General features: G+C 40.3%; 4 protein-coding genes across 7 annotated transcripts; 1 reads left to right on the top strand and 3 right to left on the bottom strand.

Annotated features, from left to right (window-relative positions):
- The first annotated feature begins 38,140 nt into the window (after positions 1–38,140).
- ccdc92 (coiled-coil domain containing 92) lies at positions 38,141–55,799 on the top strand. 2 transcript variants are annotated; one of them, XM_062999375.1, is made up of 4 exons: positions 38,141–38,296; positions 47,014–47,164; positions 48,052–48,093; positions 53,073–55,799. In XM_062999375.1, the coding sequence occupies exons 2-4, from the start codon at positions 47,029–47,031 to the stop codon at positions 53,858–53,860; spliced, it is 966 nt and encodes a 321-aa protein (XP_062855445.1). In that variant the 5' UTR covers positions 38,141–38,296; positions 47,014–47,028; the 3' UTR covers positions 53,861–55,799. The 2 variants fall into 2 exon arrangements, with proteins under 2 accessions (XP_062855445.1, XP_062855444.1); XM_062999374.1 differs by having other exon boundaries at positions 46,972–47,164.
- A 7,131-nt stretch (positions 55,800–62,930) lies between these two features.
- rassf2a (Ras association domain family member 2a) lies at positions 62,931–80,873 on the bottom strand. Of its 2 annotated transcripts, none has more exons than XM_062998679.1 (10): positions 80,677–80,873; positions 71,044–71,121; positions 69,940–70,015; positions 69,630–69,781; positions 68,455–68,549; positions 67,497–67,633; positions 66,596–66,749; positions 66,093–66,214; positions 65,847–65,944; positions 62,931–64,390 (listed from the first exon to the last, which is right to left on the bottom strand). In XM_062998679.1, exons 2-10 carry the CDS (start codon positions 71,088–71,090, stop codon positions 64,321–64,323), a joined length of 951 nt encoding a protein of 316 aa, XP_062854749.1. In that variant the 5' UTR covers positions 71,091–71,121; positions 80,677–80,873; the 3' UTR covers positions 62,931–64,320. The 2 variants fall into 2 exon arrangements, with proteins under 2 accessions (XP_062854749.1, XP_062854750.1); XM_062998680.1 differs by lacking the exon at positions 80,677–80,873 and adding an exon at positions 75,333–75,380.
- Positions 80,874–89,181: 8,308 nt separating this feature from the next.
- slc23a2 (solute carrier family 23 member 2) lies at positions 89,182–117,926 on the bottom strand. Its single transcript, XM_062999372.1, has 15 exons — positions 117,737–117,926; positions 105,086–105,318; positions 103,340–103,438; positions 101,847–101,963; positions 100,101–100,258; positions 96,311–96,399; positions 96,158–96,225; positions 95,279–95,460; positions 94,472–94,592; positions 93,127–93,283; positions 92,853–93,000; positions 92,438–92,543; positions 92,080–92,347; positions 91,060–91,155; positions 89,182–89,740 (listed from the first exon to the last, which is right to left on the bottom strand). Exons 2-15 carry the CDS (start codon positions 105,188–105,190, stop codon positions 89,487–89,489), a joined length of 1,968 nt encoding a protein of 655 aa, XP_062855442.1. The 5' UTR covers positions 105,191–105,318; positions 117,737–117,926; the 3' UTR covers positions 89,182–89,486.
- Positions 117,927–122,646: 4,720 nt separating this feature from the next.
- Positions 122,647–137,614, bottom strand: kcnip3a (Kv channel interacting protein 3a, calsenilin). Of its 2 annotated transcripts, none has more exons than XM_062998678.1 (8): positions 137,512–137,614; positions 127,437–127,561; positions 126,381–126,450; positions 125,886–125,956; positions 125,200–125,307; positions 123,985–124,089; positions 123,838–123,900; positions 122,647–122,694 (listed from the first exon to the last, which is right to left on the bottom strand). In XM_062998678.1, the coding sequence occupies exons 1-8, from the start codon at positions 137,612–137,614 to the stop codon at positions 122,647–122,649; spliced, it is 693 nt and encodes a 230-aa protein (XP_062854748.1). The 2 variants fall into 2 exon arrangements, with proteins under 2 accessions (XP_062854748.1, XP_062854747.1); XM_062998677.1 differs by lacking the exon at positions 137,512–137,614 and adding an exon at positions 128,934–129,045.
- Between the last annotated feature and the right edge of the window lie 6,565 nt (positions 137,615–144,179).

Raw genomic sequence — 144,179 nt, 5'->3', positions numbered from 1 at the left:
GGGCGCAAGGCACACAGTAACACCCTGGACCGGGGGGCAGTTTATTGTAGGGCAGACACACACATATACACACAGCGCTTCACCTATAGGGCAATTCAGTGTCTCCAATTAACCTGACTGCATGTTTTGGACCGTGAGAGGAAACTGGAGCTCCCAGAGGAAACCCACACAGACACGGGGAGAACATGCAAACTCCACACAGAAAGGACTCAGACCGCTCCAGCCTGGGGATCGAACCCAAGACCTTCTTGTTGTGAGTGCTACCCACCAAACCACCGTGCCTCCTTCCAATTACTCAGTTAAATTACATTTAAGTTTGACAGAAGTGTACATAAACTCTGATCTCAGAGGTACAGGGCAGTTGTAGCCTAGCGGTTAAGGTACTGGACTAGAAATCAAAAGGTTACTGGTTTAAGCCCCACCACTGCCAGGTTGTCACTGTTGGGCCCTTGAGCAAGGCCCTTAACCCTCAATTGCTTAGACTGTGTACTGTCACAGTACTGTAAGTCGCTTTGGATAAAAGCTTTTGCTAAATGCCGAAAATGTAAATCTACATTATCTACATGGTTTCAATGCAAACATGAAGAATCAAAATGCTGGACATTGAACATGTCTCGGCGGATCAGATACGTTTCTGGGAAGAAAAACACACTCAGTATCCACCTCTCTTGCACAATACCTCTGGATAAAATGCACTTATGAACAAAACAAATCTAAATGCAACTCAACAAGCGTAACATAACAGTGGAAAGGACTATTGCGTGTTTAATGGTTTTTCTTAAGAACCCGGATTTGTGGGTTTTTTTGTGTCACTACTTTCCGTTGCTGGTGGTGAGCGGCCAGTGCAGACTTGTAACTGAATCATGTGTTTTTTATGTAAAACAAACGGAGCTTAGTCCGGTCCTGCTAGCTTCGGTTTATTGTTACTCAATCTTCACTGTAATGATCGTGTACTACCGAGGCAAGTCGACACAGGCGTTCAGGGTGTGTAAATGTGCACGTACCTGTGTGTGTGTGTGCGTGTGTGTTGGCACTAGATGGAGTATTAATTGTTTTTAAAGAGGGTGATACACGCCCATGTGGGTGTGCAGTGTACCAGTGCAGGTGGTGCTCAGTCTGTGACTCATGAGATTTAAAGCACAGAGCCGGTGTGTCACACAGTCACGATCGCCATTATACACACTGATGGATGTTCCACACATCATTTAACCCTGCATTAATCACCCACAGTGTGTGTGTGTGTGTGTGAGTGTGTCAGTGAGTCTTAGTGCGGGAAAAGCAGGGGCCTGCAGAGCTGAGCCAGAAAACATTTGTGTGTTTTGTTTTGCTACACTCATACAGCAGATTCAAATCACTCATTCCTGACTGAAACATTAATGAAGTGTAACAGACATCATCTGAACGTCAACTCAAAAGTTTACATACATTTGTAAGTTACACTTTCTATCTTTCTAAGATTTTGGAGTGTCTGTGGGAATTCGTGCCCATTCAGTCAGAAGAGCACGTGTAAAGTCAGGCACTGATGTCGGATGCGAAGGCGTGGCTCTTAATCAACATTTCAAATCATCACTTTGGTGTTCAGTGGGGTTAAGGTCAGGGCTCTGTACAGGATACTGAATTGTCTCCACATCAGACTCTTCATTCAGACTCTTCCACCTCTAAACTATTGCCACAAAGAAAAAAGCTTTATATTTTGATAGGAAACAGTAAGGGTGAGAGGAGTAATTGGTCGTGTCTGAGAGTCTGAGAGACTGAGAGACTGAGAGACGCTTATAGTCCGGATTTAGCAGCATCTGATTTCCACCTTTTTGGACGCTTTAAGTAATTATAATTGACTAACTGCTGACAACTTATTCACGTCCATATAAATAGGGATATTTTGATTGCTCATGTTCAAAAGTACATCAAACAGTTGTCTCTGTCAAATTTTACCATATAAACTTACCATATACAAGCACTTTGTAGTTCTACAATTACTGACTGTAGTCCCTCTGTTTCTCTGCATACTTTGTTAGCCCCCTTCATGCTGTTCTTCAATGGGCCAGGACTCTCCCAGGACCACCACAGAGCAGGTATTATTTGGGTGGTGGATCATTCTCAGCACTGCAGTGACACTGACATGGTGATGGTGTGTTAGTGTGTGTTGTGCTGGTATGAGTGGATAAGACACAGCAATGCTGATGGAGTTTTTAAACACCTCACTGTCACTGCTGGACTGAGAATAGTCCACCAACCAAAAATATCCAGCCAACAGCACCCCGTGGGCAGCGTCTTGTGATCACTGATGAAGGTCTAGAAGATGACCGACTCAAACAGCAGCAATAGATGAGCGATCGTCTCTGACTTTACATCTACAAGGTGGACCAACTAGGTAGGAGTGTCTAATAGAGTGGACAGTGAGTGGACACGGTATTTAAAAACTCCATCAGCGCTGCTGTGTCTGATCAACTCATACCAGCACAACACACACTAACACACCACCACCATGTCAGTGTCACTGCAGTGCTGAGAATGATCCACCACCTAAATATTACCTGCTCTGTGGTGGTTCTGTGGGGTCCTAACCATTGAAAACAGCATGAAAGGCGGCTAACAAAGTATGTAAAGAAACAGATGGACTACAGTCAGTAATTGTAGAAATACAAAGTGCTTCTATATGGTAAGTGGAGCTGATGAATGGACAGTGAGTGTAGAAACAAGGAGGTGGTTTTAATGTTATGGCTGATCAGTGTATATTAGCTGCTCAAGTCAAGTTCCAGCTAAGATCTTAATAGCTGTACGGTGGGGAGATTTATTCATTCCATGCAGTTTTTAATGAACTCACTGATGTTATTATCATTTCTGAGGTGAATAACTTGTATGGTGTAGGCTGATTGCCGCTAGTTTGTAACAATTTACATTACATGTTGTTAGCAGTTCAGTTCTAGTTAAATGTATTAAATCTGATTTCAAATGCTGTGTTACTTTATCTTACTGTGCAACAACCTCACAATCAGAAACACCAATTAGACCAACACCAATCAACTCAACAATTCAATTCCTGAATAATTAGGAAATACCAAAGTATAATGCTGACTCTGTGTGTGTGTGTGTGTGTGTGTGTGTGTGTGTGTGTGTGTGTGTGCACTGTGCCCATGTGGGAAATTTTCATAGACATCAATAAAACCCCACACAGGAAACTATTAAATTCAGAGCAGGTTTTTGCCAGAGCTCTGAGTTTACTTGGACCTTCACTCTGCCTCGAAGAAAAATGCAGCAAACTAAGCTACATTCATGGTTACACACACACACACACACACACACACACACACACACAGAATATTGCTCCTACATGTATGCAGGAACACTTGCCAAAAACTGTATTCTTTACTGCTTTACACCTAACACAAGTACACATACATGCACAGACATGCAGCCACTATTAACACTGTGTGTGTGTGTGTGTGTGTGTGTGTGTGTGTGTGTGTGTGTGTGTGTGTGTGTGTGTGTGTGTGTGTGTGTGTGTGTGTGGCAAATACTCAGGCACCTGAGAGTAAAGTGTAGCACTATCTAGTTCACATCAACACAACAGTTACCATGCGGAGCCACATGGGGTCTCGGGGGTCTTGGCTTAATCCTCACCTTAAATCACCATCTGTGATAAGTTTGGCTCCCAGACTTCACGTGGGTTTCCTTTGGATACTCTGGTTTCCTCCTACGTTTATGCATTCCTGCCTAGGACCCAGTATTTGTGGGTGGCACCAGATCTACCACAACCTCGGTCAAAATGAATGTGTTCGCATGTGTCGGGGGTTTACAATATTCAACACTTAGTGTGTTATTAATTTTAGGACCTGTGCATTATTTCTGTTTATTATATAATGTCTCATAGCATCAGAGCTTTTTGGCTCATGTGTGCAGAGTTGAAGCCTCATAAACCCACTAGGACCCTGATCAGTTTAAAGGCAGTATTAACGATATATGAATGAATGAATAAGACATACAATAAATTATGTATATACACACAGTCCTGTTTCTTTCTACATACCTGCTTCATTTTGTTCCCTAATACACTGGCAGAGTCTACATAAATAAACTCACCGCCTCCATCTGTACAGGAAACGAGCACCATGGCATTCTTCCTCCCCAACCCCCATCCTGTACCACCACACACAGACACACACACACACACAGAGTGACCGTGGAAGAAATGTATCGTGATGCTGGAGTCCGGTTACCACTGCATTAGTGCCAATCAGCTGCGATCTGAAACATCAGGGCTTATCTGAGGGATTAGGATAATCCTCTACCAGAGGTCATCAAGTTAATCCAAACCTCTACAAACCCTTCTTTAATCAGCTTCCCAAACCCCATCCATACCATCGCAGGACAGGAAAATGCTAAAGCCAGGAGTGACGGCACAAGTAAGGAAAATGAGTAAAAAAGGTCATATTTAGAAAGATGGACGTGAGTTTCTTGTCCATTTCTCTGTTTCTATACTGACATGTCTCTTTACTTGACTGCCCAGTTTGCAACATCTGGGCCACTCATAAAAGACCAGTTGCTTATCTGTTTAAACAATACAAATCTAAAATTAACAATCACGCTGCTGCTTTGAACACTTAAAGGTACTTGGGAAAGAAATCATTTTATGTTGTTACTGCAAGTGAACAGAAGATTTAATGACAGTTATAATGTTGGTCTCTGCTGTAGCTGTGATCTTATTTATTTTATTATATATATTTGTGTAATTTAATGTATCTTGAGCTGCTGTAATGTCCGTCTGTCTGTCTGTCCGTCCGTCCGTCCGTCCGTCCGTCCGTCCGTCCGTCCGTCTGTCTGTCTGTCTATCTATCTATCTATCTATCTATCTATCTATCTATCAATCAAACTATCTATCTATCTATCTATCTATCTATCTGTCTGTCTGTCTGTCTGTCTGTCTGTCTGTCTGTCTGTCTGTCTGTCTGTCTGTCTGTCTGTCTGTCTATCTATCTATCTATCTATCTATCTATCTATCTATCTATCTATCAATCAAACTATCTATCTATCTATCTATCTATCTATCTATCTATCTATCTATCTATCTATCTATCTATCAATCAAACTATCTATCTATCTATCTATCTATCTATCTATCTATCTGTCTGTCTGTCTGTCTGTCTGTCTGTCTGTCTGTCTGTCTGTCTGTCTGTCTGTCTGTCTGTCTGTCTGTCTATCTATCTATCTATCTATCTATCTATCTATCTATCAATCAAACTATCTATCTATCTATCTATCTATCTATCTATCTATCTATCTATCTATCTATCTATCTATCTATCTATCTATCTATCTATCTATCTATCTATCTATCCATCCATCCATCCATCCATCCATCCATCCATCCATCCATCCATCCATCCATCCATCCATCCATCCATCCATCCATCCATCCATCTATCTATCTATCTATCTATCTATCTAACAATCATAGTACACCAAATAACCTTTTTATTTCTACATACACTATATGGCCAAAAGTATTTGGACACATGACTATGAGCTTGTTGAACATCTCATTTCAAAAACAATTGGTATTAAAATAGACTGACCTCTATGTCATCTTTTCAGTGACTTTTCTGAGAAGGCTTCTCACGAGACGTTGAAATATATCTGTGAAGAGTTTGAGCCCAGTCAAAAGTCAAAAAAGCTTTTTTTGGTCATTTCACATGCCTGTTATAGTTAATAGATGCCAATACAAAAGTTAAGATAGTTTACAAACACTGTGGTTTGCTTTACATCAGTCTAAATGTCCAAAGTATTGTAGTTCTTTGTTTTAATTTTCTCCCAATTTTTAGCGCGTTAAATTTTTACCCAATTGTGCTACGCTTCCTCTCTACTGGAGCTGACCCCCTCTTCGATTGAGGAGAGTGAACTGACACATGCCTCCTCTGACACGTGTGCAGTAGCTGACTGCATCTTTTCACCTGCACGAGGTGAGTTCATATGTGGATCAGCTTTGTCTATGGAGAGCCACACCCTGATCAGCATTATTCCTCAACTCTGTGCAGATGCCATCAATCAGCCAGCAGAGGTTGAAACACTGCTGTGCTGATGTGGTGAATTTGCTTGGAAATGAAACTTCCTGATCGATCCCGTATCTCAGCATGTGGTCCGATTGTTTGGGCAGCTTCCTGGCCGTCATGCTCAATGGATCAGGTTTTTGTTGAGATAACGACTGTACATCTGGAAGTTCTCTGCTTTTGATAGCTGATTTTGGGCACTAAATTGAGGGTGTGTCATTGTAACCAGTAAGATTACACACTGAAGACGAATACACGCTGGCTCGTGGTGTTTGTAAATGATTACTGCTTTGTGTTATCGCCCTCTTACAGCTTGGCTTGGCTTGAGAATAGGCATGAAAAGGCTTTAAAACACATTAACACTACCTCTTGGCTGGCTGTGTAACTAATGAACCTTATTTAGTTTAGTCTCCCAGGGACAGTCATGATCCTCAACAAAATTACACATACAAGGAAAGTCTTGGATGTTTGGTCCAAAAGTTGGCTGTGAATTGTACTGAAACCAATTTCGGATACAGCTACATCCCTTTTAAACTGTCCTTAGATTTTAGTGAACAAAAATAATAGGCTTACGATTTGATTCTGTTTACTTGCATTCTTGGTCATGGTGACTGCAGCTGCAAATTCTATTATCAAGAATTGACTCTGTTTTCACCTTATTTTTTACAGGACCTGATTAGTTCAGTGCACTTGAATCACATTGTTTAACACTTCACTGCATGTTATCTTGTGTTTATTTAACCATGTGAGCTCACATCAGTGGATATAATGGTTTTAACAGGTGGACATTGTTTACACAGCACATCCTATGTGATACACAGTGTGTAATTATACTGTTTGTAATGCACTAATTAGATAAACTTTGGTACAGCAGGGGGGCATTTTGGATGCTGCCTGTTTTGATCACTGTTGTCACTCTGAGCAAAGCTTTTAGAAGGCGTAAATCTGCTTAACCCAGATGAGTTTGGGCAGCACGATGACTCGGTGGGTAGCACTGTTGCCTCACAGCAAGAAGGTCATGGGTTTGATTCCCAGGTGAAGCGCTCTGGGTCCGTGTCTGTGTGGGTTCCCCCCGGGAGCTCCGGTTTCCTCCCACAGTTCAAATATGTGTAAGTGAGGTGAACTGGAGATACAAAATTGTCCATGACTGTGTTTGACATTAAAAACTTTAACTGATGAATCTTGTGTAACCACTAACTACCTGTCCTGTCATAAATGTAACCAAAGATGTCTGTCGGCTACTGGATTTCTCAGCTCCGGGATGAGCGCGTAATCACTGGTGGCCAGTCCAGACATTCGGTGTCTCCATGTGTTTGACCTTTCAGCAGCAGGAGGGTCTGAGAGGCCTCAACCAGAGGAATGTGATCCACATACACACTGTCACATTCACTAACAGTAACGCTTCTAAAGCTGCTGAGCTCAGCTGTAACGTGGAAGCTCTTCTGCTCTCATGTTGTGACTGGATGGATTCAAGCTTTTTACAACTGGTTAGAAACCCAGTGAAGTAATCAGTGTAGTAAAGTCTGGGTCTTTAGGCTGTAGAGGCCATAGACCCTTCGATTAATATAAGGACTGCAGTTTTAGATGTGAAGCACCTCATGGACCTGGTTTGTATTTGTATTTTCTAAGCTTGGGAGATTGATGATGGTGCAGATGGAGAGGATTCTGTGAGTGTGTGTAACAAACAATTGAGATATTTAGAAGAGTAGGCATATTCTTTAGGTACATTTTGTTAGGAATGAATTAGACCTAAATAATAATACACTTATAAGCTTAAGAAGTGAAGTGGCCAGGGAGAACCATGGATTGTGCTGGACAATACCAGAGCGGATTCCCTGTAACTGCGAGACCTTAAAACTAGGCACCAAGCACTTGGTTTGCACAAGATACAGTGATATCTTTTTGGGTCATTCAATAACATGTACAGTTACGAGGAATCTTCAAAAAGTCTCAGCACTTTTATATTTTGGTTGGAAGTGGTGAGGGTGGGAAGAGAAGTAACTGGTCGTGTCTAAGAGACTGAGAAAAGCTTCTTGTCCGGATTTAGCTCCATCTGATTTCCACCTTTTTGGACACTCAAAGAAGCTTTAAGGGGAAGGTGATTATGCTGAAGCTCCGTGGTTGGATGCCTGTATAGCATAAAGAAGTGCCCTGCTGTGTCTTCATTTATTAAAATAAATTTGAATCTATTTTGTGTTAATTGTCATATTTTACTAACCATTACCTGGTATTTTCTTCATTATATTTTATTATATTATTATATCTATTATATTTTAAAGCTGTTCCTTTAGTAAACAAAATGCTTATATCAGTAATAAAAGATAAAATCTGTATCAAGTAGCACGTGATGTCTTTATCCGCTCTACCTACCTTTCTTCTTTTCTGGCTATTTTATCTGGCAGAAACTTTTAAAACATCGTCCATCAACATCGCCGACTCCATGATAAATATCAATTTAGTCAGTCTGAAAATGTAAATAGGTCTCCACATCCAATATAGACAAGAGTTGGCCAAAATGTAATGAGGTGTGTTGGGTAAAGATGTCCTCCCTGCACTCATAATTAACTCTGGGTTTGATGTGAAGCTTTGTGCTTGCACTGAGTGGTGCTGCTGGGAACGATGGAACACACAGGTATGATGGGGCTGGCGTTAGATGTACGGGGTGGAGATCATGTGAATGAAAGTGTTATCATCATGTTGCAGTGATTAGAAGAACAGAGAGCAAACCGAGAGTTAGTAGTGTGGAGAGTGTTGCTGTCTGGTGTATATTTGAATAAATTGTTCTAAATTTGTTCATTACTGTGTTTTATTAAACAAAACCAAAGAAAAGATTGACACATTTAGAATACAATAAAAAAAATGAACACAAGCCATGGCAAGGAGTGTACACATCCTAACTCAAACCACTGGAAAAACAAGTCGCCTCACAGCAATAAGGTCCTGGGTTCGATTTCCAGGTGTAGCGGTCGGAGCTTAAAGTAGACCTCATCACAGTCTGGACTGAATAATGAAGAACTCCAATTATTTTTTGCTAGTTATAACTTTCAGTTCAATTTAATTTTGTGTTTGTATGATTTGTGTAAATCCTATCTATTTAAAGTATCCTCCAGGCCACCCAAGGAGGATGGAGGTCCGTGCTGAGTCTGGTTCCTCTCAAAGTTTCTTCCTGTAATTTTAAGGGAGTTTTTCTTTGCCACTGTCGCCCTCGGCTTGCTCAATAGGGGTTTTTGGTCTGTTGGTCCTGCACAAGTTGCTTTGAGACAGTGTTCATTGTAAAAAGTGCTATATAAATAAATTTAACTTGACTTGACTAGCGGTCCGGGTCCTTTCTGTGTGGAGTTTGCATGTTCTTCCTGTGTCTGCGTGGGTTTCCTGCGGGAACTCTGGTTACCTCCCACAGTCCGAAGACGTGAACTGAAGATACAAAATTGTCCATGACTGTGTTTGAAATTAAACTTGAACTCAGTGTAAGGTATGATAGTGGCACCTGATCCAAGCCATGTGCGGTGTCATTTAATATAGGCTGTGTGTGTGTTTGTGTGTGTGTGTGTGTGTGTGTGTGTGTGTGTGTGTGTTTCTATGTAGTCAGGTTCACTACTCTAATGTCTTGTGTAGTCTGAAAACCCTGTATGGAATGAGCACATGACTAGGATCCCCTCACCTAACACACACACACACACACACACACACACACACGGCTGCTAAATCCTGCAGGTTTCCCAGAATTAGACTCCCATCATATGCAATAACAAGACAGTTAAGTGGTCGTTATATACAGTAGATTATGGAATGGTGTTTTGAGCAGAATAACATTTGTTATTCTTACTTTTATTACGTCTTCACCCAGTACTCATACACACCATACCTACTCTTGATTTGTTTTACAGCATTCTGTCCTCCTTCCTCCTCATACCACATGAACTGAAATAAGGTGCCAACTATACTCACATTTGTCTTCAAACCTTTTCAAAATTTTTCATATTTATACAGTTTAAACAAGGCATGACCGGAATGTCACTTGAAACCATTTCTAAGCAATTTTCATGTCCCGAGAACATCTGTACAAACATTTGTCCCTAGGTACAAAGTAAGTGCAGTGGTGTTCTCTTTGCCAGGGTCAGCAAGAGAAAACCAAACTGTCCAAACTTTATTCTGAGAGAAAATGAGTCCGGATGGTCAGATGTAATTTTAGCACCAAGAAAAAAACTGTGTCTGTGTGAATGTGTCTGCTGAGGATTCAAAGCTGCTAGATACAGGTGACACTGTCCACAGTGAAGCGAGCTTCGATTGCCTATAGTCTTAGAAACTGTCATGTAAAAAGGAAACCCTGCTCTAAACGAGATTGTTCTTGTCCTAATAAAGTAGACAAAGAAGAAACAGAAGCACGGGGCCTATTTTCTGCATGGCAGTTCTAAGCCTATAGCTCAACTCAACTCAACTTTATTTATTTATTTATTTATTTATATAGCTGTGTAAAACTCACACAACTTTGGACAGTGTCACCCATCATCCAGCAGATTCTAATTCATGACAGACCACTGTTCCATTTACTTTGCAATGGGGGCAGAAAAATTTGCCTTATTAATATGGACACCAGCTGTGGTCAGTCATTATTACTAATAATAGGGCGCCCAGGTGGCACAGCGGGATATTCCGCTAGCACACCAGCACAGAGATTCTGAACTCCTCGGTTTGAAACTCGGCAGTGCCACTGGTCGGCTGGGCGCCATCTAGCGGGCATAATTGGCAGTGCCTGCAGCAGACACGTTTCTGCTAAGGCAGGATGACCGGACGCTGTGTAAGGACCCTGATTAGCAGATAGAGAGGCGCCTGTACAGAGTGCATGGGTAAAAAAGCGTTCTGCTAAGGGCTGCGCGCTGGTCGGAGGAGGTGTGAGCAGCAATATACCCACCTTGACTGCAATCAGGGATCCCCCAGCAAAGGAGGACAAATTGACTACGATAAATTGGAAGAAAATGGGAGAAAATGCATAAATAAAACAGAAAAAAAAAATACTAATAATATAATTACAGGTGAATGTCACAAATTTAAGTGACATTACAGAATCGATTTAATATATACTAGCATTAATCAATCAGTTCTGTCATAACAATATTATAATCTAAATATCTGATGCCATCTGTTACTTAATTTAGATACTGAGATTATGCTTACACTTGCTAAATTATTTCTGCTTTTACAAACTGATTCAGTTTGAATTTGTGTAAGGAGTTGACTCCAAAATTGACTAATTGTTTGTTAGTGCCTAGAATGAATAAATTAGCTGTTCTTGTGACCAGCCATTTGTTTTAAAACCCATAAATTAGGGCACTGTAATAGGGCAATGGTAGCTCAGTGGTTAAGGTACTGGACTAGTAATCAGAAGGCCTCACCTCTGCCAAGTTGCTGCTATTGGGCCCCTGAGCAAGACCCTTAACCCTCGATTGCTCAAATTGTGTTCAGTCATAATTGTAAGTCGCTTTGGATAAAAGCGTCTGCTAAATGCCGCAAATGTAAATGTAGTGTAAATTGAAACAAAGGGTTGTGACTACAAAATGTGTATGTTTAAAAAAATTAACTCTGTTATTGGGTTAATAGAACACTTTTAAATATTTGCAAAGTAACAGCACTATGCTCTTGCTACTAAATAATCTAGTTAAACTCATAATTTGACTTCTGCCAGCGCTATTAGTGTGTAACACTGTAATAAAACATCAGTATAAAAGCTCAAGCTGCACCTCCACGTCTCTCAGAGTTTCTGCTTCATTCTGCTCTGTCATTTTGATCACAGAGAGTTAAAACTGTGTGAAAGGTGTGAAGGTGCAGGAGAATTATTACGATCAGGGGAACTGGTGTGTCATGCTGGAAAAAGCTCACTATGATTTTTCCACAAGCGAAAGACCTGCTAGCTTTCCTTTTTTAATTGAGTAATTAGCTGCAAATGGGGCCGTGGTTACTCGGCAGTTAAGGTGCTGGACTACTGACAGGAAGGTTCACCATTTAAATTTTAAGGCTCTGAGCAGAACTTGAACTTTATTCATGCACAAACTCTTCTGCCAACTCGAACTTCACTGCATTTGTAAAAGTGAACGGCTCCTTTTACTCTGATCACGTTCCCTCACACACTTTCTTGTTTTTTATGTTTTATTTGTTATGTGGTAAATATAGACAGTTGCAAATATTGCCTGTTAATATGCAGGACAATTTATTGATTGATTGAAATTTTATGCATGGCAATTAATTGTCAGGCAAGGCGGCGTGGTGGCTCGGAGGGTAGCACTGTCGCCTCACAGCAAGAAGGTCCTGGGTTTGATTCTCAGGTAGAGCGGTCCGGGTCCCTTCTGTGTGGAGTTTGCATGTTCTCCCCGTGTCTGCGTGGGTTTCCTCCAGGAGCTCCGGTTTCCTCCCACAGTCCAATGACGTGCAAGTGAGGTGAATTGGAAACATAAGATTGTCCATGACTGTGTTTGATATTGAACTAGAACTGATAAATCTTGTGTAACCAGTAACTACCTGTTCTGTCATGAATGTAACCAAAGGGTGTAAAACATGACGTTAAAATCCTAATAAATAATAATAATTGTCAGGACTGCTGGTCTCTGAAACCTTGTTCCATTAGTAGCTCTGTAACAATAGTGCTAATAGCATTAGTTCCATTATGCAACAACCGGTTAAAGAACAAAGTGTAACATAACACATGACTGGTGTAGAAACAGAGCGGTGTGTACTGTATACGCACTGTAAGTGCACTTAATACCACATACACACGCCTTGTGACTGAGGCTTCAGACAGGTGCAAACAGGAGTGAAGTGTGTGTGTGTGTGTGTGTGTGTGTGTGTGTGTGTGTGTGTGTGTGTGTGTGTGTGTTTTAATATCACCGCTTTATTCTGGTCAGTGTCGTTGTGAGTCCAGTTTCTCCAGAATCACTGTGCACAATGAAGTAACACACCCCAGACAAAATACCTCGGCCACAGGCAATCATGTTTGTATGTAGACACCCGACCGGTTGATAGCACTGCTGGGGATTCAAACCCTGAAGCCCAACGTTAGTTGCCAAGTGGAACTTTCCACTGCACCACCCATTATTATTATAATTTTATTTATTTTTTTACTGATATTATTATTATTATTATTATTATTATTACTGACATTATTATTATTGAAAATATTATTTTTATTACTGTTATTATTATTACTGATGTTATTATTATTATTATTATTACTGATATTATTATTATTATGACTGATATTACTATTATTGTTATTATTATTACTGATAATATTTTTTTATTATTGTTATTATTATTATTACTGATTATATTGTTATTGTTACTGTTATTATTACTGACATTATTATTATTATTATTACTGATATTACTATAATTATTATTATTGATATTATTATTACTGATAATATTATTACTGATGTTATTGTTATTATTACTGACATTATTATTATTATTACTGATGTTATTATTATTATTATTATTATTATTATTATTATTCGGCCAGTTGAATCATCAAATGATAATTATTTTTAAAAAGAATTCTACGTCTTATTCATTTAAGTCAAATTTATAATTATATTCACAGCTAAACAGTTTACTGATACTGATATTTAAAATCAAAGCTCCAGACTCTTCTGACAGGTGAAGGGCAAACTATTCTGAATTCATTTATGTACTCAAACCCACAACCAGTGATCTGTGGTGTGTAGACAGACTCTTCTTACTTAAGGACTGTATGAGTCGGCCCCGAGTATGAACCCGATCTTTTCATCTGTTGTTTTTTTTTTCATATTTGCTCAGACGTTTTTGACACCATGCTGTCTTACCGCTAAATTAAGCTAGACCCAGCAGACTGTAGACAGCTGTATCAAAACAAACAGAAAATGGGTGGATTTACTAAACACACCATGGTTCTACGTGAGGTTAATTTTGGCCACTGGTTAACCTCAGTCATCCAGAGTGAGGATTGGTTTCCGTGTAAATGTTTATGAAATCTGATGAAGCGGGAGTGGCTTCACTGTCTCAGAGATTCTGAGATTTTACAACCTGTTACTGGAAATAAAAAAAAAGGAAACAGGGGAGATAGCGTGAGGGGTATGTGCTGGAGGACTAAAGCAATAATTGCCAATGCCAGCAGGAACGTAGTACTAATAAGGACAATTTACCTGAAAATGTAATGGCTGACATAGCCCATATACACCTGACTTACGCCCACATTGACCCCATTGATGACCCACATCAGCTAATATATGTGAGACTCTTAGGGCATTGATGGACGCACATAAATGGGCCCGACTGGGTTGCTTAAATAGGATCCAATGTACTGTACAACCCATCATCAATTTAGCTTGGGCCAGTTTAAACATATTTGTCCTGAGTTTATGTGAATGTTGTGAGCTTTATCTCCGAGTCTGTGTGAATGTGAGATCTGTATTTCTGTCTCACTCTCTCTCTCTGAGTCTATGTGAGTGTGAAATCTGTATTTCTGTCTCTCTCTCTGAGTCTGTGTGAGTGTGAAATCTGTATTTCTGTCTCACCCTCTCTCTCTCTCTCTCTGAGTCTGTGTGAGTGTGAGATCTGTATTTCTGTCTCACTCTCTCTCTCTGAGTCTATGTGAGTGTGAAATCTGTATTTCTGTCTCTCTCTCTGAGTCTGTGTGAATGTGAAATCTGTATTTCTGTCTCACCCTCTCTCTCTCTGAGTCTTTGTGAGTGTTAGATCTGTATTTCTGTCTCACCCTCTCTCTCTCTCTCTGAGTCTGTGTGAGTGTGAGATCTGTATTTCTGTCTCACTCTCTCTGAGTCTGTGTGAGTGTGACATCTGTATTTCTGTCTCTCTCTCTCTCTCTCTCTCTCTCTCTCTCTCTCTCTCTCTCTCTCTCTCTCTCTCTCTCTCGCTCTCTCTCTCTCTGAGTCTATGTGAGTGTGAGATCTGTATTTTTGTCTCTCTCTCTCTCTCTCTCTCTCTCTCTCTCTCTCTCTCTCTCTCTCTCTCTCTCTCTCTCTCTCTCTCTCTCTCTGAGTCTGTGTGAGATCTGTATTTCTGTCTCACTCTCTCTGAGTCTGTGTGAGATCTGTATTTCTGTCTCTCTCTCTCTCTCACTCTCTCTGAGTCTGTGTGAGTGTGAGATCTGTATTTTTGTCTCATCCTCCCTCTCTCTGAGTCTGTGTGAGTGTGAGATCTGTATTTCTGTCTCTCTCTCTCTCTGAGTCTGTGTGAGTGTGAGATCTGTATTTCTGTCTCTCTCTCTCTCTGAGTCTATGTGAGTGTGAGATCTGTATTTTTGTCTCTCTCTCTGAGTCTGTGTGAGTGTGAGATCTGTATTTCTGTCTCTCTCTCTGAGTCTGTGTGAGTGTTAGATCTGTATTTCTGTCTTACTCTAAGTATGTGATGAATGCTGAGAGTCTAAATCAGGCTGGAATATATTTCATGTTATTTATGTGTGGAATCCAGTTCTGCTCCAGCTGTAATATTGCGCTCTGTGCGCTGTATTTTTGGCCATGTCGCCTTTTATTAATATCTGTGTGTGTCTGGCGAGGTGAGATTTATGAGGTGATGCTGTGTGTTTTTACAGCTCTGTGGTCTTCACTCTTCAGATGCTATCCATCTTTGATGCAATGTATGCATATATACATATACACATATGTGTGTGTGTGTGTGTGTGTGTGTGTGTGTGTGTGTGTGTGTGTGTGTGTGTAAATATGTGTTTGGGTGTGTAGATGAAGCAGCTGGTTCAGTCTGAGGTGCCACTGAGCCAGACAAGGAAAATCTGAACAACACACCAAGTCCAGCTTTGCATTTGGTTTAAACCAAATGAATAAGCAGATGATCCGACAGCTCTAATGACTGGACCCACCAGAGCTGATCAAATCATCTTAAATCAGCTTTTCAGTTTCTTTGTGTCGGGTTTTTATCACTGGTGTCATCGTTTTCATTCCAGTTACCATAACGCCAAACAATGTGTGTGTTTAGTTTGGTTTCCAAGCTCTCAGTTGTTTCCCTGATGTCTACACCAGTGTTGAATTTTAATTACCTGGATTCACCTGTTAGTCACATTGTCCCACTTATTGATTTCTCCTATCAGGACTAAGTTTAGTGTTTATTGTCGATTCTATAAAGTTTTTGATAAACTTTAGTAGTAATCGGTCGTGTCTGAGAGACTGAGAGAGACGCTTATAGTCCGGATTTAGCACCATCTGATTTTCACCTTTTTGGATGGTGACTATGTAGAAAAGTGATGTCATTTGTTTTTGATTTTTTTAATAAATAAAGTTTAAAAAGTACAAAAACTTTTTGAAGAACCCTCGTAGAATGTGTGTATTTACATTTATATTTAATGGTGTTACAGAGCTGTACAGTTTCTCTTAAGGCAAGTATTTAACAACGTTGGCAAACAGACACAAAACCAATAAACATGGCATAAAGATTTTAAGACATCAATCATCTGCATCAGGTAAAGTAAAAAAAACTGCATATTATTTTGATGGACATGTCACAGCAGTAGTGGTATTTTAATTATATACATATACAGTATATATAATATTATAATATTGATCAGTGATAAACAGGCACTGATTTTGGAGCAGGGGTTTCTTTCTAGTCGGGCAGCCTTCCGGGCCACAATGATATGAAACTTCCTTGACTCTACAGTGTCACCCATGTTTCAGTAATGTGTAGATTACGTTTTACATTTTGTGCGAAAGTCATGTGTGTGACCGTGTGTGTTTTGTACTTTTCAATGGGTGCAGTTAAACTCGTCCTACTTGTATGGGCACAGAGAAGGTTAACACCACCTCATCATGAATCTAAGTTGCTGTTTGTATATTTTATATTTTTGACCCACCACTTTGACCCTAAATTTAGTTAGTTAGTTTGTTTTTGTCATTCAGTCACATGAAAAAAGAACTGCTGCAGACACTGTTGGATTTCCAAGGCTACTATAAAATACATGTCCCTTACAGGTAGGTGTGTGTGTGTGTGTGTGTGTGTGTGTGTGTGCATGCAGGTAATTGTTGGCAGTCTGGTGCTATTTTCCCCTCCAGTGCAGTGTCAGTAAGTCAGTCACCTCTGTTTATTTGAGCAAACGTCTCTCCGGTGCTATTACTGAACCCAGGGAAAGAAATAATAATAAACTGCTGTGTGTGTGTGTGTGTGTGTGTGTGTGTGTGTGTGTGTGTGTGTGTGTGTGTGAAGGATTGAATCTGGGAAGTGTCATAATGCTGGTAGCCATCCGTCCTTGAGGTAATATTGGATACTTAAGACCGTCGAGTTTCCTCTCGACTGTTTACTGCTCTGTTGAAAAGCAGCGGCTGCCGTGTGCTAATTTGTGAATGTGAGGTTCACTGTTCGCAACCAATCGTTTTTTACACAGAAAACAGGAGAGTGAAACAAATCTTAGATCTACTTCTGGATTTGAATGCTTTGACTGACTGGGGTTTATGAAATTGAGCTTATTTGAATGTTTTTGTCTTGATGCTGATACGTATATTACACGGTTCCATTTACTCCCCAAAACTCCACACATACTAACACTTGGACAATCAGACATGAAGGATAGTAAACAACCTGTTTGGATTTGCTTTGGTTCCACGGCTGACCAAATGAGTCTGGAGTTGTAAAGGGAAGCAGCTGTTTCACTCCTCTTACTGGTTCATGTTTACGGTGGAAAATGTTTCTGACAATCTGCCTTCTTATTAATTTACTCGATCCCATAAAATGTTGGGCGTCTTTTTTTTCTGCGGGGTCTCTATGAACTTCTCTGCAGCAAACACAGCGCTCAGAACTGTTTTACCATGGGAAAGTCATAAAGCAGAGGCAGTAAAGTGGCCGCATAAAGCCATTTACATCAGGAGTGTTTAATGAAGTGCCTTTTATTTCCAAAATAGAGATAATTATACTGCATGTTATTGTCTGAGTAAAGCACTCTTAAAAATATATATATTTAAAAAGAAACCCAAATGTTTACACACAGGCTAATGCAAGATTAATGATCGAGATAAACCTCATGTAGCATTTTTATCTTATCTGCCAAATTCCAAAAAGGTGCAGCTCTCGATTTCCTGCAAAATTCAGATCAACCCAAAGTGATAAAACTGGCAGGAGTCACTTTAATTTGACCACTGCGTCTCTGACTCAGCGGTCCTCATTCACCTGTCCAAACACACACACACACACACACACACACTAGGCAAACAGAGCTGTGTTGGTTTAACAGTGTGTTTTAGCCAGTGGGCCTCACAGGTCCTAAAACTTCAGCACAATAAACTATCTGTTCTTTAAAGCCTTTATACGGTCCTCATAACAGCTAAAACTGCGGGTAATTACTGTGCATCCACAGAAACAAATATAGAATCTGATGGCTGCAGCACACTCATACAGTTAGGACAGAGGCAGGTTTAGTGCTGTGTTACATCCCGTTTCTATTAATGATACATGTTAATGATTTAGAACTGAGGATACTAGAACACTACAAACTGTTATTGCTTTGTAAGTTGAATTTTTGCCAATCCCATTCTTACTTGATTCAAGACTTCAGCTGCTCTACAGTCTGTGGTCACCATTGGCTAATTCATCCCTGCACTATACATTTTAGATCACGACTGCAGGCAGGCCAGTCAAGCACATGCGCTCTGTGTCTACAAAGCCAAGCTGTTGTAGCAGGTGCAGAATGAGGCCTAAAATTGGGTCTGTCCGAAAACCTAGTGATCTCTCTACAAAGACTCATTTTACGTCATCCAATGCTCGCCCCCAAGAATGCTCCTAATGAAGTGCCTTATTTTAAAGCGATAATCTGACTGAATAACGAGGGAGTGTTTGATGCTTCCTTAGCGGTGAAGACAATCCCAGCATTCAGTGTGGCACAATAACAAATATAGCGGGCGGATTCGGAGCAACCAAAGTAGAGTTCTTTACAAATGTAAATAAATTCTATTTCTTTTTTAATTTGTATAAAGGTGCAGAAGTGTCGTTAATTTGCAAATCATCAGGGACAGTTTAACAGTTTTCGGTACACGGAGGAAGACTTTAGCTGGCGTGCTAGCAGGTTGTGCCGCCTCAGCCCATTGGTTTAAATGGCCTGAGGCTAACTGTCTTAGCTTAGTAAGCAATAACTGCGGTGACTTAATCATCGTAATCTCTGTCTAAGTAGTGCGTCTGAATAATCTGCCTTATAACTTTAATGTCTTGTTAGAATCCTCTTAGGCAGCTGCCCAGGTAGGCAGTAGACAGCAAGGCAGCTCACTAGGTTTTTAAACAGACCCATTGTCTTGCTGAAATACGTATGGGGAAAGAAATTGCCTTGACGTAGGCATATATTGGGTTTTTATAGAGACATATGCTGCCATGTCAAAGGTACATTCGACCAAGTTGCCCATGCCATGGACACTGACACACAATCATACAATGACAGATGTTGGCCTTTGCACCTTTCACTGATAACAGTCTAGATGTCCATTTTTTGTCTTTGTAATGGAGGAGTCGCCATCTGTTTTTCTCTAAAACAAGTTGAAACTAATCTGACCACAGCACATTTCCACTGTTTGTCGGTCCATCTGAGATGAGCTTAGACCCAGAGAGCATTGTTTTGAGTATAAATAAAGTGTTCTACAGTACACAATTTCTCTAGATTCTTCCAATCTTTTGATAATCTTATGGATTGTAGATGGTAAAGTTCTTTGCAATAATCTGTTGGAAAGTGTTGTTGTTAAGCTGTTGGACTATTTACTTACACAGTTTTTGCAAACCTTGACTCATCTGTTTGTAAACAACTAAGCCTTTTGTTCATACTCCTTCTATACCTACCTACTGACTAGAAGTTACCATTACAGCTGTTAAAAATACAACAGGCTTTAGTAAAACACCACTGCTGGGATCTGTTGCTTTAACTCATTCCATAAAGCCAGCACCCTAAAGGCCCCCCCCCACAAAACATGTGAGCACATACACATGCATACATACATACAAACATCACAATGTAAAAAATGCTAATGTTATTTAGTTTATTTCTAGTAATCAGTGACATATACAGGCTCGTGACTTTATATACGTTCACTGACCTGCTTAAAGATTGTGCTTCATGTCCCACGATGCATTTCAGGCCACCCCGGCCTTTCTGTTTATAGCTGTATGTAAAACTATCAGGCGCGTGAATAACATGAATAGAGAATAAATGGCGTCCTCACTACATCACACAAACACATGGTAGTTCTGAGTGAGGCCAGATTTGCAGATCTAACAAAAGCCCATTCATACTACAGCGAGACTTCCTGACAAGCATCAGCAGTTACAGAAAGATTAAATCCGAGCATGCTGAACGGCTTTGGCTCTAAGAGGCGGTTCTTTCTGCCAAGCTGTTTCTCTTTACAACTTGTGAATCAAACATGTTTTACGTTGTTGAGAGACTAAGTTTTGAAATTGGCATGGCACAGCCAGTCCTGTTGCCATGTCTGATCCAAAACCCGATTTGATGGCATAAAGCCGTGAGCTACTAAAACTGTTACTGATCCGCCCACTTTAATTCTATTTGTCTGCTATATTTTTTCTGCGTGAAAAATGACCTTGGCTCCCTGTCAGTTCTGCTGAGTTAATAAAACAATCACACTTCACTGTAATGCCAAATTAGGAGTGAAGGGTGATATTTCACTTTACAGACGGTGTATTTTATAAAACTGACAGTAAATCCTTAAACACATAAGAGGTTGAGTTAGTTACACACTGTTCAACTAACAGTACAAAATAACATCAACTTTTGCCATTAAATATTGCCATAACCCATGAATTGTATTTGTGTAAGGCTGAGAAAATATATTTTGGGTATATTTTGGGCTTCCATTTGGAGGGAAACATAAGAACAAGGGTTTATATTCAGCACACATTTAAAGCAACAATACTTGTCATTTTAGACCATGTAATTTTTGAGATCATGTTAAAAATGTATGATCAGTTATGATCAATATTTAGCAGTTTTATACCATTATTATATTCTGGCTTTAGCAGCTAAATTAATATTCATACATTTCTAGTCAGGGTTGCAGTGAATTTGGCACCACCTGGAAACAATAGGTGCATAGGGACAGAGTAGGTGCAGTAGGTTTTTGGAAGGTGGGTTCAATTCCCAGGTGGAGCGCTCCAAGTCCTTTCTGTGTGGAGTTTGTATGTTCTCTCCGTGTCTGTGTGGGTTTCCTCCCGGAGCTCCGGTTTCCTCCCACAGTCCAAAGATGTCCAAGTGAGATAAACTGGAGACAATAAATTGTCCATGACTGTGTTTGACATTGAAGGACTTGAACTGATGAATCTTGTTTAACGAGTAACTACCGTTTCTGTCATGAATGTAACCAAACATGACGTTAAAATATTATATTTAATTATTAATGCTAGTGATACATATATTATTTATAAATGAATAAATGAATTTTATTTTAACAGTATAAGGTAATGGGATCTGTGGCTTTTCTGCAAAGTCATTCCTTTTTTGGCACTGTACTTCTTGTCTAGTTGTTTTTATAGTTTTACTTTCTTAATGGCATTTAAACTTTGTGGGTTATTATTATTATGACCCGCTGAGTGATGTAGCCAACAGAGACTCTGTAATACTGTACATCTCCAGGCCTGTGGTATCAGATCCTTCAACTTCTGTACACTACGAGGTGGACGATCCACTTCACATCATATACAAATGGAAGCACTTGTAGGATCATAATGTTCTGGTACCTGATATGACAGAACTCCTTCATGTTTAGGTGGGTTTTGTCTCATTGGTGTATGTTGATGTCTCAGTTCTTTGCTGTAACTGAGTTTCTGGTGTTACACAAAGAATTTTTACAAGTACCATCAACAAAATGAATGGCTTTTCAGAGTGGTACAGTACAAACCTTTTAAGTTGCATATTACAAGAGGGGACCACCCTATTATATAGGGTCTGCTGTATTTTAGAAGGCACATACATTGCCGCCAATTACGATGGCTGGTCTATAAATCATTTTTGCTTTATGCAGCATTTAACTTTATCCTGCAGGACTTAGCAAGCATAAGCTTAGGCTTAAACCCTATAAATCACTGTAATTGCTGAAGGCCTTTGGAGGCTGTGAAATAGCAGCACTTTCAGTCCTTATGCCTGTATTTGTGCTGACTGACAATGTTCGGACTGCAGGCTTCTGTCTTCCATTTGCTTCTGGCTTCGGCTTTTCTTATGGCTTTTGAGTTTTGTGCCAATAATCCTGCAGCGTAAAACTGTGAACTGCTCACTGTCATGTTCTGCCATGCTGCTTTCATGCTCGGTGCTAATATATGAAAATTATTTATGTGTGTGTTGGATTTTTGTAAGTGTGCACTCATTGACCCTGAACAAAAGAAACAACTTTTCTATTTCTGTACAGCGCCTTATCACAAAGCTGAGATTGTTCATGTTATTCAGCGTTCTTTCACACTCACAAACATGCAGATTTATGGTGTTTATTTTCACCTGTGTGTATTCCCCTTGGTGGGTTTTGTCAGGCTGAGCAGCAGCTGCCCGAGGGCTGTGGCAGTGGCCTGATGAATGTGTAGGGTAAGTGTTTTTGGCACCTACTCCATTAGAGCGACATGAACTGGAGAAAGCAGCTTTTCTTTAGTTTTACCATGCTGGACAGCTCTGTACTCCACCAAATAACCTCCACTGGTCCAGGAGAACATCTCGCTCAAAAGGACAGTGTAACCTCCGAAATTAACCGAGTTTATGTTTCTTAGCTGAATTTTTGACAACTACAGGTTCTTAATGGAATAGCTGTGAATGAGCTGTCAAATAAAATGTCTAAATCTGTGGTTGTTAACTGAACTAAATGCAGCACTTTTAACAGATTGTTCGTTCAATGTACCTTATTTGCAGTGCAAAAGCTTTTAATTAGATTCCTGATGCATACCAAAAGCCATGTTACCATTTTTGCAGAATTTTGCATATGAATATGCATATACATTTTCAAACAATTGTATATTTTATTTTATAACAAGTGTATATTTTTGAGGAGGAAAAGCCATAACTAAAGATCTTCTGCCTTTTTTATGTTGTATAAGCAATAAAACACACATGTAATTGTTTGGTCATGTTAAACAACCAATTAGACCAGGATACAAACAAGGCCCTGTTTTAAAATTGCCACTTAAACCTTCACTAAATTTTTTTGCTGATCACATTAGCAAGAAAAAAAGCTTTCTGGTTGTAGGTAGATGATACAAATATAGGGTTGTTTAGCCAAAGTGACCAGAAAAATGTTTGAAGTTTAAAAAAAAGTATTCCATCCCAAAAATACTGTACCTGCTATTGAACACTGTGATGGTATTTTAATTTCTAGGGCTGTTGTCCTGTCAGTGTAAGTGGTGCATAACAAAGAGGGTAAAATAACAAAGAAGGAAGATAATCGGCCACTCAGGTGGCGCAGCAGTAAAGTATGCTAGCACACCAGAGCTGGTGAAAGAAGTGCAATCCAATCATTCAGTCAGAAAAAGGAACAGATGAAGAAATCTCATGACTCCCCTGGCATGCATGCCCCTGAGACATAAGTCTGTCTAAAGTTTGAACTTTAGTACTTTAAGGTCCAAGGTTTTAACCTAAAATAGATTTTTAATGACTGTCTGTGTGAAGTCTGAAGTGAGCCCATGTCAACATTTTGACAGAATGAAATTAGACTGTATTACTTGTAACGTCTTACTTTAGTTTATTGGCACACTGGTACCTCTGTGGTGGGGTTTCTGTGCTTTGGACTGGAGGACTACATTTTCCTTCTCATTATGGCACTATTTTTGTGGTCTGTCTCGTCTACCATGCTCATAAACCAGATCATATCTGTAAAATAGTTAGCGTCCCACCAAACTTAGGGATCCGAAGCTAGAGGGTATTTGGTTACCCATTTGGGCCAGCTGGCTCGAGGGTGGGGGCAGTTTGTGGTCTGCTGTAAGATTCTTTTTGAAAGAAGATAGTGCAGATGGAATTAACAATGTGTTGAAGATATGGGTCAAAGGCAACACTGTGGATTGGGTGACCTGGTGTGGTTTAGTCTAGCGTAGTCAGCTTTTATAAAATATCCACCACAACATCAGAGAGAACTGTGCATAAATACATCAGGCTAACGGAGTGTTTGTGTCTATGAGTAAACTGCTGACTGATAAGTAGTAAGTAAACAGAGGATCATTCAACAGACCAAGATGTCAGTTATTCATGTTTCTTGTTTACTTTGATCTGTACAAACTAACCCCACACATCAGTTCCTCACCATGGAGGCAGACGTCTCCCGTAGGAGCACTGACAAACTGTTGATGGGACCTTTTATCAATTCTACCTTTCAAACACAACAACCTTGTTAAAAAAAACTGAACTTGGATTCTTCTGGAAGATGGGTTTCTTTTCCCTTGTACAGTATTTGATCTGGCAGGGTGGTGGATGTGGAAAAAAATCTGGGCGGTATGTTCTGTCTTGCTGTGCTCAGCTGCCTGGACCCTGTTTTGTTTGGCCACCAGTGCTAAGAGATGAGCGGCAGAAGAGCCAGGAGGCTTTGAGGATTAGAGGTCGGGAATGTCCAAACAATAACTTGCTGTTAGGGTTCCCAGCATGTAACTTTTCCTCTAACAAAAGACAATAGGAAAGAAGATAAAACGCATGGTTATAGGAGGTGAGTTTACAATGGGACATTCATTTAGTTGTGAAATTTAAATAGGTATAGATTACTATTAGTGTTACACAACTACAATAAACGACAGCTTAAATAATAGTAAAATCTCATGAACCATGAAGTTACAGCAATGCTTTTGAGAAAGGGTGAGAAATCCTGGAATCGCCTCATATACACATCTTCCTTCTATCACAGGAGATAAAATTTAAATATTCTACTATAGAACTACAGACATTCAGAATTATCTACTCACCCAGTTGTATATCATCCAAAATATTTATTTTAGAAGGTTTCCTTTAGTTTTGCGCTGTAAGGCTGTTGGCTAAATGGTGGCCAAGTAGGTAAAGCGTTAGACTATCAATTGAAAATTTGAGAGTTCGAATCCCAACTCTATCATTCAGTCACTGTTGGGCCCTTGAGCAAGGCCCTTAACCCTCTCTGCTCCAGGGGCACCGTACAATGGCTAACCTGCACTCTGAGCCCAGCTTCCAAACAAGCTGGGTTATGCGAAGAAAGTATTTTGTTGTACTGTACACGTGTATATATATACATGACAAATAAATGCTTTCTATTCTATTCTAAATAAAGTCTATCTCACCCTAAATTCCGACTCTCTTCACTGAAACAGGAACAAATCTAACGAGAGACTAATGACAAGAGAGACGAGAGAGAAAAGTGATGAGAGACCAATCTTATTTTTTATGATGCACCATACATCTTCAATAGAAGACAGATCTGGACGGCAGGTGAGCCAGTCACACATCCACACTTTGTGTCTACGAAGCCACGGTGTTGTAGCACATACAAAATGAGGCTTGGCAGTCTTGCTGAAATAAACACGGACTTCCGGGAAAGAGTCGCCACCCTGATGTCTCTCTAAAATTCAAATATATACACCTCCTGTAGTCTGGATGGTCCTCTTCGTCTTCGAACCAGAGAACTCGACGTCCATTTTTCCTGAAAACAAACTGAAATGTGGACTCATCTGACCACAGAACACATTTCCATTTCTGCATAATATTGATGCTTGGTTTCAAGTTTCAGGTACCATTTATACAGTGGTGAACTGTGTTAAGTGACAACGGTTTTCCCACAACCCTAATGTGGCTAATTATCCCTCACGTTCATTCCAAGCTTGTCCCTCCAGCCGTAGACCACACCCAACCTAACTTGTTAGCTTACACTTCATGTTTGTCTAAATGTCTGTACACACCACAGTGAATAATGGATGCAAAAGTAATGTAGCCCATATTTCAATATTCCTGCATTCAGTGCAAAAAGTAAGGACTAATCTGTAAGAAAAATCAGTAGATAAAAAGTCTTTAGACATTACCTAACCTAAAGCTGCCAAAAGCCATTTTAAAGCTGGAAATGGGATTGATAGTATAACCTGTGTTTATCCATGCAGGATTAGTGGCCGGTTTGACGCAGCTGTATAGCTGCATGTTATTCAACCGTCTCTAAACCGGCTACTAAGAAAGAACCCGCTCAGTCCGGCCTGTTCCTTCTGCAGCGGTTAGCGCTGCGCCGCACTGCTACTGACAGTTCTGACAGCTCCATAAAGACGCCACTATATTAAACTACTGCGGAATAAATATATTCTGCTTGAACCAGCAAGTTTGGTGACAGGTTAATGGACAGGCCTACTCAGCTCCTCGACACACTACTCAAAAGGGGTTTTTCTGCACCACTTGGTCAAACAGCTCAACATGCACCGAAGTTGAAATTATGGGCTATTATGGGGCAGAGCGTTCGGCGCATTAGCAATTCTGCAATAACACGTCAGTTTTCATCTCTGTAATTCAGCGTTTCTTGCTAGCCCAACCAGATGCTGAGTTATTTGGTTATTCATTTTTTTGCGGTTCACCAGTGCTGTTTTCTTTATTTCTCATTTCCAGCTCAACAATAAATACAGTGGTTTCAGCAACCAGCCTGATGTTCAAACATTTACCGTTCACTAATTCATAGAGGAACGAATTGCTTTAAATCCAGACTGAGTAAACTCCAAACCCAAACATTCATGATCTGTAATCAGACCTGTAGAGATCCTTTAAATAAACAGTGGTAAGCCCAGGGCACATTTACTCTGCACATCAGAATCTGTATGATTGTGGATCCAAATCACCCTACTACTACTACTACTACTACTACTCTTAGTTAGGATAAAGTTAAAAGTGTACATACGCTTGTAAGAGACCCATACTGTAACCCATACAGCCAAAAGTATGTGAACCCTTGACAGTAGCATTGTGAGACATTTCATTACAAAACCATGAGCATTATTATAGGGCTGTACCCGATTTTGTGACTGTATTAAAGTGTGTATGTAAAAACTGTACCAATTCTGTCAAAATAGCATTTGTAAGGTCATAATATTTGCTTGCTTTTGATTATATAGTCTATAAAAACTGCATGATTTTGATAAGCAGCAACATGGCTGGCAAATGATTTCTCACCATGCATAATTGCTGTTGTCAGAGATTAACCTTGGTAGCTCCAGAGTAAAGATTTGTGGGTTTAAAATTCAGTCAGATTTCTAGTTCTCTCTATAAAAAGTCAATAATTGAACTAATCAAATGCCCTTAACTGTTGAAAATAGCTGGTTTTGGTACCAGTTAGAGCAAAGCACATTTTTTCGTGCTTTATACAGCAGTTTTGTTCCATCCATGCTAAAATGCATTAATAAATTTGGCAACTTGGGTTACCAGTTTGGTAATTTGGGTTGTAAATCACCAGTGAAATTAGAAGCTAGTGGAATTGCATGTACGCACTCTTTAGTTTATTCTCAAGTCTGTTCTTTTGTTTTCTGTGCTTCTTGGTGATCTTGTTGCGTGAAGTGGTGAAGTGGCTGTGGCTTTGTTTCATTTACTTCTCAAGTTTTGTTATTTTGACTTGTCAGGCTGTTGTTTTGCTTTCTTTTCTTTGTATTGTTCTGCTGTGGCTAGCTCTTCTGCAGTTAGGTTAATTACCTTCTATTTCAGGTAAGGATTATACCTGGTGCCTCTGTCAAAAGACGCTCATCATCCTTTGACAGGATAGTGAAGTATGGTGGGAGCATCATAATAAGGGACTACAGCTCTGTAATGGTATTGGGGCATCAAATGTCATTCAGAGAATCATAAATGGAGTAAAAGTACCAGACCATAAAACTAAATCTAAATGTTTTAAAAGGTGTTATTACTTGGATGTGCCTTTTTCTTAAAAGCACAAATTCTACTCAGAATTGTTCTTTACCTGTGTAGTTGTCTTCAGTCTGGACAGCATGTTCAGCGCTCAACAGAAGAGCTTTATCCTCAAATTAGATTCTGGTTTGCTTGTAAATTGCTTCAGTCCAATAAATAAATGTTCAGGGCAATTACATAACACTGTTTCTACATATGTGTTGAAGACTAACATGAGAAAGGCTTTGTCTTTTAGTCTAACAGATGATCCCTTGCTGAAATCTTTTACTTAAACCACAATTGAAAACAGATACATGGAACTAAATCATTGCTCAGTAAAGTGCAGCCTCAGAGGAACTGGTCATGGAAATCAGCATTTTCTAATCTGATCTGCTTTCAATTATCCAGATCTAGCAATAATAAATCAAAACAACCTTAAGACTATAACCTGTGTCCAGTGGACTAGATTTTCTACTACTGTTGTTCTGCTTTTCAGTGCTGAGAAAGAGATGAAAAGGTCTGTCAGTGCAAAACATACTTCCTCTGCTGTAAACCCAGGACTGCTTAGGGATTCAACTGTCAGCAACTTCAACACAGGTCAGTGACGTTATAACAGCTCATAAGGCCTGTTAACATTTGTAAAAGAGAATTTTGTGAATCTTGTTCATCTTTTAGCTGGGTAAAGTGGAACATTTAGTGTTCAAAGGCTTATTCAGAGGCTTTTAATGTGGGGTGAAGAAACATATGATTACAATTCTGTTCATTATTTGTGCTGTACATATAAAGATTTACATTTACACTTAGGCATTTAGCAGACGATTTTATCCAAAGCGATTAACAGTACTGTTACAGTATATTGTCTAAGCAATTGAGGGTTAAGGGCCTTGCTTAAGGGCCCATCAGTGGCAACCTTTCGATTACTAGTCCAGTACCTTAACCACTAGGGTACAACTAACAGGTTGTAGCCACACCAAATTGCGACTTGTTAACCCTTAACCCTCAAATGCTATCATTGTATTAACTCATACTGTAATTGTATAAGTCACTTGGAGTAAAAGTGTATGGTAAATTCCACAGATATAAATTTTTAATGCTTGGAATTGGATTGGCACCCTTTACTACTGGATGGCATCTGACACACAGTGATCAGAATGAAATGGTTACTGACAATAAATGAATAAATAAATATATATATATTTTTATAGCCTATATTTAATATTTTTTCATTATTAATTTTGCCAACAATTGACAGGGGTATAATGTGTTATACACGTGTGAATGTGTGTGAATCTGTCAGTCACACACCATATAAGCCCTGGGTATGTTTTCCTAAAGCAGATTTCCCACAAACGCTTCTATCAGACTAGACACAACATCAATATGATCTGTTCCCGCGTCTGAATGTTTTCAGTATTATTGCTAAATGGAATGCTAGCGATACATCTGCTGTCAGATGTCATTTTTCTTGTGAATGTCGGTGTCTCTGGTGTTATTGTGCTATCTCATCTTTCCTCTTTTTTCTGCCTGTGTGTTCCAGCTGCACGGCTCTCAGAGGAACACTGCAAATACTTTCCATACCTTAGTGCACTGAGACAGAGTGGTAGGTGGGTTCACAACATCTGGTTTGAGCATGCTAAGGGACATTAAAATGAACAGATGTCTCTTTAGAGAGCGCAGGCCAAGAGATCAGTCAGCTGTATGTTTAATTATCCACCTCTGACCTGAAACTTAGACATAGCATGACATTTATTAGTGTCTTCAATATCATAAACCCATTATAAATTTAGTATTGACACAAAATATAAATATTGATCATATACATCCAGGAATAAGCAAAATACTTATTATTTATTATAGTGCTTTACTGACCCTTCGCTGCTGCAACACTGTGAATTTCCCCACTGTGGGACTACTTTAATTACTTATTGCGCTGCTAGTGGCATGATTCTGGTGAGGGGGAATTGGAAATGACTAGATGGGGTGCAAATGGTGGGAAATGGTGATTGCTAAGGGGGGCATTTTGCTGACACTTTTTGGTTTCACTTTTCCTTTTTGTGGACATGTGGGCAAGTTATCCTGATTAAACAACTGATGAATGGGTGAGTTTTCCTGGAGGATGATGCCCCTTATCAACAAGGTAAAAAGCTAGCTAGGGACACTCCTAAAATTAGATAATGGACAGCCTTGGTATTGGAAAAGACTGAAAATCATAAAAAATAAAAACAAATAGGATAAATTACTGCATAATCTCACTTAATTTTTTTTTAAATGACATACTGACTTCAACATTGTGTTATTAAAAGTTCACATATCCAGTCTAAAGAAAACATGTGGTCTCAAGCATTGTATCAGTTCTATACTTAATTCTTGACAAATTAGTGCACAGCCATTAGAGTTCATACTATTTAAAATACTATTTAGTAAATTGTATGTGGTTTAAGACACATATGCCCATGCAACACATCCTGACATTTTTTTGGATGACAGGAATGTGTATGTGAACAGCAGCCGTACCCTCCAGTGTAGCTAATGGTTTGGAAAATAAAGTACGTAGGATCGTCTACATCACATTATAATTGTGTGGTACAACTACAGTGTACGCAGTCTATGTGTACGCATGCATGGGTGGCAGGGGAATATGTGCATATAATCTTACACATGACTGTGCGTAAGAAGAAATGCACAATTATCCTTCATGTAAAAAACGTTTGCTACGTACTGGTGCTCTGAGAGCAATTTGCCTTAATGGCTGACCAGCGATATTAAGTGGCCATTTATTTAATAGAGCGTTTGAGAAAAGTAAGCAGTTCTGAGTTCACGCTAATGATCACACACACTCAAGCGCTCCATTGTGGACCGAGTCTTAAATCAATCACTGTACATAGTGGCTGTGAATGCGCTGCCAAACCTACTCGCTTTGAAGCAGTCGTATAAATGACACTTTCACTTGGATCTCAGGGTAATTATACCTCCTCTCTGAAAAAGAACAAAAACAAAATCCTCCCTGAAAATTAAATGAGAGTTTCCGTTTGGGGCTGATAGGCCTTGCCAAACCCTAATATAATAACCGTAACACTATTACAACCTAAAAGGCGTTTGTGTTGGCAGGCAGACAGGGTCAGTCAGGATGGACTGCTTGATTTGGTTTCAGAGCTCGTTACTAGCACAAACACCTGAACGCCGCCCAGTCCGGCTCAGTCGAGCAGCTTAAACACGATCTTACTCAGCCTTTATTTTTCAGGATGTTTTACTTAAGGGTTTAGCCGCTTCCAGTAAGGGAAAAGAAGAATTTAACCTCTTATGTTTATGAATTGAATGTTTCTGTTTAAATATCCAGTTAAAATGTATACACATACATTTATACACATTTGACCTATCAATTTGAACAGAAAGTACATATTTATAAGCACAATATGGAAATGGAAATTACAGCTTTTCAGACATCTACTGCATTGTTTTTGGTTTTTCTAATTCAGTCTTAGCAAACAGCCTTCAATTCTTCAGGCTCTAGCTTGGAGCAGTTTGACTTTATATGTGGTATGTTGTCTAGCTAAAATGCCCAATTTTCTTTGGCTGATGAACTTAAATATTCCTCTGATTTGTCTCAGGACATGTCCATACATTTATCTTTACTTCAGTGATGTGTACTGCCCTGTTACCAAAGAAACAGCCCCATATCACAATGCTTCCACCTCCATACTTCACTGTGGGTTTGGTGTTCCTGGGATCAGTTTTCGAAGCAGTTAGTACAAATCTGACACTTAAGGAAGATTTCATGGTAGATATTACTAACACCAACTGGTTGCACCACCTGTAGCAGCCATGACTGCAACTAAACACCTTCATGAACTTGATATTTCTTTCATCACTGTGGTGAAAGCTACAAACATTAAATGTTTTGACAACCACTTGAGCATAGAGGCGATTTATAATTGCTACTCCACCTACTAGCATTCTTTCCAAGACCCTAGAAAAACTACCTGCTGCTGTTCAGTGTTACTCCTAAAATACAATTTCAGTTAAAAAAGAGGAAATTGTATTTACACTTGATAAAATTGTTCATGAAAATCACTACGTAAGTGCTTTATGTTTCAGGTTGGAGCTCTGTGTTTCCTCATCATGTTCCTGTCATGTTCAGTGTTTCCTGTGAGAACATACAGAACGAGAGAGCAGTAAATCACTCACACATTCATGAACGATTCTCTGTTTTACGTGACTTTATGTAAACCTCGCTGCTGTTTATGTGCTCAACGCGATTACTCTTTTATACAATAAACTTTTTATTTTAGGTTTTTGAACACATAAGGAACTATTTAAATAAGCCTTAGAACATATTTACACAAAACCATTATAGAAATAGCAGCATCTATAACTCTGAATGAATCTACAATTATAACAATAATAAAAAAATCCACAGTGCAATAATGAATATGAAGTATGAAGGATTATTGAAGCAGCACAGTGGCAGTAGGTAACAGATATATTATTCAATATATTTTTATATATGGAGTGGGATTGGCTGAATGACCCTGATCAGGATAAGGCCAATAATGAAAATGAATTGAAGTATAGACTCAATGAATTGAAATACAGACGGAAAATGTTCGACCCATCCACACACATCCACACACCCCTTAAACGTTTTCATGGTCATGTGTGCAGACATATATTTTTATTAATACATACAAGCAGTTTTGAGAACAAAAGTTGTCATGATTTTGAGCTGAAATGCAAAAAATCTAGTTCTTAACAAATGACTTGGTGGAACATCCTTAACCAAGCTTAAAACAGGAAAAACTACACAATAATACATTAATAATAGACAATACATTATGAAACTTTGTAAAGTCATTTGAAATGAAATGTGGGTGTATAGAAAATCCAGCATTAGTGTATAACGCAGGTCCAACCATCACAATGTGGCTGCACTGCTGCGGTGGATTCCAGTAGACATGCCAAGGTCTGTTTGAAAGATGTCATTTTCACCCAGTAATAATGAAAACAAGAAAATGTTCAACTTGGCACGAGTCTGTTCCACTGGGTTTGTGCATTTCTAACATGCTTCGAATAGCTAATGATGGGTGGACTGAAAAATTTCAGGAAAAACTCTGCCTAAAAGGTCTTCAGATTTTTAAAGGAACTCTTGTGAATTCATCTCATTTTATTTTCATGTTTTACCACCACTTTATCCTGGTCAGGGTCATGATGAGTCCGGCTTTCCTGGAATCACTGGTACCATGACATCATTAAGACCATTTAAACTGCATCCAACTTAGGGCGGCACGGTGGCTTAGTGGGTAGCCCTGTCGCCTCACAATAAGAAGGTCCTGGGTTCGATCCCCAGGTGGGGCAGGTCCGGGTCCTTTCTGTGCGGAGTTTGCATGTTCTCCCCGTGTCCGCGTGGGTTTCCTCCGGGTACTCCGGTTTCCTCCCACAGTCCAAAAACATGCCACCAGGCTAATTTGACAACGCTAAATTGTCCCTATGGATACCTAGCCGCTAGATGCACTAGTGCGTTGTAGTGCCGGTCCCAAGCCCGGATAGAAATAGGGAGGGTTGTGTCAGGAAGGGCATCCGGCGTAAAATTGTGTGCCAAATCGATGAGCGGGTCAGGATGACTCGCTGTGGCGACCCCTGTAGAAAGGGAAGAGCCGAAAGAAGAAGAAGAAGAAACTGCATCCAACTTGTATTAATGGTGTAATTGGTGGAGTGTGAAGTCTGAAGTGTACATCAGCTTCCATTTCATAATTATTGAAACCATTGAGATCCTGTGAACGCTTAAAGCCTTAAATATTGTTTTATATTGTTGCCTTGATCTTTGCCTTTCCATTATTTAATCGTGGAGATCCACAGACAGTTTCTTGGACTTCATTGGTTTTTGCCCTAGCAATGTAGAGTAAGCTGTCGGCACTTATAGACCCAGGTGTTCCTTTTAAACTATGTCCAAATAATATATTTGCAACAGGTGATCTCCAGTTAACGTCTAGACATATTTTAAGATTAAGCAATAATAATTAATTTGATTTAAAACACAGAAATTGGGGAAGCAAACAATAATTTCATTTACTTATTCAGTCCTAAATGGTGTATGCCGCTTAATATTGCTTTACACAGTAGCAGTGCCACTGTGGAATAAACTGTGCCAGGTATAATTTGAGGCTCAGCGGTGCATGTGTGTGTTTGCGGTGGCTCAACTGAGGGCAGCAAAAGAAAAAGTGAATAGAGAAAGCTCTGTTTCCTCTCCAAACCTCTGATTTAAAGCAGTGAGGGTTGAATTTAAACACTGGCTAGTCTCTCCCAGGTACTGACATTCTTGCAGAGCTGTAAATATGTGAAACTCGGCCGCACCGTGTAGATACAGTGCACTTGTTTTTGGTCTGTCATATTTAGTATCAGAAGCAGTTTTATCGCCTAATAAGATTCCCTTGTGAGAAATATAATACCTTGGCAACTGGTTACATTGAGACAGACACTGCTGAGCTAGATTTAAAGTACTTCTGTCATATTAAACTTCAAAATCTAGGTAGATTTTAAATGTGCAATTGCAGAACTGTCTCCTATTGAAAATGTGGTACACTGTGAAGCACAACATAAAGCAAAGCCTGGTTCTGCATATCAGAACAACAGCAAAAATAAACTGCTTATACCATGTATCTGGAACAATTTGTGTCTTTAGTCCTCAAATGATGAGTAAGAGGGTCCTCTGGTGGCACAGCAGTAAATTCCTCAAGCCTACCACCGAGATCCAGAGTGCTCAATACAGACACAACTGGCTATGTTCAGGGGGTAACCAAGGCCCCTGGTGTATGTGATGTGTTACTGCATTGTGCTAATTAATGGAAAAAGCAATGGTATAATATGAAAATGAAATATTAATTAAGCCTTGTTTAAAGAAGAAGTGATATAACAGTGTTATAGGTGCTCAGGTCCAAACGTTTTTTTAAATTTATTTAAAGAAGCATATATTTTAATTTGTAATTAAGTGCTAGCTCAGTGGTTAAGGTGCTGGATTAGTAATCAGAAGGTCCCTGGTACCTCCAGATTCCCACTTTTGGGCCCTTGAGCAAGGCCCTTAACCTTCAATTGCTTGGATTGTACGTGGTTACAATTGTAAGTTGCTATGTATGAAAGTGTCAGCTAAATGCCATAAATGTCATTGTAATTTGTTTGGGTAAAACATTCAATATGCTGGGGTTATGTATAATTTTCAGTTCAATACAGGTCAGTTTAGAATTTACAAAACCACTGCTTTCTGGTTATATTAGCACATCTATTTTTCTTTCTTTTCTGGAACTGAGGTCTGTATTTAGGTTTTCAAAAGTTGAAACAAAAGTCACTGTGGATCATGGATCAAACAGAACCTGCACCTCTTTAACATTTAGGACTAATGAATGATTCATGTGGGTTGTTTTGGTTGGCTTGAGGCACGTGCTTCTCCAGTCTGGATTCTGCATTAGTGGTAAAGAGAACAGCAGCAATATGCATGAAGAATTTAATCTGTGTATGTTGGACTGAAGTGAACAGCAGAGCAAATCGGCAAAAAATGTAAAGCATTGGTGCTTTGGCTAATAATTCAGGTCTGCAGGTTAACGGGAAATGCCCTGCATGCCTCCATACTGGTGCACCAACATTTCAAGGAATTTGTCTCCCAAATGGTGCTGATCTTAAGCAGAAACACTGAAAGATCTGCCCCAGTTACTAAACCTATACTGACAAATGAGCTTTGAATGAATTAATAGCAGCACATGGAAAGCTGAGAGGTTTAAGAAAGACTTGGCAAGAGGTTGATTTAAATGATGTTAGACATGACCATACTGAACTCTAGTGTACACACTTCATACTACAATTCTAAGCTCATTCATTCATTTAGTCATCTATTCGTACAGTAATGGCTTCATCCTAAGCAAAGTCTAGTGGATCTTTAACCACCTGGAGCAAGGCCTCAGTTCATTATGCAAAGACTTTCAAATATTCACTCATTGCATCTTGGGGTCATTTAGAACCTCCATTCCAGCCAGTGGCATGTTTTTGGGAGACAGGGGAAACTTAAGTACCCTGAGGAACCTCACACCCAAGTCTGCTAATGTACAATAAGTACATCTAAATGTATGTTAGGTGGCACAGTGGCTCGGTGGGTAGCACTGTTGCCTCACAGCAAGAAGGTCCTGGGTTCGATCCTCAGATGGAGCGGTCCAAGTCCTATCTGTGTGAAGTTTGTATGTTCTCCCTGTGTCTGAGTGGGATTTCTCCATCACTGTGTTTGACATTAAACTTGTGAACTGATGAATCTTGTGTAACAAATAACTACCTGTTCTGTCATGAATGTTACCAATGTGAGTAAAACATGACGTTAAAATCCTAATAAATAAATAAACCATTCCAACCAGTGGAATTTTTTAGGGAGACAGGAGGAAACTTAAATACCCTGAGGAACCTCACAGACAGTGACCGAAGACGAGATTCGAACCCAAGTCTGCTAATGCATAAAAGGTAGCTAATATCTATTTGACGACAGAATGAAAATGATCTTTTCCAGTTGTACATACATTTACGGCATTTAGCAGACGCTTTTATACATTACAGTATACAGTTTGAGTGTTAGAGGCCTTGCTCAAGGGCCCAACAGCAGCAAACTGGCAGCTGTGAGGCTTGAACCAGTGACCTTCTGATTACTAGTCCAGTACCTTAACCCCTAGGCTACCACTTGCCCCATACATCTAAATGTCTGTTAGGCGGCACGGTAGCTAGTACTGTTGCCTCACAGCAAGAAGGTCTTGGGTGCTATCTGTGTGGAGTTTGCATGTTCTCCCCGTGTCTGTGTGGGTTTCCTCCGGGAGCTCCGGTTTCCTCCCACAGTCCAAAGACGTGCAAGTGAGGTGAATTGGAGATACAAAATTGTCCATGACTGTGTTTGACAGTAAAATATTTGAACTGATGAATCTTGTGTAACCAGTAGGGTTGCCAACCGTCCCATAATATACGGAATTGTTCCTTATTGGAAACTAAACGTGGTGTTCCGTATTGAACTGATACAGGATATGCTTTGTTCCGTATTTTTATCAGTGGGAGAGAAATGCTGCAGATTAGACTGAGACAGGCCGATATGTATGAAACAGAAGGAAACTGCTGCTACCACGGGGAATTAGAAAAGGTTTGGTTATTATTTTAAGTAGAGATGCATGAGTACCGATACTGGTATCGGGTATTTGCCCGATACCACACTCATTAACTTGTACTCGTACTCGCAAACGAGGCTACGATACTAAACATCCGATACCGTGTGCCTAGTGCACGTTGCTGCGTTATGCCTAGTTCACACTACACGATTTTTGCCCTGATTTTCGCTCGGTGACTGGACAACGCTAGATTTGCCGACTCGGGAGCAACTCGGCGTTTGCTCTGCGATCAAAACTCGGCTCTCGATCGCTAAGTGTGAACTATCCAACAACTCGATCCGACCGGCTCGCCGAGCGCTCGGCAACCGGATCGAGTTTTCTAGCATGTCAAATATCTGATCCAATAGGTATTGGTAACGGTATCGGCATCGGCAAGTACAAAAATACATGTACTTGTACTTGTACTCGGTTGGGAAAAAATGGTATTGATGCATCCCTAATTTTAAGTATTGTTCACTTTTTTTACTCCACTGTTTGAGTAGCGCAGTGGGCAGAGCGCATTGCGCATATTTTTCCGCCCTAGGTTCGAATCCGGCTTAGGGCAAAACTAAAGTAACACAAGCAGGCCGGCGCTATGGGGAAAGATGGATTATGTAAAAATGTTGTTTGCACTATTGAGAAAAGATGTTACATGTTCTTTACGCATGTTGTTTTGCCTAAAATATGGTTCTGATTCATTAAAGAATGAAAATAATAAATGTTAAACAGCCTAAATAAAACATTTTGATAATGTTCCTATGAGGGTGTAAGACCCGTCATATTTTTTATAGGTGCAACCCTAACCGCCTACACCCCGCTCCCGCTCAGGTAAACACCTGCCATCCTACTCCCCACCCTATGCCTTCCACCAACCCGCCAGCCCAGGGTGTTCCTTATTTCCAGTTCTGAAAGTTGGCAACCCTAGTAACCAGTTCTCTCATTAATGTAGCCAAAGTGTGTAAACATGACGTTAAAAGCCTAATAAATAAATGTCTGTTTCAAAAGAGTTGGGACAGCGTGTGTAACTGAATTGTGTGTGAATTCGACCTTTGAACGCTAGCCGCTTAGCCATGTTTCGGACTCGCTTTCCCAGCATGCACCGGTGTATTGTGTTGTTGCTCGGGGTGACGGAGAGAGAGAGGAGTGGATCCAGGCGCTCTCTACAGACCGGGCTGATCAAATAATCATTATAGCGCGACCATGAGAGCAGAAATGTCAGAATGAGCGTTAATAACATGCTGTAAATTCGCCTGCTGTGGAATTACACGGTTACAGTCTGAACACTGAAGGTAAGTGTTTGTTTAAAGCCAGTTTATTTCAGTTCTGTGTAACGGAGCTTGCGTTCCATCCATCAGTTTCCATCCACCTGCAGAGCGGTACCTACCATAACAGAGCTAACGGCTAACTGCGCAATCACTCATTCATTCACCAAACTGTCCGGTTTCATACATTTTATCTTATTTACATTAAAAGAACAGAACAGCTAATCATTCTATAAATGTCTGTTATTGTGTAAATAACAACAACAGTGTAAATAACAACAGTGTTTTGCTATGGTTACAATAACAAAGCGGTGTTATGTTGCTGAACGTGACGGTAATAAACGCTGTGTATTAATTACAACATTTTTATCAGTTTTATCATGTACTGTATTTATTATTAAATGTTAGTTTTTATTTAATGTTGTGTCCGCAATGCAGCTGCTGGGCTGTGACTTATGTGCTGTGGGGTTTGCACAATATACCGTTTTATCACGATATTATTATTGATACTAGCATTCTGATACCTGCTTAGTATCATCACTATAGTATATATTCAATAAATAAATACATGTGCAAATGAACCGAAAGTGATTAAAGGAACTGTGATTTACATTCCTACATTTGATCACGATATTCTAATTGATACTAGCATACCGATACCTGCTTAGTATCATCACTATATTATATTTCATTACAAAATCTGTGTGCTGTTATCAGGTTTTAATCACACTGCAGTCATTATTACTGTAATAATAATCTACAAGAATCATAAAGTGATTAAAGGAACTGTGATTTACATTCCTACATTTTATCACGATATTATTATTGATACTAGCATACCGATACCTGCTTAGTTTTATCACTATATTATATTTCATTAAAAAAATGTGTGTGCTGTTATCGAGCTTTAATCACACTGCAGTCATTATTACTGTAATAATAATCTACAAGAATCTTAAAGTGATTAAAGGAACTGTGATTTACGTTCCTATATATACAATAAAATAAAAATGATCAAATAAGTCATTAAAATTAAATATGTGTTAAACCATTAACTCAGATTTTGATGCTAAACTACTGATAGGGGCGGCACGGTGGCTTGGTGGGTAGCACTGTCTCCTCACAGCAAGACGGTCCTGGGTTTGATTTTCAGGTGGAGCGGCCCAGGTCCTTTCTGTGTGGAGTTTGTATGTTCTGCGTGGGTTTCCTCCGGGAGTTCCGGTTTCCTCCCACAGTCCAAAGTCATGCAAGTGAGGTAAACTGGAGATACTAAATCGTCCATGACTGTGTTTGACATTAAACTTGAACTGACGAATCTTGTGTAACCATTAACTACCTGTCTTGTCATGAATGTAACCAAGGTGTGTAAAACATAACGTTAAAATCCTAATAAATAAATTAATAAATAAAATAAGTGATAAGGCCAACTGGTCTTACAGAAATCGTCCCACAGCTCTTAACACTGGACCACCTACTTTTAGTGTTTTTATTTACCAAAGATAAATCCACAGTAGTGGGTTCTCAGGTGGCACAGCAGTAAATGATGTTAGCTCAATATTGCTGGGATCCAGAGTTCAAATCCTCAGCGGTGCTATCGGCCAGTCGGGCAGCTACATACAATGGAAGAAACTAATACAATCAACCATTTCTTGGGTATATTTAGCACACATAAAATATCCCCCTTCTGCTCCTCCTTTACAGCATAAACATTCATTAATTCATTTATAGTCTGATTTACCACTGCTTTATCCTGGTCAGGATCACAGTGGGTCTGATTCATCAGGAAAAAGGCAGGAAACACCCCAGACAGGTCAGCAGTCCATCACAGGGCAGACACACACACACCTGCTTTCATTGCACCCACATGAAGGGCTTTTTATTAGCTTCAGTTAGCCTGACTGCATGTCTTTGGACTTGTGGGAGTAAACAAGCATCTGTACAAACAACTGTCTTCAAGTGCAATTACATGAAGCGATGGTCTCTTTCTCATGATTGAAAAAAAAAAACACATTGTTGTTGTATGTTTAGAGTATATTCATAAATGTTAGTAAGTGTACACAGTCAAGCAAGCTTTTACCATGTGCTTTAAGACTGCTGTGCAAGAATAAAGCCACTTTTCTTAAACCTGCAACTTGACTGAAGTCTGTTGCTGATCACATGGACAAAGAAGAAGCTTCTGAAGAAGAGCTACAGTATTTGGCCACAATGACTGTTCACTTACTGTCAAGCATGGTGGTGTTATTATTATGCCCTGAATATTCTCTGTATTGCTGCCAGTGAAACCACTGTCTTGCAGAAAATCATAATGGAGTATCTTGGATGTAACTGAGTGTGACAACAGATTCATAACCACCAAATGCTAAATCAGGCAATAATCAAGCTATTGGATAGACGTAGTGTGGACCGGTAAATTTGGTTAGAGTCAACCAGTTCTGTTGAGGACATTCATACCTGAGTTCTGTCAGAAGCTTGTTCACACCTATTAAAAGCGACTAGTCAAAGTAAAAAGAGAAAAAAGGGAATTTATAACCAAATATGGGGTGTGCTACATGTATAGTTTCTGTGGGGTTGTTGTAAGGAGATATTTTTCTAAAAATCCAGATCAGGAAAGTAAGTGCTGGTGCTTTAGCCTATCGATTATTAATGCTGTGAGGAAAATGCATGAAGACTGGAGAAAGATAAAAAAAAAGCAGAGAGAGAGTTTGTGTCAAGGGAACAGACAGAAAAAGACTGTCTTTTAACCATGAATGTCAAATAAAAAACACACAGAAACAAAATTACAAGAAAAAAATAAAGACATGTAACAGATATGTAACAGAGCAAAACCTTGGTAAAGAGGTATAAGCACAAGAGTTTGGCTGGACTGTTATGGGGGTACACATGTCCCATGAGGAGTCAGTGGGTCTTAAAGCTCTCATCTTTTGTCAGTCACATTAGACATAAGCTTCAGTGCTTTGATATTTTGGCTTCTCCACAAATGCCTCTTGAGGATGTGAGGGAGTGTGTGGGCTCTCATATTGCTTCAGAATCTCCTGATGTTCCGATCAGAAGCAAGCTCTCGCTGGGTTACGGTAAGCAGGGCATAATCGATGTAGATGATAGTCATTTTCATTATTCGGCTCAGTAACACTGTTCGTCCTGTTCTGTTGGGATTAAAATCGTTCTGTTGGGAGTAAAACTGCATGATTTGAAGTAGTTTACAATTTTCATGTGCAAATCTTCATTGTTGTTTGGCTTGTTTATGTCTAGTTTGTAGACTGTATATTTTTTAAGTTTTATTTTATGTATTGATGTACGTATATTTAAATGTAGTATGTACAGTATATGGCCAAACGTATTTGGAAACCTGATCATGAGATTATTGGACATCCCATATTCAAAGCAAGAGCGTTGATCTGAAGTTATACAACCCCCTCACCCCATGTGGCTAAACAACCCGCATTTTTTTTTTATAAGCAGATCCACAACTAATGTTGGAGAAAAAGGCCAGGCTCACTAATGATGTTCCGGCCCCTAGAGTTCACATCTAACTCAAACCATGATTTAATTTATCTCACCATGTAAACAAGAAAGGCCTTCCCCAAACTGCTGCCATAACATTGCAAAGATAATTTGTTTTGTATCATTGATTTTATACACTTGTTAGCAATGGGTGTAACTTTATAACCAAAACGTAATAATTTTCTAAATACTTTTGGCCACGTATTGTACTTAAGTACATGGGTACGTTGGACCTATCTTTTTGGAATGCATTTTAAATTAGTTGCATGGTGTGATTGTACACTTGGGCCATAGTCCAGTCTTGAGAAGACCAGAACCTGAACCTATTAGCCTTCACAGAGAAAAGTTTCCAAGCCCTCCTAATGTAGAATAATTGCATCATATGAGCAGTGTGAGTCAAGAATAATGGCTGGTTATTCAGACCAAGTACAAACTTTCTTGCCTTTGGGAATGATATGTTCCCGAATGAAAGCAAAATCTTAAAAAAGGGCCATACACTATATGGACAAAAGTATTGGGACACCTGTCCATGAGTTTGTTGGACTTCCAATTCTAAAACCACAGGCCTTTATATTTAATTGCTTCTCTTTTATTTGTAGCTGTAATATCGTCAGCTCCTCTGGGAAGCATTTTTACGAGACTTTTGAGGTCTTGCTGAGGTTTAGATTAAAATGATAAGCCAGACAATAAACCAACCCAGAGTTTGAAATGTCAATTCCACCAAATCTATTCTGTGTAGACATTGTGTGTGAAAGTCTTTAATGGAAAAAAGCCTGGGCTGAAAGATAACCCAATAATCAGTGTAAAAAGGGCTTGGCTGTTAGATCCCGTATGCAGCATTGTTTGGATGCAGAGGATGATGCAGAGGATGATGAAGTCAGGCTGCGGTGTGCATATTGTGTTGTAACTATTGACCGTTTTTTATGGCAGCTGGAAAAACACAAGCCAGCCCATTTTAAACGATTCCTATAGACAGTAACTGAGCTAATAGCATGAATGTCATTGGGGAATTGAGGCCTTCTGGGAGCCGTTTGAGTTTCTGCTCTCAGTGCCTAATGTGCTGACGTCATGGCTGGTGATGGGAAGATGCTTAGATGTTTTACCATCCACATTCTGCCCTATCCATCATCAGCATGGGCAGAGCTTCTCCTCAGTCACAAATCTGAGTTATTAATAATAGATTTGGTCTCCCCTTCTCTTGTCTCACTGTCTGTTCGATGCTAATGCAGTCACTTGTTTGCATTATCCAACGTCCTTCACACAGCTGTGGAAACTGACTGTGCAAAGACAAAGCAAAGTCATTTTCTTAAAAAGAAGTCTGCTTCGTCGTGGTCATTAGGGTGAGATCAGATGTTTTATTCATGTCGATGATGTAAGAGGGAAACGGTCAGACCTTTTACAGAGTCTGAGCTCAGCTGTGTCACAAATGAGATGAGTTGGGCTTACTGTACTTGTGTAAGGGGGCATGTTTATTGTTTTTAATGAAACCTGTAAAGATGGACGCTAAGGTGGCACCGTGGTCTACCGTGCTAGCCCACTACCACTGGGATCAGAGTTCAAATCTCAGCTGTGCTATCGACCGGCCAGGCACCTATACCAACATGATTGGCTGTGTCTGTTGAGGGATTTGTTGAAAGGATTCCTCATTACTGGGTGGTCAAATGCGTCTGCACATAGATGGTGAATAATGGAGAGCAGTGACTCTCTGTATGAGATCCAATTTTAAAACCACAGGCCTTAATACTGAATTCCTCCCTCTTTCCTTTGTAGCTGTAATATCGTCCACTCTTCTGGGAAGCATTTCTATGAGACTTTTGAGGTCTTGCTGGGGTTTAGATTAAAATGAAAAGCCAGCCAATAAACCAACCCAGAGTTCGAAATGTCGATTCCTCATTACTGCTGTAATCACAGCCTCTGCTGGGTGGTCAAATGCGTCTGCACATAGATGGTGAATAATGGAGAGCAGTGACTCTCTGTATGCAATCCAATTCTAAAACCACGGGCCTTTATATTGAATTGCCCCCATTTTTATTTGTAGCTTTAATATTGTCCACTCTTCTGGGAAGCATTTCTAAGAGACTTTTGGAAAGGTCTTGCTGAGGTTTAGATTAAAATGATAAGCCAGACAATAAACCAACCCAGAGTTTAAAATGTTGATTCTTCATTACTCTGCTGAGTGGTTGAATGCGCACATAGATGGTGAATAATGGAGAGCAGTGCGTGACTCTCTGTATGCGATACTGCTCTCTGTGTTACTGGGGAAAATGTGGTGAGCAACTGTGCGTTGTTTATTTCAGTCCGTGTGTGCTCATTTGAATTACGATACATCACACTTTTAGATTAATTTAACAGCACCCTCCCTTCGCCAACCCTTCTGGGGTGTGGGGTGCAGTTTGGCATAGACTTTTGCAGAAAAAGAAATTAGCTAATGGCATCTGAATACCATCACCATTATGTATGTTTGATTACCTCTTTTTCCACCCTCTGTTTTCCCTCTGCTTGTGTTTATGTGTGATAACAACACTAAAGTGAACACTGGAACTGGAAACCAAGCAGACTGATGTAAAAACCCTAAATCAAGTACAAGTTCACTCTTGGTCACCTGTATTTCCTCTTGTGCCCCATTTAACACTCATTACTTGCTTGCTGCATTTGCTGAAACCCTACATTCACACTGGCAATATTTATTTGACCTAATTCACACAAATTGCTGTGTGCTGGTCTCTTGTGAGTGTTGCTGACCTTAGCTTTACCACTTCTTCCTGAACCCCAGGAGTATTTTGCCAAATTTGGGTGTGACAGACCTGAACACAGAGGCTTGCTCATTTCTGTAAAACAACTGTCCGTTATTATGGGAGATGTAATACGACTTTATCGCCGTCAGCCTGTCTGCTTTCTCTTAGCTTCCCATCCTCTACTCTTTCTCCAAACAGCCTGGTGTGGCAGATTTATTAGATTTCATAATCAATATCACAGAGCGAATGCTTTAGGACCGAGAAGGCCGAGCCACACTGAATTATTTAAACTGCAGGAGGTTCAGACTCAGTTTAAATCCTCCAACAACCCCCCACTCATGGGATAATTGCACAGTTTGTGATTTGTTTAGTATTTTAGTGGCTTTTTGGAAAGCTTTGCATCAGTATTTCATTAACTAGTTATTGTTTAGCAAAATAGAGCATGGAGTAAACAGTCAAACAAGAATAAGCACTATAGTAAACTCTTACATTAGGTTTGCCTACAAACTGACAAAGTAGAAAACTAAAATGCTAAGACATTCAGTCATGCATAAAGTGCACTTTTAAACCCTGTTTTTCCACTATTAGCAAGAATGACCAAGTCATTTTAGGTCAGTACAGGCATCTGCACGTGATGTTGGTTAACGTAACCACTGGTGACAAAACACCAGAACATTTCACATTCAGCCTTTACTGATATTAAAATCTAATCAGGTGAGTGATATTTATAACCTGATTTATTTACATTTTCAGCATTTAGCAGACACGTTCATCCAAAGCCACTTACAGTACTGTGACAGTATACACCGATCAGCCATAACATTAAAACCACCTCCTTGTTTCTACACTCACTGTCCATTTTATCAGCTCCACTTACCATATAGAAGCACTTTGTAGTTCTACAATTACTGACTGTAGTCCATCTGTTTCTCTGCATGCTTTGTTAGCCCCCTTTCATGCTGTCCTTCAATGGTCAGGACCCCCACAGGACCACCACAGAGCAGGTATTATTTAGGTGGTGGATCATTCTCAGCACTGCAGTGACACTGACATGGTGGTGGTGTGTTAGTGTGTGTTGTGCTGGTTTGAGTGGATCAGACACAGCAGCGCTGCTGGAGTTTTTAAACACCTCACTGTCACTGCTGGATTGAGAATAGTCTACCAACCAAAAATATATCCACCCCGTGGGCAGTGTCCTGTGACCACTGATGAAGGTCTAGAAGATGACCGACTCAAACAGCAGCAATAGATGAGCGATCGTCTCTGACTTTACATCTACAAGGTGGACCAACTAGGTAGGAGTGTCTAATAGAGTGGACAGTGAGTGGAACTCCAGCAGCGCTGCTGAAACAGATGGACTACAGTCAGTAATTGTAGAACTACAAAGTGCTTCTATATGGTAAGTGGAGCTGATAACATGGACAGTGAGTGTAGAAACAAGGAGGTGGTTTTAATGTTATGGCTAATCGGTGTATATTGTCTAAGCAATTGAAGGTTAAGAGCCTTGCTCAAGGGCCCTACAATGGCAACCTGGCAGTGGTGGGGCTTGAACCAGCGACCTTTTGATTACTAGTTCAGTATCTTAACCGCTAGGCTACAACTGCCCTCATTTATCATTAGCACCCCTAATTTTAATGCTTGTATAGTAACAGAGTGGGAGTCTGAAGCTCTGTCAGAGGATACACGTGGGTTAAAGTGCTGTTTCTGTAAACTGATATAAACAAGGCCTCTGTGTTCATTGAGAGCTGCTTTATAAGAGCTGTATAATGATTATGCAGAGACGGGGTTGGACAGCACTGGATGCTAGCTCTCCATCTGCTACTCCATCATCCCTGTGTTGAGGTCTAGTACTAATTTCAGCCCTCTCTGTCAGTGTATTTAATAACAGGCTATAATACTGGCATTAGCTAGTCATGGTCTTTGTTTCATAGACAAGATGATTGGGGATGGGGGGGGTGCACATCTGCTCTGTGTGTGTGTGTGTTAGCGTGTTAGCTCACTCAGCTTATTATTTCATCAGTTCAGCGGTGTTCTTCACCCATATCTGTAATGTACAAACAATATCCTAAAGAGGCTTTAACATCCTCACTGTACCTGTTAATGCTAATACAGGATGTGTGAGTTTAATCAGCTGATTATAAAGCAGGTAAGCTGTTAGCATAACTGCTAATGGCTGCAGAACTGTCACATGCACATATTACACTGCAAATCTCCCATTTCCCAAATCATCCAAGCTGCTGCATTAAATTCCAATCTGGGGACTGAAAAAGCCATTAAGGTGGACTGAACTCACAGTCAGGTTAATAAAACCAGTTCAGGATGACTTGTGTTTGGAACACAGCCATTAGAAGGTGGTACATTGGGGCCATAATAAAATGCACAGAATCAGTGACAAAATAAAATCGATTCTTTTTATCTGGATTGTAATTCTTATTTATTTTGTGTGATTTTTCCCTCTGTTTGCAGTGATTGTGAGTTTATGTGAATGTGTGTGCTTGTTTGTGTGAGTGTGTGTTGTTCATCATGGATTTAGAGAACGTGACCATGGAGAATCAGCTTCACAGTGCGCAGAAGAACCTTATGTTTCTGCAGCAGGACCACGCCAACACGTTAAAGGGCCTTCATGCGGAAATAAGCCGCCTACAACAGCACTGCACAGGTACAAACACACACACACAGGCAATTAACACATTAAATGTGAACGTGTGACCTACAATAACATTTTTGGGACTCACCTGTGTTTGTTTGGAATCTGTGAGTTCTGGTTTTTCTCGACGATTGAAGCAGATAAATCTAAAATTCGGTGTCCTGCTTAATTCTGCACTTGTTATATTATGAGATCATCACTTTTCACATAATCGCTCGTCAAAGTTGTTTTTTGCTAAAGTTTTGGCCTAAACACTCAAAAATATGTGAACGGTACAGTGCCAGAAATTCTGCCAAGAAGAGGGGTCAAAGATTAAACCCATGATTTGCCAGGATCTTGTGGATAATCGAGATGCCAACATCTAAGTGACATGTGAATAACATTTGATTTTCATCAACCTTTTTATCCTGGTGAGGGTCATGACGGGCCTGGTTTTACCAGAAAACACTGTGTGCAAGACAGAAACACCTTGGACAGGGCACCAGTCCATCACTGGGCTTCACCAACCCCCCTCACAGCCAATTTGATCTGATTAGATGCCCAGCCAGCCAATAGCACAGCTGAGACTCAAGCCTTCACTTCAGCTGTGGTGGGCTGGCGTAATAGACTGCTGCGTCACCCGAGTACCTTACATACATTTCTTACCCAAAATATTTTGTGATATTTTCACAGAACCCACAGTAAACGTATAAAAAAGCTTTAATTTTAGAAGAATCTTTAAAGGAATTTACTGTATGTGTTCAGCTACTTGAAAAGAACAGATGATCGCCGGGACATACACGTCTACTACAAGTGTATTTAAACTTTTAACCCTAAATGTCTGTATCACTGTGAAAATGCTCTAAGTTCATATCCTGACCACTGGTCTTATTCTTCTCACCCTCTCTCTTTAAATACAGAGCTGAATTATGAGCTGACAGTCCGGAGTTCTGATCCAAATGGTAAGATTTATTTACACGCCTGTCTCATTAACACATTCATCATTTTAAACATCTCCCTGCTGAGTGAGTGCTGCCCAAGGCGTAGTACTCCTTTTACCTTTTATTATGCTGTTATAAACACTATAAGAATTAGAATCAGTCTCTGTATTTCTGGTTACTTTGGTGTTTTAATTCGTATGAACAGGCTGTTTAAGGGATTTGAACTTTCCACATTTTGATTCATCATATTGAACTTTCAGACTCAGTTCAGTTCATTTGGAACTCTAAGAGGTTTTGTTGTGCGACTGAAAGACATCAGATGTGATGTAAAATGTTTCATTTCAAATTCATGTTTTACCACCATTTTATTCTGGTCAGGGTCACGGTGGGTCCAGTTTTCCCTGAGTTACTGAGCTCCATGCATTCTGTGGACTGGACATTTTATCCCTCTCATCTCTTACCCTCTCATCTCTCACTCACTCACTCATCTCTCACCCTCTCATCCTCAGAATCTCATCTCACCCTCAGAACCTCATGTCTTACCCTCTCATCTCTCACCCGCAGAACCTCATCTCTCACCCTCAGAACCTCATCTCTCACCCTCAGAACCTCATCTCTCACCCTCTCATCTCTCACCCGCAGAACCTCATCTCTCACCTGCAGAACCTCATCTCTCACCCTCAGAACCTCATCTCTCACCCTCAGAACCTCATCTCTCACCCTCTCATCTCTCACACTCTCATCTCTCACCCTCAGAACCTTATCTGAGCGCCCAGGTTATTCTGCTAGCACACCAGTGCCGAGATCCTGAACTCCTTGATTCGAAACTAGGCGTTGCCACCGGTCAGCTGGGCGCCATCTAGCGGGCATAATTGGCAGCGCCTGCAGGGAGGGATGACTGGACTATGTGGGCAGGGTGTTCAAATGCTGTTTAAGGACCCTGATTGGCGGATAGAGGCGCCTGTGCAGAGTGCATGGGTGGAAAAGGGTTCCGTTAAGGGCTGCGCGTGGGTCGAAAGAGGCATGAGCAGCAATATACCCACCTCGACTGCAAAAAACTGGGGATCCCCCAGCAGTGGAAGACAAACTGACTACACTAAATTGAGAGAAAATGAGGGAAAAAAACTATAAAAATATAATAATAATAAAATAAGAACCTTATCTCTCACCCTCTCATCTCTCATGTTCATATCTCTCTCATCTCTCACACACATTGGATAAAAATGCCTTGAAGTATAAATAGCGATGTACATATTGATTATTCCTCTAGGCAGACACAGTTTAGAAAGTGCATATTATACTGTGCAGTAACTGACAGTAAACAGCAGAATTTAGCGTTATCTCATGGGCTGAAGTTCTATTTTAAAAGAAAGTGACGTGTGCTGACTAATTGTAGCTGATGCCATTGGTGCTTGATGTAGCCAGATAAGAGTACAGGAAATTTTAGGAGCAGTAATGGACTGATGCATCTTCTGCAGGTTAACTTGTCTGGAAGCTGACACACAACCCTGATCGCAGTAAATCATAAAGTCACATAACAAATTGAAGCAAAAATAATCCAAACAGTTTTTTTTTAGAAAATAATAATGTACTTACAAACTTGATATAGACCTCTTTAAAAACTAGCAGTTTTTTTGTTTTATAAGGACATGATTAATTGGTTGTCAGGCTATGATGATGGACAGTCGTGTCTTTTAGGTTCTGCTCAAACCTATTCCATTTTCCACATTCACTTTCCTTCAGGGAAAACTCAAACGTCTAGCAGAACGCTGCAGTGAATGCAGGGCAGTGTAATTAGATTGTAGATGTATGTGATTATAGCTTTATGGAACTGATGTGGTTGATTGAACAGGTCAGATAAAGATCTAACCTTCTGAGTCACACCATTACTGACATGAGCTCATCCTGTCAGCTTTTGCTAATACGGGAAGACAGAGAATCTGTGTATAGTGTATTAAAAGATTTGGTAAGAAACAAATGTACACATTTTACCACTCACAGTTGAGGTCAGAAGTTTAAATACACTTTCTTACAATAAAGAATTGTAAGGAAATATTTACTGCTTTAAACACGGGACTTTTTTTTTTTAAACTACCTCATTTTTGTTAGTCCTTGTCAGTTCCACTAACAACCCACGATTAGGTTTAGATCAAATCAGTGACAGTAACCAGTCTTTGAGGGTGAGGGTTAGAGCCTCCATTGCCTGTTTTTGAATGTCACTGGGCACATTAGCTTTCCCCTTTGTAATTTAAAAATGTTTTGTGACTTTTGATGTATTAAACATTTGCACACTTGGGAACGGTCTCTGCGACAGATATATCGCATTAGGCTTTAGGCAGCTACATTTAGGAAAGCATGAGAGATGCAGGTTGTGTGTGTGTGTGTGTGTGTGTGTGTGTGTGTGTGTGTGTGTGAGAGAGAGTGATAAAGTTAAAAGCAGAGCTGAAGGTCAGTCGTGGGTGGAACACTCCTCTCAGCTCATATTGATTAACAGTGTAACAGAAGATGGCTTGTCTCTCTGCTCCTCTTCCTCACCCCCTCTTTCTCAATATGATCCAGGGCCACACCCTGTTCATGATAAAGCATGATGAGGAAAGAGACTGAACCAAAAAAAAAAAGGGGGGGTGCAAATACATAAACCATACCTCTCAAATCCGACGCATTGGGGCTGAGATCTCACGGTTTGATGCCACTGTTAAGTAGATGCAAGTCTACAATGCATTACATACAATTACAGATTACAAACAAAAGTTTACTTCTTTCATTTTCTTCGAAATCTGGTGTGTTCAGTATACATACAATCACAGTTTGTTTAATGAAAGTGATTTAGACATTTCTGTAGCTGGTGAAGGTGCCCGGATTAAAAATCTAATATTAAATTAGTAAGAAGAGTATATGTTCATGTAAAAAAGAGGACACCACGTGACAAGTGTGTCATTTAATGCACCTTATTAAGAGTTGTGCTGTGAGATCTGAGGCGCATAAACAGTTGATTTTAAGATTCAGTATCACTATCTTTATTACCAAACACCGGCCACAAGCAGAGAACTCATCACCACTTTTCATCAAAATGTTACAATTGCTTTCATATATTATGACTATAAAAGATATTTTGTGAGTATGTGCTGACATCATGTCTGCGGTTTACTACATTATCTGTTACTGTACAGTGAAGGATCTCAGAGGTCAGTGCTGCCCTCTAAAGGCTAGGTAAAGGTACAGCAGCTTTTAAGAATAACAGGTTAACGGTGCAGTGACTATCCTGCATGTTATTATTGAGGATCAGCCCCGGTTCTGGACTGCTTTGCTTGGGGGGGCAGTAAAACCTAATGAGGGGGCATGTTGATAGTCATGTTTTTGAAGCCAGAAATATATTCAAGGCTTGATTTGTGCATGAATGATGACAGCCAAGCTATTGATACTGGCTTAAAGTGATGTATGAGGTAAAGAAATAAAAATGCATGTTTTCGAACTTAAACTTAAAACCCAATGATTAAAAAATACATGTTGATTATGTAAATGGAGAAAAAAGATGATCTAATTGTATTTCATTTTAATACGCCCCCTTAATTAAATTGCCATTACTAATAGAACAACTCTATTTCTTGAAAGGCTTTAATACAAATTTAAGTCAAAGCTGACAAATGTACCTACACACAGACTGAGAATATTCAAACGTGGAAATAGGAATGAGTGAGAATATTTATATTATTGGGAAATTAAAATATAAAGAAAACAAAAGAATACTAATTCTGTAAAAAAAAAGTGTTTACCAGTATACCTGCCTCTCGCTCACACTAACAGAACATATACTGCCGAACTGAACTGTTTGGGGCAGTCTGCCGATTTTTATATGACTCAAAGAGCCAATCAGGAATAAGCAAGGAAATATCTTCACACTGTAAAACAAAATGCATTTTTGTGATTGGTTCAGAGATAATTTTAAAAATAGCCGTTGCTTGCATTGTGCTTGGGCGGGCAAAGACACAATTTGGGGGGGCAATGCCCCCCTCAGCCCCCCCCTAGCGCCGGCCCTGTTGAGGATGCTTATTTATTACAGATTATCACAAAATGAAGTATTGTTTATGTACCATGGGGCTTATTGTCCGATGCCCTTTCATTTCTGGCTAGTAAAATGATATTACTTTGAGGTATGAATGCCATTTTTAATACAAATAAAATGAGTTCAGGACTGACACAATGTCAAACATGCAATAAACAACTTAAACTCTTGTAATAATCTAATGTTTGCGTATCGTTCTTGCTAATTTTCTGCCCAATGATCTGTTTTAGGACCATTGAAATGAATTTTGGTTTTGGCCTATTATTGAGTGTATATTTACTATATGGACAAAAGTATTGGGACACCCTTTTTATTTTTTAAATCTATATGTTTCAGCCACAATATGTGCCAACAAGTGTAATAAATCAATGAAATAAAGGATATTATATGCTTCCAACTTTGCAGTAACAACTTAGGGAAGGGATTTTCATGTTCTGTGGGACAAAGCAGAGTTTATAAAGACATAAAGAAATGCTTCTGTGAGAATTTGTGCCCATTCAGTAAAAAGAGCATTCGTATGGCTGAGCACTGATGTTGGTGAAGAAGCCTCAGTTGATGTTCCAGTACAGTGGGGCTGATGTCAGGACTCTGAAGCTTCTTTAAACCGAACTTATCTTTATGTATTTATAGAGCCTACTTTATGCACAGGGGCACCGTCATGCTGGAACAGGAAAGGGTCTTCCCCAAACTGTTGCTGCAAGATTGGAAGCACATACTTTCCTTTATATCATTGATTCATTACACCTGTAAGCAACTGTTGTTGTTCAAACATTAAAGGGGTGTCCCAAAACAGAAACAGCAAAGTGTGCTAAAGTAGTTATAGTTATTATTTACTTATTACTTATTTTTTTATTACAATAAAGTCACTGGACACACTTTAAAGTAACAAAAAGTACCATTAAAAATTGAATTCAGTTATTACTGTGTGTGTTACCAGACGATGGCGAGGCTCGGTGCCTTGAGCTGCAGCGCCGCTGTGAGGAGTTAGAGGAGCAGCTAAAGGTGAAGGAGCAGGAGAACAGCGAGCTGCTGCGTGAGCTAGAGCAGAAGAACGCCATGATCTCAGTGCTGGAGAACACCATCCGCGAGCGAGAGAAGAAATACCTGGATGAGCTGAAGCTGAAGAGCCATCGCTTAGCTGTGCTGTCCGGAGAGCTGGAACAGAGAGCTGGCACAATCGCCTTCCTCACTGCCCAGCTGCACGCCACCAAGAAACGCCTGCTGGAGGGTGGCGCCGCCTTCAGACCGTCCCCACCCACCGAGCCCCGACAGGCCTCACCCCGACAGGCCTCACCCACCGCCAGCCCTGGAAAGCAGCCGGACACGCCACGCAGACGCATGCGTAAGAGCCTGTCGCAGCCGCTGCACTGCGAGTACACCGAGCTGTACAAAACGGGCGCAGCGGACGGGCGCAGACTGGTCTTGAGAGATGCCACAGGTGGCATGCCTGACCCCGGACCGTTCCTGCAGCCCAGAGAGACGCTCAGCGCACACGGCAGCTCTGAAGTGCAGATGATGGTACGGGAACGGCCCCCTGTTATCCCACCCATCGCACCGTCTGTGACGAGTCCCGCTCAGAGCCCAAGGCAGCAGCGAGGTTCTGCACACGTCGGGGTCGCACACAGGATCCACCACCCACCTGCAGAAGTGGAGACGCTCGCCGTGGATCAGGTTGGCAAGGAGAAGGTGGTGCGTGAATCCTCCGGTACTGACCGAACTGTTTAACCCTCATACACATACACAGTATCCATACACTGATTAAAGAAACACTGCAGCGTTTTTCAACTTAATCACTGTCCACCACATCTGCACCTTATGTCTAATCAACACTAACAAACATGTTTCCCAAAACTGGGGCACACTCTTGTTAAAACAAAAAAGGTCCTTCCCCATACTATTGCCACAAAGTTGATGGCATATCATTTATTTTTTATCTCTGATTTTATTTACTCATTTGCTACAAGGGTGTCCACATATTTTTGGTAATTTACTGTAGAATATAGTAAAATATATTGACAGTAGCACCAACTGTCCTCGCTCACATCACCAACGACCATGTCTAAGCACTGGCAGGCTAGGGTTGCCAGATTTCATCCATACTTAACTTGACATGACAGGAGGGGTCTTAAGTGCTTCGCTTCATCATTTATACCAAACCTCTGTACTTTGTGGCCTATTTTATTTCAGTATGTAAACAATAACTGAGCAGTAGAAGCAAATACCCTAAAAAATTATGGTAATTACTTAAATTCTCTTAATTTGGTGGATAGTTTTTTTATAGGGCTGCTCCGGGGACATCTTGTATAAATCAAAACATTGAGTGGCCACGTTGTGTTCATGCATTGGAATGAGATCCTTCTGCATTCCCAAGACGTAGTAAGGTGTGGGAACAAGATATGCAAAGATGATTCACTATATGGCCAAAAGAATTGGGAGACCTGCCCATAAGCTTGTTGGACATCCCATTTCAAACAACAATAGTATTAAAATAGTGACTTCTGTGGGATCCTTTCAGCTATAACAACAGCCGCTCTTCTGAGAAGTGCCCATTTAGTCAAAATGATGTTGGTCATAAAAGCCTCAGTTGATGTTCCAGTTTATTTCAAAGCTGTTTAGTGGGGCTGAGGTCAGGGCTCTGTGCAGGCCACTGGAGACTCTGGTTGTAGCTTGGAGCATCAGCTTATAGTAAGTCAGGTTTACCTTTCTTGGACAGTCGTATACATTAATCCCCGGAGAGCAAATATCTGTCTCTGTATGCTTTGTGTGTTGCCACACCTTACCTTAGTTATTTTGTTCCCATGTATTACTAAATGGTGGCCATGTGTTATTTCTATTTAAACGTAATGTCACCAGCGGGGCTCAGTACAGGTTTCTCCAGGTCTAAGCTCTCTTTACAAATGAATTCTGGCTTCATGAGACTTTGTGGACAAAGATGAGGTTGGAAAACGCTGCCAAATTTATACCAATGCAGTATAAAAATGCCTGAATGAAAGTATAAGGACACACAAGCAGTGGTATAAATGTTCACCAATTTACAGAATAACGTCTCACATGCACAAACACACACAGTTCATCAGTTATCATCCCAGTTATCAGACTGGGATACTAATGTAGCTACACAAACTTCAATACTGGACAACAAACACTGGATGTCAAACACTGGATGTCTTACACTGGCGTAACTGAAGAAGACGTCTGAGATGTAAACAGGGACGAAGATGAATGAATGTGCTGCTAGTTTACTAAACGTACGGAGGAATCATCAGCTACTGGAGAACCTCCTGCTTTTTATGCAAGACTGCAGTGAACAAAGTCAAACCAAGAGGTTTTCATCTGATAGCTTTTTTTGGACTTCTGTTGGGAACACTTAAGCATGCCAAATGTTTTACTTTTCTCACCTCGTCACAATATTTCACATGTTTTAATTTGTGGAACGTCTCTGATCACCCTCCTCTGTTTTTTTGGGGTTTTTTTCAAAAAGTGTGAAGTTATTATACACAGCCAAATTTTGTGATCATATATATTCATGAGCACTGCAGTAGTAATGCAGTTTTGCACCGTTCTTCTCTTTACTCTCTGTACAGGCCGCTCACAAAGCTGAGTATTACTGTAGATCCCTGCTGCTTCCAAACATGTATACTCATAAAGTACGTTATGACAAACAGCCCTGGATTTGTTGATTTCTTTGAGTAAAGCCTTATTTTTATACCACAGACCTTAAAAATATTTTAAAGTATTCGAAATTGTAAAGAACACGCCTGTCGTGACAGTTTAGGGATGTTTTTCTTCTTCATTTGCCCCCAATGTAGTTGTCTCTACCCCATTCCCAATGAAGTCTTGTCACTAGTACCACCTCTGCATTGGCCAAAAAAGCTAAGACTATCACACATGCACAGTCACTGGCCACACCTTTTCACTTCACAGAAAGCTATATTTCATACAAAGAGCCTTGCTACGTCCTCCAGACCACCCATCACTAGCACAGGCACCTTGACCAGACAGCAGAGGCCGCATTTACACAGGGGCAAAAAATGTGACCTGTTTCCTACCCTTAGGTGCAGTTAATATAGCCAGGTTGATATAGCTGAGGAGCTTGATATCTTACTCCACATTACTTTATATGTTTATTGTGGGTTTGTGAGACAGCAGTGTAGATTGTTGCTTTGATGGTGTAGAAAATGCTACAATATGATTTCACTTGGTGGTATAGCATTATTCTTCATTACTGATTATTAATGACCACAACTGGTGACTTTTCTCTACCCAGAAAAATAGCACGTTTAACTGAACCTATTAAGTATATGGAACCATGTTCAAAAACAAAATCCAAACCTTATCCAGATTCTTATACTAAGAGGAATTTTTTTCCTGAATGTTTAGATGTAATAACAAAATCACCAGAAACAGTCAAACAGACACAGAAAAAGAGAGAGCAGAGAATCTGACTCATAATGAGGAGACGACAGTTCATTGAAGTCACACATATTAAATAAAGTGATGAAAATGATGGTCAGTGATCACTGCTTTATAATTTATTGATTTCTGGCCTGACTAAAGTATAAAACACACAGATGTACACTCTTTAGTTCAAGTCTTTATTTACAATAAACATTTAGACCTTTGGCTCAGAGCATACATTATTGCAAACGTGCAATTAAGATAAAGTCTTATCTCCAACCAGGTCTGTGAGGTAGACAGTCTAGACTATCTTGCTCTTAAACCAGCTTTGTCTTCAGCGTGACTCGCTGCATCCTGTCCAATCATGTTAATCTACTAATGTGATTTACACAGGCTGATTAATCAGACTTTTTAGGGCCGGAGACAGAGACGTGTCATAACGTGTTAGTACAATGTGACATGATCATTAACACCATTAGTCTTTACCAGCTTAACGAACCAAACACATGTGAGAATCATGTGAGGATCAGTATTTTACACAACCAAAAATAACCAGTCACATACTGTACATGCATATGTGTTTAACAATGCTGAATGATTTAGTTTAGTGACATTTATACAAAAATATAAATAAGAAAACAGGAAAATATAAAGACTAGCTCTATAGAAAACATATTTACAGTGATGTCTGTGATGCAGTAATATCAAATGTTCTGGTAAAGTGGTTCCAAAACAGAGCAAAATCAAGAACAATCACCTTCTACCACAATAGACAATCATGCAAATATAAATAAACAAGAAAGGAATAAAAAGAAGAAATTATAAGTAAAGATCATATTTTAGATGTGATTTCATTATCTGCAAATAAGTTACAGAATTAGTAACAAGCTGCATTTTGTGTGGAAACTGAAGTGATTCCAGCTGAAAGTTGCAGATCAAAATGACCCAACAATGGTCAACGGAAACCAAACTCATCAACTCACCAAGGCCTGATACCAAAAATCTAAGTAAAAATCTAAATCATAGGTTATAATGTGCCTCAGTGGTGTGTATGGAGAAGCTGGACTACCTGTGCAACCTGACTGAGCTGCATGGACTGCCTCATGCCTCAGTAGTAACAAGGACACCCTCAAAATGCAGAACTAGAGAAGAATCAGTTAGAAAGGATAAGGAGAGAGGAATTGTGTTCACTACCTGCAAAATCATTCTGTATTTTGGGGTTTCTTGTTGTTGCCGCTCCAGTGCACTTGTTGCCACTTTTACTTCCACCAAAGCAGGTGAACTTGATGCACAGTCATGTATGCTCCCAGGTCAGACTGATATCCCTGATGTTTAATTTACTTGGTGTTGTACTGCAATGATTAAGTGTTTCCTTCATTTTTTTGAGCAGTGTAGTGTTATACAACCAAACACAATGACATGAAAAAAAGTTACATTAATATATATACTGTATATACTGTATATATATATATATATATATATATATATATATATATATATATATATATATATATATATATAAAACATTTGTAAATGGGGGCGGCACACCTAGCACAGCCTAACTAACTAATACCTTCATTGGTAGCGACTAAATCATTTCTCTAAAAAACGTCTGATAGATTTGAATTGTTATATGTATCACTATAAACATATTATTGTTCTGTATGTCCTCGGTTGGATTGCCAGATTATTCAGATGAGCCCTTGGATCAACATAAAGCATTTTTCTTAAGCCATTTTAAAGTAAAATACCAAACTACACCCACCCAGTGGCTTGGGATCCATTCTCACATCTTTACTGCTCACAAACGCAAACATTTCAGACTCCTCTGCTAAATGCCTTTTTATGCAAATAAGTATGGACAGAATTTTGACCTAAATATGTTCAGTTTATGAGCTCCAGAGGTAAAACAACACGACTGCACCGAACAGCAGCACACAACTGGACGTTTGCCCCTTGCTGGAGTTGCCAACATAGTACTCCATATCCGTCTCATTCCTGAACACTCCATCAGCCCGGTCTACATGATGCCTGTGTCCATTTTCATGTCCATTGTGCCTCGGGTGGCCGTGCCCATAACCCCCATACCCTCCGTGACCGTATCCAGGGCGAGCCATCGAACTGAGCCCGTGTCCGAGCACCATTCCTCCCAGTGCACCCGCCGCTGCTGCTCCTGCTATTTTCCCAGTGTTAGAGCCAGAGGAGGAGCTTCCGGTGTGGACGTGTGGAGCTTTGTGGTTCTGGTGGCCTCCACGGTTAGCCCCTCCCCAGCCTACTCCAGTTCTGCCTGCGCCACCCCACCGCCCACCGGCACCCCGACGAGACTGGACATCAGGAAACAGAGTTAGCAGGAGGAGCAGGCAGGTTAGGGATGGGACGAGGACTTTGTGGAAGAGCATGATGGGAAAAACACTTTCTGTGAAGAGAAAAAAAAGGTCAAAAGATCAATGACAGTGCATGATGGGATTCATTTAATGAGGTGGGTACTTACTGGAGTGGAGGCTTAATGTTTTTGATAGTACATTTTCATAACACTGTAAGTACGAGGGCGCCTGACCATGAGCTTGTTGGACATTCTATTCTGAATGCAGATATGAATATAAAGTTCCCTGTTTGCCCCTTTGCTGCCATACAGTCACTGTTCTTCTGGGACGACTTACCACAAGTTTTTGGAGTTTGTTTGTGGGAATTTGTGGCCATTCAGGTGGATGTGAACGCCTCCATTTAATCCATCCCAAAGGTGTTCAGTGGGGTTGAGGTCAGCGCTCTGTGTAATACAATGTAGTTCCCCTACAAAAAAACTCCTAAAAAATGTGTCTTCATGGCCCTCGCTTTGTGCACAGGGGGATTGTCATCCTGAAACAGAAGGGGCCTTCCCCAAACTGTTGCCACAATGCTGGAAGCATATTTATTTTAACTAATTGATTTAATTTGCACTATATGGACACAAGTATGGGCCGCCATTTCTCATTTTCGAACAGGTGTAAAGTTATATGAAGGTTATTATATGCTTCCAACTTCAACAGTTTAGGGAAGGCTCTTTCCTGTTACAGCATGACTGTGATCCTAGGCATAATGCAAATCCTATATATACATGAAGCTTGAGGAATCTCCAGTGGCCTGCACAGAGCCCTGACCTCAGCCCCACTGAACAGCTTTGAAGTGAAGTAAAGAACTGATGCGTTCTTGACCAATGGTCATACAAATGCACCTTTGCATCACTGAATGGGCACAAATTCCCACAGACATAAAGATCACATTATTTTACTTTATTTTAATACCATTTCCTTCTGAAATGTGATGTCCAACAAAAATGGTCAGGTCTCCAAATACTTTTGGTTATATAGTGTACTGTTAGTTCTTGGCACAGTAGTGACAGTAGTGACACATTATAACACCATGGAAGTGTTTGTGTTGTTGGTGGAGTGTATCAGGTGCGGCAGTGTTGCTGGGGTTATTAAACTGTAATAACCCCACCTAATTTACCACCTGTGGCTCATGGAAGTGCATCTTTTTTTCCATCAATAGGGTTGTGGTGAGGGGTTATCTGTTCACAACAACAGATGGGCTACGGTTAGTAACTGTATACCTGTATAAACAAAGAGCATCTTTCCAGTAGGTGTCTAATAAACTGCCTTGTGTGAACCGGAATGAATTGATAATGTGCTTCTGCACTGAAAGAGGAGTAGTGCTGGAAAATTTAACAACATTTAATAATAAAAATGTATTATCACTTGTATTCAGAGTGATAATCATTAAAAATAAATGAGCTCATTTATAACTGTAGCTGCTTTGTATACAGGTACTGTGTGTGCAGACGGTTACGCTCATGAAAGATGAGACGCTTCAAAAACAGGGACAAAAAAAGGGCACGTGGAAGTGAGATGAGACCGTGACGTCCTCTCCTCACAACTAATCGGCGTCGAAGCTTATTGACTTTACTATTTTGGCTTAAGCAAATTAGGAGATGCCCAAAGCCAATCAACAAGAGCTTTGCTTTGAGAGGTCAGACTCTGTCCTGAAGGGCATCGTATTAAATAATGTATAATTATTCCTTCAAAACGATTCCTAAAATACTGTCTTGTGCATTCATTAATCTTCAGATAACTCTTTATCCTGGTCAGGGTTGCTTTTTTGTTTTCCCCACCCAAAAACACAGGTGGAAAACAGGAATACACCCTGGACAGGGAGGACTGATGTATCCCAGGGCATCACACACTCACACATTTACACCTAAAAGACATTTTAGAACAGACTGTCTACAGGAATGTTTGAGTTTTTCTCTTTCACTGGTGGCAAGGCAGGAACACACCCTGGACCAGGCACTACACCTTTAATCACTCAGTTGCTTACATCCAGAGGTAATTTATAGTATTTATACTGTAGTATCTTCTGCATGTTTTGGGAAGTGTGGGGAATTTAGAGCATCCAAAAGAAACCCACACAAATAGACAGTAATCAAAGGTGAGGTTTAAACCCAGGTGCTGTGTTGCTGCACCCACATTATCATTAAAAATCGATGTTAGACATCATTTTTAAATGTTTATATGTTATTTATCATATTTTTAAAATTGGTTCTAGCCAAATGATGTCAGAGGTGTAATGTGATTGGGATCAGATCGGTGTTAAGATGCATCTTGTTTTATTTTAGAACAGATCAGCTGTAATCTCATTCACTTCACCTTCTCATTCACACCTTCCCAACATGAGCAAACAACATTCACACTTCAGTACTAAATACCAATGACTGAATACTAAAGTATTATTATTATCTGGCTCAGATTTGACTTTTGAGATCATTTAAAAATCAGTGGACAGTTTTTTTTCCAACAGTTTGTGTTAAGTAGTTATAAATTAAGTATCACTTAGACAACAATAAACCTGTTAGAATAAAAAAAGACATGTAATTTAAGAAATATTAAAGACTAAATAAACGTACCTGTTGGATGATACCTGTTGGATGATTGGTAGAAGAGAACAGTTATACAGCAGATCTTCTCTCAGGATTTACTCTTGTGATGTGTGATCACACAGACTCACAGCAATTTAAATCAACTCATGTCAACACCCAGTCTGATCTCAGCCTCTGATTGGCTGCTAGGAGTGTCAGAGCTTTATGTCCCAAGTTAACCTTGATATCTTATAAAAGGAGGCTGAAATTCCTCTTACATCAGTGTTCAGAGTTTTACACTCACACTGATGATCACTGTTAAATATTGTTAAACTGTCCCCGTCGATATACTGAATGTTCTTTGATTTTGGGGTCTACTGTGTACAGCCCTGAACTCAGTGTACTATTCTACAAAGACTCACTATTGTTTTTCAAGCTTGGAAATCACAGAACTAGTTTTAATCAATAATTTCTTTGTTACCATAGCTCCTCTCCCTGCTGAAACTAGATCAGCTATTACACACACGCACGCACGCACACACACACACACACACACTTGACTATAAAAAATCCTGTCTTATCAGTAAACAAAGACATTCTTACTCTGACTTGGTGTCTTGTTTGACAGCTTACCTCAGGCCCAAGATTCAATGAATGAGCCTTCTCCTCATCTAGGAGTATCACATTCAAAAAGGGACGAGCGTGTGACGTGAATTTAGATTTCACCTTACAATCAAACCTTACAATCAATGTTTTTCTTGAACTAGTCTTTTGCATTTACATCTTCCAACTCTTCCAACATTCTAAATAACTACCCATTTTCACCTCTATTCACTTTCACGTTCTTGCACTTTTCTCCTTCTCGTCTCTTTCCCAGTTTTTTAAACTTCAGTGTTTTTGTGTATTCAAATAAATAAACAGATGTTTTGGATTTAAAAAAAAAGGTCTTTAAAAAGCATAAATGAAAATGTTTCTCTTTAAAATTTGGCTAAGTCTATAAAAAAATTGTGACTTTTTTAATGCATTTTTTCCCTTTTTCTCCTAATTTTTAGCACGTCCAATTTTTATCCAATTGCGTTATGCTTCCTCTCTACTGGTGCTGACCCCCGCCCCTATGAAGAGGACAGCGAACTGACACACACACCCTCCGACATGTGAGCTGTAGCAGACTGCATCTTTTCACCTTCACGAGGCGAGTTCATATGTGATCAGCATTGTGCACGGAGAGCCACACCCTGTACACATTATTTCTCGACTCTGTGCAGACGCCATCAATCAGCCAGCAGAGATCATAACTGCATCAGTTATGAGGTCCCTATCCGGCTCCCTCCCTGGATGAACAACAGTCAATCGGAAGGCAGAGCTGAGATTCAATACGATGTATTCGAAATCCCAGCAAGTAAAAGAGTTTAACTTCAAAAGTTGTGAAAACTAAAAAGGTAAAATTCTTTATAAGAACTAATACAGGGAGTTTCTGGTCTTACACAGATAATAAATACAATTCCATTGTTTTCCTTATTTCATTTATTTACAATCATTGATCTATTAAATGACATCACTGTAAGCCAAAATTAAAGACATGCTAAATTCTATGTGTTAAAACAAACTAATAGGGAAGCAAAGGTGTAAAAATAATAAACTTCTTTTTAAAAAAGAGGTAAAAACATTACAAATTTGCTTTAATTCATGTAAGATCATGCACACATTCATACTCTCACATAAACAGGTTCAGCTGTCCAACAACTAGGTCCTACATATAAACACTTTCTACAAGTGTTAGCACTAAATAACACGAGTGCGCTTTGTCGAGTTTTATTGTGCTTATCATTACGAGATTTCTCACATGGCAAGAATTAATCCCACTCCAGATTAATAAAATGTGCTTTTCTAAATTGTGCGATTAGGAGGCGACAGATATAAAAGTGTGGCGACATTCCAAGACTCGTTGACTTCCTCTATTTACTTTTAGGAACCCCTAAACAAACCATCAGTAAAGTTTCACTAGTTAATTATTAATTACTAATTAATTATTATTAGTCAGAACTTTACCTTAAACAGGATGCCAATCTACTGCAGGGTATCACACACTCACACATTCATTGTTATAGCCAACAGTAGCCAATCCAATACCTGCTCGTTTTAAAGGTGAGAGGAAACCAGAGTACCCACAAGAAGCCACGTGGCTATTAAACAAGCAAACAACAAACTAGCAAAACACTTATATGGACATATTTCAAATTTTGTAGCAAAGTAGCAAACTACTACTTCTGTGTTTTTGGTCATTTAATTATTTAAAAAAGAAACATTTACTAGCTAGATGCTTATCTAGTTAAGCACGCTAACTAGTTAGTTAGCTTATTAACTCATTGCAGAGAGAAAGTGTGGTCCCACTAAAACAATCACTCCATCAGTACACAAAAGCTGACGTGACATTCATTACCATATTCTGCTATAGCATATATAGATAGTGTCTGTCTTCTAAAATACAGCAAACGGGCAGAGCTCTGATGTTGTGAGAGGAAGTCAATGAGGGAATGTAAATCAGTACTAGAATACAGGGGAAATAGTCAGTCATGGTGTTTCCTATCTCTAAGCCCACTATAAAACCTATTACACCCTAATTTTGAATGTTTAAATGTCTTATGCAACACCTACACCTTGTTCAGACTCTTCAACATGAGTACGGTTCACTGTACACGATAATAAACTAACACGTTTCATTACTTCATACAGTAATACAGTTGTAATTAGAGCTCTAATCAGCCACATAAGGATGGAACATATCAATCATAGACATTGAGAAGAAAAGCTGATGTCAGGCTCTACTGCAGGATGATAAAGAGCACCAAACAGGTCTGTGTGGTTCAGTGAGGGGGAGATGAGTGTGCAGGACTTTTCACATGCAGCTGGTATCATCAGGTAAACACTGCAACTGCTTTTCAATGATACATCGCAGATACTTATATCTACAGACAGAGATATAATAGAAAATAAATATATAACAGAAAACTAATATACACAGTATATAAACTACAACAGAAAAAAACAAGCATGCATCAGTGATCACCCTCTAGCTATTTTAATTGTTTTTTTGTTTGTTTAAAAAAAAAAGCAAGCAAAAATAAACCTCAGATCCAGATTTTTGTGGATGTGCACAGATGTGTGGGGGATCTGCACACTGTGGTGTCTGAAAGTTGAGCTGCAAAAGCTCTGTCACTGCTTTCCACAACGAGCTGGCCTTGTTTTACAGCCATAATAAAAAGGATAGACATGCATATAGAAATGTAAAACTAAAAACATTAATGTAAAAATCTTTTAGACATACATATTTGTATTGATATGCTAAATTTAACATATTGAAACAAATGTAAAATATTAATGTTAATTGTTCAATAAATTACAGTTCTGCTAATAAACTAAAACTGCACATGTTTGGTTTCTGTAGAGCAGGTGCTCATTTTTAGACTACAATAGAGAGGGAGAGCAATCAAAACATGGTGTCCAGGATTTTAGGGTGTGGACCTTAATCAGAACTAAAGTTTGGGGTGCAAAAATTTTGAATACTACAGTAAAACTATTTTTACTGTGAAGATTAAGTTAAATATATATTTTTTTGTTTATCTAGTTTGGACTTTGTGCCAAAAAGAAATCAAAAGACATGCCAGTTAAAAAAACTGTATCTACAGATTCATAACTGACCTAACACACATTTGCTTTTTAATCTGCATAATTTATTTTTTTCAAATGTTCAGTAGATGAGGCGCTTGGGTGGCTCAGCAGTAAATGAAGCTAGTCTAATATCAGTGTTATCGGCTGGTGCTTATACATAGACATGATTGGCCCGTGATGGACTGACGTCTTGTCTGAGGTGTGTTACTGAATTTTCAGTCACAACAGTTGCTAAACGATTTTAAAAAATCAGTTATTTAAAGAAAATGTTCTTTTTTAAGGCTTTTTCCTGTTCCAGCATGACGCTGCCCCTGTGCATAAGCAAACTCTATACAGACATAAAGAAAAGCTCAGGGCTCTGTTTTTGAAATAGGATGTGCGACAAACTCATGGTCACATGGCCAAAAACTTTTGGTCATATAGTGTATATGAGCTTTATGAAAACATCACCTTTAAACTGTAAAAAATGAAAATGATCAAACACAATTCAGTTTCTTCATATAAAAACTGATTATGTTGCTTTAACTATCAGATCAGACAAAAGCAAAAGTGCAACATCTCCAACTTCCAATAAGTACATATACACTGTATATACACCATATATACACATTTTTTATTATGGTGCTTTTAATTGTAATATAACACTAAAATATAATAGTGGGTCATCCCACTATTGTAGCTAATGCCTTAATGGGCAAAATCCAAACTAACTCAGCAGCACAAAGTGTGTGGGTTTTAAAGGATAAAGTTTACCTGCGTTTGAGCTTCTGTACCTCTCTGTCCTCTTCCTCCTTTAACTTAGTAATGAAACTCTGAAGCACGGGCATCTCAAATTTAATGTACTGTGCCACCTAGTGTGAAGTGGAACAAAAAAAAAACACACTGTAAGTCTCATCCAACTGGATTTATTCAGAATATTAGTTTTTAACTTTCTGACCACCAGAGTCCAAAATTCTACCCTATCCACCTTTACCAAACAGTGTCAGAGCTGATACTCACATCGTAGGTGACCTCCTCTCCCAGGTCCTGCTCCATCAGGAAGATTTTGCAGACTTGTTCACATGGGCCCTGCAGGATCCTCAACACCAGGGGGTGATCGGTGTTCTTTAGCTTTATACGCTCTGAAACGCACGCACACACACACACACACACCATGAGATAACAATAAACTACTAACAATAAACTTTTATTCAGTTTTCCATGTTTTGCCGGTGGTCATGTGGGTTTCATCTGGGTTTTCTTTATCATTGCAAAAAATGCAGAAGGTGGATTGGCTGTGCTTACTTTCCCACCTTGGCGTGAGTAGGTAAATCTGTCAGTGTGTGTTGGCCTGCAATGGTTTGGCGCCCTGTATAGCGCTTAGTGTTTGACCAGGATGAAGCAGTTAGTAAAAAAATCACTGAACGGATCATCTATTTTAGGCTGCACTGCTAGCCTTTGTCCACTAGGTGACGGTCTGTCTTCGCTTTTCTGAGGAGAAGGAGTTAAAGACTCAGACTGACCTCCGCTGGCATGGACGAGGTAGAGAGCAAAATCATCTGGACTGTTCTCGATCTTAAACTTGTTGAGTAAGACACGCAGCACCTGAGGTGTGGTCATACAGCTGTTTATCCTCACATTAGTGACCGAGCCGAACGCCGGAGTGAAAACGGCCGTCTGCAGAACAGAGAGACGAAGAGAAAAGATTTAACAACACTGATGATAAATACCAGATCTGTTAGGATTACACCATGAACATGTAAATTACTGACATGAAGACCAGGATTTTAACCCATAAATAAATATGAAACTGCCTGACCTGAAACAAGCTCTATAAAGACTTGACAAAAAGCTTGGAGCTGGAACAACAATCCAGGTTTTCTTGACCAACATCAGTGCTTAGCCACACAGATGCTCTTTTGACTGCATAGGCACAAATTCCCACAGACATACTTTAAAGTCTTGTGAGAAGCCTTCTCAGAGGAGCAGCTGTATTATAGCTAAAAGATCACAAAGAGGTCACACTATTTTAATACCATTTGTTTTTTAAATGGGATGTCCAGCAAGATCAAGGTCAGGTTCCAAATACTTCTGGCCATATAGTGTAACGTGTATCATTTTAACCCATGTAATGACATGTGTCTGCGGTGTGTTACTGCATTGCAAATGTTGAGAAGTGGGTAGATACACTAAAACACAAAAATATTGGGACACTCCTCCTAATTTTTGAATTAATGTGTTTCAGTCACAACAACTACTAACAGGAGTCCAAATACTTTTGGCCATATAGTGAATCCTCCTCATTTTAACCCATTAAATGATTTGTGCAATGTCCTTTCTAACCTGAACCAAGATCTTTTCTTTAGTGAACTCAAATATGTTAAATATCTCTCCACACACACACTCACACACACACACAGTTACCTTGTGATTATAAAAGTGACCATTAATGGAGAAACGGTGCCTTCTGATTCTCCGCTGGTCGCTAGGAGACCGCTTATTGCTCCGCCTCAAAACTCCAGCATCACTTTTGGTTCTCAGGAGCTGAGCAGACGTGTCTTCTGTCAGAAGTGTGAGACAGAGAGCAAAAATATTGAGTTATGTTGTTCAGACTAAAGTGTGCTTATAAAGTCTGTCTGGAAAAGAAAAACAAGGCAAATGAATAGAAAAGAATATGAGAACATAAAAGGGAGCTTTTTTACTGCTCGATTACATTTTACACCACGCATACCTGAGTGAACTTAAATCATGGACGTGTGAGTGGATAGAAAAATATCAAACACAGTCATGGACAATTTTGTATCTCCAGTTCACCTCACTTGCACATCTTTGGAGGTGGGAGAAAACCGGAGCACCCAGAGGAAACCCACACAGACACGGGGAGAACATGCAAACTCCACACAGAAAGGACCTGGACGGCTTAACCAGGGAATCAAACCCTTGATGTGAGGGGACAGTGCTACCCAACCGAGCCACCACTGGTATAATTGTGTTCACATTTACAATTTCAGCATTTAGCAGACACCTTTATCCATAGTGACTAACTGTATCATGACAGTATACATTCTGAGCAATTGAGGGTTAAGGGCCTTGCTCAAGGGCCCAACAGCAGCAACCTTGAAGTGGTGGGGCTTAAACCAGTGACCTTTTGATTACTAATCCAGCACCTTAACTGCTAGGCTACAACTGCCCCTAGATGGTATGTTAGATGGACTTTATTAGTACGACACTCATTGTACATTCTGGTTTTTATGTTTTTAGACAAAGCCACTGAGACAAAACTGAATCCAGACCTCGTTACCCTTCACAAACTTAACTTAACCACTCATGGATTCTCATGTCTGGAACAGAAGCAATTGTGCACTAAAAGCGCAACACCTACCCTCTTCCTCAGTCTCGTTGGTTGAACCATTTTCTGATTGGCTCTCAGGTGGGGTCACCTGGATGGAGGGTGCAGTCTGTTTTTGAGCCTCGGTGCTACACAGAAAAAAGACAAAGCAATGTTATTTACAAAAGTTACTTCCTGTTATACTACAGGACATGGATAAAACTTCCTGCTTCATCCAGCGACATGCTTCATTACCACTGAACATGTTTACTTAAGCTGCATACCGTAGCTCTGAGAAACGGAAATCCTGCAATTTCTTTAATGAACTTAATAACATGCTAAACGTACGAGCTGCATCGCTGAGACAGAATTACAGTCTCAGTGTTTAGATGGTCAGATGTTTTATTATAAGCAGAGATGATGACCACACAGAATCTAACAGGTCTGTCATACATCTGGACTTATTAAATATCGTACATTACTTACATATAGTTTCTTTTCAGCTATTCATATGTGAACCAGTTTTGTAGTTTGAATTATTGTCCTGCTGTAGATCTGAATTATGACTATTACAAGGGCAGCATGGATCGTAAGGACCAGGGTCCTTTCTGTGTGTGGAGTTTGCATGTTCTCCCTGTGTCTGTGTGGGTTTCCTTCGGGAGCTCCGATTTCCTCCCACAGTCCAAAGACGTGCAGTCAGGCAAATTGTACCTACTTTGTACCTTTTTTTTTGCATTCTTCCCCCCAATTTTCCTTTCAATCTAGTCGTATCCAATTACCCAACTGCATTACGCTCCCTCTGTACTGATGTTGACCTCCACCCTGACTGAGAAGAGCCGTGACTAATACACGCCCCCTCCGACACGTGTGCAGTAGCCGACTGCATCTTTTCACCTTCACGAGGTGAGTTCGATGTGGATCAGCTTTATGTACGGAGACACACCCTGATCACAGGATCCCTCGTCTCTGTGCAGCACCATCAATCAATCGCAATTGCATCAGTTGATTATTGTTTGTGTAGGCATCCAGCATGCAGGTAGCAGAAGTGAGATTTGAACCAATGAGTGTCAGTGGCTGTGCCACCTGAGCGCCCAATTGTACCAACTAAAAGTGTGATGGACTGTGATGGACTCGATCACATACCGATAAATCACATCAGGCAGCAGCTGTTGTGTGAAATTGTGATTGAGCTTTTCTTCAAACCCTGTATGTGTGGTTTATAAACTGACCTGGGGTCGCCCAGGCTACAGCCCGAATGCCAGGATGTGGAAGAAGGAGGCGGTCTGATTCTCTCATTGTCATCCTGCATCTGCAATCTGATTGGTCGACGCAAACCCCAGAAGATATTAAGGAGACCCTCCACAATCAGCTCGCCTTCTTCCTGTGAGGAACAATTAAGCACAAACACCTGATCACACACCCGTTACCTTCTGCTGCTCCCCGGAGACCGGTGAATTATTGAGCAGGGACAACAGGGGTCAAATGAAACCACAATTTAAACAAAGGTTAGAAGGGGTGTGAGTGTGACCTCTTTCATACCTCTCGGTGTCTCAGCTGCAGGTTCTGTCCTTCATAATAGAGGTTGTAGGTTTTCAGATGGGCGAGGAAAATGCTCCTGTGTCAAAAAGAACACACTGGTCAGCACACACACATTTAACACAGATAGCACGGCTAAGCTATTTAATATTAAAGAATTTATCTACGTCATTCTTTATATTACGATGTATTTAATTATTATTTAATTATTATTTAATTATTTACATCTAAAACTGTCTGACAAATATAAGAAGTTCTTTACTTATCAACCAGGACAACGATTAATCCAGGGTGTGGTTAAAATATTGGCGAGAACCTTTTTCAATCAATACATAACTGGAACTATTAGCTTAATCTAGTACACTACATAGCCAAAAGTATTTGGACACCTTGACCATGAGCTTGTAGACCTCTATGTCACCTTTTCAGCTATAACAGCAGCCACTCCTCTGAGAAGGCCTCTCACAAGACTTTGAAGTATGTCTGTGGAAATTTGTCTGTGCACATTCAGTCAAAACAAGACAGCATCTGTATTGCTGGACACTGATGTTGGTCATTAAAGCCTCAAGTGAAGTTCCAGTTTATTCCAAAGCTGTTCAGTGGACAACCAAGTACACTGTACAATGGGCAGTTGTAGCTTAGCGGCTAGTAATCGAAAGGTCGCTGGTTCAAGCCCCCCCACTGCCAGGTTGCCACTGTTGGGCCCCTGAGCAAGACTCTTAACCTTCAATTGCTTGAACAATATATACTGTCACAGTACTGTAAGTCGCTTTGGATAAAAGCGTCCGCTAAATGTCGAAAATGTAAATGTCTAGCTGAAACAATAAAGGACCTTCCCTAAGCTGTTTATATAATTGAGTTATTATACCTGTTAGCAATAAGTGTAATAACTTTAGGTGTAATAGCAATAGGTCCCAATACTTGTGTCCATATAGTGCATTATGAGTGAGTGTAGAGATTTCCATTATATTCTTGAAATTAAACTAGTTGTTATTCTATAAAGATTATATCTAAATATTTAAGATATACTGTGTGTTACTGTATCCTATGTGGACGTCAGAATGTCAAATGAGTGTGAAATGAGAGTGAATGTGACGTTAGACTCACTTGCTGATGTATTTATTCTCTCCAACCTGAACACTCCTGTCATCCATCTTTACTTTAGCACCACTGCATGGATGGAGACTGCACAGAAGAGACAGAGACACAGACAGGTTAGAGCTGAGACAGAATCAGAACATCAACAAAGGCACTGGGTGCCAGTTTGGAATACACCGTGGGGGCCGGGCTAAAAGGGGGCAGACCAACACACACTTACCTGCAATTATAACAGGGTAATTAGGAGGAGCCAGCCCTACTATCATGTTTCATGGCAGTGGGAGAAAAATGAAGTAGTAGAAACTGGAGGTGGGAGCCAAACCTGGGTTGCTGCAACTGTGCCACACCACTACTTATTTATAATTTTGGTTATGTGGCCTGTGGGACCAGCAAACCCATGCACTAACTAGTCCCTCACGTCAATCAGATTTTATATGATCGTTACTATGATTGCGCTTCAGCAGATTACAACGAGTTGCTTTTTATTTTCACACACCGGAGCTAATAATAATCACCAGCGCAGTCATGATTATAACACTGAGGTTCGTCTGACACAGGAAGAAAAACAAATAATACATTTTACTGAAGAACAATCCGTCATAATTACCACTGAAGTCACCTTATAATAAGTATTTCTTATAATAAGTAATGTCATTAGATATGTTCAAAAAGTGAAGATATTATTAAATGTAATGTTTAATAACAGGCATTAATGAAAACTGGTGTTGGGGTGTTGGACACCAGGATGGAGTGAATGAAACCCTGATAGTGTAGGTGCCCAGGTGAGTAATTAATCCATCACTGAGTGAGAGAAAGATGTAATCGAAAGATAAGAGCAATTGTTTCAAAGGCAAAAAGAGAAAGTAAAGGTTTTAGTCGCGTCTCTTTCTTTAATTCAGAGTGCCTAAGAGATGTGGTGGGAGCTCCGTGTATGGAGGATCATCTTACGTGAGCTATAAAATCCACCAAACAGGTCGATCAGATAAAAAAAAAAAACAGCATGAAATGTACAAGTACAGTAACCTAAATACACTAGAATATATATATATATATATGTGTGTGTGTGTGTGTGTGTGTGTTAGCCAGCTGCACATCCTTATTTTTCAACACTGATGGAATACAAATAGGGTTTGGAGGTTCCCCTGGCACACTGCCAGCAGATCTATTGTGGTCCCGATCAAAAGCTCTATAGAGACACTTCCGAAAACACCGAGAGAAAAAGGAACAGGTGCACGACCTTCACCCCATTCATCACAACCGTCTCCATGTAACGACAAATCAAACAGGGGTTACAAGAATAAAAAATACCATCATAAACACAGACACACACAACACACACTCACGTACTACACACACTAAGACTACATACAACACATACAACACACACACTGCAAACATACAACACACACCTAGATCATACCACATGCAACACGCCACACACATTACATACAACACATACACACACCACATACAACACATGCCTAGATCACACCACATGCAACACGCCACACAATAGATCACGCACACACCACACCACATACAATACACACACACACAGCAAACATACAACACACACCTAGATCATACCACATGCAACACGCCACACACATTACATACAACACATACACACACCACATACAACTGATGCCTAGATCACACCACATGCAACACGCCACACAATAGATCACGCACACACCACACCACATACAACACACACACAGCAAACATACAATCCACACACACACACACACAGATTACATACAATACATACACAGACCACATATAACACACACACGGATCAGATACAACACACACACAGCAAACATACAACACACACACAGATCAGATACAACACACACACAAAACACACACACCACTAACAGATTACATACAACACACACACACATACCACACACAAAGCACACACACCACACACAGATTACATACAACACACACACAGACCACATATAACACACACACGGATCACAAACAACACACACACACAGATTACATACAACACACACACACAGACCACATACAGCACACACAGATCACATACACCACGCACACCACATGCAACACACACACACACACACACACACACACACACACACACACACACACACACACACACACACACACACACACACACACACACAGTCCTGTTTTACTGAACATTCTTCCCAGTGATTTATGTGACTGATTTTCCGCTCTGGTCTGTAAGAGCTGATCTGTAGATGAGAGGAGATCTACATTCTTCTTCTCTCGGGTGTCTAGTGTTTTTGCGTCTCTCTCCACAGTGACGCGTCACTCTCTGTACATTTACTGTTATGAGGGGTGTCAGGATTGAGGAAGTGCTGCCATTCTGATCCTATCTTCCTCTTTTCTGATTCGCAGAGGAAGCTGATGCTGCCTTTTAAACCGTAGACTTCCTTAATGCTACTGTTTCCCAAATTTCACATCTGCTTTACTCTTCATCTCTCTCTCTCTCTCACACACACACACACACACACACACACACACACACACACACACACCATGCGTGTGGAGCAATGACTCAGACAGAACTCTGTAATATATGCCAGACACTCTGGTGAGAGGTTGAGAATCAGAAGTTGATCCTGCTGCAGAAGTTCATCCTCATGCAGACACTAAGATTAATCATCAAAATTTACTTTTCTTTTGTATGTTTAGAAAAGCAAGGTAGGACCACAGTAGTGCACATCAAACATATAATGCACGCCGGCCTCTTTTTTTAGTAAAACCATGTAAAATGGGCGCATGGGAGGCACAGCAATAGAAAAAACACATTAGCACACCAGAGGTGACACCTTGAACTCCTAAGTTTAAATATCAGATTTGCTACTGACAGGCCGGGGACTTATACAAACAATGATTGACTGGTTCAAGGGTGGGATTGCCGGATGAGATTCCTCAAAACTGCTGCAATGACGACCTCCGCCTGCACAGAGACGGGGGATCATAGAGATCAGAGCGTAATATGAACCCGGGTGGTACATGTGAAAACAAGCGTTCAGCTACTGCACACGTGTCTGCGTGTATTAGTCACGGCCCTCATCATTTAGACAAGCTCAAGCCGTGTCTGAGGGAGGGATGGTCGGATGGATTTTCTCCTCAATGATGCTGCATAATAAAACTCTCATATCTTTTCAAGCCAACCTGGCGGTGGTAAGGTTTGAACCAGCAACCTTCTACTTACTAGTCCAGTAGCTTAACGCTAGGCTACAACTGCTTTTATTTGATTATGAAGTTCCTTTCATAGCACAAATATTAAAACACAAAAAGTTCACCTCATAACTTATAATGGTCAATACTGATTTCTTTACATTTCATTTAGTCATTGTCTGTTTGACCTTTATATAGTCTGGAAGTTCCCATGTGTCTCTTCTGAATAAAACACAATCAGTTTATAATCTGCTTACTTGTGCGATGTGTTAAATCTACTGAACACAACATCCATCCCACTGGTTAATGTACATATTAATTAACACGCCTGACACTCCGGGGTCAGATATAAATCAATTTCCGGACTCGTGATCTAGTAGTATCTTGAAATTACAAGTTTCCCAAAGCACTTAAATGCAGCATTTGCCGTTGATACAGACCTGATAGACCTGAACACAATATGTTCTTCACTGAAGCACTTAATGGACACACACACACACACAGCATGGTGCCTTCCGAGGGCCCCTAATGGCTTTGTATCATAATGGCTTTCCACAGGACACAACCTGATTATCCTTCATGATAATAATAGTGCAAAAGCAACACAACAGTCTACAGAATTCTTACCAGCGCACACATCTCCTCACCCCTCATTCAAGATCATGTGTATCATTACAGAACCTAACCAAGCGTTCCCTTCCTGCCCCTCCCACGTGTTTCTTACACCCCACCTGTTACCTTCAGTCACTCCATTAAATATTTACCAGCAATAAGCTCAGAAAAGTTTGGTCTCACGTTAATATTTCATTTGTTAAAGGAAGCATCCACAATAGATGAGGATGCAGAGCCAGTCTTCAATACAGGACCAGTTTTGTCAGGTTTAGGTACAATAATGTGATATTTCCATGATCTAGGTCACACTGGAGTATACTGTTGCAACTGTGTTCTCACTGGAAGCTTGAACATGCTTATCAGCTCAGCCAGATTCAGCAGATAAACAAAGTTACATGACATTATAAAACTTCCTATCTCACCTTACTAATAATCTAACATGCTGTATGTATAGTTCTGTCCTATTTTTAAATAAAATGTTGTATTAATGCTCCACTTACCCTAAATGTAGTCGATCAGCCAAGACGTGGTTGGTGTTTTATTTGCTTCCTCAGTTTTTCTGTGAGGCTAATGCAGACAACAAGAGAAGGAAGTCCATCTCACCCCAAATCATTTCCTTAAATATACGACTTAAAGCTGCAATGTGGACTGATTTTTCAAGTAAACCTGCAGTAAAAAAGATGATCCGGTTCTGCAGGGATTTAACTATATAAATCACAGATCACATCAGACATCAGACTCTGCTTACATGTTGTCTAATGTGTACTGATTTAAAAATTCCAAACACTCATCTGTGTGGTGAAGCAGCACAACACACTTTACAAAATGCTGTTCTGTACATTGTTGTTACCTTTTTAATTCCTTTGTTATTGTTACATTGATTATGAACACCTCCCCTCTCTTTTTGTGGCTATGAAACCACAAAAAAATGATCACTCGATAGGTAGGCAATTGAAAGTTCAATCCCTGTGAAAACCATAACCGTTTATTCCTGAAAGTCCAAAACAGTGTAACTTCTTCATCTCTCTGTGAAAAAAGGGATGACACTACATGTACGAAGAGCCACACTATGCTCTATATGACCCCCAACACTAGCGCAGGTGTCCGGAGATATTCCAGCTGCATGGAAAGACACCCTGTCCAACCATCCCTCCCTCAAACAGGGCAGACTGTGTTTGTGTGGATGCCCAGTCAGATTAGTGGCTCTGCTGAGATTTGATCTCACAAATCCACAATGGTGTGTTAACATGTTGAACCGCTGCAGGGATGCAGTTTCTGTCTGACCAGTTGATTAACGCATTTACAGCCAATCCTGGGCATCAGTAAAGTAATGTTAACATAAGTTTCTCCCAGCTTGTAAATATAAGTCAAGCTTTAAAAAGTGGATCTGCTTTGTGTCACTAAGTAAGCACATGTGAGCCTTTACCCGATGAGGTAAGAGGGAATTTGTAGAAAGTAGGTAGATGCTAACTAGCCACAATGTATTCAGTAGTTAAACTTCAATAAACACTTCTTCAGACGTGAGAGCTTTCTAGCCAGAGAGTGTCTGGATTGTGGTGGTCTGAAGGGTATTTATGGAAACTCTCAGGAGAAACAGAGCAGAGCAATCGCTTTTATACAAACACTCTACCACCCACCCACCCACACACACACACACTCACCCACCCACACACACACACACTCACCCACACTCACCCACACACATACACACACATGGTTTGTGCATACATTTTCCCTGCTGTAATTATTAATTCAGTCTTGGCATCTGAGACTGTATTTTCCTTTGTTTTCGGTTACTCACAGCCTCTTTCTCTAAGCCACCATCGGAAAACCAAAATACGTTCAAATCAGAAGTTTACACTCAATTGTAGGTGACGTGTGTCAAGGCAGTTTTTAAGCATTTTCCCAATTTTCCTTCCAATCTAGTCATATCCAATAAACTGATCATATTTTCCTTCCTCTACCACTGCTGCTGACCTCCACTTCTGACCGAGGAGAGCCATGACTAATACACAAACCGACATGTGTGCACAAACCTCGATTTCAGCGAAAGTGGGCGGGCGCATAAGACTGCTGCGCCACCCAAGAGTATTTTTATACGCTTTTTATTTATATGCATATATTTATGTTATGTTAATGTTAATAATTGTGTCAGGGATATAAATAGGTCATATAAAATATAAATTAAAATATACATACTACTTATTTTTATACTATTTAAAATTGCCAATCAGGCAAAGAAATGGCATTTTTTTAAATGGTGAGGAATGTAAACAAACAAGCTGCTCAGAAACATCCGGAGAACAAAAACATTATACGATGTTACTAAACAGTACAGATACTTACGAGATCTGTTTTAGATTTATTTGTGTACCATAAATTTTTGAGGGTTGAGATGTGTCCTTTACTTTTTAGATCGGACACGTCTCGGAGGCGGTGTGTGGTGATCCGGGTTTCATTGATCAGGTCGGGGGTTGTGCAAGCAGCATCAGATTCACAACAGACATTTTTAAATGACTAAACTGGGGGATAAAGAGGGGAACAATCCAGAAAAAAATCAAAAGTTCATGCACTCACCAACTGCAACTCATGCAAATCCTACAAATTAAATTAATAACACTGAACCTTTTGGAGTTTTGGAGTTTCATTTTCTGGATAAAATTGCTCCGACTTTATTTTCTGCTGAGTTTGTTTATGCACTTCTAAGTGGAAAATGTTTCAAGAAGTGTCAAGAGTTAAGATTTACACCTCAGTTATTTATTCCCACACACACACACACACACACAGAGAGAGACACGTACACACTCTTTCTCTCCGGGTCATACAGAGGCACCCCAAGTCAGCAAACCCTCCAAACCGCCTCCGCTTTGCTATTGTTCCCATTGTCATGGCGACGTTAAAAACACTTGCAGGCCGAGAACTTGCAGGACAAGCTCCGCCCGGTTTGTCACGCCAAACACCAGGAGTCCGTCTTTCCTCTTTTCTTCCTTCCCCCAGTTCATGAGTTTTGCAGCTGTCATCCACCACAAACTTCCCCAATGTACCACACACACGAGTTTCTACAAACCTGCTCCTCCATGTGCACCCAGGACCGAGGATTCAACACAAACGAACTCTCTCCAGAGTTTCTTTAGTTCTTCAAATTTATGTCAGATCTCAAAACATGATAACTGGTCACTGGTGCGACTGTTCAGATTAATACTGAGTATCTGCAAACTACTGAAAATAAATACAAAACCAGCACAAACTGTTTTTAAAACTATGAGCGTTCTTCAAAAAAGTTCTCTGCACTTTTTAAACTCTATTTATTAAGAGTTTCAAAAACAAATCACATCACTTCTCTAACAGTCACCTTCTGATGCATTTTTCCAGCGTCGTACCAACTTTTTAATGCCATCAGCAAAAAATGTTTTTGGTTGAGCCACTGATGCAGCGCTGCTTTCACATCATTATCACATGAAAATCTTCTTCCCCTTAAAGCTTCTCTGAGCGTCCAAAAAGGTGGAAATCAGATGGAGCTAAATCGAACTATCAGTCTCTCAGACATGATCGAATACTCCTCCTCCCTCCCTCACCGCTTCCAACCAAAATATAAAAGTGCTGAAACTTCTTAAAGATCCCTCGTATAAAAATAAGTTACAAACATTTATGAAACTATACCCACTGTCTAACTAGTGTGACACAATTCTATACGTTATACGTAATATTCTATATATTCTATATATATATCGCAGCTGTAAATTACACTAGTCCACAACTGCTGGAATTCAGTGGTGCTGTCGACCGGTCCGGCGTCTGCATATAGACATGATGGGCTATGTCTGAGCGGGAATGGCCGGGAAGTTGAGATTGATTGGTGTTCTGTCTGGGACGTGTTACAGCACTGAGCTGCGCCCAGTGATTTTGCGGAAACCAGACCCATTGCGACCCTGACCATGATAAAAGCAGTGGTAAGAATTAAAAACAACACACACACACACACACACACACACACACATTATCATCATCAATCCCCAATAACCATCATCATCATCAATCACCATCACCATCTTCATCACATCAATCACCATCATCATCACATCAATCACCATCATCATCAATCCCCAATAACTATCATCACATCAATCACCATCATCATCAATCCCCAATAACTATCATCACATCAATCACCATCATCATCAATCCCCAATAACTATCATCATCATCAATCACCATCACCATCATCATCACATCAATCACCAACATCAATCCCCAATAACCATCATCATCATCAATCACCATCATCATCATCATCACATCAATCACCATCATCATCAATCCCCAATAACTATCATCACATCAATCACCATCATCAATCCCCAATAACCATCATCATCATCAATCACCATCACCATCTTCATCACATCAATCACCAACATCAATCCCCAATAACCATCATCATCATCAATCACCATCACCATCTTCATCACATCAATCACCATCATCAATCCCCAATAACCATCATCATCAATCACCATCACCATCATCATCACATCAATCACCATCATCATCACATCAATCACCATCATCATCAATCCCCAATAACTATCATCATCATCAATCACCATCACCATCATCATCACATCAATCACCATCACCATCTTCATCACATCAATCACCATCATCAATCCCCAATAACCATCATCAATCACCATCACCATCTTCATCACATCAATCATCATCATCATCAATCCCCAATAACTATCATCACATCAATCACCATCATCATCAATCCCCAATAACTATCATCACATCAATCACCATCATCATCAATCCCCAATAACTATCATCATCATCAATCACCATCACCATCATCATCACATCAATCACCAACATCAATCCCCAATAACCATCATCATCATCAATCACCATCATCATCATCATCACATCAATCACCATCATCATCAATCCCCAATAACTATCATCACATCAATCACCATCATCAATCCCCAATAACCATCATCATCATCAATCACCATCACCATCTTCATCACATCAATCACCAACATCAATCCCCAATAACCATCATCATCATCAATCACCATCACCATCTTCATCACATCAATCACCATCATCAATCCCCAATAACCATCATCATCAATCACCATCACCATCATCATCACATCAATCACCATCATCATCACATCAATCACCATCATCATCAATCCCCAATAACTATCATCATCATCAATCACCATCACCATCATCATCACATCAATCACCATCACCATCTTCATCACATCAATCACCATCATCAATCCCCAATAACCATCATCAATCACCATCACCATCTTCATCACATCAATCATCATCACATCAATCACCATGATCATCAATACCCAATAACTATCATCACATCAATCACCATGATCATCAATCCCCAATAACTATCATCACATCAATCACCATCATCACATCAATTACCATGATCATCAATCCCCAATAACCATCATCATCACATCAATCATCACCATCATCAGATCAGTCATCATCATCACCATCATCATCAATCCCCATTCGCCAACATCTTCTATCATCAATCACAATCATCATCAATCCCCAATCACCATCATCAGCAAATCACAATTATCATCAATCCCCAATCACCATCATCACCATCATCATCACATTATTAGGGTGCAGTAAAATGTATTATAAGAGATTGATACACTGATCGGATGTGGCATGATCACTGGAATCTGTGCAGCATATTGATCACACACACACACACACACACACACACACACACACACACACACACACACACACACAGATTCAGTAAGTATTGTATCTTAGTTCACTCACCCGCGTCTGTGAGCTCTTTCTACTCGCACCAGTGACGTCACGCCGTCGGTGTCTGGAGCTGTCGGTCTTTTTAATCTGATCAGACGCGCCTCACGCGCTCCGGTCTGCCTTTAATCCGAACCGAACAGCCACGCGGAGCAGTTTCGACCCGAGCGCGTGTTTCCTCGAGCGCGCGCCTGATCCGAGTCTCCGTCAGCGCGCCCCGACAACAATCGAGTGTCGTGATGGGCGATTCACCAAGGAATCGGTTCTTCTTGATGACTCCTTAAGAGAGTGGAACAAATGAGTCGATTCGCGAGCTCGATTTAAAACGTATGAAGCAGTTCATTCGGGTGAAAGTTTGTCGTCTTTTATTTGCGATTTCTCCGGTGACCCATCAAAGTCATTTGATGGTACAGTTTTATTTAGTATTTATTTAGTATTTTATTTAGTATTTACTTCAAGTAGGTCAGTGGTTCTCAAACGGTGGTTGAAGTACTGTACAACTGGTGGTACAACCAAGCTCCCCAAGCTGCTACAGATGAATTTGGAGAAATGTGTACAGATTTATTTGCCAAGGAGAAACATCCGGTTTGGGTCAGGATTCCAGTCTGGTTGCTGACTCTGGATCTAATAAAAGATGTATTTTTTATTAGGATTTCATTAGGTAGTTACTCGGTAGTTAAGCTTCATCAGTTCACTAGTTGATTGTCAAACACAGTCATGGACAGTTTTGTATCTCCAATTCACCTCACTTGCATGTCTTTGGACTGTGGGAGGAAACCGGAACTCCCGGAGGAAACCCACACAGACACCGGGAGAACATTAAAAAAACTCCACACTAAAAGGACCCGGACCGCTCCACCTGGAAATCGAACCCAGGACCTTCTTGCTGTGACCCACAGACTGATTTAAATATTTAATTTCAAATTCTTTGGTTCATACGACCTTCCTCCCACCATCAGTAGTCGGTTAGTGGAGCTTGTCCTGTAAGCCGCCTATCACACAAGCTGTTGACTCTCAGAAACTTTACTTCTGATGCTGTAGTAGCTGTGGATCTACCGGGCCTTTTCCTGTCAACGTCCCCCTTAGCGAAATTGGTGCTATTTTTTATTGTTATGCCTCTTGCATTTATAAGAAAAACACCTGGTAAAATGGTGGTGTTCAAAATTTTTAACCACTAGTGTAAATCTACACCACAATAATCTTAATATCATAATATAATACTTACAAATACTTATCTTGTTTTGCCTCAGTTTTAAATCCCACACTGACTACAGGAAGACGATTTATAAAAAAAAAAAATTCCTTCCTCTGTTTGCAAATGTTGGTTAGATATTTCTGAGACATTCTCACACCTTGGACAGACTCATAGACTCTAATCATTAAATCTATTGGTCCATGGTGTTTATAGTTCATATGTTATATTAAACTAATTAACACTTTTAGAGAAAATCTGAAGACATTTCTTCACTGAGCTTGTTGTAACTGATGGCTGGTGGTGTTTATTTTTAAAAATATTCTCTTACTGTTTTAGCTCCTGAAAGAATCTGTGGTTTTCTACTGTTTATGTATAAACACAATTTTCAGTCCTTTTTCCTAATACTTGTTTCCAAGTGTATGAACTGATACTATAACAGGGCAGTGGTAGCTTAATGATTAAGGTGGACTTGTAATCAGAAGGTTTCTGCAAAATTTCTGCTAAATGGTGCAAGTAAATATCATTAGACAATGTATCTGTATTGATTTATTTTACTGTTTCATTAGCATTTAATTTTATTAAGGCACAGTTTATCTTTGTACTAACCTTGGTGAAAAGTCATTGATTCAAATGATTCAGACTGTTTGAATGAATCGATTCAGTGAAGTGAATCATAACGGACAAGACTTCTGATCCATTGTTTATGCTCTCAGAGGCCGAATCAGCCAATCATCACTCAGCTTCATCCCCTTTGTTCACGCCTTACTCTGACATATATAATAATTAATGAGGAAATCCCGGCTCAGCCAATCAGAGAGCAGCTTCACCGCCCCTTTGTTCCACTGTATGAATAATTAATGAGGGAATCTAGTAAACAATAGAGAAGCGTTTATAACTGACTGTTCACATGAAACAAGCACTCAAACCATCAGTAACATATCAAAACGCTGGTCAGGTGAAGCCAGCCAGGACTTCACCATTAAACATTGTAAAGTCCAGTGTGGTGTAAAGAAAAACCCATTTTGTCCCCCAGTGGTTGATAGTTTCAGGGTGACACAGTGGTGTTGACCTGTCTGAGGAGTTGAGTATTTCCCTCCTGCTCCTTAAAACATACAGAAGAACTGGCTACACTAAATCTAATCCTTAGTGTGAATGTGTGTGTAAATGTGTTGCTCAGCAATAAATTCCCATCATTCCCAGTATTATAGCATTATAACTAATTGAACTGTTAGTAAAAATGAATTAATTATTGATTTACTAGTCACGGGATGCTGATGAGTGTCCATATAACAAAGCATTCTTTCCTGAGTAGCAGTGCCTTAAGAGCATGGTGATGTAAAGCTCATTCTCTCATACTTCATTTCTTTTTTAAATACGATAAAAGCATTTTATGTCCAATGAGATGTAATAAATCAAGCAGACACACTGATTAAGAAAACTTTTAAATCATTCAAGAGCAAAGAATTGAACAGTTTTTGCTACAGTTAGTATCCACAAAGCCTGGTCCAGGAGTAAAGCATCCAGCGTACTCCACACAATAGAAGTGTATAATTCTATATTTATATTTAAATATTTCACTTGTTTCCATTTGTTCAACTATTGACATCAACTAGAAGCAATGTTAGAAAAATACAATATGAAAAAGTTCTAGCTAACAAAAGTACATTTTAAAGAGAAACAAACAAAAACACTTGTTACACTTAAATAAAACTGTAACAAAACGGTGCGCATTGCAGCATGGTTTTATATTTCTAATATTTATGTGATCTTTTATTTACAAAAACATTGTTGCTTGTAAAAAAACATAAAAAATATGAAAGAAAAAAGACAAGAGAAAGACATCCGAGAGATACGTCATCAAAGACAGACAAAAGAAGTTCCTTCAGATTCTCCCTCAAAATAAATGAAGGATTTTAATCTGTGAATCTGACTCTTACAATACTAAAACCCATCACCTCCTGATTTAACCTCCAAATTAAAGTTCTATTACTGTATAATGCACCTACTATGATTTTTGAGAACAACAGTTCACACTTAATATACAATTGAGTGGAAAAGTTTGAACACCCATAAAATTTAAAAGAAGAATAAAAAAAGAAATAGAAGTCATTTCCAACAATGCAAAATGAAGTGGCTAAACTTGATACACAGTTGTTTAATCATTTACAGTATTAATCATTTAAAGTATTAAAATGTATACAGTGAGGTTTAATACACACAGAGAAACAATCTAGGCTCTCTGTATTCCTCTATCACTTGTGTCGATAGAGCAGCACCAACCACCGGGCCGCGGACCAGCACCGGGCCGCACAGAAAGAATAAATAATTAGAGATCGCTACAAGAGCAATTACATTTTCGATACTCTTCGAGTGTTATTGTCCCAAATCACCACTAGGTGGGAGCAGCGCCTCATGGCAGGGGAAAAAAAGCTCAGGCTTCACACTGATTTTCCATTCTATAGTTATTCTACTTTAAATATTTAAAATATCTTATATGAAACCAGTCCGTGGTGCAAAAAAGGTTGGGGACCACTGCGATAGAGGACAGTAGCAAGGGCGATCCTTTACTTTGCCTTTTCTATTGGACTTGTTTTTTCCAGGATGTGGAATGCAAACTTTTGCACTCAACTGTAAATGCATATGATAGTGTGTTACCCTGACCAACAGGAGGGAGAGACACAGGAAGTGAGAGGTCTTAGTAAGAAAGTCTCTTTTGAGTTGTATTCAGAATTTGAGAGCATTAAAATGAACATTGTAAGCACTGCAGGTGCAGAATGGACAGAAAATCCAGCACTGATACGTACAGAAACACTATTCTGATTAACAACATGTCCAATATTGGTATAAACAGGGTGATAAATGTAATTGATATAGAGCTATATTGATCCAAGCAGAAAAACATGTTTAACCAACCATGACATTAAAAGTTCATGTAAGTACTATAGCACCTCATCCCAGGCTTGTAGTAAACAATAGGTTCACCCTTCAAGTATGGTCCTTTATACTCACTAACACTGGTACACTACAACTTATCCTGATTTTGCAGTCACGTGGTCTTGTATCAACATGTGCAGAGCTGTAGCTCCATTTTATTATTACAAATATGTCGTGTCATCACAGCAAAGTTAAACTAATTTTAGTTTAAATAAGACTTGGTTTACACAATATGAACAATAATGCACCACCCATTGTCAATGATGAGATGTACAAAATTTGCCTTAAAACCAGCCACTGCCTCTTTATGATCTGCAATTCCATTTTTTATTGTGCAACTCAATCTCAATAGTTTCATAATATTGCTGCTTTTATTTTAGACTTTTTTTATTTAACATTTAAAAGAAAAGGTCGAATTTGCCATCCATTCAGTTTGTCATGGTGAGTTACACTAACTTTAAAAAGATACGTGACAATGCTCATGTGATGGTAATGAATTGTGACATTAAAATGATCCAGGTTTTCTTTTGCTTTTTACAACTAAAGCTTTGCGATCATCTGATCACCTGGTTGAATTGAGCTTAGTCTCTGCACTTGCTGACCCGAGAATGCTTAGCAAGATCAGCAAAATCAGTGTGTGTACACACTACCTGACATGTAAAAAGTCTGGGGTAAATGTACTGTAAAAGCTTAAGAAAAAAAAAAAGAGAAAAGAGTTTGGTATAAAAGTTTAAAAGTCAGATGGTACCCTTAAGTGCATTTCCAGGCCAACTGCATGTTTAAAACTGCTAAATTACAGTCTTATTCACTCAGGAAAACAGACCAAGATTTAAAGGCAGAAATCACCTTAAATTAAAGAAGAAGAGTGTTTTATGAACACAGTATATGGAATGACCTGTGAAGAAGCACCAACTCTTAAACACATGTCTGTATTTGTGGATCAGGGTGGAATCTTTCAGCAGCACTATTTAGAAATAGCATGAATTATTACGCACAAATAAATAAATAAATAAATAAAACAACCAAGAAAAGCTTTTCTCTAAGGGGGTGGAAAGTCAGGCAGCCTGCCTTCATTATTTTAGATGGTTTGTTTTTTTTGGTGTGGCAATGAAGGAGGAAATCTGACTTCTAAGATCTGGATCGTTCTGTCAATGCCTTTGATATAACAAACCCAAACTCTCGTTACGTTACTTTACGATGCTGTAAAATACTCTGTCAGCAGCTCTGGGATGATGAAAAGCATCTAGGATCTGTGCGCTAGGTTTTGAATGAGCTGAGCTGACTGCTGTGATGGTTCTTTAGAAATAAGTGTGCTTTATCAAGCTGCATCTTATAAAATGACAAGCAAAAATAAAATCCTGATGTGAGAGCAGAATTAAGAGCAAAACTAATCATCCAACTGCAGATGACGTCAATGCCAACACTCCTCTAAAACGTCTCTTATTAATATCTTAAAGTATGTCGATTGAGTTTTCTCAGGTGTTCAATCACAAATTTATGTTCAGCAGTGTGGATTTATTTGGCACCTCTGAATAATGAAGATCAGACCAAGCAGAACTGAAGTAAGTTGTCACACAAAGCTGGTCATCACCTCATTGTGATTTGTCCACTTAAACTGGTTAAAAACAGATTTATTATGGCTGGTAAACTGGTTCCTGAATGAAAGCAGAGATCAAAGTAGTGACCAAAACCCAACATCACTGTACTAAACAGTGCTAAAGTAGTGCGCTGCTGATATTCAGGCAGCATGTTTCGTAGTACACGATTTGAAATTAAACCAGCAAATCATGGATGTAAGCTTGCATAGCTAAAAACACATCAGATACGGATCAGGACGTGTTATTTACATGTGTCACGCATTGGTGCACTACAAATAAATAGAATATTTATCAAGGCATAAACTGTTCAGGTGAAGCAGACCGCACGTTAACAATAGAAGGAATCTCTGTACAGTACACTGTGTGTGTCTGCTTCACTGATGAAATCATACAGTCCACGATTTTTTTTAAAGACGGCTGGGCTGGCCTTGGAACACAAAACATTTTTTTTTTTTACCTGATCAATTATTTTCGTTTTTTAACTAAAATCTTTTTAATATGCATACATGTGTAACATGAGTGTAACTCAGCATTATCTAAAGACAATCAAAACTTTAACTTTAGGTAAATGTGTCATAAAACCAAGATTATTTTATACAAAGAGGAATTTGGTATTATCTTGCTCCATGTCTGTCAGTTATGGGAGCCGGAACTGTACCAAAAACCTGGACGTATACAGATGCCATATAGCTAACTTTGTAAATAGGGAATATCACAACTCTTTCACATCAGTTATTTCATTCAATGGGCAGCAGCAGCTCAGTGGTTAAGCTACTGGACTAGTAATCAGGTGGTCACTGGTTTGAGCCCCACATATATCTAGTTGCCATTAAATAGCTTGGACTGTATTCAGTCTTATATGACAAACTTTTATCACTTGTTTGTGATATTAGGGCCATTGAGTCTTTTGTGATTTATTGATTCAATGTAAAATGTTTGAATGTGATTTTTTTTGGCCAAACCATTACTTTAAAATGCTTTAGTATGTTCCCCTTTTTTCAAGTTTCCTTGCAAACCATGCACTGGCCATATGTTACTAACATTACTGCACTGCAGTGTGTACAATGTGTGTGTGCGTGCATGTGACATTGACAACACAATACTCGTCTAAACTACAATTGATTTAAAAGTTAAAATAGCGTTTACTATTAATAAAAAAAAAAAGAATGTAAAGACAGCAACAATTTGCATTAGCGATTAACATGTAATAGGATAAAAAGATCAGTTAGGTCCATTAATAGGTCCATTAATTAGGTTCCTGAACATAAAAAGAAATAAAATTATCTGAATGCCCCCCTTATCTCCCAATTTAGTCATTTCCAATTCCCGATTGAGAATCTTCTGCTGCTTGCACAACCCCATGATCTGATCAAGCGACTCGGATCACCACACGCCACCTGTGACACGTGTCCAATCTGCGGCCGCTTCTTATCACCTGCCAGTGTTAGGTTCCCACACAGAACCGTGTTGGGTAAGCTCCTTGTCTCCCCCTACACCCCACTCACGCAGGCGCCCGGACTAGACCCGGAGATCACATCTCACAGCAGCAGCAGTTGGAAGTCACCCTGCCCGACCTTCCCTCCCTCAAACACGGCCACTTGTGTGTGTACGTATGGTGTGCTAGAGCAAACAGGCTTTTTAAAGTGACCAGCTGTGCAAAGCAAAGCCGAACAGTGGAAACGCTGAAGCTGTTAGATCTGGTAAACCGTCTCTCAGCTATTAAAGCTGCAGTCTGTCATTGTCTTGGGTTTAGAAAAAAAAAATATTGCATCAGTAAAACAAAGAAGCTCCTGCACCTGCAAGTTATTCTGCAAAGCCAAAAAGATTTATTTTTAAATCATGTTAAATTGCTTGTATGGGTGTGTATGTGTGTGTGTGTGTGTGTGTGTGTGTGTGTGTGTCTGCCCCGCGATGGACTGGCACCCCGTCCAGGGTGTTACTGTGTGCCTTGTGCCCATTAAAAAGCTGGGATAGGCTCCAGCACCCCCCCCCCCCCCCCCCCCCTTTAGGGAAGTCCCTTTCCTGTTTCAGCATGACACATAAAGCAAGCTCTATAAAGACATTAAGAAAAGTCTGTACAGAGCCCTGACCTCAGCCCCACTGAACAGCTTTAGAATGAACTCGAACATCAACTGAGGCTTCTTGAGCAATGCAAATGCTCTTTTGACTGAATGGGCACAAATTCCCACAGATACAGAAGGTTTAAAGCCTTGTGACAAGCCTAAAGCCTACTCAGAAGACTGGTTGTTGTTACAGCTGAAAAGATCACATAAAGGTCACTTTATTTTAATAGGATTTGTTTTGAAATAGGATGTCCAGTAAGCTCATGGTCAGGTGTCCAAATACTTTTGGCCATATGTGAGCACTGCTGCATGGGACAGGCAGAAGGAGGATCTGGTGTTAACAAGCTTGTGCATTACCTACAATTCTTGCATTAGTGCAGCAGAAAACTAAACATGCCTTTAGCTGATACAAGTCACCAATCAAACTACTGGCATGCCAACATCTATAGAGAGAGAACAACAGCCTAGACCAATAAGAACAACCAAACTTTCGCTAACAGTAACTGAAGTTTAGGGTTGAACCTCAAATCCTGCATAGTCATGTGAAGCATAATGAGGCAAAGTCATGACCTACAGCTCCCATAATGCATTGCACAGTGCAGGTTTGCTAAGGAATAATAAATCATTCGTCTATATTTGTGTAGCGTTTTTATTCGGCTTTTCAATTTCCATCTCTCAGTGTCTGTCTGCCCAAGCGACCCGTTTTAATAATGAACATCTGACACGCTGCTCACCGGTGGAATGTTTTTATAACCGCCATCCTGAAACACTGTAGTGTCCCGTCATCCAGACAACAGGTTTGTATGTTACAGCTGCTGGATAAAGCACAAAAGAGAAAGTGTGTGTGTGTGTGTGTGTGTGCATTCTATAACCCCATGAGGAGTCTCTCTAATTCACCTAAAAGCAGCGCTGCACTGAAACAAACTCAGTGGTTGCTAATCTCAGTCCTCGCTCATCAGGTTCATGCTTTGCCTGCTCTAATGTAGACCAGGGAAAACACAAAGTATTAAGATCAAGGTTCAAGCTCTACCAGCACTACACCCTAGTATCTCCAGTCTCTGTCTTCGAAGCTTCGCCCTCCTCTCGGCTGCTCCCCTGACAGACCTCACCCAGCGTGTTCCACGGGTAGCCAGTGAACGTAGGGCTGATCGGCAGGTACTGGAAAATGCGGTGTCGCCGCAGAAAGTCCATGCCAAATGGGAGGTCGTAGGATCGCATCCCTTTCAGCTCTGAGGAGCTGGAACCGGTGCCGCGCTTAAGCTTCCGGATTCCTCGCTCCTCCAAAGTGCCTACACACACAGACATAATTATTTATTAGGATTTTTTAACATCATGATTTACACACCTTGGTTGCATTCATGACAGAAACGGTTGTTACTGGTTACACAAGATTCATCAGTTCACAAGTTTAATGTCAAACACAGTCATGGACAATTTCGTATCTCCAATTCACCTCACTTGCACGTCTTTGGACTGTGGGAGGAAACCGGAGCTCCCGGAGGAGACCCACACAGACACGGGGAGAACATGCAAACGCCACACAGAAAGGACCCAGACCGCTCCACCAGGGAATCAAACCCAGGGTTGTCTTGCTGTGAGGCAACAGTGCTACGCACCGAGCTGCCACATACATTAATACTGTAGAAACAGCTCAATCTGTCCTTTATTTTTAATTATTTATTTATTTATTTATGTTTTTAGTAAGGTCAGGCACTGATATAGAAAAAGAAGGACTGGCTTTCAGTCCATATTCAGTTTTAGCCTAAATGTGTTCAGTGGGATTGAGGACAGGGCTCTGACACCCATAGTAGTCCTTAGTTTGAATAGACACACACAGTCCTGCTCGAACAAAAAGGGGTCTACCCCAAACTGCTGCCACAAAGTTAGAAGACTGAAATGTATTTTATGTAGTGTGCCTGAAACACCTGACACACACAGGCCACTTTAATAATCGCTTTATTTGTTCATCATTTTCAAATACTTTATCCAGGTCAAGGTTGCAGTGGTTTTTAATCACTTGGAAACACTGAGCGCAACACAGGAATATGCTTCGCCCACCCCTCTTCAGCCAATCATATCTGTTAAGACAAACAAGCGGTTGATAGCACTGCTGAGATTCAAACCAGGATCTCAGTGGTGGTGTGTAAACTGTTTGACCACTTTTTATTAGCTAAACTTTGTGGGTATACAATTACTTTGCCCATAGGTTGCTCTGCTTTTTTTGTTAACCCCCTCCAGCCCAGCTATCAATTGAAATTGAACACATATTGTTTGGGTGGTGAATCATTCACAATCAAAGTTCAGTATTGGGGCCAGTGATAGCTCAGTGGTTAAGGTACTGGACTAGTAAACAGAGAGTTGCCGGTTCAAGCCCCGCCACCACCAAGTTGCCACTGTTGGGTCCCTGAGCAAGGTCCTTAACCCTCAATTGCTCATTGTGTAAGTCGCTTTGGATAAAAGCGTCTGCTAAATGCTGAAAATGTAAATGAAAATGTAAAAGTATTGCAGCCCTAAATTGCACAAACAAAAACTGTTACTGTTACAAAACCCATTGCAAAAATTATAGAAATTACGGTGTGAAGATAAATCTCTCGCTGAGTGAACTTACCGGGTATAGTGTTGTCCAAAATAAAGGCCACAGAACCTCCTACAAACATGGCTGTGGTCAGCAGAACATTCAACACCTGGTCAATCTCAACGATTCCTGCAGCGGAACAAAAGACAAAAAAAAGCGTTGGCCTTAGAACAGGATGAGCAAATGACAGCAGAATGCCAACACAAGGCATTCAACATCCAACAAGCAGCAACTCCAGTAAAATACACTAGTAAACTTCTCACAAAACTTATGTATGTATGTGGGAATTTGTTTCCATTTAATAAAAAAGCATTTGTATGGCTGGGCATGGATGTTGGTCAAGAAAGTATCAATTCAGGTTCAAAATAAAATGCAGCTTGGCTTGTATGACAATTTGCACCCTGACACATTTTAAACACAGTTTCATTAAATATGTTCCAAGTGGCGCAGCACTAAAACACGCCAGCCCACAATCCCAAGACCTGGGGGTTTGAATCTCTATGGTGCTGCTGGCCGGTCAGTGTTTACAGTGTGACATGACTGGCTGAACAGCCTTGCCACTGGGAGGTGCCTGGATGAAATCAGGAGGGCTGTGTCAGGAAGGGCATTTGGTATAAAAACTGTGCCAAATCAGGTATACAGACTAGAATGATCCGCTGTGGTGACCCCTAAAAATACATGAGTAGCTAAGAAAAAGAAAAAAAGATCCCAGCCTTGAATGATTACTTTTACAAAACAAAAAGGTTTTAGAGAATTAGCGACACAAGTGTTACTTGTTACACAAAACTGAATTTATACTTCACCATTAACAGTGCTAGCACAGCATTAGTACAGAATATCAACAACAGTTTGATTATTTGCTACCTAACTGGAAGAATCTAGGCTGTTTTCTTAATCTTTGCGCAGATGGTGCGCAGATGGTGCACAGATTCTCTTCTGATGTGTAAAAAAGCATGATAGGTATGTACAGAAAAAACAACAACAGTAAACTTGCATTCTGAGTGGAAAAAAATTGATCTGACCAAGTGTGTATGTATTTGTGTGTGTACCCACCAGTGACGAGAGGGTTTCCCTTGAGGTAGCTGGGCAGGACAAGGCCAAAGAAGATGGAAAAGCCCAGAACGAAGAGGTTGCGTGAGGAGTTGAGGTCGATGAACTGGAGGTTGGATAATCCCACAGCTGTAATCATGCCAAACAGGGTGCAGAACAAAGCACCCAGCACCGGGTCAGGAAGAGATGCGAAGAGCGCACTGAACTTCCCCACGGTTCCTAACAGCAGCATGAACGCCGCGCCGTACTGAATCACCCGCCTACTGCCCACCTGCACCAAAAACGACACATCAATCATCCAATAAGCAACCAGTATAACTATTCATCATGATTAAAAAAGCAAGATGCCCTGGTGACATGCCTTAGTGATGCCCAGCACACCAATGTTTGGGCTGGAAGATGTGGAGCCGTTTCCAGTGCCGAACACACCGTCCAAAACGCAGGACAGACCTTCAATCAAAATCCCCCTGAAAGAGACAGAGATCCAGGTAAAAATCAACGTCACTACAGAGTGCAGGACTCGTCCATTAAACACTATTTATTTAGAGAAAATAACAGTAAAATGTTAAGTTGGTAGAAGGTAAAAGGTTGCTCGTTCAGGCCCCATCATCACCAAGCTGCCACTGTTGGACTCCTGAGCAAAGTCCTAAACCCTTAATTGCTTGCATTGCACTCAGTCTGAATTGACTTTTAATTAAAGTCCTGCTACAGGGTGTGTAGTAAACACTGCATTTGTGGATGCGGATGTAATAAACGCTTGTGTGTGTTTGTTGTACCTGTTAATAGCGTGTACAGGAGGAGGTGGAGCATAGGACAGCCGTGCACATGCGTAATAATCACCAATAGATTCAATAATACTGGCAACCACAGCACTCATCATGCCAATGACGCCTGCTGTAGTGACCGTCGGCAACCCCCACTGAACTGCAATGAAACAGATGAGCTGATTTAGCTGAGATAACATCTTACATTTTAGGAAGATATAACAATACACTTTAAATAAAACAGATCACAGATTTCTAAATGCACTGAAATCACTGAAGGACTCACAGGGGTAGGGTACTTTAAACCAGGGTGCGGCTGCCAAGATGCCCTGCCTGGCATCTGTCCGAGCATAGTAGCCATACTGATCTTTCTCTGGAGGAAACACGTCCGTCACCGTGAAGATGAAACACAGCAGCCATGAGACTAGAATCGCCATAATGATCTACAGAGAGGATAGAAGAGGCTTCATTATTAAAATGAATGCTTGTTAATTACCAGGATATGAGGGACCCACTCACTCTGACCTTACCCCAAATCCCTGGTTCAGTAAACCCTGAATATACCCATTCAATGTACATTAGGTTGTTGTGTTGCTCTTTATTTGTATTCTGTAATTTTTTGGCCCACCATACATTATGTACTGTGAATGAATAGGATGACGAATATCAAAGTCCTCATTGTTGTTCTTTTTCTTAAACAGCGACACTGTGCTCTGTTTACAGCCTGACTGAATCTTACCACTCCCACAGATCCCACAGCCTCACACAGCCTGTCATGATAAATTCATTATAAAGACGAGCACAGGTGTGACCTACTCTGATGCCAAGCACTCAAGTGCACCAGCGTCTGCCATCTGTCATCACCAGACTGGTAATGATGTCCTTAATCCTCTAAAGAGACATGGACGATGACAGGAAGCTCACTCAGGGAGGGCACTCCAGTTGAGGACTGTTTTGGGGATTTGGAGTTAACACTTCATAGTCATTCACACTAATGATTTATGAATATTACAACATTTCTAATCGTATAATAAAAACCTGGGCAGCCCTGGTCAAATAAGGTTAGAAAAAAGTTTATTTAAATGATAATGCACAGTTACTTCATATTTGTTTAAAAAATTAAAGAAAGCACATGGAATGTGCAAAAGTTTTGCCTCCTGTTCTGGTGTAAATCTTCAAGTATTTGAGACCAAGACTTTTGATTAAAATAGTTGGTGAAATGGAAATAAAGGATCTTTTGTAAGCTGTACAACTAGCCATTTATTTTTCATAATATAAAAAAAAAACAGTTTACTTTTCTACTAATCACCAGCTTCTATTTTTTTAATCATGAAGCATCTCTGCTTGGTGCTTTTTTACAGAAACACCTCTGTGTTTGAGCGCTGCACAATAAACTACAGAAGCTCAAAACATAAGAAATAAATAAACAGGCTAGCAGCATGATTACTGTTGCAATTTAAGGTAATTAGAGAAATATATTTCCAGAAGCAATATTTCAGACTTTAAAAAAGGTCCTGGATGAGAAAATGAGGACTTCTAGTCACCTTAATCCTTATAAGCTTTCAATGGGTTCAGTGTTGTAAAACAGGGTTGTGTGTGTGTGTGTGTGTATGTGTGTGTGGAGGACTAACAGGAAACATCTTGAAGAGCTGAAGGCGGTATGAGGTCCATCCTTTTTTGGCTTTGTAGATGGGAAGCGGCAGCTGTACATTACGAGCGTACTGAGAGAAGAGCAGCACCAGAAATATTGTCCTGCAGGGGAAGAACATATACAAACGTTATAATAAACACAAAGTATACAGCTTGACTTATTTTGTTTCTTTATTCATACATCCAGTGCAATTTATGAGTCTGTTAGGGTGATCTTGTGACGCAGTGGTCAAACGTGCTCAGCTACCACTCAGAGCTCAAGCTGTCTCAAATCTCAACTGTACTATCGAACTAATCGGGCATCCACTCAGGCATAATTGGCTGTGCCTGAAGCAGGGTGGGTCGAATTATTTCTCTTTGGGGTGCCTGCATGAGGGATGGTTAACTCAGATAGCAGTGCATTACTTTCCATACTCTATACGGCTCTTTGTAAGGCCCCATCTCTGACAGGTGAAATGAAGCGGTCAGCAATCTCACACGTGTCGGAAAAGGGGCAGCTCAAGCAGAGTGGGGGTCTGCAAAGGGGAGTTGGAAATGACTAGAGTACAAAAAACCCTGAATCTAGATTTAGGTGCTAGAAATGGCAAAAGTATCTGGTTTATTCAGTGTTTTATACCTCCTACCTGAGTAAAAATCCTGTAAGGTTTCAATCAAATAACATCAACAGGCATCACAAATATTGTAATATTTTTGCCACATCTACAACAGTTTACCAAAACTGAAAATAAAATATAATGTACCGTTTTAGTGTGTGTGCGTATATGTGTTGATTTAAACCCGATACTTACAGCATGGCAATGCCCCAGTGCTTGCCCGCTCTCTCCCCTGCTGCCTGGAAGCCGGAGAGGCCAATCAGGGCCACGGTAGGTGTGATGGTGAGGGGCCCAATGTACTTCAGCAAAATGCCTGGGAGACCCAATGCTCCTATACACACCTCTACCAGAGAGGACACTATAATCGCCCCTTGAATCTACAGACATAGAGCAGGGGAAGAAGAGTGTTAGCATGTGGGTCACAGACAGAAAAGAGAAACTGAACCTATTTTAAGACTGTAATGCAGAGTAAGCTAGGAAAATGCTAAGAGGATAGATACAGAAGACTGGCTAAGGCTTGACAAATTACTGATTACAGACACTCACATGATCTCAGTAATTGATTTATTTTCATTGAAAGCTGCTGTTTCTTACCAAGATCCAAATATGGTTAAAAAGTTAAAATATGTTTGGCTATGTTGTATAATGACTGACCTTTGAAAGAAAAATGTTTCCCCCTATAGCCATTTCCTACAAAAGGCAAAACCCCTACTTCGTTACTAACTTAACATACATAGCATCTATGTTTAATGTATACTCAGGACTCACATCCCAGGGGCCACGAAACAGCAGCAAAAACATCTGTCTAGTCCCTCATCTTTGCCTGGGCAAAAAGCTTAGCACAATCATGAATCTTTTTAGAACTGGTTAAACTGGGCATCCATGCAAGACTGCCCTTGGTCAGGGAGATAAGAAAGAACCCAAGGGTCACCCACCCCCATATTGACAGGAACAAAGTCTGGTTGTGTACCAACAACATGATAAATTGTAAACTAGGTCAAATGAGTGCACTACCACTAGTGTTTGATAAACTCTGTTGCTTTTATATAATAGTTATATGCTGAGTGCTCGTACCTCTCTGATCCTGGGGTACCAGATGTGCTCTGTGTGCAGGAGTTCAGTGCTGTTCACCAAAGGAACAACTAAAAAAGAAATAAGCCAAAAATAAACCCCACATACAGACTGATGAATCACAAAGACTGCGTGTATGATGATGAAAAAACTTACCTGTTTCATTACACTTCCATTTATCTAAGGACAGGATGGCCTTGGATGGAGCGAGGAATGCAAAAGCGCTGGCCTGGAACAACGGAAGTCTGGAAACACAGAGGTCACATGTTAATACTGGTATATTCAAGATGTGATCAAATATTTCCCTAAAGCTACCCTCAGCATCCAACAAGTGCTAAATTAATATTTATGAGCTTATTAATCAGACACTGCAAGAACATCAGCATGCATCCGACAGAGATATGAAGAAGAATTTTAAAAGATTCCCTCAGATCAGTTAGTCTTTAATATTAGCCGTTCTGTGTTTACATCATGTATTTGGTAAATACGTATATCCAAAGTAACTTCCAGCGGTGTTAAATTGTTATTGATAATTGTTTGTTTGTTTATTAGGATTTTAACGTCATGTTTTACACTTTGGTTACATTCATGACAGGAACCGTAGTTACTCATTACACAAGATTCATCAGTTCACAAGGTTATATCAAACACACTCATGGACAATTTAGTATCGCCAATTCACCTCACTTGCATGTCTTTGGACTGTGGGATAAACCGGAGCACCCGGAGGAAACCCACGTGGACATGGGGAGAACATGCAAACTCCACACAGAAAGGACCCCGGACCGCCCCACCTGGGGATCGAACCCAGGACCTTCTTGCTGTGAGGCGACAGTGCTACCCACTTAGCCACCGTGCCACCCTGTTATTGATAATAGTAAAAATAATAATAGCTCAGGTGGTGAAGCAGTTTATTATGCTAGCCCACCAGAAATCTGCAGATATTCGGCTAAAGATCTACACAAACACGATTAGTTAAATCAGGCATGCGGACCAAAATGATCCGCTGTGGCGACCCCCTAAATAAGGGGCAGCTGAATAGGAAGGAAGAACATGTTAAAAGTCTAATTTAAAACATAAAAAGTCAAATTTAAGTAAATTAAAAGCTATGTTTCAATTAAAGGGAAAGTATAAATTAAATTCATCAAAATATGAAATGATTAAATGTAAATGCTTTTCAGTTCACTGCACATCAATGACAGTATATAAAATAAAACCAAAAACCTAACACCTCTGCTCAGGGTTTATTCTTTTCCCGAAATATTTACATAAACAACTGAGATATTAAAGTGCACAATTACTTTTAATTATGAGTTTAATGATGGAAAAACTAGACATTTAGTTTCTCTAGGTCTACATGGATTTGCCCTGCAGTATCAGTACTAACCGCTAGATGTCACCACATGCACTAGAAAAGATAATAATGGTCCCATGTCAATGTGGACCAATGGAAATATTTGTGGAAAAAATCATCATTTCATAACACTTAGAGCTATTAGAAAGTAAAAACATGTTCTCTGGTCAGATTATACACTCCAGGTCTGTACAAATGTGAGGATATACACGCATGCCAAGCTGTTTCATAGCTTTTTTTGTTGAGTCTAATTACTAAGTCAATTAAGTAATGGGTCAATATTTTTATGTGTTATTTGGTCATTTGGGAAAATTCCCTGTTTTTATATCACCTCAAGCACAGTCAGACAAAATGGAAGGAGGAAATCTAATTCGATGTAGCCATCCACTGAAGTCACACACAGTCAGGGATTTGTATTTATTAATTCCAGTTTTCTTATAATCAAGCTGTCATTACGTTTGAGTCATTTTAAGAGTTGTTTTTCCGTAATAGTGACAATTTATTATTGAAATCATGAGAACTGTCTCAAAAGTGTTTACATGAGACAGCAGACAAAATGCTAACAAAACCTGGCCCAGATAAGCATGTCCAAAAGCAGTATTACTTCATTTAACTGGATTTAATATTTAATTCCTGAATCGCACATTTTAAATCCACTGAAGTATGTTTTACTCCCAGTTTATTTACAGAAGTGTGTGTTAATAATAAGGGGTGAAAACCCTCTTTCACAAACAGCAATAATCGGGTGATCATAGTGGACTTTGCTGCTGGTCACCCAGCTGTGCACACAGTTCAGAAGCGCCTGCTCTGTGCACTCACATCACTGGGAGGAATGAATCATCAAACCATGATGACTGCAGCTATCTACCATCTCTCTCCGGCTCTGCCTGATGTCATTGTACTTTTACCCAGCGTTCTCTGATTTCCTGTTTTCAGTACCCTGAGTCACCCGGAGATCACAGGTTTGGACTGCACGTGTGACGTTAATGCAGCTCACGCGTGCCGTTCAGATTATTGGGTTCAGTGTTCTGATGAGCACTATGACAGGCACTAAACCCACACAGGTGTCAGACACCCAAAACGTGCTTTTTAACAGCCAAGTGGGGTAAATATTAAATATATGACAACCTGAACCAAGGGTTTACAACTCCAAAGATGTTCCTAAACACATATAATCTAACTGAGGAATGGCCTGAATCAAGTTGGTACTATAATAAAATGCTGACTGTTGATACCAGTACCAGTGAAATGTTGGTATTAGACTGGTACTGAAAGGAAGGAATTTCTAACGTCTAACGTTTTGGTGTAGAAGGCAGTGTTTATAAGAGGCTCAAGCATACCGATCTGATTATGAAATTCAGCTAGTAAGTCCTTCTACAGATAAACTTGATCAGAGCTAATTTCAACACACACTGCTCAGCTGAAACACTCCCTGACACCAGGACTTTGTCTTTTTTCTGCCCCTGTTGCAATTCTGCTCAGCTGGAATGAAATAATGTTGACCGTGGATGGGTGCTGGTTCAATGTCATAGAGACAAAGCGAGGGTTGTTTAAACACAGCATGAAGAGCAGACCGGCTTCAGCTCAGTGTCATGGAAAAAGATTAATGCAGCCAAAACCAACCACATTTTTATCACAGAGATAAAAAAAAAACTACAAGACTGATGAAAAAAAGTGAAAGATTTAGGCCAGTGTGTAGTGGAGCATGAACTAAAAACACGCAGTACAGGTGTTAAAGCAGGAGAAGTGATTCAGTCTTACATAGTGTGTGCTTATACCCCAAAAAAAGCTGTGCAAATGAGATGGTTAAAGTTATACTAAGATCATGAGAGAGGTACTGAGAGAGAGAGAAAGAAAGAAAGAAAGAAAGAAAGAAAGAAAGAAAGAAAGAAAGAAAGAAAGAAAGAAAGAAAGAAAGAAAGAAAGAAAGAAAAAAGAAAAAAAGAAAGACAGACAGACAGACAGACAGACAGACAGAAAAATAGACAGACCGACAAGACAGACAGAAATAAACAGACAGACAGACAGAAACAGACAGACAGACCGAAACAGACAGACACACAGAAAGACAGAACGACAGAAAGAAAACAGACAAACAAAAACAGACAGACCATCAGAAAGACAGAAACAGACAGACGGACAGACAAAAAGAAACAGACAGACAGACAGACAGACAGACGACAGACAGACAGACAGAAAGAAAGAAAGAAAGAAAGAAAGAAAGAAAGAAAGAAAGAAAGAAAGAAAGAAAGAAAGAAAGAAAGAAAGAAAGAAAGAAAATGTATGTATGTATTTGGGTTTTAATTCCATGTTTAACACATGTGTAATTTAATGGCAAAATAGGTATCAAGTTTCTGGGTTTTTTTTATGTCATTATATTTTGGGCCATTAAAGAAAAGAAAAGAAAAGAAAAGAAAAGAAAAGAAAAACCTGTACAGTAAACTGTACCCTCAACCCCCTCCATTAAAAAACCCTGTACCCCTGGATGACCCCACACTAGGGTTTAAGAATCACTTGTTTATCAGAAGCTCGTCCATTGTTACTGACACGTTTGTATTCTTCAAACATGAGACACACATGCACGATACTTACCGACAGCCGACAGTAGTCTGCAGCAGCGTGGTGATGCCCACACAGAAGAAGATGGTGCCAATCAGCTGACTAGTAGCCCACTGGTCGAAGCCCACACACATGGCCTCAGCCAGTAAGAACGGCACAGCGATCGTCCCGCTGAAGCATGTGAGATAGTGCTGTAAACCCAAAAACAGAAACGGTTCAAAACAAGAGTGTGTGTGTGTGTGTGTGTGTGTGTGTGTGTGTCAGTGAGTGCACCAGACTTCACTACAGCTCGTTAAATGACAGAGTAAACACAACATGTCCTTACTATAACCAGCCACTGTAATTAGAATACTGAAACAAAAGTACTATTTACAGACTAAGTGGCTCATCAGGTAAATATTTCTCAGTATCCTCGGCTTTCTCCATGACCACTGGAAACATTAAACAAGTAAATAAATACATACTGTTAGCTGTCTGTATCATGTCGGTTATGTTCTGGATCATTTCATCGTGGGATGTTAAAATATTATAGTTCCTTGACAAGGAGCTTTTTTTTTTAAACCTCTTTTCAATCATTTTTGGGGTAGTTGAAGGGGGGATTATTTATTATTTGTAAGGATTTTAACGTCGTGTTTTACACAATTTGGTTACATTCATGACAGTACAGGTAGTTGCTGGTTATTTTTACGATTCATCAGTTCAAGTTAAATGTTGAACACAGTCATGGACAATTTCGTATCTCCAATTCACCTCACTTGCTCGTCTTTGGACTGTGGGAGGAAACCAGAGCTGCCGGAGGAAACCCACACAGACACGGGGAGAACACGCAAACGTCACACAGAAGGGACCCGGACCGCGCCATCTGGGAATCAAACCCAGGTCCTTCTTGCTGTGAGGCAACAGTGCTACCCACCGAGCCACAGTGCCGCCCCAAAGGAGGGATTATCATCACGAAATGCAGATTAAAGAGGTCAGGTACTGATGAGAACCAGCTTCAACATTCCAACTAATTACAACTGTGTTCATTAGTGTTGAGGTCATGGCTCTGTTCAGGTCACTGGAGTTTCTCCACACTAAACTCAAAGAACGTTTTTATGGATGTGTTCTGCGTTAATCACTTTGTGCACATGAAACGACCTTCCTGAAATTGGTCGGTTGGGCGTCTGCTTGCCAAACAGTCTAGCCATTGGGAAGTGCCCTTGATTTGGGCTCTCTTGACAGTGAGCTCTCAGTGCCGAGATAAAATAAAGAGGGTTGTGCCAAACCAGGTATGTAGTCCAGAATGATCTGCTGTGGCAAACCCTAATAATAAAACCTAGCCACACCTACTTGTTACATAAACTTTTGGCCATATAGTGCGATCAATGTGCTTGTTATTGAAGCTTTTTATAGCCTATCTATGGTGTTAATTCACAAGATTTCCTGTGCAGCATAAATGTGTTTGTAAATGCACTTTTTTGTTTCTGTTTAGTGTAACGACATGGTGCTAGTTAGGGAACCAGAGACAAATCCTAATATTTGTACTGTATTTCTAGGAGCCAAACTATTAAGTATTCTAGATTAGATATTTTGTAGTGGAGAAAAAGTTCAGAATGCTTTTACAATAAAACCAGGGTGTTACATGGAACAGATTAGTGTAACATCTACACACCCGAGCAAGTCATGAGCCTGTTCGAGCGTGTTACAATAGAGTTCCGGTACGTTAGCTGCATGTCCGCCAGCGTGTAACGTAGGTGTCCGAGTCTGACATTGTGGTGTTAAGTTACTACCTGTGCTTACCTGTAAACCCAGGAAGATACACAGATACCAAGGCGGAGTATCTTCTATGGTGTAGATCATGTCATGTTTGCGAGCGTCGGTGCTCTCTGTACTGTCCACTGTTTCCGATAATGAACTCTGGGCAGAAAGGAGAGAACAAACATATTGAGATGTTGAGGTTACCATGGTAACTGCTTTTTTTTTTTACACTTTTTAAAGCACAGTGTCAGGAATAGATCAGTGCAGTTAGCACACATGCACAATCCAGCAATAAACAACAGTAAACGAGAAAAGTACCACTGCTTATGATCCCCAGAACATCAAATACAAAGAAACACACCTGAAATCACTTAAAACTAAATCACTTTTATTTAATTATTGAGTTTATGTGTTTTAGCCACACCCACTGCCAAAAAGTGTTAAAAATATAGGATATTCAAGTATATAAAATAAATTGAGCCCTGACCTCAGCCTCACTGAACACTTTTGGGATGCATTGGAATGTAAACCGTCAGCCAAGCTTTCTCATCCAAAATCAGTGACTGACTTTTAAAATGACCTTTTGACTGAATGGGCGCCCAGGTGGTGCAGCAGGATAATCCGCTACCACAGAGTCTGAGACCAGGTTAAAAGTCTTTCAACATGAGTATGTCTGTGGGGATTTGTGCCCATTCAGTCAAAAGGTCATTTTTAATGCATATTTCCCCTTTTTCTCCTAATTTAGCGTAGCCGATGCGATGCTGGGGACCCCAAGGAGGGTGTATATTCGTCTGACACACATCCCACCAATCCCTGACAAAATTGGCCTCCAGTCTGCTGGGTGGGAAAGACCGGACTAGAGTAACGACCTGTAAGGACCTTTGTTGCCGAGGGTGCCAGTACAGAAAGTGGGGGAGCACAGAGATCGGGGCGTGGCTCTCCGTACGTAAAGCCAACCTCACGTGCAACTCCACCAAGTATAAGTGAATAAGAAGGGATTGGTGGGATGTGCGTCAGGCAAATACACACCCTCTTTGGGGTCCACAGCAGCAGATTGGCTATGCTAAATTGGGAGAAAAATGCATTTAAAAAATACCTTGGGCACTAATCCCCACAGACGTACTCTAAAACACTGTTGAAAGCCTTTTAACCTGGTCTCAGACTCTTGACAGGAAAGCACACACGTGTACAGAAAGCGAACGATGAACAGAAACTGCTGAGTGGAGTGGAGCGACACTTCAGAGTAAAAACAGAAACAGGTGTAGAGGGGGAGAGAACGAGCAATGCTGTGTTCACATGATCTGTCAGCCATGATTCATCTCACTGCCTCCTCTTTCTCTCTCATTTTTTCTCTTTTTCCTTCTCCTGCTTAAGCGCGTCAGTAAAAGTGCAGAGTCACAATGACTGGAGGCCAGCAATAAGGAGTCAGCAGAGGAGGAGGGGTAATGATGAGGATAAAAGGGGAACGTGAGCACAACCTCGACAAGACAAAGAAGAAAAACACAAAAGGAGAAGGAGGGTGAGGGTTAGCTCACTTTATCAGCAGCTTGTCGCTCTTTAGTGTACATGGCCATGAGCTCAGTGTCCTCCATGTCCTGGTCTCCAGCGGTCAGTGACACTCCATTAACCACCACCTGTCAAACACACACACGTAGTCACTGAGCACAGATGCACACTAATAACCCAGTACATGTATCTCTGCACTTATCTAATCGTTTGAGGGTCCAGTAAACAGCACACTCTGTTTACGTCAGCCTTTACGTAGTCATACGCTGACCCAGCGCTGACAATGCAACACGGTGGAACACAAACATTGAGAAACGAACATGTAAGAAATGCAAGATTGACATGATTTTTGAAATTTTAATTCCTTTTTCTGTTAACAATGGCAAAAATGTTTTGGAAGGCATCCCTGACAAAACCAGATGACACAGTGGTTAAGCAAGGCTGGCCTATAGAGTGATACACTGCACTGAAGAGAAATTTGAGACCCTGAACATCACCTGAAACACATGGGTACTGCAAACTATGGATCAGTATTGTGAATCAGTATTGTGAATCAGTTGTGAATCAGTAAGAAACTATGGATCAGTATTGTGAATCAGTATTGTGAATCAGTTGTGAATCAGTAAGAAACTATGGCTCACTATTGTGAATCAGTTGTGAATTAGTAAAAAAACAAAAAACTATGGATCAGTATTGTGAATCAGTTGTGAATCAGTAAGAAACTATGGATCAGTATTGTGAATCAGTAAAAAAAAAAAACTATGGCTCACTATTGTGAATCAGTTGTGAATCAGTAAAAAAAAAAAAACTATGGCTCAGTATTGTGAATCAGTTGTGAATCAGTTGTGAATCAGTAAGAAACTATAAATCAGTATTGTGAATCAGTTATGAATCAGTAAAAAAAACTATGGATCAGTATTGTGGAGCAGTAAAAACTATGGATCAGTTTTTTGAATCAGTTGTGAATCAGTAAAAAAAACTATGGATCAGTATTGTGAATCAGTTGTGAATCAGTAAGAAACTATGGAATCAGTTTTTTGAATCAGTAAGAAACTATGGCTCAGTATTGTGAATCAGTTGTGAATCAGTAAGAAACTATAAATCAGTATTGTGAATCAGTTGTGAATCAGTAAGAAACTATGGCTCAGTATTGTGAATCAGTTGTGAATCAGTAAGAAACTATGGCTCAGTATTGTGAATCAGTTGTGAATCAGTAAGAAACTATAAATCAGTATTGTGAATCAGTTGTGAATCAGTAAGAAACTATGGCTCAGTATTGTGAATCAGTAAGAAACTATAAATCAGTATTGTGAATCAGTTGTGAATCAGTTGTGAATCAGTTGTGAATCAGTGGATCAGTATTGTGGATCAGTATTGTGAATCAGTATTGTGAATCAGTTGTGAATCAATACATTTATATGTTGTCTTTATTTTTTAAATACACTAATATTGAAATGTGCACACTCTGTAACCAGTACAACTCACTGTGCCTGCATCAGAACCTGGTTTTGGCAGGAAGGTACAGACTGTCCTGGGTGCTCCTTATTTGAGTATGTAAAACTGAGGAAAAAGCTTTGAAATGCTAATTTGTTTAGATCATCTGTCTGCAGGTGACTTTAGGACAGACTGTTCCCAGACGTCCACTGAACACAGACACACCTCACACGCCAGACCACAGACACACCACATCATTATCCCAGGTCAGTAAGCTCTGAACTTCCATAGTTGGTACCATATCTGGGTGCAATGTTAGCCACGCAGGCTGAGAAACGTACGTGGATGGGGTAGAAGTCGGCACTGTGTTCGTTCTCCTCTTCATATTTGCTTGGCTGCGCTGTGGAGTCCATGGATTTGCAGGTGGAGTTCTTCCCCACGCCCATTCCTCCGCTCACCACCTGCTCGTTCTGCGCCTCCACACTTTTCCTCCACCGGCTCTCTGGCTCTGAAAGAGACTCGTCTGTTCTGCCCTCTGCAGTCACATGGTCCAGCGCCCGGCCAGCCAGCTCATCTGGGGAAAAAACGGGCATCATTTTAGGGATGCATGTAATACAGGGATTTTAAGGTTTTGGAATAGGATGTTCTAGAAGATCATGGTCAGGTGTCTCAATACTTTTGTGCTTAAAGTGTATGTAGTGCTCATTCACTATAACAGTATTCATATGAGAAGCATGCGGGGAGTCATCCAACACAAGTCTATCAGCCATGCCATAAAGAAAGAAAGTATAATTGAATGTACAGTCAGCTTTACAAGGACATTTGTTGATTATGGCAGTTTGAATCAGACGAGACCGCTTGTGTGGATTAATTAAGAAAACCAGATTTAGCTGAATCACTTCTGGGCAAAAGTTCAGTCAGCCAGGTTATTAAGGGCAATTTTAACCGGTGTCTGGTCAATCAATTTAAACCGCCCGAGGCCGAGAAGATCTGGCCAGGATAAATGGAGAAGTTAATGAGTGGAATGAAGGTAGTGAAAAACCGAGATGTAGGAAAGTGAAAGTGCTGGCAAAGGCTTAAGTGAGGAAAAATACTAGAACACCAGTATGCTTTGTCAGAAGCTGAGTGTTTTCATTTTTTTTGCCCCGTCACGTCCTGTTTACTTCTTCTATGCGCTTTCATAACCTTTTCCTCCCGAGCGTAACCGACCACCCTCGATGCATAGATGTATCCAAAATCCACCCCACTGCTGCAACCTAAGCTTGCACCCCACAGTGCAGACCTCTGACCTCTGTACTGACATAACAGAGCATTCTGGACAAGGTCCACATTTCCCACGTTTCAAATATCTGACCCAGTTAGGATCTGGCATTCTCCCACAAACTAAAAACACACCTTCTGAATCTAGATCAGGTCAACACGGATACCAAGGTATGCTTTCTGCTTTCTCTTATCAGCACGTCTGTAATCATATCCAAAACACCTGGAAGTGCTCTGGATAAATAGCAATAAGCTCAGGGACAGTTTGAAAGGAACATGAGCCCAAGTGCATTTTAGATGTTCTCGTATCCTTCTCCAGATCTCTGCTTCTTTATAATTCGATCCCTTATCTAGTTCTACCATACTGATTGACCTTGCAAAGACACAATTAAGTATAAAATGAGTTTAGGAGGCTGAACACTATTAAAGGTATAGATGAAGATGTCTGTACCTAATCTCACCTTTAAATATTGAGAAGCCTGAGAACAAGTGTGTGTGTGTGTATGAGACTGTCTAAGCATGTAATTTTATCTGCCATAGTACAACAGGGTGTGTACAAAACGTGTGTGTGTGTGTGTGTGTGTGTGTGTGTGTGTGAAACAAAAATGAGCCAGTTTATACAGATCTGAAGAGACGCTGTTCAAGGCCACAAAACTGAATGATGGAAGGAAGTTGAAAGTTGGAGCAGCGCCACTCTACAGTCAAGGTCGACTTCAACGCCGAGGCTACGTCTGTACACTTGGCTTATACAACTCATACAGCTAGCAGTCTATTCACACACAGCACTGCTAAAGGGTTATATACAGGGTTATAAAGGTTATATAATGGGTCACACACACACACACACTGGGAAACACACCCACACACACATAAAGGTAATTTGACTGTGGTGGGGCTTAAACCAGCAGCCTTCTGATTGCTAGTCCAGTAGCTTAACTGCTGAACTACCACTCGCACACTGACAGACACACAGCGACACACACGGACACACACACAGAGGGTAACACACGGAGAGGCACACACATATAGACACACACAGACACACAATGAGACACACACAGAGAAAAACACACGAGGACCAACACCACGGTGAGACACACAGGGTAACACATGGAAAGACACACACACACACGGGACATAGACTCAAACTTATTCTGGGCGATGTCATAAAAACCTTTATTATATATTCTAAACCAGTGTTTCCCAACCTTTTTGAGCCACGGCACATATTTCACATTAGAAAAAAGGGACACCACCAAACAAAAGTAAATTTATTGAAATATAATGAAAATCTAGTCTCAATTTACTCAATTTACTTACTCAGTGTGAAACCTGGGCCTGTTTAGTTGAACACAAAGCTGATATTCTTGCAGGAATTGAAGAAAGACACACACGAAGATCTTCCTCAACAGCTCTGAGTCTCTCTCTTTTTTTCGTCTTTATCGCAGTCATGCTTGAAAAGCCCACCTCGCACAGATAGGTTGTGGAGAAAGGGAGCAGAACTGAAGAAATAGCTTCGTTTTCTTCTTCGTATTTCTTAGACTCTAAGCGAGCGGCGTGTAGTGACAGGCAGAACAATTACATTCTATTCCACTAGAGGGCAGTATAACTTCTTGCTCCAATTAAGTGGGTTGCCAACCGCCAGTAAAATAGAAGAAGACGAAGAAGAAATACGAAAGAACAGTCATGCTGCGAGTGAGACAACGCTGCAGGTAATATGCCTTAAAGTACCAATCAGGTGAAATTGGATAATCTTCCACGGCACACCTGATGATTTCTCATGGCACACTTATGTGCCGCGGCACAGTGGTTGGGAAACACTGTTCTAAACATTAATACAAATTTAACAATTAACACACACCAGCCATCGTCAACCGTTTGTTTTCTTCTCCCTTGATAACAAAAACATTATCTATTAAGCATGTGTCGATCGAAACTCAGGTAAAACACCAACAGAAGATTATTACGATAAAGAAGTATATAAGAGATAAAAATAGACTTCCTAGAAGAGTGGATCCTGTTATAGCTGCAAATAGTGACTACATATTATTGTTCGGTTATCGTTAAACTGGGATTCACTTAAATATCTGTTGTTGTTTCATCAGAAGCTGCAGCTCGTAACAGCTTCACTTCAGGACACCAGCCTGCAAGCAACATCCAAAATCCTCAAAACAACCTTTCAATCTTTTCTTGCCCTTTTCAGCTGCTGAAATCACATCACATGTTCAGGAAGAGCCGGCTAATTCAAGTAAACGAGACTTAAATCAGGTTTAACCAGATAACTTGCTGTGGTGGTGTACCAGTGAGAGAGTGTGTGATGGAGAATGTGATTAAACTGAACTAAGCTTGATGAACGCAGCTTTGCAATTAGATAAAGAGGACTGAAAGTGGAGAACATGCAAAGCAACTTCAGTAGAAAGAAATGAACGACAATTTGTTAGTAGTGTCAGGCCACTCCCATCTTATGCCCAGTAGATAAAAATAATAGAATGGTTGGAAACCACTGCAACAACCCCTAAATACAGGAGCAATAAAAAAAAAGAGACATTACATTAATTCCAATACCATTATCAGTAGAGATGGACCGATCGGGGTTTTTGGCACCGATTCCGATCTCCTTTCAGGGACATCGATAGCCGATTCCGATCGGGGATGGGGGGGGGGGGGGGGATTAGCAGTAAATAAACTTAAAAAGAGCCTCACAGTAAAGATAAACCGGAGCAGCGCGCGCGTGTGTGTGTTTGTGCCTTTAGAAGATACAGTTTGTTCACAGTATCGCTATAAGTGATTCATTGATTCATGAGTCGATTCGTTTTTATGTGAAGCGTAAGTTTCTCTTCTCAGTTATCTCTCCGTGTTTACTGTTATTAATTAAATGTCGTGGTTTTAAATAAACACCAGCTACTACAGAACATTTTGTGTGACTCTCTTACATTAAAAAGCTTCATTAAAAAGCTTCATTAAACTGCTATTACCACAGATCTGTAACCGAGTCAGACTCGTTCTGTCTAAGGAGCTAAAAGTTTTCTAAAAGTTCAGCAGATGATCCTGAAATAACGAATTTGGTAATGAATAAACTTTTGCCTCGGATTGGCTCTGTAACGTTTTCTGTTCTCATCTACATCACAAGTAAGAACCGCTTACGATTTACCAAAGTGAACCAGGAGTTTATATAACGTGCTGATAGAATCGACTCAGATGTGACCGGGTTGAATTATCTTTTTAAAGTAAATATTACAATCAGCAAAATTACATCGTAAGAGCTTTCACGATGGTTTCTGTACGATTGTTGATGAATGGTGATGTGATGGTTGGAGCTTCGTAGCTCAAAGTCTGGATCAATCCACTGAGCTGTTAACTTAACATGGTCTTTATATATCACACGATCGGATCGGCTACTTTTAGGAAATATCGCCGATCGCCTATTTTGATTAAAAATCGTCCGATACCGATTCGTAGCCGATCGATCGTCCCATCTCTAATTATCAGTGTTTTAGCTCCAGAACATCTGTATCAGTATAACGTTTCTTTTCTGTTTCTCAAATGCTAGTGTAAACTGATCATGGTACAGTCTGACCTGAAATGCCCCGGTGCATCTTGTCCCCGTTTGACCTACACAGGACGAAACACTCCTCCGGGTAAAAAGGATTTCAAGCGATCAATGTGTGAAGAGCACATGACAAAACCTGCAGCCTGTCGAGTGCACGTTTCTAAACTCACATCTGGTTGTTTAGTGTGACATGTTCAGACGTGTTAAGTCTGCAGTGGGTAAGAGAATGGCACAAAAGGAGTCGGTGTGTCCTACCAAGAAATAAACCAGCATCATTAGCATCATTTTACGTCATGTTAGTACTGACGTCTATTTACATGACATGCAAAAAAATCTATTTACATAAATGTACTTAACAGCAACATATTCGACCTGCCTTGTGAAGTGCTGGTCCAGCGTTTAGTTTCTACATGAGGCGTTTTACATTTGTTACATCTGTATAGGAATCCCAGAACTTTATTAGGTGCAACTTTTCAAAATTTCAAACATGTCTCTTGTTTGGTCTGCGGTAGAGAAACGTTTTCTCATTTCACTCATTGCAGGAGAATATGCTGTATTACTAGCATGGTTGGGCAGACTTGCCACATGGGGGTCACCTCTCATCCTAACCAGTATTTGCCCCACAAGTTTTAACCAAGAAAAAATAAAATAATTAGCGCCATGATACCCTGAGCACAGTGCAAAACAATAATGACCGATCTGGACCTCCAGTAAGATCCAATTGTGCAGTTAAAACAATAAACAGGCTGCTTCTGACCTCAAACATGAAGGTGAACATAACTGATGCTGAGTGTGATTGCGTGTACATTAAATAACAAAAAAAACACCAAGACAGGCGCTCGGGTGGCGCAGTGGTAAAACGCTAGCCCACCAGTGCTGAGCTCTCAAGTTCTCGAGTTCAGCTCTGCTATCAGCACACGACATGATTGGCTGTGTGTCTATAAGGGGAGGGATGATGGCTAAAACAGGGTTCCATGTCCTGCTGACCGGTCGAGGCACCTGCACGGGGAGCAACAGATCATGGATGGCAGTGAGTGGCTCTCTGCATGGAGTTCTGTTCTCTGTAAGACCCCGCCCCTAGCAGGTGAAAAGAAGCGATTGGTGGCTAGTGCATGTCGGAGGGGCCGCGTGACGGCCTCAGCCAAGGTGGTAGCAGTAGCGACGAGATAAAAGAAGAGATAAATTCCAATTGACTATAACTAAATATGGGTGAAAAGGGGGAAAACAAGAACAAATAAAAGATATTAAAAAACAAGAGCAAGAAGATGCTCAGTAAGACTGACGGCTTTGGTAACCCTAACCCTAGATTCAGGCTAGAAATTCATTTGGTGGAAGTACAACAGGGAATATGATTGGTTAAACATGACAAATTTGGTAAACAAGATCCAAATGAATTGCTTTGATGAAACCCATAATTACTGATTATTTTTAATTAAATGCCATTTTAATGTTAGACATGGCAAACAGAACCCACTCCAGTGTGCACAGCTTTGTTTTAGCACGGCTGGAAAGATCAAAACCAGTGATTATTTAATTTTGTGATTTTATGGAAGCTGAAAAAGTTCATTAACCCGGTCACGCAGACAGTACTTAGCTTAATTTCACTGTAGTCAGTAAAATCCAGCATGATGTCTTCAAAAGTACCAGGTTTTTAGCAAAGCAGCAGTGTGAGCAGCTCTCACACCGACCTCGGTTCCTCGCCGTCAGAGACGAGTTATGTAATATGAAAACAATTAGGTGAGCCGGAAGAAAATGAGACAGCAGGGTTGTGACAAGTAGAAAATGAGACGTCCAGCACAAATATATATTCAGATAAAAGGACTAAAGCTGACACTGGAATTTCTTTCATCTTATGGGTTGGCAGTAAATTCTTTTACAAGACCAGCTGAGCGCAGGGTAATAAAGGTACGATTACACAACATGACCCTCAGAAACCAGACCTGCAAATAAACTTTTATTAGAACTTCAAACTTTAACCAGAACTGCACTGATTACAGCCAATTTTCAGGATCAATTCTGATTCCGTTATGAAACTTTAATCATTATGTGGGTCAGTGTTTTTAATGAGTTGACATTATTTGATTGATAGCCCAGAAGCAATGGACACAAATTCCCACAGACATGCTCAAATCTTGTGCAAACCCTTCCAGAAGGGTAGAGGCTGTTATAGCCAGAAGGGCGGGGGGTAGGTAGGCAGGGGCCCATATTGATGCCTATAGTTTTGGAATTCTTTTCATCCAACATCTGTGCTCAAGCTTACAAAAATGAAACATGCACAAATTCCCACAGTAACACTTAAACCTTGTGCAAACATTTCCAGCAGGGTAGAGGCTGTAGGCAAGCAATGGCCCACATTAACACCTATGGTTTTGGAAATCTACTCATCCAACAACGGTGTCTGTGCTTACAAATGCAACATGCACAAATTCTTATGCAAACCCTTCCAAAAGGGTAGAGGCTGTTATAGCCAGAAGGGCAGGGGGTAGGTAGACAGGGGCCAAATTATTTTTTTATTTTATTTAACCTTTATTTAACCAGGCAAGTCATTAAGAACTGCTTCTTATTTACAATGGCGGCCTGGCAAAAGGCAAAGCCTCTCGAGGAACAATCATACAAACAAATTTACATAAGACATTGAAAACAAACAACAATTATCACAATACAATACACAACACATAGTCGAACCACCCAGCAACAGCATAAAAGAAGAATCAATTTGTCATACAGCTGCATGTATCTCTTAAGATTACAAAACTGTAATTTGTTTTTTAAAAGATGTCTTAGAAATAAATGTATCCAGCCTTAGAGTTTCATGCAGTTTGTTCCAGTCTGTGGCTGCAGCCACTTGAAATGATGAAATGGTGTTCGTTTTAGGAACCTTCAGTGAAATACGATGAGCAGCGCGAGTATAATAAACTGAAGATGAGGTTTGCAATAAATGACACAAATAGGGAGGAGTCAAAGAGATGAAATCCCCTGGATTTGGAAATTCTCATCTAACATTGGTGTTTGACCTTACAAATGCAACAGACACAAATTCCCACAGACATGCTCAAATCTTGTGCAAACCCTTCCAGAAGGGTAGAGGCTGTTATAGCCAGAAGGGCGGGGGGTAGGTAGGCAGGGGCCCATATTGATGCCTATAGTTTTGGAAATGTTCTCATCCAACGTCTGTGCCTGTTCTTACTAATGCAACAGGCACAAATTCCCACAATTGAAGCAGAAATGAAGCAACAGAAGCAGTAATCAAAGCAGCAATAAAGAACCACAGCTCGACCATCCCACTCCCAAAGACACAGCCAAGTGTCTGTGTAGGCGCCTGGTCAATCAATAGCTTGTTAATCTTGAAATATAAGGTATAATTTTCAGAACAAACACACAAAGTCACATGATCACCGACAATGAAACAAACTATAGAAAATGCACAGTAGCAACAAGCAAACACAATGCGGTCACAATTCAAAAAGGTAACACGCCTTGACAGCACACAAATTAAATCCCACATGCCTTTAAGGAAAAGTGTAAATAAAGAATGAATTGCTAAGTGACTCACGACCATTCAGACAACGCGGTTTCCTAGAAGTGGAATCACAGCTCCACTGTTCAGTAAGGATCACTCTCAATTACGTGAGGCGTCACACAGAACGTTCAGGTGTCTGATAGTATCAGGACGAGTCAGAGTCACAGGGAAATCACACAGACGATAATCCTGAGTCAGAGCGAGCCACTGAACACCAGCTTCACTAACACTGATTTTATTAGATTGCACCGCCGGTCTGAAACGGAGAAGCACCGGAGCCGTACGTGTGCAGTGAAGTGATACCAGGGTGCTGGAGAGCGTCTGCCCAGGCAGCCAGTGCCAAGTTGGGAAGAGTTCGGTTTCATAGTTAGTTTATGGAAGATTTAAAAAATAAATGACATAATTTAACTACAGGGAAAGTGTCAGGGGAATTAATTTATTTATTCATTTATTTATTTATTTGGGTTTTAACGCCATGTTTAACACATACGTGTCAATTAATAACAAGACAGGTATTACGTTTCTGTCTGTTTATTTTATCTTGTCTTTATATTCTGGGGCATTTGATATTTTTATGGTTAACCTGTTCTTGCATTGTCCTGTGTAGGAATTTCTTTTATGGTTTCAGGCATTTGTACTTGTTATCTTTCCTTGGTGTATTTGGGGCATTCTATTCTATTAGGATGTGCTTTATCGTTACAGGTGTTTGACAGATTTCACAGGTGGGGGGGGGGGGGGGGGGGGGGTTCTCCTTTTATTAGGTGTTTTTGGGTTATTTTGGTGTGGCCGATTCTGCACCTTGTGCGTATGACTTGGTCTTTGAATGTCCTTGGTGTGTTCTTGGTTTAACGTTGATGTTTGGGTGCATTTCACCCAAGGTAATATTTTTATTCTAACCACAAATAAAACAAGCACATGAAAACACAAGACCTTCCACACAGATTCTGTCCCCACTAGGATGGGCTGCATGGGCAGGTCATCATGTAAGGTCATGGTTCCATTTTTAGTACTGAGGGTACAGACACCAAATGTCATTTACTGACAGGTACCTCAGCTTCTTCAGCAGGACCAATGAGAAAAGAAGCAACAGCAAATACAATAGCGACACTAACGATCAGTGATAAAATCTGCACCCTTTCTGACAGGCATGGAGGAAACATCTCCATCTGAGGGACGAACAGCAACAGTGACCATGCTCCCCTTTACCAAGACTGTAGGGGATATTACGCTAGCCGACTACCGCTGGAAACCAGGGTTTGAATCCCTATAGGGCACTGTTGGCTGGTTGAGTGTCTACATACAGACAGAATTGGCTACATCTGGCCCCTCAGTGGATTAGCGTCCTGTCTGTGGTATGTTACTGCATAAATGAAGCCAGTAAATCTACGCCCAGTAGATTCTTCTTAAAAGCACAAAAATAATCACAAATATTTTAAATTGCTAAAAACAATAAGAAATCTTTTTAATAATGACAAAAATCCCTACATTTACCCCTAACCCTGTTACTGCCAGCATTGATGAGTATTGATGAATGATTAAAAACTGAACACAGCTGATGCTCATTCATGATGAACAGCTGGAGCTCCGCGGTCTGCAGCGCACGCAATAATTTCATTTGTACATGAAACGCAACATTCAGTTCCTTATTCCGTCCAAAGAGCAAAAATAAAAACACAAAACTTTCCATAAGAGCAGAATTGAGTTTTTCACATCAGTTACGAGTAGAGATGTGCCGATCGGGGTTTTTGGCACCGATTCCGATCTGCGATCTCCTTTCAGGGACATCGGCCGATAGCCGATTGCGATCGGGGGGAGGGGGGGTTGAGCAGTAAATAAAATAAATAAACTTAAAAAGAGCCTCACAGTGAAGATAAACCGGAGCAGCGCGTGCGTGTGTGTGTTTGTGTGTGTGTGTGCCCTTAGAAGATACGCTTTGTTCACAGTATCGCTATAAGTGATTCATTGATTCATGAGTCGATTCATTTTTCGCCAAGCGTAAGTTTCTCTTCTCAGTTATCTCTCCGTGTTTACTGTTATTAATTAAATGTCGTGGTTTTAAATAAACACCAACTACTACAGAACATTTTGTGTGACTCTCTTACATTAAAAAGCTTCATTAAAAAGCTTCATTAAACTGCTATTACCACAGATCTGTAACCGACCGTCAGACTCGTTCCGTCTAAGGAGCTAAAAGTTCAGCAGATGATCCTGAACTAACGAATTTGCTAATGAATAAACTTTTGCCTCTGATTGGCTCTGTAACGTTTTCTGTTCTCATCTACATCACAAGTAAGAACCGCTTACGATTTACCAAAGTGAACCAGGAGTTTATATAACGTGCTGATAGAATCGACTCAGATGTGACCGGGTTGAATTATCTTTTTAAAGTAAATATTACAATCAGCAAAATTACATCGTATGTATGATGCACAACGTTAATGATGTTATTTTAGGTCATGAAGAGCTTTCACTGTGGTTTCTGTACGATGGTTGATGAATGGTGATGTGATGGTTGGCGTCTGGATCAATCCACTGAGCTGTTAACTTAACATGATCTTTATATATCACACGATCGGATCGGCTACTTTTAGGAAATATCGGCCGATAGCATATTTTGATTAAAAATCGGCCGATACCGATTCATAGCCGATCGATCGTCCCATCTCTAGTTACAAGGCTAAGATAGCTAACAAGAACAAGAAAGCCTATAGACTCCAATATTACCATCATCCAAAGTGTTTTCTATTCAAATGTATTCTCCCTATAAGGCATAAGTAACGTTGCAGGAAAGGGCGCGATGCCAATCATGTGAGAGAAAAAGCCTGCAGCTAAAATATGTTTCAGTATTCTATGCCTAGATTATTACAAAACTGATTTGCTGACGCGAGCCTTGTTAAATACAGAAGCAGCCGGAGAAACAGAAATACACAGATAATTAAAATTACAGGCTTAAAACTGAACACATGCATGATATTGTAGTCCTGTTAGTCCTGTAAAGGTCTGTTATCTTTGTTTCTAGTAGAGATGTTTGTTCCAACAACACTATCTAATAACTCTCAGACTTCTGAACGTCACACAGCATCAAGAAATCGTTCAATCAATATTCATCTCTGCCACACAAGGTTAAAACCTACACACACACACACACACACATCTACAGTGAACACAAAACACACAGTGATCAATAACAAAAAAGTACCTTCTCTTTCTAATAGTTCCTTATTATCGCTTATTGTTTACGTTTGCATCTTCTGACATCCACAGGTTGTAAATCCATTGCAGGCCATCAGCAGGCACTTTTACCCAACACTTGGCAGTGGTGGAGTCTGAACCAGCAACTCTCAGTAGAAAGTCCAGTACCTGAACCGCTGAGCCACCACTGCGCTACACCACCTACTAATCCTACCACTTATTCCAAAGTACCCAGAGAAATGTCACATGAGAGCCGAAGTCACAGAATGAATAGAGACTCCACTCCAGCTTAATGCCAGAAGGTCGATGAACCAAGGATCAGTAATATAACCAAAAACCTTCTGGTTTGTTCTTCTCTTTCCTGCTTGACATCACGCAGATCTGTGAGGACAGTTCCCAGCACAGCCCCGATAGTCGACAGTTAAAATCAAAACTTCGTATAGACCAGTAAGAACATGAACAGTGAAATTTCTTTTTCTGTGACTTTATGATTGAAACACACACTTTATGGAACATCTTTGTACACATCCTTATGGGTAAACAAAGTATAAGTTAGATTTTTATTACCATTTATTACTGGGCCGCACAGAAAGAAGAAATAATTAGAGATCGCTACATCATCAATGAAAACACTACACCTAGGTGGGAGCAGCATCTCGTTGCAGCCAAAAAAAGCTCGTTTGTGAGTAGTACAGTTATTCTATTTTAAATCCCCCCGCCCCTGCTGGTCCATGAAATTATATCTTATATGAAACCGGTCCGTGGGGCAAAAAAGGTTGGGGGCCGCTGGTCTATAGTATATAATTACTAATGAAAGGTGAGTAAAGTGGCTGAGTAATGAATGTTTGTTTGAATGTACCTTGGTTACATTCATGACAGGAACGGTAGTTACTCATCACACAAGATTCATCGGTTCACAAGTTTATATCAAACACAGTCATGGACAATTTAGTATCTCCAATTCACCTCACTTGCACGTCTTTGGACTGTGGGAGGAAACCGGAGCTCCCGGAGTAAACCCACGCAGACACGGGGAGAACATGCAAACTCCGGGTAATGAATGAGAATAAAGAGTATATAAGTGTAGCAGATATATACATTATTGTTTGCCATGTGCAAATACTGATACAGATAAAATGGTACACTTGTACTGACTGATACAATGCTCAGTATTAATTAAAATGGTCAAATGTGGAACTACTGTTACTGCTGGAACAAGCTTAAAAATCACAATACAGGAAGCACCGCGATATATGTTCGATATACCGCCCACCCCTGAGAGGTGACAGCATCCCACTGATCCAGGAGCATTCCGGCCTCACAACTACAGGCCTGCCGTACCATCACATCAACATGAGCTCACGGGAACAGCTGTATTACAGATGTTTATTACAAAATAACATTATAGAGAAGTAGATGCTGATCAATGAGAGCTGGTGACCGTTAAAAGACGGTTAATATGAAACTCACCTGTGTGGGAGAGGAAAGTGAAGCCAACTTATTGTACTTGAATCTGCTTCTCACCGCTGCTTCTCATTAATGGTGTGTAAATGTGAATCTTCTCGCTGATACGAACTCAGATGAGATGATTTCCAGTGATTAAACGCCTCCACGGAACACACACACGCTCATCTGCTCAGATCTGGTTCCACACACTCACTCACTCACACCGCTACAAAAGCGACGGTTAGATAAACTCTGCGCATGCGCACATCCAGCTGGACTTTTGACGTTTCCCTTGCGTCAGACAGTACCAGCCAGTCGGATCGCTAGGTCTTCATGACGCTCGTGGCATGTCACAGTCTAGGGGTGAGTGTCAAATCATAATCATACACTGCTCCCTACTCCCTACCAAGTGAAAAGTATAATCGGATGCTATTTGTCCTTTGATTTATACAGATAATTAAAAAAGAACGTTTGATAAGAATTGTACAACTTTTATTTTACATATAATATAAAACAATGAAGTCAATAACTTGTTATTGAAGACACCCACGCAGTTTTTAAGATGTTTGAGATTTAGGACACAGCCTCTTAGTTGAGCGCATGATGCCTCTGTACTCCGCCTAGTGGTGTGTACCCGCTACTGCATTATTACTTAACCGTCTTTTGTTGCTTAATTGTAATTACATAATGATGAACTTGAACTATATAATAAACTAGAGCATTCAACATACAACATACATAATATAATCATTTCTCTTCAGTTATTGATTCATAGTAGGCAAGCCGTAGCCTAGTGGTTAGGGTAAAGGACTAGTAATCCAAAGGTTGCTGGTTCAAGCCCCACCACTGCCAGGTTGCAGCTGTTGGGCCCTTGAGCAAGGCCCTTAACCTTCAATTGCTCAGACTGTATACTGTAATGTAAGTCGCTTTGGATAAAGGCGTCTGCTAAATGCTGAAAATGTAAAATGTAAATGTAAAATGATCAGAGTCGTGGTGGATCCGGTGCAAGGCAGTAATAAGGCCTGTAATAGCCACCAGTCCATCGCAGGGCATCGCACTGTTATGTATTTACGTACTTACATCTAGGGTACTGTAAAGCAGCCAAGCTCAACCAGCACAACTACTGCATGCTTTTGGAAGTTGGGAGGAAACTGAGGTACCTGGAGGAATTTATTATATGATGTAATTTTGTTATTAATATATTATAAAATATAATTAATATTTTATGCTATTACATTATATCCACCACACCTGCATACACACTATAAATAATTCATATATTGTACAATACCTGTACATATTGGACTTTATAATAATGAATCCAAATTTTAAATATTTATATTCCTCATTCCCTTTTTATACTTTTTGTATATCTGTACATTAATACCAACTGGAACACTCACTGTAAGACAATGTTTGAAGTGCAAAAACTGTTGTAGCAGCAAAAGAAGAGTAACTTCATATTAATACACATAGAATTTCTATTAAAAACATGTTACCCTTTTATACTTTGAAAACAACAGACATGACATCAAAAGCTATTTTAGAATGACCACATCGTGAGTTATGACACTGTAATAGTGGGTAAATACATTTAACACATAATGAAAGGATAAGTGCATCACAGTGGTAAACCATAAATAATATGAATTATACTGGTCAGATAAGACAGAGGACAGCAGAGGAAAGCTTTAATAATATTACATACAGGTGTACAATATAATAATTTTGCATTCTTTGGAACTCTGTCTGTTAGTTAAGTGCATTAAGACTCCAGATTCAGTAAGGATACAGAATTTTTGTGGCCAAAAAGTTAAGAGCCTCACTTAAGGATCTACACTGAAGGTCTACTCTCATTTTCTCTACACATCCAAACTGTGCTAATGTTCCCTCAGCCTCTGGGTGTAGTAAACCCAAGTAAAAGACTGAACATGTACAGGAAATTATTCAAAAGCTTGGGTAGCAAACTTGCCTGACAGCAAACAGGGTGAGAATTTAGGGTTTCCTTCGAATTCTCCCTTTGGAGTCAGGCCAAAGGGAGCTACTAGAAATGTGTGTGTCTGCCCTGTGATGGACCAGTGACCTGTCCGGGGTGTTTCTTACCTTTTGCCCAATGAATTAGACCCACTGTGACCATGATCAAAAGAGGTGGTAAAACAGACAATGAATGACTGAATGAATAATTTATTCTGAATCATATTCATGTAATTATGTTTAATCGCAGTCGTTGCTGCTTAAGGTTATTTATTTATGGAGACACTTACTTATTTAAAAGCTCATGTAATATCATGTTTTGTTTCTAAAGTCTATAGTAAATCCATAATAACCCTAATTTGCAGCATTACACATACGTAAAATATATCAAGGTCATCTGTTTTTATTTGGGCTTGAACATTTCTGGTCTTTTTTTACTTGATGTCAGCTTTTCCTGCATGGTTCATGGTCTCTGTCTTATGCTACATTATGAGTGATCAGTCTGATACACGCTAAAACAGATCAGACTTTGATGTTGTGGTCACATTTATCCTGCATGTACATTAATAAGTATTTAAAAAACAAATTAAGGACTTAAGTAGAAATACTGTGTGAATGTGTAGAACATTTTGTTACAAAGCTAAATGAAAATATTTGAGGAGATTGAAGCTGAGGAGAGAGTAGAACTGCATAGACTGGATGAAGGACAGAAGTGATGACTGTAGAGACAGGGTGGAGTTAAATGACTTCAGCTAAGCTCTGGTAAACAGACTGGATCAGCGTAACAGCACTAAATGAACCGTTACATTAGCAGAACTGCGTTTATCAATGTGAGGCTCTCAGCTTCTTCAGAACATCTACTGCATAATTACAGAGAACCAAAATTCTTCCAAAACAATAGTTAGAATTCTGGAGTGTGTACATACCACCAAGAAGCCTGTCTGTATTCTCTCTAGCACTGTACACTGATCAGCCACAACATTAAAACCACTGTCAGGTGAAGAGAATAACACTGGTTATAAAGCCGTGATGTATTAGACACCAAGTGGACAGTCAGTTCTTGAAGTTAATGTGTTGGAGGCATGAAAATTGACATAAATATTTAGGGCCAGATTAGCCTCTAAATCATGCAGTGGCTACCAAAAGTGGTCCCAGAAAGGACCACTGATGGACCAGCAACAGGGTCATACTTCCAAGTTGAGGAGCAAAGGCTAGTCTGTCTGGTCTGATTTTACAGAAGAGCTACTGTAGCAAATATTGCTCAAAAAGTTAATACTGGTTATGATAAAAAGGAGTCAGAATACACAGTGTATCCCAGCTTGAACTCAGACCAGAGTTCCCATGCTGTCCCTTGTACACAGCCAAAAGTGCCTACAATGGGCATGTGATCATCACAACTGGACCATGGAGCAATAGAACAATGTGGCCTGGTGTACTGAATTACATTTACTTTCACATCATGTGGACAGGCAGGTGTGTGCATCACTTAACTGGATGTGTAGCCTTGAGGTTAGAAGTTAAGGTACTGGACTAGTAATCGGTCACTGGTTCAAGCCCCATCACTGCCAGGTTGCCACTGTTGAGCCCTTAAGCAAGGTCCTTAACCCTCAATTGTTAGACAATATACTGTCCCAGTACTAAAAGGTGCTTTGGATAAATGGATAAAAAAAAGTAAATGGGATGATCTGTGGAGAGACCTTCGGCCCAAGCAATCATGTAGATGTTACTTTTACTGGTAGACTTAAGTGATGGAGGTGTTAGTTTTAAGTAGAACATCAGAAAAACATTTTATTTTAAGAACACATTACAGGAGGTCACAAGAAGTGCATTCTTTATTCATCATTTAAACATAAGATATTCCTAATTAAATAACTAAAATAAATCATATGCAAATTGGTAAACAGTTGGTGTGGAGTGAGAATAATGAATAAATCAGGACTAGACTGAAGTCTAATGATTGTAGTTCTTTTGTGCTTTAATATCCCATCATTATCCAGTGTGTACTGCAAATTACCATGTTGTTCTATAATATATATATATATTATAAGTAAGCTAATTATGCTTTTAAAGTAAATATAAATGATGTTTTCCCAATATTGACCTCTTTGCTAGTGCATACACCTTGATTTTCTAACAGAGTATGATTCAAGAAAAGATTTTCATTAAAACACATGTATTCTCATAAACGATCCAATAACAAGATGCCTACGTTATTCGAGTGCCTATTAAATTCAGAACAAACGTCACTTGTTCATTCTCAGTGCAATACAGATTCGAGCAGAACTTAAATAATACTTTACAATATATTACGCTACACGTACGAGTCCTGTAGAGTGAGAAGTCTCTGGAAGAATCTACTGGCTCACAAAGAAGGAAATGTACAACTGTTTCATTTCATTTTCAGTGCAGGCAAACCACAAAAATCACACATGGTTTTGGATTAGCATGCTTAAGTTAGGATTTACGTTCAGTCTTTTTTAGTATATGGTAGTGGTGACCCCCTCCCTTGTGCTTTTCAAAGTCTTTTTTGCCCCTGAATGTTTCTTGAGAATCTGATATTTATGAACGTATAGAATAATCCGTAATCCATCCAGACTGGAGCGTATGGAAGAGCTGAAGAATGTGAAGCCAGTCGGCCGGATGCATTGTTGTTATACATTATTTCTGTAGATCAGGTTGATTATCATTCGTTTGGATGTTATAACTGGTTAAATGAACTGTACTTGCTCCTCTGAAACAGCCGGGCTTGATGGTTTAAATGCTGCATTCTTCTTCTCTTCTTGCTGAATTGAATTTGCTGTGCAGTAAAAACGCGTCCCGAATTAACCCCCGTGTGCAAATATAAGAGTCTCTAACAGGCTGGAGTTTGATGCAACTGTGCTAAAGTGCTGCTGGGTTTCTGTGCTGGGTGCTTTTAAGGTTTCAGACAGAATCAGACATGAATCAGTGATTATATCAGTCTAGATCACATTCTCGAAAAGTTGCATGGAGCTCATGATGTTTTCATCCTGCAACACACATCATTCAAATATCAATTCAGGTGAAAATACATAAAATACACTAATATTTATTTACTGTAAATGTAGTCAATGCTTATATACTATATGGACAAAAGTATTGGGACACCTCTTCATGTGAATTCTATGTATTGTGTTTCAGCCAGGACAATTGCTAACAGATGAAATAAATCAATTATATAAAGAAAATTATATGATTTTAACTTTGCACCACCAGTTTAGAGAAGGTCCGTTTACTGTTTCAGCATAACTGTGCCCATGTGCACAAGGCTCTATAAAGACATTAAGAAAAACTCAGTTTAAAAAAACAGAACAGCTTTGGAATGAACTGGAACATCAACTGAGGCTTTCTTGACTAACATCAGTGCCCAGCCATAGAAATGCTCTTTCGACTGAATGGGCACAGATTCCTACAGTCATACTTTAAGGTCTTGTGAGAAGCCTTCTCAGACGTGAGGCTGTTGTTATAGCTAAAAAGGTCACATACAGGTCACTCTATTTTAATACCATTTGTTTTTGAAATGTGATGTCCAACAAGCTAATGGTCAGGTGTCCGAATACTTTTGGCTATATAGTGTATGTTCTGCTATAATTAAATGAAATGAAAATTGCAGAATGTTTTTCCTGCAATCTGAACATTTAGCATTTAGTTTTATACTGGTCAGGGTCACAGTGGGTTCTGTACCACTTGCAAACAGTTTGGATTGGTTGCCAAATCATTGCACAACAATTTATTTACCCCTTCACCTTTTCCCAGAACCCGTGATGCTGTGTAGCACCCACACTATCCTGCTGTGACTCTGCATTTGATATATTTATCTGATTATCATCTTCCTGGGGGCTCGGGTGATGCAGTGGTGAATTACACTATCCCCTATCTGCTGGGATTCAGGGTTCGAATCTCCGTAGTGCTATTGGCTGGTCGAGCGTCTACATACAGACATGACTGGCTACATCTGGTGGATAGGGGAGTAATAGCCGAGGCCCTGCGATGGATTAACGTCCTATCCGGGGTGTGTTACTGAATTGTGCCCAGTGATTCATGAAAAGCTGGAACCACTGTGACCCTGACCAGGATCAAGCGGTGATAAAACACAGAAATGAAACACATTGAAATAAAATCAATACAAATACCTTTTGACATGTTTCAATGAACTCGTCAATAGTCACAACACCATCTTGGTTTCTGTCCATCTTCTGCAGGAATGAGATCAGTGTAAGATTATAATAACCACAACTGTTTTAGTTGGAAAAGGATTTAGGATTTTGGAGTGTTACTACCTGGAAGAACTTTTCCACATGTTCGGATGGTGCGTCGTCTCGTACACAGGGGTAAGTGTACCTCCCCATCATGTCATAGATAGACTTCATGATCAGCAGCATTTCCTGCACCCACACACAATTTGTTAGATCATGTACCGTAGTGCCAAATCATTGCAAAACAATTTATTTACCCCTTCACCTTTTCACCAACAATACTGATGAGCCAAAACATTAACACCACCCCTCAAAAATGTGCATGACAAGGCTTGTTTCATGATGGTTTCTTGTACTTCTTGTGTTGAATGCTGCTGATATGGTCAGCATGAAAACTTGAGCGATTTTGATCAACGGGCCAAATGGTTATATAGCCAGACTAATGGCTGAAAGTGTCTCCAAAACAGCAAGTGGTGCTCACGGGCAGCTGGGGTGAGTACCCACAGATAAGGTCCAAAAAAGGACAAGCCACAAACTGCAGACAGTAATACAATAGGACAGGGGAAAAAGTCATTTTATTCAATATAAAAAATGTATGGATGCATGTATTGTGGGAAAGTAAACCTTAAATATTATTCTTAAGATAATAAAAACTAATGAAGTGTAAATGTTATCATTTTTTAATGCATCTTGATCACAATTCGCACAGTCCAGGAATTAACTATCGTACATTCGACTGCATTTAAAGCAAAGGGTCGTGTTTATTCACTGAATTAATCAGTTTACTCAAATAAAGGACCAAACTGTGTCCGTTCCAACCCTACAGGACTGAAGTTGTGCACTGCAATGTTTCCCCACTAGATGATGCTGTTTCAATATGAGATATGAGATATTTTAACTCTCAATGTGGTAAGAGTGGTACAAGAAAGAGTGCTCAGGTACAAATCTCAGCATGTGCTACTGGTCAGCCGGGCGTCAACACAGACATGAGTAGTTTTGTCTGAGTGATGAGTTGGTGCCCTGTCTGGGGTGTGTTTCCTGTGTTCCCAGGAGGAACAGGACCCATCACAACCACTACCAGGAAAATAGTTTGTAAAAATATAAAATAAAATGAAGATCTAATAATAAGGCACCTGCTGATGAGGAGATTTTATATTTGTGCTTGACTTGTATTGATGGGTCTAATTTCAATGTTGTCTTTATTCCTCTAAAATAAGTTCCAAAATTAAATACGAGTGAGTATGTGAACGTGTGAGTGGGTGTGTGAGTTACATGTCAGGTCCGTGAGGTGCTCGGTACCTCTTTGGTAATGTATCCATCTTTGTTGATGTCGTAAAGGTTGAAGGCCCAGTTCAGTTTTTCAGTGACTGAACCTCTCAGCAGCACAGAAAGTCCGATCACAAAGTCCTGCCACATTAAAACATCATATATTGTTATAATAATAGATACATTACTGATTCCATTATTTGCACATACTTTTTGCAAACTGTATATTGTATATTGTGTTTATGCATGTTGTACATTTGCTACACTCTACTTCATTTTATTTGTATTAGTTTTTCTTCTTTTGCATGTTTAACTCTTGGAGGCAATCATTTTCCTTGGGATAAATAAAGTATCTATCCATCCATCCATTTATTCTAGCTATCAGATAAAGCCCTGATATATAATTAGGTTGTAATAGAAAACAGCACGGCGATCGGGTGGTGCAGCACTCAGACTCAACACACCAGATGTTGGTGCACCCTTTATTTGTTACTTTGTTTCCATTATTTTGGCCACCGCTTTTAGTTTTCCATTACATTTTTTTGTTTGGGGCTTTTTAGCCACAGTACTGTTCGACCTTATTTAGTCATCCTGCAAATGGGGTTCATTTCAATTCTTGCAGGTGAGGGGCTACACCTAACCCTGTTATAGTCCTGTAATACATACATTAATAAAGTCCTGCAATTAAAAAAAACAGTTATTTAAAATAACAAACTCACCTCAAAGCGAATGGAGCCATTTCTGTCCAAATCAAATGCATTGAAGAGGAAGTGGGCGTACATAGTGGCATCTGAAATGTTAAGTGAACAATATTGGTCAAGGCTGATATACACATAATGATACACACCATATGGCCAAAAGTATTTGGACACCTGACTATGAGCTTAGCTTGTTGGACATCGAACTCAGTTAATGTTCCGGTTAATTCTAAAGCTGTTCAGTGGGACTGAGATCAGGGCTCTTTAAACGAGCTGTTCTTCATGGATTTATAAACTTGCTTTGTGCACAGTGGCATGGTCATGTTGGAATAGGAAAAGATCTTCTCTAAACTGTTGCTGCAAAGTTAGAAGCATATCATCTCCTGTATATTATTAATTTATTACACTTGTTAGCAATTGTTGTGGCTAAAGACATGAATTTAATAAGTAGAAGGGGTGTCCCAATACTTTTGTCCACATAGTGTTATCTAAAGAGGACAAATGAGTTTTTTTTACCTCCTTGGGGAAAAAACTGAGAGTAGATGGTCTTGAATGTTTCCTCGTCGACTAGGCCACTCGGGCATTCCTGAAATGGAAAGAGAATGATGGACTAATTAAACCCGCAGCTGCTCTTCTCACTGTCCTACATCTCTGTTCACACAGTGCGTGTTAGCATTCAGCGCTAAACTTTAGCACAGTCAGACAGGAGACTAAACCTTAAACCCTTAATCCTATAGACTAGAGAGTTCAGTCTTTTATCTGTAAGTCTAAAATACAGAAATTCTTGTTCAAGTGCATAAACGCACTGCTAGGAATTAAACTGAGGATGTGGGTTCACCACAGCTTAAAAGCAACATCATTTATTATTTATGTTTTAATTATTAATGTATTATTTATTCACTCATTTATCTTCAGTAAGACTTTTACCCTAAACAGGGCCGGACAGGGGCACCAGTTTATTTCAGGGAATTATATACTCACTCACTGACTTAGCTTGGAATAAATGGATGCCAGGCCACATTTAACATGTTTTAGAAGGTGGAGGAAATAAAATCAGTTGAAACCCACAGGATATAGAGAACATGCTAAACTCCACACGCTGAAACCGTGTAGCACCAACATTACCTGCATGTTTAATGCATTTTTGAAGCAGAGTAGTATTTGTACACAGACGTTTACATTTGTGGCATTTAGCAGATGCTTTTATTCAAAGTGTTTTATAATTATCAGTGAATACATTTCAAGCAACTGAGGGTTAAGGGCCTTGCTCAGGGGCCCAACAGTGGCAACTTGGTGATGGTGAGGCTTGAACCGGCAACTTCATGATTACTAGTCCAGTACCTTAACCTCTGCGCTACCACAGACATGATAGGCTATGTGTAGGGGGGTGTTCAGGGTGTGTTACTGCCTTGGTCCAGGGAAACTGGACCACTGGACCCACCACAACTCTCAAACCTGACCAGGATAAAGCCGTGGTAAAACACACATTAATGAATGAATAACATTACAGATAAAATGAAAATAAACAGAGTAGATTTGAGTAGGTCTCTTTCAGAACCGAGAGCTTCTCACATTTTTAAAGCCCCTGTAGAGCGACTGCAGCTCCTTGCGGGTGAACTTGGTCTGAGCCTGTAGCTGCTCGAGTCCCTCCGGCTGGTGCCTGACCGCAGCAAGCTCTAGGTCGCTGTCGCTGCTGTCTACAGGAGAGAAAGAGCGACGGGAGACAGGAGAAGAGGAGCACAGAGTGAGAGGATGGGAGGATAAGGAGGGTCAAGACAGGGGTGAGGAAGTGGGATGCAGGTTAATGAATATGACGAAGTGACCGAGCGATGGTGAAGACGGAGGGAGGGAGGAGGGAGGTGAGATCAGTACAGGGTTAGCACAACAGTGGAAGAGAAGCAGACAGAAAGATCTACTCAGAGAGGAAAGATGGAAAAGATACAGAAGTGCTTTTTGTTCTGTCTGATTGGTTAATATAAAAGTGCCTAAACATCATTAGAACAGATTAGATAGCTTGAAACTGTTTAGTGTGAAATAATAATAAAATAATTTTAGTAATTCCATGTATTTTGACCCTGACATATAGTTTTATTTTTATTAATTTTAGTATGTATATTTTTGAGTGAAACATCACTGTTTTTCCTTTATCACACCTAAATAAGCTCATACAGGACCACAGTAACAATACAATGACCTACAATAATCATAAACTGACCAGTAAGAATACACAGACCGACAGTAGCAATACACTGTCCTATAGTGACAATACACTGACCTACAGTAACTATAAACTGACCAGTCCCAATGCACTGACCTAAAGTAACAGTACACTGACCAAAATAACAATACACCAACCTACAGTAATCATAAACTGACCAGTCCCTTGCTTACTATAGTAGATAGAGCAAGAGGACCTATAGTAACAACACACTGACCTATAGTAACACAAACACTGGCCTACAGTAACCACAAACTGACCAACAGTAATCATGAATTGACCTATAGTAAACATAAATTGACCTACACTTACCAAAACTTATCCAAAGTAATTATGAATTAACCTGACCTTAAAGTAATCTTAAAATGACCTAAGGGAACAATCCACTGACCTCATGACCAATCACACAGTTACAGAAAGCACTAAAGAACCAAACACAGACTGCAACAATCACAGGAAAATATACCACCACATCACCACATCAAGATCAAATAAATGTGGGTATGTTTTCACCATGCTTACGCTCACCGTCTTCATACAGACACATGCACACAGAAAAACGACAAGAGGAAACAATGTGTGAATGGTGGAGGAAAGAGGGAAAAGAGACAAAAGAACAAGTTAATTCAGGTAAACTATGTAGAATTAGGACATTTTCCTGAACAGGATACTGATAAAAACATTACAGCAATTTCACTGCAGTCTCAGGCTTAAAGATACAAAAACACAGTCATTCAGATCATTTGTTTTGGGTTAATTAATCAAAAACTGTTAGTATTAAATAAAAACAACATCCATGATCAAATAAATCAGGTCTTTCAGAGTCGGATCTCGCGGTCAGTCCTTCTCACCTGTTTCTGTGATGTCGATAAGTCCGAGTAAGTGCATGAGTTTGAGGAACATAATAACCAGGCAGACGATGCCCACAGTCTGCAAACCCTCTGTCTCCCACCTCACACTCATCCTCAGTCCTAATCCCCACCTCTATTCCTTCTTTAATTTTTAACTCTGAAAGCAGACCTACACACAGCCCGGCCGAGCCTCGCTCATTTCCATCCATGCAGACTCAAAAATAATGAATCATGATCCTGTTTAAAATCTCACTTCTTTTTTAATTCATCCATGTGGTTCTACACCTTCTCATGAAAGATAACAGCTAAAAAATTACAGTCGTGCTTTACTTAAGCTTCGAATCAAAGTCTTCTGTAGAGGAAATCCAAGCACGAGCCTTTCCTTTCCATCTCTCAACGTTTCCTTTGATCTCATCTAATTAACCTTTCACAGAGAAATTCTCAGAGGACACTCAGACCTCTCCAAGTGCAGTTTTATAAGATACTCTGGGGACCATTTGTCCCAATTAGATGAAAATTATACATGGTACAATATTTGCAATATTCACTATATAACCAAAAGGACATCTTAACATGAACTTGTCGGACAACCTGTTTCAAAAACAAACTGTATTAAAATATAGTGACCTCTATGTGATCATTCAGCTAGAACAACAGCCACTCTACTTCTCACGAGACTTCGAAGTATGTCTGTGGGAATTTGGAGGTTTTTTTTCCATTGGAGCTTCTTTTTTTGTGTGCAATTTTCCCATTAATTTTCTTCCCTAATCTTGTCGTATCGAATGACCCTGATCGCATTACTCTTCCCCGATACAACCCTCCACTTCTGACTAAGGAGCTTCAAAACTGACACACACCCCTTTTCACCTGCACGAGCTTTGTGTACGGAGAGCCACACCCTGATCAGCATTATTCCTAGACTTTGCGCAGTCGCCATTAATCAGCCAGCAGAGGTCATAGCTTCATCAGTTATGAGGAACCCCGGTCCGGCTTTCCCACCCTGTATGAACAACAGCCAATTGTTGTTCATCAATGTGTTCGAAATGTCAGCTCTGGTGTGCTAGCGTGTTTTACCGCTGTGCCACCTGAGCGGCTTACCATTGGAGTTTCTTTAAACAGAGCTTTTCTTCATGTCTTTATAGAGTTTACAAAGTCATGCTGGAACAGGTTGCTGCAAAGTTGGAAACATAATATCCTTTATATAATTGATTTATTACAGTAATTAGCAATTGTTGTGGTTAAAACACAAATTTAAAAATTAAACAGGGTGTCCCAAAACTTTTATCTATAGGATTTATGTTGTACCTTAGTTCACCTCCTCTCCTGGAGCAGTTCTCTCTCTGCCTTGTAACTACAGAGTATTAACGATCCATCAGAGCCTGTTTGTCATGTATCATGCTATTGACAGAAACCAGGTCAGAAACCTCCTGAGAACTTTGATACATGATCAAATCCTTCACAAAACTCCACACAGTGCCTTATAATACACACCCGAAACCAGACCCACACACACACATACACACACACACAGGCTTTTCCTGGTAATTTTCACTTTCCAGTGATAAAGATCTCTGAAACCAGCAGATGCAAAGATTCTTCACCTTCACAGTTCTGTTCAGATGGAGAACCAGGTAAACCTAGCACAGTCCTGAATCCAGTGTAATGTACCCCTCTAGTGGAACACTTAAAAACTTCAGTAATAATGTAAATTTTTGTATGGATTTTCCAGAAACACAAGATGCTACAGACAGTGACACAAGCTTCAAAAATGATCTCAAATCATCCCCAAACAAAACTAAAAACGGGAAAGCTAGAAAATTAGAACAATGAAGATAAGCGTATAGAGACGGGATGATACTCAAAACAAACTGGTTTTACGGTTGTGGGGTCAATCTATATAATTTCCTTACTGGCATTTATTACACTATATAAACAAAAGTATTGGGGCACCCTTTCTAATAATTTAATTCATGTGTTTCAGCCACAACAGTTGCTAACAACTATAATAAATCATTTATATAAAGGAAATGATAGGCTTCCAACTTTGCAGCAACAGTTTGGGGAAGGCCACGTACTGTTCCGGCATGACTGTGCCCCTGTGCAAAAAGCAAGCTCTATAAAGACAACTTTAAAGACAAGACACTCCAGTGTCCTGAACAGAGTCCTGACCTCAGCCCCACAGAACAGCTTTGGAACGAACCAGAACAATTTGAACAAATTGAGGCTTTCCTGGCCAACATTAGTTTCCAGTCATATTAAGTCATCTTCTGACTGAAAGGGCACAAATTCCCATAGACAAGTCTTGTGAGAAGCCTTCTTAGTAGAGCTGAAATGTTCACTGTATTTTAATACCACTTGTTCTTGAAACAGGACGTCTAACAAGCTCATGGTCAGGTGTCCAAATACTTTTGGCCACACAGTGTATTTGGTTAGAAACACAAAGCCGGTCTCAGCTGTTTCATTCATCTATTTAAACGTCTTTACTGAATATTTCTACTACAACCTGAGCAGGTTCTCAGTGGGTTATTCCCACACCAATCCATCAGACTCGCTTATTCAGTCGTTCACTCAATCCTCTTTTAGTGAGGTGTAAGGAAACAGAAGAGCCCGGGGGAAACTCTAGAACATCCACAACTCCTAACAGACAACAAATAAAATGTATATATGCTGTATATACATTTGATAAGCAGATCTGAGTGCTTATCTCAAAGTATAATGTCAATGTCTGGTGCCATTTGCTGGTAAAGCAGTGAAAGAGTCTGTTAAATTATACAGCACAGTTTCTTTTCCATTCTGTACACCCTTGATTATGTGCTGAATCCAGTGCATTCAGGATTCTGCTTTATTTACCTTGCAGAAAATCCAAAATACTATTTATCACCGCGGCATGTGTTTACTTGTGTTTACCGTCAGGAAGTAACAGCACATTAGCGAGTCATTAGCAGAGACGCGGTTCAGTCCAGACCATGTGACAGCAGAATACACAGTGCAGTAATGCGCCGTGCAGTCTGTTTACCATCTATCTCTATTGGTTTTCACCAAGCAACCAAACAGCAGGAAGAACACAGAGAGCAATGTAAACCACACGCTGCCTCTCCAATTATCCTCCATCAGACCACACATCTACTATTACTCTAAATCATGGCAAATATTTACAATCATTATAAACCATCACCTGATCTACACTGTATCACCAAAAGTGTTTGATCACCTGACCATGAGTTTGCTGGACTGTCCATTTAAAAAACAAATGAAACTCTATTGAGAAGGCTTCTCACAAGGATTTGATTTGATGTGTGTCTGTGGGAATTTGTGCCTATTCATTTAATAGAACAACTGTATGGCTGGGCACTGATGTTGGTCAAGAAAGCCTCGGTTGATGTTCCAGTTCATCCCAAAGCTGGTCAATGGGGCTGAGGTCAGGGATCTGTGCAGGCCTCTGGATTTTCTTTAATTCGAGCTTTCTTTATGTCTTTAAAGTGCTTGCTTTATGCACAGAGGCACAGTCATACTGGAACAGGAAAAGTCCTTCCCTAAACTGTTGCTGCAAAGTTGAAAGCATATCATTTCCTTTATATAAGTTTATATATATTTCCTGGGACTACATAGATGATGTTCCTGAAACCACATAGATGATGTTCCTGGAACCACATAGATGAGACCACATAGATGATGTTCCTGGGACCACATAGATGATGTTCCTGGGACCACATAGATGATGTTCCTGGAACCACATAGATGATGTTCCTGGAACCACATAGATGAGACCACATAGATGATGTTCCTGGGACCACATAGATGATGTTCCTGGAACCACATAGATGATGTTCCTGGGACCACATAGATGATGTTCCTGGGACCACATAGATGATGTTCCTGGAACCACATAGATGATGTTCCTGGGACTACATAGATGATGTTCCTGGGACCACATAGATGATGTTCCTGGGACCACATAGATGATGTTCCTGGAACCACATAGATGATGTTCCTGGGACCACATAGATGATGTTCCTGGAACCACATAGATGATGTTCCTGGGACTACATAGATGATGTTCCTGGGACCACATAGATGATGTTCCTGGAACCACATAGATGAGACCACATAGATGATGTTCCTGGGACCACATAGATGATGTTCCTGGGACCACATAGATGATGGTCCTGGAACCACATAGATGAGACCACATAGATGATGTTCCTGGGACTACATAGATGATGTTCCTGGGACCACATAGATGATGTTCCTGGAACCACATAGATGAGACCACATAGATGATGTTCCTGGGACTACATAGATAATGTTCCTGGGACCACATAGATGATGTTCCTGGGACCACATAGATGATGTTCCTGGGACCACATAGATGATGTTCCTGGGACCACATAGATGATGTTCCTGGGACTACATAGATTATGTTCCTGGGACTACATAGATGATGGTCCTGGGACCACATAGATGATGGTCCTGGAACCACATAGATGAGACCACATAGATGATGTTCCTGGGACTACATAGATGATGTTCCTGGGACTACATAGATGATGTTCCTGGGACCACATAGATGATGTTCCTGGAACCACATAGATGAGACCACATAGATAATGTTCCTGGGACCACATAGATGATGTTCCTGGGACTACATAGATGATGTTCCTGGGACCACATAGATGATGTTCCTGGGACCACATAGATGATGTTCCTGGAACCACATAGATGAGACCACATAGATGCTGTTCCTGGGACCACATAGATGATGTTCCTGGAACCACATAGATGATGTTCCTGGGACCACATAGATGATGTTCCTGGGACCACATAGATGATGTTCCTGGGACTACATAGATGATGTTCCTGGGACTACATAGATAATGTTCCTGGGACCACATAGATGATGTTCCTGGAACCACATAGATGAGACCACATAGATGATGTTCCTGGGACTACATAGATGATGTTCCTGGGACCACATAGATGATGTTCCTGGGACCACATAGATGATGTTCCTGGGACCACATAGATGATGTTCCTGGGACCACATAGATGATGTTCCTGGGACCACATAGATGATGTTCCTGGGACTGCATAATATGCTAATATAGCTTACTGTGTCATTAAAGCTAAACTGTCAGTTCCAGAACTTTGCTGTTAAGTTAATATAAAATGGATTGCTTCTGGGTTAACACAGCGATCCTATATGATGTCTTTAAGTAAATTTTAGGTATGATTTTCCTAAAACTGCATAGGTCGGCTATCTATGCTAGCTATCTAGCTAGGTAATGGGTATGCAAGCTAAAAGATCCAGCAACTGTGTTACTTTCAGTATTTGAAAGACTTTTAACAGTGTTAACAGTGCAAAATTTTAACAGTGTGAAAGCATTAAATAGATTTCTCAGATTTACCATTAGGTTAGCCAGCTACAATATCTAAAATATTATTCTGTGTAAGCAGAACCAGTACTACTACATGTTAAAAGCATGTATAACAAGGAACTTCTAAAATAAATATCTTACCTTCTGCAGGGGATTCAGTGCGTGGCACGGAGCTTCTCTGGTTGAGGTTAAAAATTAAAAAAAATAGAAAGGCCCGGCAAATGTGGTGATGTCATAGCAGCTAGTTTGTGATTGGTTGAACAATTTCAATTTAAGCACCTCTCCTGTTGACCCAGGGCCACATCTCACATCTCACAATATCAGGACGTGCTACAGTTGCAACAAGACTGCTCGTGAGTGAAACGTGATAACCCAAGCTGGCATCATGAAGGAAGGTGGATGTGAGTGAAAGTGGAAGCCCTTAGTGCAACATACTGCAAATAAATCAATAATTTTTGGGGTGGAAAACTATGCTAATAGGCTGCGGATACCCACAAAGGCACTGGACTATTGGAAATACAGAAGCAAATGGGAGTGTGAAATCAGTTTCAGGTGTGGTTAATGATCGGATGACGGCTGTGTGGTTGTGTGGGTATTTTGGGGAATGGACAGTGTCCTTCGAGATCCAGCAATGAAACCCCATATTTAGGTGGCAGTAAAATAAGCCCACTCAATAGTGCATGCATAATAGATGAGGAGTAATGCAAGACTTGTTTTGGCTTGAAAGAGTTGGAGGAAAAGCGATGTGAAAGCTCTCCAGCGGACATATTTCAGAGGTGGGTGGAGATGCTGGAGTACATACGGTAATTCATGCACTAATAACAAACCTCAGCCATTTAGAAGAAAGTGTCTTCTTTATGCTTGATCAGTATAAGGCACTGTGATCCCTATATGAATGTGTGTGATAAACCACAGCGACTCACACGTCACGACCTCAGGACTATGAATAGCACAGAGCAAAAGGCTAAACATCACGACTTTCAAATACAGCTCAGCTTACACCCAGCCGCATCTACAAACTGAAGTCATTCAAGTGTCAAAACTCATACACAGTATTAACAAGAGTGGAAATGTTTTGTGAATAATAAGCCCATCTTTAATCTCCTGCTGATTTATTTCTAAACATGAATGAATATTTCTGTTCTGTTTATCTGTTCTCACCTTGCAGTGACTGCAATGGATGCAAAATATGCAGCAAGGTGGTGCTGGGGTGGTGCAGCGATAAAACATGCTAGCACACCCGTGCTGAGATCTCGAACTCGCGAATTTGAATCTAACTTTGCTACAGACAGGCTGGGTGACGACTATACATACTATGATGGGCTCATCTGAGGGTAGATTGCTAGAGGAGATTCCTCATAACTGCTGCAATTGCGACCTCTGCTGGTTGATCGATGGCGTCTGCACAGAGACGGGAATAATGGAGATCGGGGCATAACTCTCCATGCGTGATACGGATCTTCATACGGATCTTCTTCTTTTGTGCAAGTGAAAAGAAGCCGTCAGCGACTCTCCTCAGTCAGAAGTGGGGGTCAGCAGCAGCATAGGAAGCAATATGCAGTAGGGTAATTGGGTATGACTGGATTGGGAGGGTACATATTTAAAGCAGTTTATTTTTTACTAACAAACACCACAGGTAGGAAAAGTTCATAAAAATCCTTGTCCAAGGTTCTAAGGTTTAACCGACCCAGAGTCAACATTTGTACATTCACTGAGCTAGAGTAGTTCAGAAGTTCTTGTGTTAGTAATCCAGATTCAAGTTCAGACGTTTAACATCTGGTTCTAAATTAACATTTATTATCTCCACACTGAGGAAACAAACAGGTGTGAATTTTACTTGTTCAACGAGCAATTACATTTCTCCAAGAGCTCAGTGACCATTCAGCCAGGAAATCACAAATACAAAAGACACCACAAATATAACAAAAGGTAAGTGGTTAAAAAATCTGATTCATGGGAGTTGTGTGGCAGCAAACAGGAAACAAGTGCTAACCAAGAGAAACACTAGTGCTCATCTGACAGCTGCAAAAAAACATCTGGATGATTCCCAAACCTTTCTGCGTAAATGTTCTAATTACTGTTTTTCACTTATTGAAAGAAAACGTAGCCCACCAACACAGAGATCCGGGTTTAAATTCGAGCAGTGCTATCGGCCGGCTAGGTGTCTATGCAGATATGATTCTCCGTGTCTAAGAAAGAGGGGATGTTCAAAGGATGCAATGGATTTAATTAGTTTCCTGGGTTTTTCCTGCCTTGCACCTAGTGTTCCATGATAGCGGTTAAGAAAAAAAGCAACATTTCTGGACAACAGGAGCCTTATTAAGTGATCAAAAAAAAAAAAAAATCAAAAACAGCACTTCATGGAAAGAACATTATACCAACAGTTAATCGGGGCGTTGGTAACGTGATGGTAATGTTTGATGTGCCAGGACCAAATTTTACTGATATTGCAGAAATTATGAATTTTGCTCTTTAAAAGAAAACTGGAGGAGAATATAAGGTCATCTGTTCCTGACCTGAACCTAAGCTGGAACTGGGTTATGCAGCATCAAAGAATCAATAAAGTATCTATCTATCTATCTATCTATCTATCTATCTATCTATCTATCTATCTATCTATCTATCTATCTATCTATCCATCTAAAAATACAAAATACAAATGGTCTAGTCAAAGACCTTAAATGAGCATTTCATGTCTGGAAACACCCAGCAGTGTGTCTGCTTTATTATAGAATGTGTATAGTTGCAGTCATTGCTGCTAAAGGTGGTGCAACCAAACATTCAGAGAATTTTTATTTTACAAAATGTGTTGAATTTGCTTTGAATGAAGACAATCAGAATTCCTCAATTTTTCGAATGTATGAAAGCGCCGACCCCTCTTTTAAAAGGCTCATCACTACATTTCAGCCAACAGCGGCCTTAAAAGGAGCCCATCCATCGCATGCTGATAATCAGACTGTAGTCCCGTTTAAACAAAACTTCAAGACAAAGCATTATTTTCACAGATTATCAACAAACCAGACAGGCAGCGCTGCGAGCCGCCGCCACTATTTCATCCTTTATTCGCCATCTGAGTCGCTACGATTTCTGCTGTCACGCCTGCGAAGCTTTATGTAAAATTATCCCGGCTGTCATAAACACGGCCACCAGGGTTTGACTGAGTGTGTGAGTGTGTGATGTGTGGTTCTAGCCGTGCTCCTTACCTTCAAGAGACATGGGCTCCATAATACCAAACTGCTTGAGAACTGCCACAAAGAGGATAATCACCACTGCTATGGCAAACAGTTCCATACCCTGAATTTCCATGACTGAGAGTATTAAGTGCACTAGGTCCGAGTGTTCTAGGTCCTTTCGCTGGAAGTATTTATGTTTGGTAGGGTGTTTGGAGATGAGCTAGCATGCACACGCAGGGACCGTCATACTTGACTCTCACATGTAGAAGAAAATAAACAGCATTTTAGGAGTTTAAAGAATGTCAAACTTTTCAGGCCCAGAAATCGACAAGGCATTATTTATTCCAGCGATGAGAAGTCTTGTGTTTCCATGTTAGGTCATTCCTCCTGAAAGCAGATGTGAATAAATAACGCCACGGATTGCTGCGCTCTTACACAGTCCAGACGTGTAAAAGCCATCGTGTGCCGTGGATGTTATTTGCAAGTGTCAACAACAGACGAGTCTTTCAAACTGTGCAGCTGTGAGATCTATCAAAGCACGCTTTCAGATAACAACATGTATGAAATGGATAGGCTTTGGGAAGGCCTCGAGGAAGGATTAGGACCAAAACAGACCGGATTACTCAGGATTCAGGAACTCAGAATTAAAATGCCTCTTTTTACGGATTCGTGATACAAGGTTAATTATTAATCATGCTGAGAGAGCTTGAGGAACATCAATCAGAAACAGTCTAATCCAGATGAAATGAGCCGGCTGTAAAATCTGCACAGTCGATGCTAATTCCTATAGTTTTCTAATGTGAGATCTTGAGCTAGGACGTTATATAAGGGTCATTGATGGACAAGTAAGAGTCTAACTGTAGAAGCAGATTCATGAACTCTAGAAAGCCAAAAGTAATTTGCTGATAAAGAAGTAAATCATCCATCAGTGTTTTTCTCCAGCTAACCTCAGCCGAAGTGCCAAACTTCTCTACAAATCTGATAAAGTAGACAGGGCTTTGAGATTAAGACTAGGACCAACCTGGATTAACCAGGTACAATCAGGTCATGGATTTAAATTGCCAGATGTTGTAGATATGTGACAAAAAGTGGAATTAGAGAAACAGCTGGATCAAGAGCAGCCCAAAGCAGACCGATCAGAAATGACAGACTTACTAAAACTGTCCAAACTTCAAAACTTCACTCCATGATCTACTAACGATAAATTATTCAGCCCGCTGCTCCCATTTATGTTCCCTTTTAACTTTTACCGATCAATATGACTGAATCGTAAAATTGCTGCAGAATTGGACAACACACCCAATACAAGCAAGTCAACAAGGACAAATTGTTGAAAGAAGTGGAGAAGAGATTAAGACTAGCACAGACCAGGCTCGATCACCCTTTAAACTCATAATGCCAGTAGTTACGGATTAGTAACATGAAGTTAACCATATTTCTTATCACGATCATCTGAGGAACAAAGCTGAATCAAACACAACCCAAAACTACCCAAGAATCAGACAAAAACAAGCCAAATTCAAAACCAGCATTTGTCGAATGTGCTTTTTTTATTTTCCATAACTTCTGAAGACAAACTGCAGAAGTGCTCCGGATGTCCCATCGTTGTAAGATAATGGACAAACGTCACTTATCCTACAAGCACAAGGTGATCACATCAGTCCACGTCTGTAGATCCACAGAATTTGTGTTAATCCAATCCAGGTTAGTTCTGACTTCAGGTCAGAGTTCTGGTGGGTGTTCGAGATCTGATTCAAGATCGTGGCATCTGATCAAAGAAACTCTACAAGCAAGGAATGAATGAAGGATGGACGCAGCTCAACTTTTTCTCCTCTGGACTCTCCCGCCGGTCAGCCTCACTTCTCCTCTCTGGCTTTTCCACCTCGTCAGCACTTTTATCTTCTGTCTCTCCTCTCAAGCCGTACTGTACTTCCCCCTTTCTCCCCCGCCTCCTTTGGAAATCCTTCGACTTCACCGTCTCGGTCCTGGTGCTGTTTTCTTTCAGCTTTCCATCCATCCCGCCGTCTGCGCCTGCCTGTCCCATCCTTTCTTTCATCTATTTCTTTTTTTTCTGTTAATACCACCAGGCTGAACCTGTCTCACCCCTCGCGCCCTTACCGCAAGAACATCTCTCTCATTTGAGTACCTGGAGAAAAGTCACATTTCTAAATCGAGTGTGAGAGAGCCAGGTTAATGGGATCGGGTTCCAGGGACAGCCTGCCCTCCCCTTCGGTTCTCCCCCGGCTTTTATAAATCCACCCACACACTTCGACCAGATTGTTTCCCCTCACTCACAGTGACTCATATAACACGGGGCAGAATGCAGTCTCGGTGGGAAAACCTGACACTGAGAGTAATCCCACCAAAACCAGCTGCCGCTCCTGATGCTCCAACCTGTTGTTGTTGTAGGGAAGCAAGCAATGCGTAATGCTACCAAAACTATGGGGCAGGAAAAAACTAAATGGGAATTAATGGTAATGTGTGCAATTAATAAAAACAATACAAATTTGGAATAAAACCTCAAGTATATCTCGTGATCCATTTGACCTGACTGCATGTCTTTGGACTTGGAGAAGGAAAATGGAGCACCCAGAGTAACCCATGTGGACACAGGAAGCACACAGAGAAGATACTGACCCCTTGGTCAGCCGGGGAATAAAACACAGACTCTTCTTGCCGTGAGGCCACAGTGCTACCCACTGCCCCACTGTGCCACCCCCTTTAAACCAGTTCTTTTTAACTCATTAGCCAAGCTAGTTTATAAGCTCAACCCAAAGTGTTTGTAGCACCTATGCAGTGTTTACTTTTATTTTACTTACAGTCCCCTCCACAATTATTGGCCTCTTGGTAAAGATGAGCAAAGACGGTAGTAATAAATTCAGTGTTTGGTGAATTTGCTTCAGCTCATGTTGGAAAAAGGGTAAAAACACACGCTGGAACCAGAGCTGGGATCTCGAATACATCGTATCGAAACTCAGCTCTGCCTGCCGGCTAAGGCTGAGCGGCCACATGAACAACAATTGGCCTGTTGTTCAGATATGGGCGGGACTAAGCCGGATGGGGTCTCTCCCATGACTGGTGCAATTACGACCTCTGCTGGCTGATTGGTGGTGCTTGCACAGAGATGAGAAAAGAGTGCTCTCAGGGTGTGTCTCTCCTAACACAACGCTGAGCTGCACTGCACTCATCAAAGCGCAGGTGATAAAATGCATACGGCATGCTGCCCACGTGTCAGAGTGGGCGTGGGTTAGCTTTGTTCTCCTCAATCAGGGCAGGGATCAGCATTGGTGGAGAGGAAGCATGACGCAATCGGGCAATTGGACGCGCTAAAAGGGAGAAAAAGGGGAGAAAATGCATAAAGAAAATATATTAAATTTTTTTTTTAAAAACTTTAAAATAATTGTTCTTAACAAAACCACATGTGCCACAATTATTGGCACCCCGGGTAATTCTTAATAACAAAATGTAACTAACCTTGACTTCCTTTTTTTTTTTTGTGACAGTTGATCCTAACTTTCAAGCAGTAATCCATGACTTCCTATTTCACTGGGGTATATACAGGGGTTGGACAAAATAACTGAAACACCGGTCATTTTAGTGTGGGAGGTTTCATGGCTAAATTGGACCAGTCTGGTGGCCAATCTTCATTAATTGCACATTGCACCAGTAAGAGCAGAGTGTGAAGGTTCAATTAGCAGGGTAAGAGCACAGTTTTGCTCAAAATATTGCAATGCACACAACATTATGGGTGACATACCAGAGTTCAAAAGAGGACAAATTGTTGGTGCACGTCTTGCTGGCGCATCTGTGACCAAGACAGCAAGTCTTTGTGATGTATCAAGAGCCACGGTATCCAGGGTAATGTCAGCATACCACCAAGAAGGACAAACCACATCCAACAGGATTAACTGTGGACGCAAGAGGAAGCTGTCTGAAAGGGATGTTCGGGTGCTAACCCGGATTGTATCCAAAAAACATAAAACCACGGCTGCCCAAATCACGGCAGAATTAAATGTGCACCTCGACTCTCCTGTTTCCACCAGAACTGTCCGTCGGGAGCTCCACAGGGTCAATATACACGGCCGGGCTGCTATAGCCAAACCTTTGGTCACTCGTGCCAATGCCAAACGTCGGTTTCAATGGTGCAAGGAGCGCAAATCTTGGGCTGTGGACAATGTGAAACATGTATTGTTCTCTGATGAGTCCACCTTTACTGTTTTCCCCACATCCGGGAGAGTTACGGTGTGGAGAAGCCCCAAAGAAGCGTACCACCCAGACTGTTGCATGCCCAGAGTGAAGCATGGGGGTGGATCAGTGATGGTTTGGGCTGCCATATCATGGCATTCCCTTGGCCCAATACTTGTGCTAGATGGGCGCGTCACTGCCAAGGACTACCGAACCATTCTGGAGGACCATGTGCATCCAATGGCGGTGCCGTGTATCAGGATGACAATGCACCAATACACACAGCAAGACTGGTGAAAGATTGGTTTGATGAACATGAAAGTGAAGTTAAACATCTCCCATGGCCTGCACAGTCACCAGATCTAAATATTATTGAGCCACTTTGGGGTGTTTTGGAGAAGCGAGTCAGGAAACGTTTTCCTCCACCAGCATCACGTAGTGACCTATTTTGTCCAACCCCTGTACATGAAGTGACACAGAAGTCAGATTCCCTTAATCATTCTATATTATAAGTGAGACAAGAGAACACAGAAAAGTGTTTTGACCTTCATAAGTAAGAAAGTGGCTGTAAATAAAACAGCTGCTCATCTCTAATTTAGGAAAGACGAGAGAATAAGAAGTGATGAAGAAAGGATTTGGGCGTTGGTGCTGCACTAGTTGAGTCAGATAACAGAAATCAATTGATGAAAATATTGGCGGCTTTCAGTATAACACACAAGTTGATATCAAAAGCTCTCAATTCTCTTATCATCTCTCTTCATCTCTCCCCATTACTCTCCGTCTCAAATGGCTCCACAAGTCGTCCTTCACCAAAAGCCACAAAACCTCTATTGATCTCCTCCATACCAAGCTTAATCATTGAAGTGACTTTCATTAAGGAAAAATCCCCCCCACACACACCCCCGGATAAACCACTAGGGCGCGACATCATCCGCTCTTATGCTAACAATTCTGATTACCATATCACAATAATGTTTCTAAGTGTGGAGGCGGATGTTACTTTTACGAGTGGAGTCGGCAGAAAGGTTGGCAGAGAACAGGAAGTCGGGCTGAGTGGTGGGAGCAGGTTCCAGTAAGACCATTATGCCATCAGAAGCTCTTAAACACGGCGGTGGAGACGAGGGCCTGCTGACACACCACTTTATGCCCCTAATGCCACCCCCAGCTCTCTCATAAAGCTTCACTGGTAATTATATTAAAACATGGAGAGAAAGACTTGAAAGATATTTTGTGAGTGCAGAGCAGAGCATCAGTTAATCAATAGAGCTTCAGGATAATGCAAAAGTGCAGAAAGTAAAAAACAAACACTGACCTGAAGTTCTCCTGCACTGTACTCTCTTCTATTGTTGAGGTGAGTGAGTGAGTGAGTGAGTGAGGTGTGTACATGAGTACGTGAGTGAATGAGTGAGAGCTGAGTGAGTGAGTGAGTGAGTGAGTGAGTGAGTGAGTGAGGTGGGTACATGAGTACTTGAGTGTGTGGTGAGTACACGAGTGAATGAGTGAGTGAGTGATTGAGTGGTAAGTTAGCAAGTGAATGAGTGGTGAGTATGTAAGAAATGATTGACTGAGTGAGTGATGAGTGAATGAATGAATGAGTGACTGAATGAGTGGTGAGTACATGAGTCAATAATTAAGTGAATGAGTCAGTGAGTGAATGAGTGAGTACATGAGTGAGTGATTAAGTGAGTGATTAAGTGAGTGAGTGAATGAGTGGTGAGTACATGAGTGAATAATTAAGTGAGTGAGTGAGTGATTGAATGAGTGAGTAAGTGAAGATTGAGTGAATGAATGAGTGAGAGATGTTGCGCTGTGATCGTTGGTCCCTGTCCATTTACATTTCACATTTACAACATTTAGCAGACACTTTTATCCGAAAACAACAATTGTGACTGAATAACACAAGGGCCACACCCAAGGGCCTAACAGTGGCACTCTGGTAGACGTGGGGCTTGAGGAGCTACCGCTGCCCAATACATTGTATTCCCATTTTTCAGGAGTCTACAGATGCCAGGGATGGCGAGGATGGATTGGTGTTCTATCCTGGGTGTGCTACTGCATTGCGCCCAGTGATTCTGAGAAAACCGGACCCGCCACCACCCTGACCAGGATAAAGCGGTGGTAAAAAGTGACATTGGAAGGAATATGGGACGGCACGGTGGTTTGGTGGGTAGCACTGTCGCCTCACAGCAAGAAAGTCCTGGGTTCAATCCCCAGGCAGGGCGGTCTGGGTCCTTTCTGTGCGGAGTTTGCATGTTCTCCCTGTGTCTGCGTGGGTTTCCTCCGGGAGCTCCGGTTTCCTCCCACAGTCCAAAAACATGCAGTCAGGTTAATTGGAGACACTGAATTGCCCTATAGGTGAATTGGTGTGTGTATGTGTGTGTGTGTCTGCCCTGCAATGGACTGGCGCCCCGTCCAGGGTGTTACTGTGTGTCTTGCGCCCATTGAAAAGCTGTGATGGGCTCCAGCATCCTCTAATTGGATAAGACAAAAGAATATGTAGTTGGTACATAATA

Source organism: Trichomycterus rosablanca, chromosome 7 (genome assembly GCF_030014385.1).
Source record: "Trichomycterus rosablanca isolate fTriRos1 chromosome 7, fTriRos1.hap1, whole genome shotgun sequence".
NCBI classification, from domain to species: domain Eukaryota; kingdom Metazoa; phylum Chordata; class Actinopteri; order Siluriformes; family Trichomycteridae; genus Trichomycterus; species Trichomycterus rosablanca.
Note: the sequence above shows the minus strand (reverse complement) of the source record. Positions and strands in the feature narration are given on the sequence as shown.

Coding starts and splice junctions, on each gene's coding strand:
- rassf2a (XM_062998679.1), bottom strand. CDS start 71,090: ATGGATGACAGGAGTGTTCAGGTTGGAGAGAATAAATACATCAGCAA. Junction 68,550..69,629: donor TGTAGCCTGGGCGACCCCAG/GTCAGTTTATAA, acceptor TTTTCTGTGTAG/CACCGAGGCTCAAAAACAGA. Junction 66,215..66,595: donor CCTCGTCCATGCCAGCGGAG/GTCAGTCTGAGT, acceptor CGTGCGTTTCAG/AGCGTATAAAGCTAAAGAAC.
- kcnip3a (XM_062998677.1), bottom strand. CDS start 129,045: ATGAGTGTGAGGTGGGAGACAGAGGGTTTGCAGACTGTGGGCATCGTC. Junction 126,451..127,436: donor TCTACAGGGGCTTTAAAAAT/GTGAGAAGCTCT, acceptor TTTCCATTTCAG/GAATGCCCGAGTGGCCTAGT. Junction 123,901..123,984: donor ATGTGGAAAAGTTCTTCCAG/GTAGTAACACTC, acceptor TCATTCCTGCAG/AAGATGGACAGAAACCAAGA.
- slc23a2 (XM_062999372.1), bottom strand. CDS start 105,190: ATGGGCGTGGGGAAGAACTCCACCTGCAAATCCATGGACTCCACAGCG. Junction 92,348..92,437: donor GTGTGCTGGGCATCACTAAG/GCATGTCACCAG, acceptor TTTTTGGTGCAG/GTGGGCAGTAGGCGGGTGAT. Junction 89,741..91,059: donor TTTGGACAACACTATACCCG/GTAAGTTCACTC, acceptor CTGTGTGTGTAG/GCACTTTGGAGGAGCGAGGA.
- ccdc92 (XM_062999375.1), top strand. CDS start 47,029: ATGGATTTAGAGAACGTGACCATGGAGAATCAGCTTCACAGTGCGCAG. Junction 47,165..48,051: donor CCTACAACAGCACTGCACAG/GTACAAACACAC, acceptor CTTTAAATACAG/AGCTGAATTATGAGCTGACA. Junction 48,094..53,072: donor CCGGAGTTCTGATCCAAATG/GTAAGATTTATT, acceptor GTGTGTTACCAG/ACGATGGCGAGGCTCGGTGC.